We start from the raw sequence: 125,245 nt of genomic DNA, 5'->3' as shown, positions 1-125,245 counted from the left end.
CCCTCTCACCCTGGGGCCCATCACCCCATCCCATAACCCACCCCATCCCTCTCACCCTGGGGCCTGTCACCTCTGCCGCACAACCCACCCCCCATCTCTCTCACCCTGGGGCCTGTCACCCCTGCCCCACAACCCTCCACCCATCCCTCTCACCCTGGGGCCCGTCACCCCTGCCCTATGACCCCCACCCATCCCTCTCATCCTGGGGCCCGTCGCCCCTGCCCCATGACCCCCATGCATCCCTCTCACCCTGGGCCTGGTGCCTGAAGGAGTTCCTATGTGTGTCTCATCTGACAAATTTCTGGTGCTAGTGGAGCCCTTAGATTGCTTTGCTTGAGATGTGCCAATGGGCAGTTGAATGGGATTGTCTTACCAAGTTGCCCCATAAAAGAAGATTTTTCATCTTTACCTACTGCCTCACGGATCAAGAGTATTAATGTGGGTAAATGGTGAAAAGTGATTGTGATAATGGGCGCTTACTTGGCAGATCTCCTCCGTGAGTGTGTTCTGAGTCATATCTGCTGAGTTTGTCGACTCAGGCTATGTCGACACTAGAGAGTTTATAGCGGCACAGCTCTACCGATGCAGCTGCACCGCTGTAAGATCTCTCATGCAGCTGCTGTATCTCCCGTCAATATAATTAAACCACCCCCAACGAGAGGTGGTAGCTATGTTGGTGAGAGAAGCTCTCCTGCCGACACAGTGCTGTCACACTACCACTTCTGCCGGCATACCTTATGTTGCTCAGCTGTGTGTTTTTTTCACACCCCTGAGTGACATAAATTTTGCCAACATAAGTGGTAGTATAGACATGGCCAAATAAGATCTTGCTACTTCTTACTCCTGTTTTCCCTGTAGAGCCACTGCAGCTTGGAAAGAAGGAGCTGGATTCCATTCTGCCTCATGCACTGACCACTGCCTTGTTAACAAGTGTTAACTGCAGAACCTTTATTGTTGGGGATGCTTGAGCCAGGAAGAAAAACCCATTTTGACTTCTCATGAGTCTGGAAGGACAGCAGCTAGACAATCCATCTCTGTGCTTATAAATTTAATATAAGATTTGACCTAGAGTCACGGAGACACAATAAATTTGGAACAGTTTTATATCATTTTTTAGAATCACTTTTCAAAGCAGCGCTATCCTTTAATATTCTATGTAGTAGATCTTAATGTGTGTGTTACAACAAAGCTCAAAGTGATCTAACTGATGCAGCTGTTGTTTGCTTCAAGACTCAGATCTTCTTTTGTTATTTACTACATGAAGGATGTTACTCAAGTTTTCCTGCACAAAATTGGTTTTGGTAGTAGATACAATATATATAGTAGCAGGGCAAATAAGGCACAAAATATGAAAAGTTCCTCTAAGGCCTGGGCTCCTGGCTTCCTGCAGGGAGCCTGGCTGCTGCCTGGAGGCTCTCGGCTCCCTGTTCCCCAGCGATAGAAGGAGGGTAGTGTGGACATGAATCACCACAGTAATTACTGCCCTAACAAAGTACAAGTCAGGACTAAAGTGTCTTTGTCATGAATAATAATGCTTAGCACTGTACATATTCAATGCACTTAAACATTAAATAATTAATTCCCACAACACACGTGACATCCTTGCATGGATCACAGTATTGAAATTGTAGAATGACTTTGTCTAGCAGTTAGGCATTCCTACATCCTCTCCCTGGAAAATACTGTAAATCTTCAGTGTCTCTGTGTCTGCCACCTGTAGCAGTATGGGGGATTTCATTCTGATATTTCTGCAAGGAAAATATGGAAACAGTACTACCACCTTCCTTGTCTGTTTCTGTGCCAGTCTCAAGAATTCAAGTGGCTTCATTAGGTCCATTTTTGCCAAAGATTCTATTTTCTTCTCACCCCATATAATAAATGCTTGACACACAGGACTATTGTTAAGAGACTGGTATTTATTTTCTGGCATTAGCGTTAGTGTTACAAATGCTTATCACCCCTATTGCATGACAGAGGTCAGTATCCACTGATTCCTGTGGCAAATGTTACACTCATGCTTTTCCAGACAGAGTTCACAGTTTTATTCTCTGAAGAATCACAGTAAAAGGAGAAATGACAACACAAGAAGAATGCATGATAAGAACGCTCTTTCCTCCGCTATCTTGTGCTTTGTTGTGAGAGCTTCTCATCTGCATCATCCCAGAGGAGCAATAACTAGCTTCAGCCTTTCTTCCTGATAAGGGCAGATGGCATCTAGCACTGGTTACTCCTGGGGGTATTCTGCACCACTGCATGCGTGCAGAATTCATGTTCCCTGCAGATTTCTTTGCTTCCCCATAGAAAAATGATTTTCTGACGGGAAAGCAAAGGGAAGCAACAAAAGCGGTCACACGTCCCTCCCCAGCAGTGTGGGGGCATTGTTTCGGGTGCCCAGAACAACTGGCAGAGAGGTAAATCACTGCGGGGTGGAGGGGGCTAGAACGCATTGGCTGGTGGCTCCTACCCTGCGCCAGGCTCAGCTACTAGTCTCGGCTGGGCTGCTACGGGCGGGGGGGGGGGAGAATTTTGCAGTTTTAAAATATTGTGTGCAGAATTTTTAATTTTTTGGCACAGTATTCCCTCAGGAATAATCTCTTGTGAACAGAAAAAAAGGTGGTTCTTTGCTCCACTACACACTTTATTCAGTCATGCAATGCACAAAAGGAAACCACAACACCCCCCTCCCCAAAGAGAAGCAGGACCCAGCAGCTGCCCATGGGAGATGAACTGCAGCCCTCCCTCCCTCACCAAGCAGCACAAGGGGAGGATACCAGGCTGGGGCTCACAGCTCCCTGCCGGCCTTGGGGAGTTAGGGTGTGGGAGGAGGTTCCGACCTGGGGCAGGGGGCTGGGGTGCGGGTGGAGGTGCAGGGTCTGGGAGGGAGTTAGGGTTCGGGGTGCACGCTCTGGCTGGTTGGTGCTTACCTCAGGCAGCTCCCAGCTGGTGGCGCAGCGGGGCTAAGGCAGGCTTCCTGCCTGCTCTGACTCCGTGCGGCTCCTGGAAGTGGCCGGCATGTCCAGCTCCTAGGCGCAGGGCTGGCCAGGAGGCTCAGCATCTGCAGGCGCTACACCCACAGCTGTACCCATAGCAGCGCTGGGGGCGGGGGCAGCACACGGTGCTTCCCTGATTGCCCCTGCACCTAGAGGCTGGATGTGCCAGCTGCTTCCGGGAGCTGCGCGGAGCCAGGGCAGGTTGGGAGACTGCCTTAGCCCCGCCAACTGGACTTTTAACGGCCTGGTCAGCCTGGAGCCGCCAACGTCCCTTTTCGACCAGATGTTCTGGTCGAAAACCGGATGCCTGTCAGTCCTAAACTCCAGGGCCTGGCTCCCTGTGCCCAGGAATGGATGGATTCAGCTGTGGCCAGCAGAGTGGATAGCAGGCAGAAGGGCAGGAGCGCCCACATGGTGCCCGGGCATTTGCTGCCATGAACAGAGCAGTGATGACGCAGCTGACATTGTGGGTATGGCAGGCACTTTGGCAAATACCTGCCCTGGAGAGGTCACCTGAGGCTGTCCATGATGGAGATGGGAGATTTCACAGCCCTAAGCATTGTGAAATTAACCCGGAGGCACATTTCCCTCCTCCGGCATGTTCCCACCCACCGGCATGGCTGGGTAAGCCACTGCCTCAAGTGCCCACAGCCTCCTTCCCCAGAGGCAGCTAAGCCAGCCCGCACCTTTCCCCAGCCACCTAGGCCTTGCCTTTGGGGAGGAGGTAGAGGCAGTCCTGGGAGGGGGTTGAGGTTTAGTGGGTTAGAGCAGAGGAGGCTGGGAGCTAGGACTCCTGGGTTCTATCCCCAGCTCTAGGAGAAGAGTGGGATCAGGTGAATTAGAGCATGGAGGGCTGGGTTTCAGGACTCCTGGAGTCTCTTGCTACCAGTATTTCTTGTGCACAGAACAGAGGCTACCTCTTTGGCCCATCACATGTTTTATTCAGCCAATGCACAAAAGGAAACAGGTGTGGGGAGTCACCAGATGCTGGGCTCGATCCCAGCGCTGAGAGTGGGGTCTAGTGGTTAGAGTGGGAGGGCTGGGAGCCAGGACTTCTGGGTTCCATCACTGGCTCTGGGAGCGGAATGGGGTCTAGTAGTTAGAGTGGGGGCAGGGGCTGGGAGCTAGGATTCCTGACTTCTCTCCATGCAGGTGTGGCCAGAGTAGGGGGTCTAGGTTTGCAGCAGACACACACCTGGGATGGCCCCGGCGTTGCAGCCATCAGTGTCACAGTAGGCGATGTTCACCCACATGGTGATATTGTGTGGGAAGGTCTCTGTAAAGGGGCCGGCCTCATAGCTCTCGGGTGCCAGGCATGACATAGCCACATAGGAAAAGAAGTTTGCCCCTGTGGAAGGGAAATGGAGAATCACTTCTTAGCTCCCCAGTGCCCCCGCAGCTGCTCTATCCACCCCCTTTGTATCTACCTATCCAACCCCCATCTCATCGCATCTACCACCCCCCTGACAGAATCCTCTCTTCTATCCTATCCAGTCCCCCCATCCACCCACTGCAATTCCCCCAGCTCATCCCATCCCCCATCTATTACATTATCTTCCCAGACTGAGGAGACCCAGCTCCAAGAGGGGTGTGGGCTCTAGTGGTTAGATTGGGGAGAGGGCTGGGAGCCAGGATTCACAGGTTCTAGCCCTGGGTCCAGGAGGACAATTGCATCTACACTTAGTAGGAATCTTGTTTCACTCACCCAGGTTGAACCCTGCCACACCAATGAGGCAGGTCCCACGCAAGGGGGCCAGAGCTCAATTCCTCTTTGGACTTACACACCTCACATAGCAGAGCGCTTCCTGGAGGTTTGAAAAATCCCTTCTCAGTTCAAATCCCAGCTCCTGACCCCTCTGAGGCAGTGCCCATGGGATAAATACCACTAGGAACCAAGAGGAGGCACTCTGGTAGTTCTTGCCACCAACGCCACCTCACTGAACGTGTGGGCAGGTAGATATTGGAGAAATTCTATGTGCTTTTGTCCCAACTCTGCTAAGTTCCATTCAACTCAACGTATGGGGAAAGGCATCTTACTAACTGGTTATTTGTGTCTTCTTCAAAACTGTAGACAAGTCTGTTTGCTGCCTGAGTGTGTGTGGCTAGAGTGATTTTTAAGCTGCACAGCTGGCTATCCGGGGTATTAGTCGCATGTGCAAAGAAACACCACACATCTGTGTAGACAGAAAAAAAGAATTACACTGCTCTAAAGAGGGGTTTCTGCCTGGATTTGGGGTGACCGTATTGCCTCCCCCTGACTTGCTGTTCGAGGACTCTGCCTCTCAGAGTAACATTAGCTCAGCTACGATCAAGTTCCTAGACCACTTTTCATCCATGGTCATGTCAATTCTCTTCTTCAGAATTTGATTTATGATTGTTAACCCTTTTGATTGATGGCTGTACACCTCCAGCATGCATGCTATGATACCCGGGCTGGGTGAAGCAATCCCGTGATCGTTAACTCTTTTCTGTCCAGATTTTGGGAGAGTTTAAATTCAATACATGAACATAATTTTTTGAAAGAAAGAAAGAAAGAAAGAAAGAAAGAAAGAATAATTGGTCCACTTTGGGTTTTTTTAAGAGCTTTCATCTGGAAACATCACTTCAACCTTAGCACCAGGGAGAAATGGTTCAAGGGAGAACACTAGATTTGTTTGTGGGTAAACTGATGGCTCAAGGGAGTATACCAAAGTTGTTTTATTCAGGCTAGACAATAGGAACTGCTCATTCCTGACTATGGGCAGTGTTCCTTCCAGGGACCTCACAGTGCAATTAGGCAGCTTCAGTATTTTGGATACCAAAAAAGGATTTATTACTAGAACTGGTCTGATAACTACTGAGCTGGGTGTGTGCAGGCGTGGGTTCATTAACATCTGGAGCAGAGATCCCCCATCATGCAGTGCTTCCCTGCTTTCCTGGTCCCAGAGTTCAATGCAGTTCTTGCTTTGGAATCTCTGTTCTCCATTCTGTATGCTAATGGGGATGCCTTCCTGTCCCACCTTCAATGCAAATGAGGCTAGGGGAGTTTCCTTTATCCTGTCACCCTCATCCGGAGGGGTTTAGGTGTGTCTCCCACTACCTTTTCATTGCTTTCTGTAAGTCTTTCTTCTGTAACCCTTCTGCCCATCTGGTTGGCAGCAACAAGGGCTGGGTTCTGTATCTAGGGGTTCCGTTTCAATAACACAATGCAAAACCGGCTCGAGCCCCCACCCAGTGACCTGGGACAATTACATACCACCCCCCTGGGTACCTCTAAGAGGCAATACTTCCCCTCTCGCAAGCACGGAGTCTGAGTGTAGCAGAAAATGTTTAATAACATGAGGTAAACGACATCAGCATAAAATTGGAAAAACACCACAAACAGGATTCATAACACAAACCATGAGCAAAACCCACCCCAGCAAATTGGGCTGTGTCCTTTCCCTTTGGTTCTTGAATCCAGCAACCCAAAAATCACCCAGAGTCCCCAAAGTCCAACACCCCCAAAGACTATTGGGTCCAGCAACCACCCAAAGTCCCAAAAGTCCAACAACCCTCAAAGTCTCTGTCCCTGGTCAGTGCAGCCCCAGAGTAAAAGGGGGGGCACGCAGGGTGTTAAGGGGCACCTTACGTGATCCGAGGCTGGCCAGCCCTCTGTTTCTCCGTGGGGGTTCCGCCGCAGCCCTTACCACGAGCCAGTCCACTTTCCTGCCATCCCACGAACTGCTCCGCTCTACAAGCTGCTCCGCTCCGCTCCGCTCCGCTCACCGACCTGTGAGCCGTTCCAGCCGTCCCCACAAATAGCTCCGCTCGCCGTTCCTTGGGCCACTCCAACCGGCCCCGCAAGGCTCCACGCCGCTCACTGCTCCTCCAGTCGTCCCCACAAATTGCTCCGCCAGCTGCTGAGCAATATAGCTTCAGGCTCCCCCCCTAGTTAACACAGCACTCAGTGATCTCAGCTCTTAATAACGTCAGCTCTTTTGTGATTTCAGCTCTTAGCGATTTCAGCTCATAGTAGGGGAGCCCCAGTGCTGGTGCACCATTGGCCCAAAGTGAATTCAGCTCAGCAGCCTGTAACTAGACTCCTAAGGGAATCAAAGTTAGCTCTGACATTCAACAGTGGAGAGAGGAGGCAGTGCAATTGGTGTTTCAAACCCTCAGAGGTGGCCCATACCATCAGGTACAAATACCTGTCCCCATCCTTTCTCCATTCACTGGGAGTTGTAACCCATGCCCCTTGTCAAGCAAGTGCTACTTAGGTAATGGTGAAGGACTCACTCAGTCCTTCTGTCATACAACAGTTCCACTGGCCTTGATTCACAGAATCAGGGTAACAAAACTTTATTCTTCCTGCCCCAATAATAGAGAAACTGGGGATCCCACACCAGCCAAAGTAACCACTTTCAGTTGCTGTGTTTCATGCCAGGCGAGTGGGTGTGCCTATGCAAACAAGATCAGCCCCTGGAGTTCTTTTCCACACTCGCCATAATTCACCACCAGATGTCAGGGTAGAGCTCATCCTGACTCTGCTTACACTTCTGATCGGTTTTGGTTCAAGCAGAGGCTGGTGTGTGTGTGTGTCTGTCGTGAGTCAGACAGGCTGGATACTGCGCCCTGGTTCCCCAAGAACACAGAGCTGACAGGTAACATGGAGGAGGAACGAGGAGGAAGGACAGATGGACTCAGAGGATGACCCCATCACCCCAGCATGACCCACAGCCCACTGGATAGTGCCCTCGTGTGGGATGCGCAAGTCCCAGAGTCAAATCCCTGCTCTCCCTGAGTCAGCCGGGGGACGTGGCCCCGGGTTTTCCTCTTGCTGATTTTAGCCACAAATTCCATCCTGACTCAAGAATCTGTCATCAAAAGTGTCACATTCCCCGGGTGAATTCCCACCCCCTCCAGTGCCTGGTTCCCTGTGCATGGGGACGGACAGGACTCACCTGTGGCCAGGACAGCAGACAGCAGGCAGAGGGGCAGGGGCGCCCACATGGTGCCCAAGCGTTTGCTGCTGTGAACAGAGCAGCGATGAAGCAGCTGGCTGTGGGAATGGGAGGCTGATTGGCAAATACCTGCTCTAGAGAGGTCACCCAAGGCTGCTCCAGGATGCAGATGGGAGATTTCACAGCCCTGAGCATTGCAAAATCAACCCTGAGTCACATTTTTCCCCTGCAGCACATTCCCGCCCACCTGCACGGCTGGGTGAGCTGCGACCTCAGGTATCCACAGCCCTCCTCCCCCAGGGGAACTCAGCCAGCCCACACCTCTCCCCAGCCACCCGGGCCTTGCCTTCGGGGAGGAGATAGCAGTAGAGGCAGGCCTGGGAGGGGGTTGAGGTTTAGTGGGTTAGAGCAGAGGGAGGCTGGGTTTCAGGACTCCTGGGTTCTCTTCCTGCCAGTGGTGAACTTTGCTCCTAAAACAGCAAAGGGAACATTTTCTAATTCAGGGCTACGCATACTGCTTATGCAGCACACCCTGCCACTGCTAGCTTGTAGAGTAAGTACCAGATTCTAGATATAAACAGAGACCTTCCCAATGTTACATTGTGCTCAGACTATTAAGGTGGCTAGAATACTATTTTGGGGGGAGCAATTGGTATAATATTGTTAAACAGAGAATCTGAAGAATTGCAGTAAATAATACACCCCTCAAAATTCAAATGTGAAACCACTTCCAACACTAGATGGCCTCAGAGCATAGGCAGTGAGTTATATGGACCCGTGGTGCCGGTGCTCCACCAATATTCAGGAACATGGGCCCGATTCCACCAATGTTGGGCTTATATTTTCAGAGCCGTCCTGTCTATAGGACAGACTGGGGCAACTTCCCCGGGCTCCGCCCTTTGGGGGCCCCATGCTTTGGGGGGGCCCGCACTTCAGGAGGACACGGGGTCCAGGACGGACTGTGGGGTTAGCAGGGGGCCTGGCACCAGCAGCAGTGAGCGATCAGGCCCCAGCCCACCCCGCTCTGCCCCGCCCTGCCTCTTCCCACCCCTGATCCGCCCCCACCCCCACTCTGCCCCTTCCCCCAGCCCCTGCCCCCACCCCACCTCTTTCCAGATTTTGCCTCCTCCTCCGAGTGACGCTGGGAGCCAGTGGGGCGGGGCAGAGCAGAGCGGGGAGGGCTGGGGCCAGGGTGCTCGCTGCTGCTGGCGCCAGGCCCCCCGCTAACCTCCCCAGGCTGCCCTGGACCCTGCATCCCCCTGAAGCGTGGGGCCCCCCAAAGTGCAGGGCCCAAGGCGGTTGCCCCGGTCTGTCCTATGGACAGGATGGCTCTGCTTGGACCCATTCTGGGCACCACCAAAAATTATACAAACCTGGCGCCCATGTCTCACAGTATTAAATGAGGATCTAACAACCAGGGTGCAAAGGCATAAATGACTACTTCTTTTGTTGTTTTAAGAATGTAGTGTTTTAAGAATATTACATGAGTAACATGACAATATATTTAGCAACATTAAGTAAATTATACATAATTTAATTTAAGATCAAGTAGGAGAGAGAACAGGGAGTCAGAGTCAGAATTCCTAGGTTCTATTCTTGGCTCTGACATTGACTTGCTGTATGACTTTGGATAATAATTAGGGTTGTCAAGCAATTAAAAAAATTAATCACGATTAATCGTGTGATTAATCGCACTGTTAAACAATAATAGAATATCATTTATTTAAATATTTTTGGATGTTTTCTACATTTTCAAATATATTGATTTCAATTACAACACAGAATACGAAGTGTACAGTGCTCACTTTATATTTATTTTTATTACAAATATTTGCACTGTAAAAAACAAAAGAAATAGTATTTTTCAATTCACCTAATACAAGTACTGTAGTGCAATCTCTTTATCATGAAAGTTGAACTTACAAATGTAGAATCATGTACAAAAAATAACTGCATCCAAGAATAAAACAATGTCAAACTTTAGAGCCTACAAGTCCACTCAGTCTTATTTTTTGTTCAGCCAATCGCTCAGACAAACAAGTTTGTTTACATTTGCAGAAGATAATGCTGCCCACGTCTTGTTCAAAATGTCACCTGAAAGTGAGAACAGTTGTTCTCACAGCACTGTTGTAGCCAGCGTCACAAGATATTTACATGCCAGATGCGCTAAAGATTCATATGACCCTTCATGCTTCAACCACCATTCCAGAGGACATGCGTCCATGGTAATGACGGGTTCTGCTCGATAGCAATCCAAAGCAGTGCAGACCAACGCATCTTCATTTTCATCATCTGAGTCAGCTGCTACCAGCAGAAGGTTGATTTTCTTTTTTGGTGGTTCGGGTTCTGTAGTTTTCGCATCGGACTGTTGCTCTTTTAAGACTTCTGAAAGCATGCTCCATACCTCGTCCCTCTCAGATTTTGGAAGGCACTTCAGATTCTTAAACCTTGGGTCGAGTGCTGTAGCTATCTTCAGAAATCTCACAGTGGTACCTTCTTTGCGTTTTGTCAGATCTGCAGTGAAAGTGTTCTTAAAATGAACAACATGTGCTGAGTCATCATCCGAGACAGCTATAACATGAAATATATGGCAGAATGCAGGTAAAATAGAGTCGGAGACATACAGTTCTCCCCCAAGGAGTTTGGTCACAAATTTAATTAACGCATTATTTGTTTAACAAGCTTCATCAGCATGGAAGCATGTCTTTTGGAATGGTAGCCGAAGCATGAAGGGGCATACGAATGTTTAGCGTATCTGGCACATAAATACCTTGCAATGCCGGCTACAAAAGTGCCATGCTAATCCCTGTTCTCAGTTTCTGGTGACATTGTAAATAAGAAGTAGGCAGCATTATGTCCTGTAAATGTAAACAAACTTCTTTGTCTTAGCAATGCGCTGAATGAGAAGTAGGACTGAATGAACTTGTAGGCTGTAAAGTTTTGCATTGTTTTGTTTTTGAGTGCAGTTATGTAACAAAAAAAATCTACATTGTTAAGTTGCACTTTCACAATAAAGAGATTGCACTACAGTACTTGTATGAGGTGAATTTCTTATGTTTATCATTTTTACAGTGCAAATATTAGTAATCAAAAATAATAATATAAAGTGCGCAATGTACACTTTGTATTCTGTGTTGTATTTGAAATCAATATATTTGAAAATGTAGAAAAACATCCAAAAATATTTAATAAATTTCAATTGGTATTCTATCATTTAACAATGCGATTAAAACTGCAATTAATAGTCATTCATTTTTTTAATCGCGATTAATTTTTTTTAGTTAATCACGTGAATTAATTGTGATTAATCAACGGCCCTAATAATACTTATGCAGCCTAATGGGGGGTGTTGTGGCGCTTAATTTATATCTGCAAAATGCCTTTAGTTCTTGAGTACAAGGTGCTACAAAAGGGCACAGTGTGATTATTATTTACAGACAACAGGTTCCATAATGCATTTTTAAAGAAAGAACTATAAAAAAGGAAAGATAATGTACATTTAATCCTATAGGGATAAAATAAGGTCTGTAAATTGGGCTTCTCAAACTATGTGTCATTCAGGTGTTCTTTTGGCTGGCAACAATTTGTCACTTTGCCCGTTCTTCGGTAGAATGAGCAGAGCACTGACCACAGGTGGAGGGCTACATGTACATGATAGGCCACACCCACTCTTTTCTGTTCAGCAGGAGAACTTGAGGGCAGTGGAGGCACCTGAAGGGAAGAGCTGACTGCCTGCCTTTCTAGGGATTTATACCCAATGCTCATCACTGTGGTCTCTGAGCATGAATCTGATCCTTAACTAAAGGAGACACTGTCCGGCGAGAGTGAAGGAGCTGACCATGGTTGAGATGGATGTGGAGGCTGATGACTTAACATGAAAAATGTGGAAACAAGGAAGGAAAATAAGAAAGAAATATGGAGCCATGCAACTATACTCAAATACCATCAACATAGACTCTGCCTCTGATCAGTGAGAGGATGGTTAGACTGAATTCCAGTGTCAGATGATTTTCTATGTCACATCACTCTCAGCACTGAGAACTCTCTTGAGATATTCAACAGCAGGTTTACTGAGAAGTTGGGAGATACCAGTCTACGTGCCAGAGAATATAATAAAGCTACTGGAAGATGTTCTCTGCAAATCAGATCAACTAGCGAATGCAATTGCAGCAATGACGCAATGAGCCAAACTGTGTCCATAGTTTCATTCTGAGAACTCCAGTGCAGTAAAGAATGGCTGCAGTCCCAATTTGATCCAAATTGGAGCAGACAAATATACAAGTGCGAAACTCTGAGAGGAGAACAGATATTTTAGATGAGAGTAATCTAAGCATCTAAGTCACTAAGCACAATAGCTAGGGAGAATGAATAATAATCCAATTCAAACAGCCTGAATTCCCCCTCTGCCATTCAACTACAATTCTGAAGGTGGTGATAGTCTGTTTTTCAGTGTTTGATTGCAGGGATGTTTCAGGTAGTAATGTTGTGAGAACTATCAGCAGCGTCCGACAGGTAATCAGCATTTCAGTTGGATACTCATGGGCTTCCCATAGTTTCCAGTGTCAAGCAGGAACCTGATGGTATGTAGATAGTACTTCAAACAGTTCCAGTTGCTGAACTCTGTGCTCTCTCTATCTCTGACATCCAATTTATCCTCTTGCCTTCATGCCTTTGCTGGCTCTTAGCAGTTCCTTGCACCCTTGCCCTTAGCACAAACATTTTCTAAGATACATGATATAGGCCGCATACTATATCTTCCAGGACAGTTTACCTGCCCAACACCTCTGTGAGGTCATTGATACAGTCAACCCTCTATTCTGTAGGAAAGCTCACCTGGTATGGGGCTTCTGGGAAGTCACTGATACAGTCACCCTGTATCCTACAGGACAGTTTGCCTGGCTTGGTCCTTTGTGAGATCATTGTTATGATCATTCCTATGTCCTGCAGGATTTTTTCCCTGCCTGTAGAGCCTATGTGTGATAGTGTGACTCCAGTAACCCAATTGCTCTTCTGCTCTGGGAACACTGTGAGAGCACTGAGATGGTATTCCCTGTATCCTGTAGGACAGCTCCCTTATTACTCTTATTTGTAACACCTATAGCCTCAGTCAGGGATAAGATCCCCATTGTGCTGGGTGCTGTACAGACATGTCAAAAGAGAGGTTAACGACTGGGGCTGGCAGTCATATAAATCTGATTTTGTAATGAATTAAGTCAGCCTCCCTTTGAGGGCTCATTCACCTGGACATTGACTCTCTCTTTCATCCACCCTTCTGGTTTGATATAAAAGGGAATGGGGTCCCTGTAGAAGGGTGTAATGCACACCCTGGCTTGTTAGCCTTCTCTCCTGTTGCCTTTTATAAATACCTGGTCTGCAGTCTGCACCTCACTATAGAACTTGGGTTTCTAATTCTGTTCAGAGGTTCTGCCAATGGCCCGTATCTGACTCTCCCCTCTCAGAGAGGGAGACACTATGAGTTTGATTCTTCTCTCATTTACACTGGTATAAATCCACTAACCTCAGTAGAATTATTTATGATTTATATTGGTTTAAATGGGGTGAGATTCAGACCCTATGATCTCTGTGGTTTCTAGGCTTTTAACTCCCAAGAAGCAGGAATCCTTAAATGCAAGTGCCCAGTATAATATCAAGAATAAGTCTCTATCCACCTCTAGAGTCTCCTTTTTATTAAAAATATTGCTGTGGGTTGTGAAGAATCTCTGATCACAACAAGAAAGTTGGTAACGTTCAGGAACGTTCAACGCACATTCTGCTTTGGTTACCTGGACTAATCTAGGTTAAAAATGTCTACAAATGTGCACAGCCCATGTGTGGAGAGTTATAATTTAAAATGATGTTCTTGAATATTGTACAGTTAAATGGTTACCTACAAAACATACCAGGCAGGTATAGAAACCAGACCAGTAGCTGCTTGTGCAGAATGTTACTTAATTGGTGGTAAGAACATTGAATTTTTGTGAAGAGCTGTTTCACTGCTATGTCCTGCTTTGTCTCTTTTGATAGCTTTTTCCACTGGGTTTTCCAGATCTTCCTCTGGAATAACCTGTTTGGTTGTGTCTGAGGAAGGTGCATTGAGAGTTAGTCTTTCAGTTGCAGCAGTAGGATTTTCAGTCATTTCACATTTTACTTTATCAACCATATCTTGACAGGTGTTTTCTTCTGTACGAAATAAAATAAAACGACAGTGTGAAACTGTAACGTGTCTGCAGGCCCACATTAAACCTGCAAAGGGCCAATCAATTATTTCCTCAGCATTTCAGAGGAGCAGACCCACCAACCCCCATGCATTTTTTCTGCCCTAAGAACTAAAGTGCATTGTGGATGGATTGTAGATGCTGTCTCTGATTATTTTTCTACCAATATAACTGTATGAAGGCTCTTTCTGCATGAACCTATGGGACTTTAATTGTTATATTTACCTTGTCGGGCTGCAGATAAACCACATGACCCGCAGGGTAACTCTGTGTTTCTACCAAAGAAGCAGGAAAGAGGTAGTGTGGCCAATGGAGGATGCTGTGGCTGTGGGTATGGCCAATGATTCTATGGAGCATTCCATCATTTTACATTACTTCATCCTTCCTTTTTAACAAAGCTATTTGCTCAAACATGAAGGCCTCTAGAAATCATAACTGCCAACACGTACAAGAGACAAACATTATTAAGAATAAAGAACTTCAAATATTCAGACTACTGCACCTCCTTGTCCAGGCAGTGTGTGTTTATGTACATTCTCCTTCTTCTCTAGTGTGAAGAAGGAGCTTTCACTTGCAGAGTGGGGATTTTGTTTTGATTTATGTATTCTTGGTTCCTGGATCCATGCGTGCTGCATTGCTTCATCTGGAGTCATGCGGAGGGCAGGTTCCCACCTTAAAATATAAAAATGATAAATAATTATTGAACAGTGGGTTTTTTTATAATACTAAAAATGAAAAATACATTAAACTTAGGTTAGGCCAGAAAATACTTTTATTGTCTTCGGGAATATTGAGCCATGAAGACATTTTTCAAATTCACAAAAAGTAAAAAAGCCTGTTTGACTTTATCCATAATCCCATTTGCCAAAACCCTCTTTCTGCTTTCTGCAAATTTGCCCGAGTTACTGACCAAATTCTGTGCAGTATCAAACAGCCAAATTCTTACCACAGATCCTCACATGCAGATCACAATATTATCAGAGGGCTCATTCTGTATATGTGCCCAAGAGCCATAAAATCCTAAAATGACGTTAGCACCAAGAAAAGGTGTTAGAATTGAGCAACAGTTGCAATCCACTAGCAGATAGGTATTTCCTCAATTAGTTGTACCTCATACAAACTGTGTCAGCTTCCATTCTTCTGATTAGTCTAATGTCAAAACTGTCCATGGTGTTCATTAGAACTTCACAGAGCCATTGTAAGAAAGATACTGGGCCACTACACTGGAATATTAAAGTGATATTCCTCGTTAAGGGAAAGATTTTTCTTGTAACTAGATCACCGTTCAAAACAACATAACTGCAAGTTGAGATTTACAGAAGAGCAACCCTACAAACAGAGTAGTAAATCCTGAAGCTGTTTTTGAGGGTTTCTTCAGGAAAGTAATAATAACTGGTAACAAGGATCCTGCACAGAAAGTGCTGAACATGGTCCAAAATTCCAACCTGACCTAGTGCATAGATAACAGTAAAACAGGCAAGGGAGCTGATACTGCTGTCACTTACATGGGTGAAAATCAGGAGTAACTCCTCTGGAGCCAAGTTACATCAATGTAAGTGAGAGCAAAATCTGGTTCATTGTTTTCAAAATTCAATCCTTTGCTGGTTCAAGTTTTTTATTTTGGCTGGTGAATAAAACATTGTTAGTGTGATTATTAACATCCATCATTCTGGTAAATAGCAGGTGAGTATTTTGTGTGTAGGCTGGTAAATCTTCGTAACAGTTTTGCAGCAGGACACTACTAAATCCACCTTCCTAGCGTGTTTTGTTAGTCTCCACCACTTCTATTTTTCTAGGTAAAAGCTCCAGGAAGAAATCACAGCCAGTGTGGAACTGGACATCTAACACTATCTGTGATTTGGGGGGCGTGTCATAACCACACCACACACCAGCATGTCTGTGAGGTGCAATCCGGGGAAGTGCTCAGCACTCTGAACTCCCAAGAGTTTTGCTTCTTTCGGCTCAGTTTGATTCATAACAGGTCACCTTTACTTTGTGATAACAGGGACACACTGGCAACATGCTGGAAAGTCAAGTGCTGCACTTCATTTGCAAATGAACGTACAGGGTTGTTTTTTTTTTCAGAAAAAAGAACTGAAGATAGCCTTGATATTTGCTGGTACTTATTTATCATTTGCATGGCACCCACACTGTGCAAGACAATTACTGTCAGGCATGAAGAGAAGGTTTCTATCCTCAAAGGAGACTTTGTGGCACCTTAGAGACTAACAAATTTATTTGGGCATAAGCTTTTGTGGGCTAAAACCCGGTTTTAGCCCATGAAAGTTTATGCCCAAATAAATTTGTTAGTTGCTAAGGTGCCATAAGGACTCCTCGTTGTTTTTGCTGATACAGATTAACACGGCTACCACTCTGAAACCTGTCCTCAAAGGGTTTATGATCTAGATAACCTACTAAAGTTGTATCTTCCTTGAAGATTAACAGAAATTGTTGGCTATTTGCATTTACGAGCAATGAAAAACTTGCAGCTGATCAGTTAAGAGAGCAACCGAAGTCAATGACAAAACTCCTATTGACTTCAATAAGGTCAGGATTTCAACCCACAACTCCCTGGGAAATGTTTGGACCTTGACTTGCCCTCCAGGTTCCCCTCTAGTTCAATAACTGGCATGGAAAAAATGCTATTGAATAATTTTTGAAACCTTCCCATCTACAGTGGCCCAGAACAGTGTTTATTTTTTCATAAGTAGTAAATAGAAGTAGTAAAAAGAAAAAAAATACTCAAGGGGCAAAAGGCAAAGACTTGTCAGGGATTAAAAAATTGTTAGGTGGCAGGAACAAGAGTTATATTAAATGACTGATTTTCATAATAAAGAGAGGTTAATAGGTGGTTGCCTCAGGAGTGGGATACAGGCCAGGGTGATTTACTATTATTATTTAACATGTTTATTACAACAGTGCCTAAGGACCAACCAAGAATGGGACCCCATTGTGCTAAGCATACAGAATAGTAGATGGTCCCTGCCCCAGAGAGCTTACAATCTAAATAGAGAAGACAGACACGGGGTGTAGAGCTTTATAAACATTTACTAATTAATCCTTTCATCACCCCAATGAGTTAAGAAAGTCAGTATTATTATTTCCAATTTAAAGACAGGAAAACTAATGTGCAGAGAGATTTTGTGCCGGGGTCTACTTAAACTGTGGAGAAATCGCATGTTTTTTGCGGGTTGATCACAGCATAAGTAGCATTCACATAGTATATTTCATACCACCCTTACTTTTACATTGCTGCTAGTGGCAGTGCTGCCTTCAGAGCTGGGCATCTGGCTAGCAGCCGCCTCTTTCTGGCTTCCCAGCTCTGAAGGCAGTGCAGAAGTAAGGGTGGCAATATTGCGACCCCCCCTACAATAGACTTGCAATCCTTTTTTGGGTCGGGACCCCCAGTTTGAGAAACGCTGTGTACTTTTGTATACTCTTACCCTATAGTATAGTGTAAAGGTACACAAAAGACCAGATTTCATGGGGGAGACCAGATTTCTCAGTCCATGACAAGTTTTTATGGCTACGAATTTAGTAGACCTTTAGTTATGTGTCTTGCCCAACCTGCACTGTACTTCATACTAAATACAATAGAGTGTTTAAAAGAAAAAAGAACTTAGGAGTTTCTGACTCCTGGTTAGATCTGTCCCTAGGCATGTGTGTCCCTAGCCGCCACTCTGCAGTGTCCATGATAGGAATGGGTAGACTGCTAGAATAGCTGCATACCCCGCATATGGGGAGAAGAGATTGGCAAGTTTTCAACAGGACGGATTTATTATTCCCACATTCGTTAAAATTATTATTGCACCCCACCATATTTCTTTCCAGAGGGAGTGCTCTACTAGTGGAACTATACTTTGAGACACAGATAGCTAAGACTGAAAATGTTCAGGGAAGGGCCAGAAAGATCGTGAGAAGTAACAGAAGGACGTAGATATGAAAGAGTATAGAAGTGGAATGATTTTTGAAAATGCAAAAGCCAGAGGGGACTTGACTGTGGTATTGAGGCTTCGAAGCACAGAGTAATAACTGATCAGTTCCTCTTATAATATTAGAACAAGGAGTCACTCAGTGAAATGAATTGGTATGTACTCTGAATACAGTTAAAAGGAAGCACTTTTCACAACATGTACTCAGTCTGCACCATTCTCTACCACAGAAGTTCACAGAGTCAAAGACTGAAGTTGTTTAATGAAGTGGGTTTAATAAACTGGATAATAAATAAATGAGCAGTTATTTTTAATAAATAAATGAGCAGTTATTTACACTATGGAAATTGATTCTCATGCTCTGGGACAACAGCTGATTGCCAAAGGGATCAGAAAAGAATTTTCTTCCTCCCATACAGCCCCGTGCAATTGCCACAGTTCATTATGGGTGATTTTAACCTTCCTCTGCAACTTCAACTAGTGGCCATTGTTGCAGACAGGGTATTGGAATTGGTGGATCAATGCGTTATTCACTTGACAAATTCTATGTTGTTTATTTTGGGTGCCCAGAATTGTGTACCAAATTTTAATAAGGGGTCTGATTTACAGGAGCTGCTCAGAAACCAGAGCTTCCAGGAAGTTCCACTGATGTCCCAGGGAAGCTGTAAGTACTCTGCACATCTGAAAACCAAGCTACTTATTTAAATATGGATTTTGGTTCCTATCTTTGGGCACTCAAGTGTGAGAATTTTGGTCCATGCACTTATCACCAGGTGAGGCAGTATTCATCATTTTGTCTTGCACTGAATCAGGCTTCTCAAGAAGTACAGATCCGTGCATGTTCAGTTATAGGGATTCCTCTAATATCTTCATTTGGGATTCATATTTTTCCCCATTAAAGATCTCTGTTCTCCTTGCTACCAGTGCAGCTACTTTATGGCAAGCAATTCTGTGCCCATAATGATGTGCAGTGCTCACCCAAGACTTGTTCCTGCAAGGTGCTGAGTGCAGCCTGTGAGATGCAGAACACCATAAATTCCCACTGAAGCTAACATGTGTTTAAAGTACTTAGCACCTCATAGGTAGTGCTTAACACCTTGCAAAATCCGGACCTGACTCACTCCTCACAGCAAATCAGATTACCTCTGCAATGCTCCCAGGGTACGTTAGCATGAAGATAGAGAATCTTAAATTTGCTCCAAAAAAGAACAATTACTTTCCTAACAGTAACTGTGGTTCTTCAAGATGTTTTGTTCACATGGATTCCACTTTTGGTATGCATGCGTCCCACACATGCAAGATTGGAGTCATTTGGCCAGCAGTGTCTGCTGGGGGCATGCCTCCACCGTAGAAATCCTTGCACCCCTCCCCACCTGAGGACATAAAGGGCAGAGAGCAGGCCCTTAGTTCCTTTGCCAGTACAGAATTCCAGAGGAATAAGGACTCTGTAGTAGCAGGGATGGAGGGCAGGTTGTGGGATCCATGTGTACAAGGCACCTTGAGGAACCACAGTTACCATAAAGTAAATATCCTTTCTTTTTCGATTTTTGTCCACATAGATCCCAGTTTTGGTGTCTAACAAGTAATTGATTGTTTGCTCAGAGGTAGGTGCTAGAAGTCCTACTGGAACAAGGATTATAGGCCAGCCCTACCAAAGTGGAAATCCAAACTGGAAGCCTCTACTGAAAAATAGCGTCTTGTATAAATGTGGGCTGAGCTCCACGTAGCTGCCCTACACATTTTGGAAATAGGGACATTCCTCAAACAGGCAGCTGAGGCTGCCTGAGTTCTAGTGGAATGATCTCTAACATGGCTAGGAGGATCTACTCTGGTTAACTCATAATATAGCCTTATGCACTTGGAGACCCACATAGATAACCTTATCAGGATACTGCCTGACTCTTAAACCTATCAGCAAATGCCACTAACAGTCTAGAAGAGGAGTGGGCAAACTTTTTGGCCTGAGGGCCACATCTGGGTATGGAAATTGTATGGTGGGCCATGAATGCACACAAAATTGGGGTTTGGAGTGTGGGTGAGGGTGTGGGTGGGGGTGAGGGCTCCGGCTGGGGGTGTGGGTTCTGGGGTGGGGCCAGAAATGAGGAGTTCAGGGTGCAGGAGGGGGCTCCGGGCTCAGGCAGTGGTGCAGGTGGGGAGGTGAGGGCTCCGGCTGGGGATATGGGCTCTGGGGTGCAGGAGGTTGCAGAGCCTCCTGGCTGCCCCTACGCGTAGGAGCCAGAGGGGGGACGTGCCACTGCTTCCGGGAGCTGCATGGAGCAAGCCCCCGACCCCGCTCCCCGGCAGGAGCTCGAGGGCCAGATTAAAACGTCCGAAGAGCCGGATGCGGCCCCGGGCTGTAGTTTGCCCACCCCTCGTCTAGATGTATTCCTGAATGATTTTGTCCTGCTAAGTGTGACAAAGTCAGACCTGACAGTTCTGGAGGGTGGTTGAAGGCAGGTATATCAGTCTTGGAATGGTTAAAAAGCCCTTTTTGCATCAAACTGAAAGAGATTATCTTAGATTAATTATGGACACCTGAGTCTAATTAAAGGCAGCCTGTGGCCTTTAAAAACCTCTTCCAGTGAGCGACAAAAGGGAAGAAGGATGAGAGGCAAACTGCAGAAGGGCTGTGTGCAGTGAGGAAAAAAGGCTTTTCCTAGGTAAAGAGCTGCTTTTTCCTATAAGGGAAAATCTTGTGGTTATTTCTGGTTGGGGAGAGGGCCTTGGTTCCCAGCATAGGTGGGCCCACAGTGGTTTAGAGAGGGTGGCTGCTGATTGGTAGCCCAAATAAGAAGAGGCAGTACTCCACCTAGAGTTAGGAAATGTATTTTTTTTGTGTGTGTGTGTGTGGAAAGAAGCCCTCGGGGCAACCCTGTAAATATTGTAAATAAACCAACATGAAGTATTCAACCTCTAGAGTGGAACTGATTTACCCCAGGCCTCCTCAAAGTTAGAGGGAGAAACACTGAGCCCTGATGTGATGAAAGAGGTGCATTGTCACATAAGATAATGAGATAATGCTTGTAGTACATCAAGTGTTTGAAGTTTAGCTTCCCTTGGGGTTAAGTGAGACTTGGGAGGGAAAAAGACTGGCAGATGAATGAATTGGTTTGTATGGAACTCTGAAACAACTCTGGGCAGGAATTTGGGATGAGGCCTGAGAGTAACCCTGTCCTTATGAAACACGATATAAGGGATTCACCATGAGGGCCTGCATCTCCCCTACTGTTCAAGCTGAGGTAATGACTACTAAAAAGGCAGTCTTCATTGACAAGTGGTATAGGGAACAGGTTGCTAAGGTCTCAAAAAGGGGTCCTATTAACCCTGTTAATACTATACTGAGGTCCCAAGAGGGAGGAGGCTACTGAACTGTGAGGAAAACATGAGTTAGGCCCTTAAGGAATCTTGCCATTGCAGGGTGAGAAAAAAGTGTGGCCCTGGATAAGAGGATAATGTGCAGATTTTGCTGTTAGACAGACCCTTATGGAACTAAAAGAAAGTCCAGATGGTTCCAGGGTTAGTAAGTTGTCAAGGGTGTTGTCCAGGGAGACAGCTGGTGCTGAGGTGCCCAAATAGAAAATCTCTTTCAATTAGCTTGATAAGTTATTGTGCTTGAGGCTTTTCTGCTTTGGAGCAGAATGTTCTGAGCTTCTGTTGAACAGCGTCTTTTGGTGGACATCAACCAACCAGCATCCAGGCTGTCAGGTGTAATGACACTGGGTCCAGGGGTAGGATCTGAGCATTGCTCTGACAGAGCAGGTATTGTCAGCATTGTCAGACAGAGCAGGTAAGGTGACTGGGAGCTGCAATGAGATGTTCCCCAGATCAGAATACCAGAAGTGCCTGGCCCATGCTAGGGCTGTAATTATCGTCCATTCTGGATATTGCCTCACCTTCCTCAGGACCCTTGGGATCATGCAGATCAGCAGGTAGGCATACATCAGTCTCAGTGCCCAGGGAATAAGAAAGGCATCTGACAGGGGAGGGAGGAGGGATGAGCAGGAGATGAGTCTCTATTATGTCCCAGTGGAGAAGATGAAAAGGAATACACCTCCTTAAGTGAGGGGTGGATTCCCCACTTTTGGGTGTGTTAGGGTGCTCCTGCATCCTCTGTACATGGGTAGGGGAAGTAGATGGCACAGATGTATCAACAGCTGAATGCTGTACTGTGATCTGGGTGACCAAAGGACTAGTTAGCACTGCTGACGTTGTACAAGCCAACAAGAGGGATTCTGATACCTGGCCCACAGACAGGGCACTCAGTGCCAAATAGGCCATAGGAGCTAAAAGGGACAGGACCAAAAGGCTGAGTGCCAATGTGCTGGATACAGAGCTTGCCGAGGAGCCACTGACGGAGGAAGGATTTAGCCTGTACTGCAGGCACTCTTTTCATAGCTGGTACTAAGGTGGCAGAGATACCCGCTGTAGGCTGCTATTCTGCTGCAGAACTAGAGACAAGACTAATACATGTCGACTTGTGCCTCAGTTCTGAGGGTCCCAGAGAAGGAGAGTTATGCTCCTTCCTACCCCTTTGTGAAGAAGTCAGCATGTGGACTGAAGCTGACTCCTGAGGTCTCTTATTGGAGGTAGCCGTGTTAGTCTGTATCCACAAAAACAACAAGGAGACCGGTGGCACCTTAAAGACTAACAGATTTATTTGGGCACAAGCTTTCGTGGGTAAAAACCCACTCCTTCAGATGCAACCACTGAAGAAGTGGTTTTTACCCACAAAAGCTTATGCCCAAATAAATCTGTTAGTCTTTAAGGTGCCACCAGTCTCCTTGTTGTTTTTGAGGTCTCTTAGACATTTCTGCCCTGGAGCTTGAGATGAATCACAGTTCATTGGGGCACTAGCTGAGAGGGACTGAGCCTTAGTTACAACTTTCTCTGTATCTGACAAGGCTTTCATGGAGGCCTCCAGATGAAATAGCTTTAGGCATGCACAGTGCATCCCTAGACTTCTCAGTCCATTTGGAAAAAGAGCAGCAGGTGGAGCACTGGTCAAAGATATGCCTTTGCGTTTGCCTAACCAAAAAAGAAAAAAAAAAGAAAAAGCACTTAACGACCTCAGGAGGGGCATGTCTTAAACTCCAGGGATTTAGCTTCCACCATAACAGTGGAAGTTCTGGTAGTGGGGGGAGAGAAGCATAGACTCAGTCTCAGATCTTACTATCTATGAAAAATTTGTAAAAAGTTTCTTTAAAAGCCAAGGGGCAAAGTAAAAGTTAACTAACTACCTAACACTATGCTAACTAACCACTAACCAGAAGAGAGTCACAGAGAAGCCAGAGGACACTGCAGGGGTTCCAACTCACTCTCACTGATGGTAAGACGGAACTGAAGAATGGTTGGCTTGGGACTATTCCATCCTTTATGAGGTGGGAGAGGCACAAGGATTTCTAGTGTGCAGGCTTGTCCCCAACAGACACTGCTGGCCAAAAGAATCCAGTTTTGCAGACATAAAGCTCAAGCCCAACAAGAGTGGGATCTATGTGGACAAATAGTCAAAGAAGAACCAAGTCTTTTACATCATGGCACATTCTCTGCTGGCCCCTTCCAGGGCACACCATAGACGTGGTAATCCAGAACCACAAATCAATGCCCAAAGTCACTCCCATTGAAGTGAATGGAAAGACTCCCATTTGCTGCAATGGGACTTGGATTGTTATAATCATTGTTGAATACAGGACGGGCACATGCTTGGGGCGGCCCTTTTCAAGGGGCGGCACTCCGACCTTTTTTTTTTTTTTGCTTAGGGGCAAAAAACCCCGGCCCTGGTTGTATACAAAATTGAGTGTTGTTCTAGGGAGGTGTACAGTGTGATTCCACTCTGACACCACCCATGTTACTTGCATGAAACTTTACCTTAAATCAGATTGAGGTGGTTAATTACTGGGGCTTTTATAAGTGAAGAAGGATGCTTTTAGAGTTGTCACTGGATTCAGAAGCAGGAGATCTGGGTTTTATTTCTGGCTCTGCCACAGACTTCCTGTGTGACCTTGGGGAAATCACTTAAATCTCTGTGTCCATTTCCCCTTCTGTAAGCTGTGAATAATACTTTCTTGTTGTGAGACTAAAGTTTATTAATGTTTGTGAGGCACTCAAATGCTACAAGGATGGGCCTATAAAATAAACATTGGTGAAAAAACTGAGATACAAAAATCTTTAAAGCCCTAAGAGAAATAAAGCAGGGACTTAAAGTTAAACAAGTCTGCAGAAAATAAAGAAGTAAAAAGTAACTTACATTAGGCAGCCTCTCAGAAAATCCAGGAAAGCAGCATCATGGGTTTTTAATACCATACTTAGATCTTTGGAGTCTGGGTGTCTTTTTTTCCCCCTGCTGTTTGTTATAGTTCTAGGAAAACCTCTGGAATCTTTAAAAACAAAATATGCTTTTAAGTCATGTAAATATTTTGCACAGTAACAGTTTAGCCGTAGTCATGATGTTGCCCTTCAGTAGTGTGAACTTTATAGAGTCCTACAAGGAGATTTAAATCCATAAGGAAAATGACTTGTATTTACATAACAACTTTCATCCAAAAGGATCCCAAAATTCTTCACAAACTTACACCCAAGAAATACCTTTACCTACCACTGACCTGCATCTACTTCAGGGGAAACATGACAACTGTTTAACAACACAGAAATGCACTACACAGCTGCTTAGGATAGGAAGTGAAGAATGCCATGTCCCATTGAAGCTTGTTGAATCGTAGGTAGGTTGAACATAATTACCCAGTTGGTGTTTAGCTAGAACACAATGAGCACTACTCAGGACCAGGCCTGTGAGGTGGCACTGAGAATTCTCTCTTTTTCAGGTGCTTGGCTGGTTGGTTCTTGCTCATATGCTCAGGGTCTGAGCACAATAGGTCGGGATAGGAAAGAATTTTCTTGCAGGTCAGATTGGCAGGGACCTTGGAGGGTTTCTGCTTTCTCTGCAGCATGCAGGTACAGGTCACTTGCCAAGATTATCTCGGTATCTCCCTTAATAATTTCCTTCTCATTGCAGGGATCTTGGTCCCTCCTAGTCTCTGCCTGTGGCACATAAATCTATTCTCCTAAGGGCTGTAATTCTTTGGTCTCATTTTGGTTGTTTGGTTTAACGTGCAGGTGCTGGTGACCTGTGATACACAGGAGGCCATACTAGATGATCTGGTGGTCTCTTCTGGCCTTAAACTCTGACTCCTTATTTAGGGTAAAATCTTTATTGAAGTCAGTGGGAGAAAGGTGTGAATAAGAAGTCCTGAACAGGGTATTATGAGAGGAATGAAATGAGTTTTCCCATGTTACATCCATCCCACCAGTACATGGCTTCATAGGCACCGACTTCCCTGCTTTCCCCTGGGTGCTCGACCCTCCCTCCCCCCGCACCCAACCCCACACCCATTCCACCCCTTCCATGAGGCCCTGCCCTGCCCTGCCCCCATCTCAACCTTTCCCCAATCCCCACCCCAGTTCCGCCTCTTCCCTGCTTCCTCCCCTGAGTGTGCCACGTTCCCGTTCCTCCTCCCCCACCCACCTCCCGGAGCTTGTTGTTTTCTCATTGCTAAAACCATGAAAGGAGGCAACACCACTTAGTAAACAAATCTGTATTAAATGCACTTTACTAGAACTGATTATACTTTCATCCTGAAAAATATGCAGCGTAAACTGATAACACAGCGCAGCATTCAACTGAATTCAACATTCAACTGGTATAATTTCAGATCGCTCTGCTAGAGGGATTACTCACACAGCAGGGCAAGCCATGTATAGGCGCCGACTCAGTGGGTGCTCCAGGGCTGGAGGACCCACGGGGAAAAATTAGAGGGTGCTCTGCACCCACTGGCAGCCAAGCTCCCCTCACCCCCACCCCTCCCCTGAGCGCGCCGTGTCCCCACTCCTCTGCCTACCTCCCAGCGCTTCCCAGCCGCCCGCCAAACCGCTGTGGAAGTGATACAATAAAGAGAGACAATCACAGGTGCTTACCAAAGAATGTTCGTCTTCTTGATGCAGTCTGAATAAAATCAGCTGGCGGAAGACCCAATATCTTCAAGACAGAAAATTAATATGAGGAGTTATTCACTATTTCTTCAACATCTCTAGCAGCCTTGGCTAAAGATGGATGTGCTGTTCCTCCTCCTATTTACATGTGGCAATTTACAGTAAAATGTCTCAGAGGGGTAGCCATGTTAGTCTGTATCTACAAAAACAACGAGGAGTCCGATGGCACCTTAAAGACTAACAGATTTATTTGGGCATAAGCTTTTGTGGGTAAAAAACCCACTTCTTCAGATGCATGGAGTGAAATGTCTACAACTCTCTCTAACCCACCCTCATTTTTAATGTGCCTCTCACTGTAATACAGTATCTAAGGTCCATATACAGAACCAAGGGATCCATTATAATTGGTTGAAAATGGACTTCACACTCTCCATTTTAAGCTGTCTTCTCACAGGAGATAAATTTTGGTGGTTGTCATCTTCCATAAACAATGCTGCCAGGCTAGCTTGCTCTGTTATTAATGGAGGTCTTACTTAAACAGATTTGTTTTCACAGTTGGGCTCATTCTGATCTGACTAATAGCATCTACAACATCTACGGCCCTCTGTTGAGACAGCTCTTTCCCCAGCCCTGGAAGTTTCCCCCGGGGACTCTGAAGAACAGCACTCCTGTTGATCGACGTAGATGCTGTGGGTAGGGTGACCAGATGTCCTGATTTTATAGGGACAGTCCCGATTTTTGGGTCTTTTTTCTTATATAGGCTCCTATTACCCCCCCACCCCCGTCCCGATTTTTCACACTTGCTGTCTGGTCACCCTAGCTGTGGGAGACTGCAGAGAGGGACAGTACAGCAGCTTTGCACCTGCTAATTCAGGGCTTGCCCTGGGTTGGAGATCAGACAGGGAGCTAGCATAGGATGCTGAGCAGCAAAGTGATATGCTCTCATTAGTCAGACTTGCCTAGGAGACTGATTGCAACACATTGTACCTGACATAACTTTTGCATCGTTTTCACAGTTGGCCCCAGGTACATTACATGGCAGTGCAAACAAAAACAACAAATGTATTAGGAAAAGGAGAAAAATTAAAATATTGCTTTGCTTCCCCCTTAGACTCAAACATACTTCTTTGATCAGAACCGCTCCCTACAATTCTGATCAGATTACAATGTGCTCCCCATAAAGACAGAAACAGTGCAGTGACTGAACAAACCAACAATGTTCACCACAGGGAGCTGGTTTGCCACACAAAGAGGAGGCAGCAGCTTCACATTCTGCCTCTTCCTTCTCACTGGGCCCCCTGGCTTCCCTCTCACAGCCAGCCCAGCTTCAAAAAATATTTGAGTCTCTTCATGTGTCATTCTGTTGCTGGGAGTGCAGTTTAGCAAACTGCAGCTAACCTGTCATTCGAAAACTCATGTCAATGAACCCCTGTGGAAGGAACTGTTCAAACAATTCATCAAATTACAAAATGCTTTGTTTCCAAACATGCATGTAAGGGATGGAGAAACAGCACCTTGATGTCATGACTAAAAAAATCCCAGAAGCTACCTCCATGATGCAGGCAAGTTGCTCTACTTCATTCTCTCCGGGAAAAAGGGGATAGCCTGTGTAAAGTTCAGCCATGATGCATCCCAGGCTCCACATATCAATAGGAGTAGCATACGGGTGACCAAGAATCACTTCGGGGGAGCGATAAAATCGGCTCTGAACATACGTATACACTGCATTAGGAAAGAAAATCGGACACTAAGGAACGTAGTGTTGTCAGGGCAGCAATTCACATTAGAGAACTATAGACCTTAGAAAAGACAAATACCTATTATTTCCCTGATAAGCCAGAGAGGGATTGTTCCTTAGTACATGTTTCTAATACTTCATCCAGTTCCATTTTAAATTGCATGTGATAGGTCTTTCCCCACATCTTTTGGGAACTATTTCACAGAGCAATAGATCTTGCTCTTAGGAAATGTTTCCTGATTATTATTCAGCCAAATATCCTTAGTTCATTCCCTTACATGCAATTATACCCCTTGAACCAGCCCAAACAATTCTTCCCCCTCTATAGGCCCCAGTCCTGCAATGGGATTTTCCAGCACAAAGCACTCCACACCTTCAGAGACCTATCTGGCGAAATTCTGGCCTCACTGAAGTCAATGGCAAAACTCGCATTGATTTCAATAGGGTCGGAATTTCATCCAGTGTCTTAATTGGGACTCTACACGTGCAGGGACCTGGGCCAGCAGGTCACATTCCAGGATTGGGACCATAGTGAGTAAACTAACTCTTTTTAATTGGTATTCAGCCCAATCAAATATAATGATGGTACATTACCTCTGTCACTTTTCCCTCCTACATCAATTCCACTAGCCTGTTGGACCCTTTTATTTATTCGTTTGCTCTTTTAACTCCCTCCTGTTCAACAGCTTTCTGGGAGCAAGCTGCTCAGCAACACAAGCAGTATTCTCGGGGGCAGTTTCTCCAGCAGCGCATAGGAAGGGACGACACATGGCATGTTGCTTTGTATGCGTGGCCAATATCACACTGTTGGGGTTTTGTTGTTGTTCTGCCATATCATACTAAGAATGAATATCTAACTTTGTCTTCTACTACCTGCCCTTAGGTATCTTTCAGTTACTGCTTCCCAGGCATCTAAAAAAACCTCTTATTTAAGCTAACAGGAGATGAATCATGCTCCATATTTCTTCCACTGAATTTCTCTGTTTCAAATTATTCTTCTCCAGATACATTCCAGGGTGAATCTCTTATTATCTTGTACCCAAACATCGGAAAGCCTAAAATGATTAACCTCCCTTTCAAAAGCAGATTGTATAAATCTAATTGATTTAAACCCAACATAAGAACATAGAACATAAGAATGGCCCTACTGAGTCAGACCAAACGTCCATCTAGCCCAGTATCCTGTCTTCCGACAGTGGCCAGTGCCAGGTGCCCCAGAGAGAATGAACAGAACAGGTAATCATCAAGTGATCCATCCCCTGTCGCTCATTCCCAGCTTCTGGCAAACAGAGACTAGGGACACCATCCCTGCCCACCCTGGCTAATAGCCACTGATGGACCTATCCTCCATGAATTTATCTAATTATTTTTTGAATCCTGTTATGGTCTTGGCCTTCACAACATCCTCTGGCAAGGAGTTCCACAGGTTGACTGTGCGTTGTGTGAAATCTAGAGAAATTCCAAAATCTAGAGCAAGGTGCTTGGCTGAATTCGTATATATTGTCTGAGTGGAGAAACATGTTTAATGGGAGAAAGAGAAGAACATAGAACATGATTTGTTTTTTCCATGCTTAGTGAAAATGTTGTATAGATGTCTCCCATTTAACGAGTGCTACAGCCTTCCTCACATTTATTTCACTCTTGAATGACATGTTTATTCTTAGTGTTGTGAGTTCTTTGTCATCAATTCAACTATAAGACACATTTTATGTTTAATTTCTTGTTTTATTGGTTTTGTTTGGTTTATTCGCTGTACATTCTGTTTAAACCTTATCAAGAAAAAATATTTTAAAAATCTCTTCAAAATGGCTGTATAATCTCCAGTGCCCCGGGATGTTTTCATTCCACCGCAACTCAGGGAAAGGATACTTTTGGTTCAAAAATGCATGAATTGTAACTTAACTAACTAGTAAAAAAGGATCTCGGTCTGATCCTGTCAACCCCCACTGAAGAGAGTAAGTTTTATTGAAGTTAGTGGGGCTATTCACTTGGATCCATTTCAATTCCCTACACCTGCTAAGACCAATTTCTATATCATCATCATCATTAAAGGTGGTAGATCAGTCTCAGCAGTGTGGGGGAAAGTGCTGGTAGGTGACACAAGGAGAACCCCATTGGCTTACTAGTTCAATAGATGCAAATGATGGGCATGTGTCATTGTATTAGCTCAATGAAAAAATATTTTTTCCAGTTTTTAAAAATTAAGAAATCTAATTAAGAAAATTACATCAACTTGACTTTTCTGCAAACCTCTTTGGTGTTCATAGCAGCTTGATCCAAAGTCAATAACTTTAACTGAATTTTGACCTTTGTGGTATAGCAATATGTTCTCCTAAAGAGGAAAAATAAAAAGGGGGAAAGACAAGAACACCCCAGTAGGTTAGTGAACTCTTTGGTAAAAGTAATGTATAATATGATGAGGTTATGCTTAACTCTGTAATAGTTATATAAATCACTTTATCTTGCCTGTTCATACACTTTACTGATACTGGAGGGCAATCATGCCCAATTATTTGAAATAAAGCAAAACTCCAAATGAAAGTTATGAGAGAGACAGAATAAGAGGAGGAAATAGGGACCCCCTTGGGGCCAGGGCCCCTGTGCTTCTAGGGTCTGCAGCTCTGGGGCAACCCCACCATTTCAAGGCTTCCAGCTTCTCTGCCATGAAGCTGGGAGTCCCAAAGTCCCAGAAACCCCCTCTCTAACTGAGGCTTGACTCCTGGATCCACAACAGGAGCCTGGAAGCCCTGAGAACCCTGGCTCAAGCCAAGGCTCTCAGAGTTTTCAGGGTCCCTGCTGCAGAGCTGGGATCCTGGACCAGCCACCCTGAGTACAAACCTACCCAGACTCTGTGAGTATGTACTCGGCACTGCTACACTACTATTTTTAGCGAGCTGGCATGAGTATGTCTACTTGAACTGGGAATAACACCCCTTAGAGGAATCATAGGTTCTACCTATCACTGTTGAGTTTTAAAGATCCTTTCAGAAGTTCTCTATCCATGAAAGATCAGATGCACCTTACAAGAACTCTACAAAGTAGCTTATAATGAGATGACAGTACTCACAGGTTTCAAGTCACAGTGGATAATTTTTTCCCGGTAGAGCATTTGTAAACATCTCAGCACACACTGAGTGAATCGTCGAATCAAAGACAAACTAAAACCTTGGAACTTGTTCTTTTTGATCAGCTGATACAAATTTATTCTGTGGGATGAGAGACAGAGAGACCAGGGCACTTTGGGTTTATGGTGTGAATAGTTAAAGCACATTAGAAAGCCTCTTGTTTTTTTCCTATATGAGAGAAAGGAATCACCCAGACTAAAACAACATGTATGTTTTCCTTCTTAGGAATGTTATATTGCATTTAATCCTCCAGATCTAATGGATAAGTAATGTCAATGGGACACATTAATTTATTGAACCAGGTGTCACAAATCCATTGCTTTTCACCATGAAGAACAGCATTCTCATTGGGGGAATAAGAGATAGAAAGGTTTGGTCCAGTTCCCATTCTTTTTAATTGACCTTTGACTTGGCACCTTCCACAAATTCCTTTGTATCTCAGTGCCTGTGGTCAGACACTCAAGGGAAATCATCTTTGATAAAATACCTGTATAGATTCTATTGCTCTTATACGGTCCTCATCACTGTAGTATGAGCACCTTTCAATAGTGCATTAAGTGACATGACTAACTTCTGTCATGTGTGGTTTGATGGGAATGGGAAGGGCAAAAGAAGTAAACAAACATAAGACCGAAAAAGAGACTTCCCTTACTAGCTGTTTCCTTCAACCTTCCTCAGCAAGGCAAGGTCACCACCAGGCAATGCCATGACCAGAACGAAGGTGGGAAGTGCAATGGTACTGCTGCAGTAGGGCTGATAATAAGAATTAGGATGATGCTGTTCACTAGAGCACTGAAAAGCTCAGCAATGTCAATGTACATCGGGTCATGCGGGTAAACCTTTCTCCCATTTCACTTTGCACAGGTTTGTACTTGCGTGAGTTTCACTTTGAGTTATGGGTTCATAAAACTCAAAGCAGCCCTTACCTCAAAATGCCATGGTTTGCTTTTGGGACAAAACACCAAATTCTCCATTTCCTCCTGAAATCACAAATTGCTCCAGTGTTGCTGGAAGCTCAACTCAGGTTTACTCAAAACATTGCCCATGAACTTGGGCCAGCTTTCAGGTTTGCAATGAAATTTGTTTTACCTGGTTGCAGTTTTGCACTGTCTTCATTTCTAGATATCTACAATGATGGCCCCCATTATCATAGTATCTGAGCACCTCACAATCTCAAATTTATCCCCACAACACCACCAAGGGAAGTGCTATTATCTCCATTTTACAAATGGGAATTCAGGTACCGAGAGGCAAAGTGACTTGCCCAAGGTCATAGAGGAAATCTGTAGCAGAGCAGGAAATTGAACTCAGATGTCCTACGTCCCACTAGTGCACTAACCACTGGATTACCCCTCTTTTCTATAGAAGTGCCTTTCAGTGGAGGACCCCTAACTACTTTACCAATGATAAAGCAACACTCTTCTGAGGCAGGTAACCATGATTATAATTACTATTTCACAGTTTGGGAAACTGAGGCATAGGAGTAGGAGAAGGGCCTGGCAATGAACTAAAATGGCAACCTTGCTAGTAGGTGTCAAAGGTTTACCAACAGCATGTGAATTTTGTAGAACGTTGAGACACAATTTTCAGAATAACTGATAGATCTTGGGTTTAGATTCTTTCCTGTATGTCGGAGACACATTGATGTGGTGTGTGTGGAGGGGCTGTGTTGCCATTGGAATCCCAGAAATAATTCTGGCTGAGTTAGGCAGACTTCTTCTTAGGGGCTGTGGGCCACAGTAGTAGCTCCATCACTCTTGGAGACAGTGGAGCATGCTTCCTGCTATGCATCTGACCAGCTGTGCTGGGGACACTGCTATTGCCCTGCCCTCACCCAGCTTGCTTTCAGACAGCTGGGACCTATACAGGCACTAGCAGGGAGATGATGCTATGCTCCCCACTGGAATTCTGACCAGTTACTGAGCCTAGGTGCAAGACTGTGTATGTAGGGGGAAGAAATTTTCACCTCCCTCTCTTGTACGTCCACACAAGGCATGGGCAGAGTCTGGCCATTAGAAAACAAACTAGCTAGTACATGATGTTTTCATTCTGTAGGAAACAACATTCATCAATCAAGTTATTGTTTTACTAATAATTTAAATTACCATTGGACCGATAAGGCAAAAATATGCTTTTATGTTATGGACAGAGGTTCCAGGTCTCTTTTAAGGGGGGTGAACGTGCTGGATAGCCAGAAGCTGTTTTCCTCTCAGTTTCCCACAGTGACTTTCTGAGATCCCAGGCTTCTGCCTTTATTGGACCCAAGAGGCCTTTGATTACATCATGTTAATCAGCACACGTGTCAGAGTTCACATTGTCACATGTATCAGTATGAGCTGGATGTGACACTGAGTTTAGGTCAGAGTCAGGGATCAAATCTTCTAATAATTTGCTGGATCTTCAGGATGCTGAGCACACTAGAATGAATGGGAAGAAAAGCCTGCCACATCTATACACAATTGGGGGAGATATTTTTTTAGAAAGCAGAAAACAATTGCTTGAACTCCCATTTGACATTTGATTACAAGAAATGTGAAGAATAAAAATGTCCATGATTTCTCCAAACTTCCTCCTATAAAGTACATTCCCAAAACAATAACAATTGTTGTATTTTTAACTTCTGATGTACAATATCTTTAAAAACAGCTGAAATAATGGACTAATCATTTTAAAACACCCCTCACATTCCTGATATTGGTTATCATGTTTGTCAGACAATAGATGCAATTATAAAGGTCAAGTTCACTTGCTGGTTCCTGTATTTTTCTATCAACTCCACCTGGTTACTATTGAGGGAATCATCTGTTTTTTTCAGCTCAGTAGCCTGTGGGAGTCTGTCACGGCTTGTTTTCCTTTGCTAACAATTGCAACGCTGTGCACTATTTATATAACATTAGACTGAATATTAGGACAAACCTAAACTATAAGTTCTTTATCAGGAGTTTTCAAAGGGAACAAAAGAGGGCAGATCAGCATAACAAACTCTAAAGTTCACCAACCCCTACATTCACTTTTTATTTTTTTTCCATTTCATTCCATCAGCTAAAGAAATGTAACATGCACAGAACAAAAATTATGCACCAGATTATCCCTGGTTCTAATAAAGGTGCACATGGTGTGTGTGTATGTGTGTGGTGGGGGAACTCTAATAAGGAGCCTTTTCCAATCTACCCGTGAGCACCAAGATCTAAGGTCAATCCCAAGCTCTGTGCTGAGAGATTGCTTCTTCTTTGCACCACTCAGGGATACAAATTGCCCCCCAAAAGGCTGAGGGGCCTCAGCACATCTTATTGGATGGTGCATCAGGTATGCTCCCTCTATGCTTTGGGGAGCTAGGGGAAGGATTGTGCCTCTTGGGACAAGGAAGTATCCCTCTCAGGGCTGTTGCTAAATACCACAATCTGGCCCTATTAGTAAACAGATCAGCTGTGTCCTTTCTACATTCTCAGGCCATTTTTCTCTACTTTGTTCCCCATCCTTTTTCGAGGGCTCTTGATATTGGGCAGGGAGGGGAAACGATGTGCAAATTAACACAGATGTCTGTAAACTAAACACTACATGGTGTGAACCAGAAAAAACCCAACCGACCAACTCAAAAATGGGGTTGCCAATTTTGGTTGGATGTATTCTTGGAGATTTCATCACATGACAATCTTTAATTAAAGATTAATTTTTAATTCCTGCAGACTCCAGGACAATCCTGGAGGGTTGGCAACCCTACTCAAAAACACTAAAAAGAAAGAAAATAACAGACAAGTTATTTTCATAACATGTATGGGTCTGCGATCCTATATAATTTGGCCATGATATAGGTAGAAGAATATATGCCTTACCCTAGCAGTTCAAAAGAAATGCAGAAGTGATTGCGAAAGTAAAAGCATTCCTTCATATGGACAACATTGTGAGTACTGTCTTTGTCCTTCTTCCGAAGAGCATCGAGAATCTTCACTTCTACCAAAGCCTGATTGTGAAATCTACATGCATAGGACAAAGTCACATGATATGACGAGGACCTGATTAATTTAATCTAATTGTAAATGGATTACTACAACCAACATGATCTTGCTACAGATACAAAACAAATGGCTCTCATTAAAGAATCCGTAGTGACCGGTAATTACCACACAGTGGAATCTGAGCTACAAGAGTTATTTCCTAGTCTAAGTAGAGAGAAACACCGTGTGGTAATTATTGGCAAATGCTGACTTCATAATGCTAACCACTATCTATTCTGGTTATTTTGAACCTGGCTGGCAAAATAATTGAATGAAAAAATGTTTCAAACAATACGTGTTTGAGCATCTAGGGTTTAATCCTGGCCCCAGTGAAGTCAATGGGCGTCTTTCTATTTACTTCAACAGAGCCAAGATTTCACCCCAAGAGTAGCAAGGTCTTCAGTTTTCTACAGTATCTGTACAAGAGGCTCACTGAAGCAAGAAGAAAGCATGCAATGAAAGGGCCTAATTAATCTCCTGCTTAAGATAATAGCACAACTCCCATTGACTCCAATGCTGCTGGATCAGGCCCAAAGAAATTTAGTAGTAAAATTTCTCTGGGCCTGATCTGACAGCACTGCTTAGTAGAACAAGCATGGCCATTAGTAAGAGGGGAAGAAAAATTGTAGGACTATACTGTAAAATTTCCAATGCCAGAGCCAGCTATTGGTCCTCCTAATCCTGTATGCCGTCTCCAGCAATAGGTCATTGCTGGATGCTTCATAGGACGGTGATGTCCCCCACCCTATTTTCTAACTATGCAACATTATATCATGTTGGAAGAGGGGGGAATTTCTCAGCCTCTGAAGATGCTCTGCTTTGCCCTCATATAGGCATGGATATTCCCTGTACATTTTATACATTTCTGTATCAACAGCTAAACCCTTTAAAATCACGCTATACTGTTTGCCTGGATGATTTCCTGTGGCTCTTATTTCACCAAACTGACTCTATGCTGGGAAAATAAAGTGCTCCCTTTTTGTCAGTTTTAAACTTGCTACCTTTTGATTGTGCTCTCTTGTTCTTATGCTACGAGGAGGAATGAATAAAAGCACCATCCTGGTTTTCTGCATATCATTCAGAAGAGGAGAGGGATAGCTCAATGGTTTGAGCATTGGCCTGCTAAACCCAGGGTTGTGAGTTCAATCCTTGAGGGGGCCACTTAGGGATCTGGGGCAAAAACAGTACTTGATCCTGTTAGTGAAGGCAGGGGGCTAGACTCAATGACCTTTCAAGGTCCCTTCCAGTTCTAGGAGATAGGATATTCCTTTTATTAAATTTTCCTTCTCTTCTTCTTCTTCTTTTTCTTCTCCTTTCCAAAGTAAATAGTCCTAAAATTTTTAATCTCTTTTACAAATAACCCTGCCATTCCTATGCTTTTTACCATCTTTTTTTCACTTCTGGATTTTCCAGAGTAAAAGGGTTAATCTACACTACAAAGGCTTTGCCAATATAGCTATACCAGTATAGCTATCCTGGCAGAGCCCCCAAGTGGAACTCAGTTTATACCGGCAAAAGGAGTTCTTTTGTTGGTATAGTTAAACCTCCTACCCAGACGACACAAACTACACTGGCCAAAGGACTCTTTAGCTGGTAGAGCTAAATCTACATTGGGGCGGGGGAGGGTTTGCCAGCATTGCTAAGTCGGTCAGGGATGTGTTTCTTTAACACCGCTGACTGACATAGCTATGCCGACAAAACTTTGTAGTGTAATCCTGGTTTAAGGGTTTGTGTACCGGCGGAGAGGGGGGGAGGAAGCCTAGAATAGTTAGTGGGGAACAGCTATCCTGCACTAGTTCCTTGTGTGGACACTCTTATTCCACACTAAAAGTGCCTATGTGTGGTTTAGGTTAATCTACTTCGAAGTAGATTAAGATAAACTGCAAAAAGGCATTCTTAGTGCAGAATAAGAATGTCCACATGGGGAGGTGGTGCGGAATAGCTATTGTGCTTTAAATTCACAACCTAACCCTTTCACACTAACTTCCCCATGTAAACAAGCCCTAAGCATTAGATAACTCTATAACAAAGCTATTTGGGAGCCCAATATTGGAATAAAATGCAGTTTTGCAAGTCAGGATAGAAGTGAATTGGCAGAGTTATGAAGTGGGGGGAATATAACTGGAATTGTGGGGGATGCAGTCGGTCAGAAATGAGGTGCATTGGCCGAGCTACATGCAGGGAGCTTGCACCACTCCTGCCCACATCATGCCTGACTCTGCCAAGACATAGCATCCTTCCAATTTTATTGCCAACAAACACATGCACAATTTTTAAAAGTATTTATAAAAATGGAATAAGCAAGCATCCTTTTTCTTATAGCATATACAGATCATTACTTGTAAATTATCCCTAATAAAGCAGGGGATGATTATTCTCATGAATAGAAAAGTAACAGCCTATCAAACACTTCTTTAACCTCTTGAAGTCGTGCCATGCTGTACCTTTTCTTGTTCCTTATTATTTTCACTGCCACTAGTTCATTGGTTTTATGATCCAAACATTTTGCTACTTGTCCAAACGACCCTTTCCCAATGACCTCTAGCACTTCGTAGCGGTATGCGATATGGTCATGTAGGACCTGCAGTAGACAAGGAAACAAAATGCAAGGTTCTGATGCCGGCACAAATTCAAGATTCATATTCTAGAGTGGTGTTTATGTCTGTGAATTCACTGCTCATGAAAGGTGCTGGACTGGCAAAACGTGAAGTCTTATGCCCACAGGACAAGTTGAGACAGGCCACAGAAGTGCACTAGCAGAAGTGGCACAAGCCCTCAACTAATGCACCTTGTGTCAAGGGAAAGTGGGTCTCCATTCAGAGCTTCTCTTTTGAGATTCAAACAGGTTGTCAATAGTGATGGGTTTGCAATGTGGACATTTAACTGCTAGCAAGTCATCTTAGACCTTCATTTATCTCATATAGATCAGCTAGCAGTGGACAAATAGTCACTGCAAATATTGTTGCCCAGAATACCAGTACCATGATTTTCCTTCTTACCTTTATGTAAGTGCCATGTTCGTCATCATAACAATTATTATTCTGTGTTTCAGGTAACCCTTCAATCTTTTTAGCTTCCAGCCCAAGAAACCACAGCTCTGCATAGTTGAGAATTTCTTCTTGCTCATAAACTGTTAACTGGTTTCTAAAATATTTCAAGGCTTCTAAATTGAAAAAAAAAATCAACAGTGAAAATGTGGAATACATTGATCACGCAATTCAATTGTGATTCTTACAGTAAAAGTTTTCTTTAATGTAAAGTGATTAATTGTTATTTTTATTCTTCCCGATCAACTGTGTTCTTTTCTTGACTCTGCCTTGCTGTGTGACCCTTTGCAAATCATTGATTCTCTTAGAACCAGACTTCTAAAGACATTTAGGTGCCTGGTAGAATTGTCAAAAGAAACTACGTGCCTAACTCCCATTGATCTCAATGGGAGTTAGGAGCCTAGATGCTTTTGAAAATCCCAGTAGGTGCTTATCTGATTCTTTAGGCACCTAAATATCTCCTTTAAAAATTGGGCCCTTAATGCCTTGGTTTGCCTACCTGTATAATGCCTTTATGTACTTCCCATGAGTGAGGTTCAGCTAAGTAAAGTTTGCAAAGTATTTGTTGCTCCTTGGAAATATGATGTTAAGTGCAAACTGCTAGATGTATTAATTAGAAAGAAGTTGTGCATGAGCTGAGGAAAGAAGTCAGCTCTATCCTCTGTATTTCTAAGCAAATTTCTTGATTACGCACTAGAGCCCCCATTCTCATGTCACATTGTGAGGTCACTGACGACATTTGCAGCTGGAGGATTAGTCTGCCTGGCCTGGCGCATGATGAGGCAGTGTGCTCCACAGAAGGGCTCTATGGATTTAGCCCAGGTGCTCTGGGAAGTATCTGGGAGACCTGCTAATGCTTCTTCTTGGGTGGCCAAGGGAGGAAGAGAGCCGCAGCTGCCACTGCTGCCTGATCTTCCTCTTTGGCCTTAACTACTTAATCTGCACCCACAGTTAAGTAGGTAGAAGTTTGGTTAGTGTGATTGGTTCCCATTTTTGAACTGTGGGTACATTCAGTGTCTGGAATGCACCTGTGGGTGGAAAATGTGGCTAGCCAATGTGTGTCCACAGAGTGGCTGGTCTTTGGAAGTTTGTCTTCATTTGCACACTGCTTATTTTATCTGTCGGGCTTTGATTTTTTGGTTTTAACTCATAAATATCAGTAAAACACCCCCAATACAAATAAGTAAATAAATAATATCATGTAATATAAATGAAATTGATGCTTATCCAATAAACCCTGGAAAAACACCAGAAATGGTTACTTGTATCTAAGGGCTTGTCTATACAGAGCAGTAATGTGGACTACGGGGGTGTGATTTTTGAAGTGCACAAATGTGTTGAGCACTAATTAGTCGGTGTAGATCCTGCTGGTACACACTAAAGGTTCCCTAGGGCACTTTAACGAAGTACCGTTAGAAACAGTGCTCTGTTAAAGTGCATTAGGGAGCATTACAAAGATATTACTTATTGCAGTATATACTACTGTAATGAGTAATGTAAATAATATACATTACTCATTACAGTATATACAAAAAGAAAGTCCCAAAAGCCATCTACATAAAACTCAAAAATTGGTAACAATAACTCCCTTCTCCCAAACAAAATGAATAAAACCCTGAAAACCAGAAGCCCAGTGATCTGTTATGTTATAAAGAAGGTACTGTAATGCTGCTTTGTGTTATGCTTGAGCTTCTTTATTAAGGGTGGAAATTTCAAATCCACTCAGCACTGGCCTAACTCTACTCCCATGGAGATCAATGGTGTAACTTACACTGACTTCAGAGTGAGCAGAGCTAGGCCAAAGCTGAGCATTTTTGAAGATCCCAGCCTGAATTTCTAAAAAAAGCATCTTTCAGAGTTGTCCCTAGGCATATTTACAATAGCACATTGATTAAAGTCAGATGCTTTCACCTCCTAAAAATAGCTAAATGCATAGTCAAACAGTCTTCCATCCCTCAGGCAAAGGCCTCAGAAAACAAATGGATTTAGTCCTTATAATGGTTAAACCTAGCATCAGTCCTCTAGTGCTAGAGAGGATCTCTGTTGAACTGTCAAACCAATGAGCTGTTTTAGCTGTCTTAATTTTGCCTGCATCTTGGTCTGAAGCCAGCTTTATTCGTTTAAGTAAAATTCTCAGCAATTGAAGAGCCTGGAATTGCTCCTGTCACCAGAGTGTCACGCTGTGTCCTTGTGTCAAGTCAATTTTTTAAAAAAAGTTTACTTCAGCAAGTCCAAACTTAGGGAAAGCAGAAGGTTAAAGACTATAGCTTACCTACCCATTGCATTCAAAATCCCTGGTACAAGTGCCTTTGAATAAAAGGGAATACGGGTTGATATTTTTCTATTGATAACTGCACATGGAATTTTACTGTAAGGAGGGTGAGATTCTCCTTGAAAGAACAGGGCAATTTCAGTTCCAATGTCTTGTTTGTTTATGTTGTGCCATATATGACAGGCTTCCTGAACCTGAGGAAATCAGACGGTCAGAGCTGAGATCTGCCATTCTGATCAGAAGGGAGAATTTACTGTTAGTCATCATATACTGGACAGTCGTTGCTTATGACTATCTGTTTGTATACTTTAATGGATCCATCACCAGGCTATAATTATTGTCTAGTAGTATCTAGGCACTGTTTATATAACAGAGGTTCAGCAGTGAGTTCAATTCAACGTGGAGATGTATTTGCTCTACCGTGCCCTTATTTTTATTTAGTCACTGATGATTGATTTCCAGAAGAATATTGTCCTTCTGCTACTCCCTTGTTAGGGGAAATATTTTTGTAAAGAGCTGAAACTAGCAGCTACAGCCAAGTGAATTCTTTTTTTTTGGGTGGGGGTAAATCGTTTATTTGCCAAAACATGTATTTGTCACTCAAATGGAATTATTCACAGATTGGGGTAGAAGTCAGCGAATAATTTTAGCCAGATAAAAAATGTAAAAATATGTTTTTTGAAAAAGTTGAAACTGTTTGTTTTGACATTTTCAAAATGAAACATTTTGACTTTTAATTTCAAAGTGACATTTCACTTAGAAATCTGTTAAAAATAATCGTAAAGGGTAACAAATACCTGAAAAAATTATGAGACCATGGGCACATACTCAGGGAGGCTAGACCGTCCTGCAGCTCATACTGCCAATTCTATTTTTAGTGTGCTGGGTCAATGAGAGCAGTGCAAGTAAGTATGTCTTCTAAAGGTGGGAATCACATCCCCAGCTCCAAGTGTAGAGAGACCCTTAGTGACTTGCCTTCACACAACAAGGTCACACATCCTGGACAAGCCCTTGTCATGGTTTCTTTGCAGGGACTGGACTAGATGACGGCTTGAGGTCCCTTCCAGTCCTATGATTCTATGATTGATTCTATGATCCTCTTGTCACTTACATATTTGCGCTAGTCTATTTGTTCCACATTTTGTTTAATATCAACAGTTAAATTATATTTAAAACTCCTCTAATGCATCCCTTCCTCCATCCCCTCCCCAAGAAAGGCATTTCAGTGAACTCTAACAGCAATTCACCTTCTTAGTGAGTGCTGTTTGTTACATCATTCTCTCTAGCATGCATTGTTTCTGCTCATATTGTACCTGTAGCTGTCAGAGGCAACTTGAGACTGGTATTGGTTCCTTCTATTTCCGGCCTATTGGGCTGGACTCTGGTAGCACCTTCAGGCAGGTTTTCTGCAAGGTTAAATCGGGAAAAATGTGGCTGGCCTCGAGATCTGTTTTCCTGCCAAACAACAAAGATTTTCATTTTGCTTTCTTGTATTTTCACTCGTTTTCAGCTCATCCCTATCATTACAGAAAAACTGCTACCTGTAGCCCACTCAGAAGTAAGATCTGGAGGCTTTGGACTTTATTAGGGATTTTAAAGTTTAAAGTCAACCTGTGGAACTCTTTGCCAGAGAATGTTGTGAAGGCCAAGACTATAACAGGTTTCAAAAGAGAGCTAAATACATTCATGGAGGTTAGGTCCACCAATGGCTATTAGCCAGGACAGGCAGGGATGGTGTCCCTAACCTCTGTTTGCCAGAAGCTGGGAATGGGCGACAGGGCATGGATCACTTGATGACTTCCTGTTCTGTTCATTCCCTCTGAGGCACCTGGCATTGGCCACTGTCGGAAGACAGGATACTGGGTAAGATGGACCTTTGGTTTGACCCAGTATGGCCGTTCTTATATTCTAAAGTTAATTTAGGGCTGAAAAAAGGCCTGGAAGCCTTAGAGACTATAGTCGTCCATTTATCCACAGAACAGGTACAGCATGGGCAACAACAGTGGAAACTTCCCTTACAATGTGCCTTCATTCTGACTTGGAGAGAGACACCTTTAAGGGAAAAGGGGGAATTCAGTTTCCATGTCTATTCAATACTTGGGGCTCAATTATCAGCTAGTGTGAACTGTCATAGCTCCATTGACTTCAATTAAGCTATGACAATTTACACAAGTTGAGGATCTGGCCCTGGTCTTTCTGCTGAGGAGGTTGACAAGATGATCTAAGAGATGTTTTCCGTTTCTGACTTCTGTGATTCCAGGAGTCAAAGTGTGCCTCTTTACTTCTAAGCTTGAGCAAACGGGTTTAGAAAAAAACAAAACAAAAGAACGCTGGCTCGAACCTCCATCCTAACAGGGGCCCTGATTTACCAAAGCATTTAAACACGATTTGTATATTGGAAGTTTTACACTCCTGTGGAATTTCGAAGCCTTGCTTTAGGAAGGAGTCTGGCCTCTACATATCTTCTTATAACAATGGCTTTTAAGTGTTTTCTTAAAACACAAAACAATCTCCCCAAACCCTTAGATTAGTAAATTAACCTGTTCACAGAAGATGCTAGGAAAGAGACTGGAAATTCTTAGAGTTGAAACTTAAGAACTGACTGCAATGGACTTGAGCACGTGTCTGTGCGGGAATGTTTGGCTGCATCAGGCCACAAAATTTAACATTTTTGACAGTTCGAATCATTTCAGGGAAGCAGCCTCTCTACCCCATTCTGTATGCTGTTGTGAGCCCTAGAGCTCCACTCAACCCTTACGCAAACATTTCTAAACAGGTTATACAACCCATGGCAGGGTTTCAGTAAACCTCTACCTAACAAGCTGCTGTTTATAAAGCTTGCATTCTCCAGGCATTCCATGGCATCTCAGGCAAAATGCATTCTGGGGTAATTCTGATCCAGAAACATAGGCGCCAACTTCCTCTCTACCCGGGGGGTGCTCGACCCCCTCCTCCGCCCCAGGTCCTGCCCCCACTCTACACCTTCCCCCAACTCCCCACCCCCATCCCACCTCTTCCTATCCTCACTCCGCACCTGGTCTCACCCCCACTCCACCCCTTCCCCCAAAACCACCCCTCACCCCGCCTCTTCCCGCCCCTGCCCTGCCTCTTTCCCACTTCTTTCCGCCCATTCCCCTGAGCATGCCCCGTCCCCGCTCCTCCCCTTCCCTTCCAGCGCCTCCTGCACACCGCAGAACAGCTGGGAGGGAGGGGGAGAAGTTGATAATTGGGGCTGCTGGCAGCGGGAAGGAGCTGGGGGGGAGGGGAGGAGCTTGCTGCCGGTGGTGCTAAGCACCCACTAATTTTTTTCTGTACATAGGTGCTGACTGCCTGGGTGCTCCTATGTCCAGAAATACTTCTAGCCCATAAGATCTGAAGATAGATCAGAACAGGGCCCAGTAGAACCTGCCAAATCTGCTGAGACTCCACCCATAGATTTGTTACAGTAACATCGAAGATAGAAAGGAAAAAGGATCAACATGGTAGAGATAAAGAATGTGAGTCACCTCTTTAGATCAGAGATCTGATTTATTGAAGAAAAAAAGACAGGAATTTAGAGAGCAGGGATCAGAGAAGGACAGAGCAGTTGGGAAGAATGAGGAAGAGAAGGAACTGGTTGGATTTTTAAATGCCAACACTGAAGATGACTTCAAAAGGTTGAAGTAACTTTGGATAATCATCAAAACTTATGGGGATATCCCAAATTAGCTGCCACACCTTTTAGGTATTCACCCATCACTAATTCTTTTTTTTTTTTTAAACTGAAGCTGTGCTAGTGAAAATAGAAACTGAAAAAAAAATCTTCAGTAAATTATATCTATCTACACATATACAAACATCCAGATAGGTCACTAATCAGATTTGCTAAAATTCCACGAGCTCCATTAGAAACAAATTGGTTAACATGAAACAAAAGTGTCTAACAATCAGATAGACAAGGTGAGTGAGATAATATCTTCAGGGCCTGAAAAAGAGCTCTGTGTGGCTCAAAAGCTGGTCTCTCTCTCTCTCTCTCTCTCTCTCCAACAGAAATTGGTCAAATAAAAGATATTGCCTCCCCCACCTTGTCTCTCTAATATCCTGGGACAGACATGGCTACAACTACACTCCATATAAAAATGTCCTTTAATTCACCTGAAGCAATAGGTGCACATTCTGCAGGTTCTTTGCTATGTGAGGAAGGCTGCTGTCTTGTGGATGAGGTCTGGCGGCATTTACAATGAAATTGTGCTTCGTTTGGCCTTCCAGATGAGGGAGTGAACTAACACTGCTATTGAATTTCTGAAGTCAAATAAATAAAAATTACATGGCAAGCTGGTAAAGATTTTTTTAACAAAACAGCTTAGTTTGAAGGAGTGACCTCTATAACTTTTCTATGCTTTTAAAATTGATTTGCCAAAAATGTATAAAAAATGTACATGAACACAATTATTAATAGATGAACAGATACATTAAAACAGCAGCACTAGTTTCCACTATAAATTCACGGCATGAGTTTCCTTAGAACTACCTAATTTTAGTTTCTCGTAACTTTTTTTTAAATTTCACCTTCTGAGTTGAAATTTTGCAATACATTTTTCAGCCGAAATGTTATATTTTTTTCTGGAAAATGTGAGCAAAATTCAGTCAGCAATTTCTGAGTTAAGTGTAGAAAAAAAATCCTGGCTCTAACCACCAGACTATAGAGTCATTTTCATGCTTCTGCTCGCTCTCGCTCTCCATCCTTCCTTCCTCCTGCCCGCTCCCCCAATGACATCAGAATGGCTCTGTAGCCTGGTGGTTAGAGCACTCATCTGGGAGGCGGGAGGATCCAATCTCCCCACTCTAATGACTCTCTCATTATTTATCCAGAGTGCAATACCTTCAAAAGGAGAGACTGAGGGAGCCCCACATCCAACTATCCCAGTGACTAGAGCATTCACCTAAGATGTGGCAGATTCCTGTTCAGATCCCTTCTCCTCCTCCAAGTGGAGGGGGAACTTGAACCTGGGTCTTCCACATCCCAGGTGAGTACCTAAATCACTGGGCTAAAAGCTATGAGGGAGGTTGAGATCCCTCCTCCCCAGTTTTGTGTGAACTCACCTGAGGGGCCCGATCCAGTAGGCAGTCTCTGAGAATGCCTACAGGATTGGACCCCATACGTGACTTAAGCAGCCAAATGCCTATCTTCCCCTGCTTTGTGAACTCTGACGTTTAGGCGGGGGATAGGTGTCTTAAAACCTAGAAAGAGGCAACAGTGCAAATGCCCATAGGCCAAAATATAGGCACCGAGTGAGTTTAGGTGCCTACAGGGTTCCATGAGAGTTGTGTATCGCACTGGGACTTAGGTGCCTAAAAAGGGACTTAGGTGCCTAACGCCTTTTGTGTGTCCAGGTCTAGGTCCTTTTGTTATTTGCAAAACACTGCTGCATCACAAGTGCTTTAAACTCAGTTATTGATGTGTGTGGTAATAACTTTTGTGACTGGTGGGAGCTACCATATTTGGTAACCTTCCTCTTGTAGACAGATTTGAGTGCAAAAATAGGTTCCGATCCTGAAAGAGATTGCCTGTGTGCTATCATTAGCAGGATCAGGACCATGGATTATGTGTTGAAAGTTTTATACTCCCGTAGAATGTCAAAGCTCTGAAGAAGGAGAGAGTCTGGTTCCTATGGCGCTTATAATGACAAGGGGTTTTTCCTGTATTTTCTTAAAAAACCCAAACCAAGCTCCTGAGATGAATAAGTTGTTCCTTTCACAGGAAATACAATGGAAGGGACTGGAAATTCTTAGAGTTGAAACTCATAGAGTTTCCCATGAGAACATACGGCGCGGGGGGAGGATGTTTGTCCCCCAGTGTGAAGCAGACATAGTTCAAAATACTACTGAATGACTAGTGGAACCACAGACTGCTCACAGGTGCTAGACACAAAATTCCACAGCTGCAGAGTGAGGGAAGGTGAGGAAGAAAAGGACTATTTGTCTCGCCCCCCATTGTGGGAAACCATCTACTTAGGTTTATTATATGTGAGGTGCTCTCCTGGAAAACAAGCAGCAGGACATTCTTTAACATTGATGGAAGATTCACGTACCTGACGGAAGACTTTGCTAGATCCCAGATGATTGCTCTCTTGAGCCGTCAGTTGAGACTGAGAAAATGAATCTACTTGGGAAGACTGAAAAAGATGGTTTGACATTTTGTTCAATAAAGTGATTCTGAAAGGTTACATTACAATGTTTTTAGTGTCATCAGCACTATTAGCACTAAATTGCTTACAATAATTTAATCTATGGTAAAAATGTAATGACGACATGTACTGCTCCATTTATTCAGACGTATAAAACACCATCCATTAGTCATTCAGAAAATAGCACAGCTATTTAGATTACCAGTCACTGCATTTTGAAAAAAACAGCCTGCAAGGTGCTAAGCAGCTAATCGTTTTTCATATTCCGATGGGACTTTTAGCTGTATCAAAATAACATTACATACTTTTGTTGTAAACATCTGTTTAACAACAGATTTAAAAGTGTAGGTCACGAGGCCAGATTCTGGTCTCAGTTACACTGATGTAAAGCAGGAGTCATTCTTTTGACATCAGTGGAGTTTCTGGTGTAAATGAGACAAGATTCTAGCCCGTCACCTCCCTGTGGCGGAATGCCTTCCAGCACTGGAAATGCAGCGACAACATGCCTGTTACTGGATTCAGCTGTGGGGTGCAACTTATTTCTCCTTGAGTGGTTGATATATGGGGGAGGGGCAGCCAAATAATTGTTCTTATACCATCTCCTTTTGTCTGCTCTCGCTTTAAAACTTTCTCCTTCCTTTCACTTCACCATATTTAATGGCAAGGTGATCCTATTTGATGGAAGTGGAACAGGGGGTCTAAATATATGTTAATAGGCTGAACCTCCAATAACCACTTGTGCTCAGCTGCACAAAGGCACTTTCTTAATGCACTATTTTTCATTTGTCTGACCAACAAATGGGTACAATCTTCCCTAATGCTCTACACTAAATACTCGGAGAGCTGCAAACCAGGTGAAATTCAGCAAAAAGCCCAAGTAAATGGCCTTTGTGTGATGGAGCGACATAGGGCCGGGGAGGAATGGAATTCACTCAACAATCCAGATGGGCTGGAATAGGGACTGGGATCCATGCAGCCCTCGCCCCGCCCCCCAACAAAGGATTTTTTTCCCCACTGGATTTGCAAAATAGCAGACTTATCAGCCTTATAACCCTGTTGTTGCACCGGCTCACTCTTCTTGCTGGGATCAGAGTCTAGTTTTCCCACATGATCACACAACACAGCTGCTCACCCAGCAGGAGACGAGCACAAGTCTTCTGCCGCAGGAGGCTTTCCAGAGCTTCTATGTTACTGCGTGAACTTCTCCCATAAAAAAACAATGTTACAACATGGAGAGAATGGCCACGTATCCTACAGCAACTGTGGTTCTTCAAAACGTTGTAGTCAATGTGGATCCGACTGTAGGGTGCAGGTGTGCCTTGTGTGTGAGATTGGATTCTTTTGAATAGCAGTGTCTGTCGGGGCTATACATGCACCATGTGCCTCCGTGTGCTCCCATACGAGGGCATAAAGGGTGGGTCAGCCATGACCCTCTCTCATTTCTTTCACAATTCAAAGCTCATGTTGTTGCAGACGTTGAAGAGCAGGGATGGAGAGCAGGTAGTGGGGTCCACACAGAGTACAACATCTCAAAGAAGCACAGTTACTGTAGCGGATGTAACCATTCTTTCTTCTTCCACACTGTGACTAGTAAGCAATATCCCCTCTGCAAGCTGGGAATGAGGACTGCCAGCTGTGTTAGTCAAATAATGATTGAAGTATTGCTCACTGGAATTTGGCATCAGGCCCAGCCGCCATATCAAGGGCATAATGCTTGACAAAAGTCAATGGATTGCTTTATTTTGCTGCTTTATGGATTTCAGATCTTCGACTCCAGGATGAAGACAGTGGTCAACAACTACTGTTCTCTGGCACAGTGGAATGCTCTAGAATAAGACTAAAGCTCATCTGTGCAGGAGACAGAACTTTCTCCAGGGTCAGTCCAATGAATTCCCCCAGGAACTAAGAACCATCACAAACCTCACCACCCTCTGCTCCAAGTACAAGGTGCATTTCTTTGATCTTGCCCTTTTCTAACATAAATACAGAGCAATATATATATTAAAACAAAACAAAAACCTTACCAAAACAAGAAATGCCACTGCACACACTTCTCTCCCTGAGGAGCGGATAAGAGAATGAACATCACATGGGATTAACTTGCCATATAAATAATGAAGTGAAAGGAGGGAGTGCTATATCGATATAAATTTCAAAGGCCTAAAAAGTTAAAGGCATTTATAAACACTTTCACTATCTACAATGAAACAGTGATAGATAGGGGATTCAGGGCTAATATTAAATAGAGACCTTGGTTTTACCCGGTTATTTAGCAAACACCTAAAAGCATCTATTTATATTGAAAATTTATTGATTAAATACACCCACAGAAACCCACAGGAAATTAAAACAACCATTTATACTGACACTGTGATTGAGTGATTATGCAAAACAAACTTCAGATTTTATTAAAGTCTCTTTCCTTTTGGAGTTAAAGTATCAGAGTCTCTTAGTTTAAGAACAACTTTTCATTGATGAAAAGGAAACGGTTAATTTTATTCTTAGTCCTGATGTGCAGGGCATTCACAGACACAAGGTAAGGAAAGACAGGAGAGAAAAGATGGGTGAAACATGGCTTTTGTTGATATTTTTGGAACACGGGACTGCTAGTTAGTTACAAGTGGATGCTTTGGCTGGAAAGTCTACCAAGACACTTGCTGCTTGAACCTTGATTAGTTACAATCTGGTGAGGGCCATCATCTGGTTGGATCCTTTCTCTTTAGACAAGGCAGGTTTGGATGAGTGCAGTATATTTGACTTCAGGATTCAAAAATTCAAGAGAGCGAGACAGGATAGGAGGAAAGAAACGGAAGGCAGAAAGTTATACAACAAGGGAAGGGATTACTATACAGGATCTTATGTGCTTTTGCCGTGCTGGCAATTAGATATCCTCACTGCTGGGCTGAGGACTGGATGTCATGATAGTGGGATAACTTCCAGGACTCACAAGTGAAAACAAAGTTCCTTAAACAAGAGCAAGCCCAGCCAACCTTCCTCTCAGGAAGAAAGTTCTTTAGATATGTCAAGATGAGTTGAGTTACCAACTGCTGGTAAGTCAGGAGATGAGCTGGGGGAAGATGATTCTTTTTTTCAGTCTCTTTTTAAGGACCCCAAAAAGGAGTAAAAGTAGGGCAGATTTTGTCCTCATTGTTTTGTCCACCAATTAAATCTGTTTCCGTAAGGCCAAAGTTGACATGGTAAACAGAAAAAATTTACCTAAGTATGATCTCAACACGGTCCTTGACTTATATTAGTAGCACATTGTTTGGACTAATACAATTTCTTGGTCTGGTTTTCTTGCACATTCGTCATTGTAAACAGCTTGACCTATTTTTCACATTTATTGTAACATTTTATGAACTTCTACATACTTTTTATAGTTGAGCTTAGAGTAACTTAGTAGGTTCAATAATCACAACAGGAGTATCTGAGTGCCTTCTCATAGTGCACAAGGAGTCCCAGTCTGGAGAACAGTTAGAAGATATAGTGCAGGACCTTTGTGGTCTCCTCTGGGATTTGCCCCTGATCAGCCAACCATCCAGGCATAAGTAGATGTGAATTCCCTTTCTCCTTAAGTGTGCTTCCACCACTGCCAGGCATTTTACAAATACGCTTGCCAGGGGGAGTCCAAAAGGCAGGCTCCTGGGTTAGTAATCGTTGGGCCCCCCTGTGAATCTTAGAATCTTCCTGTGGGTTATTTGGAAGTACACATCCTGCAAGTTCAGAGCCATGAACCAGTCCTGAGCTTGAAGAGATGGAATGATGGAGGCAAGTGTTACCATCCTGAACCTGAGATGATGTATGGATCTGATGAATCTTCTTAGGTCTAGGATAGGATGAAGACCCTCTTTCATCTTCAAAATCAGAAAATACAGGGAGTAGAAACCTTTTCCCCCTGAATTGTGGTGGCACCTCCTCTATGGCTCCCCAGTGAGGTGACTTCTGCTTGTAACAGGCTCTTGTGAGCAGGGCTTTGGAGCAGAGCCCGGAGCTGGAGCGCGGAGCAGTGGAGCTGCAGGTTTTTGCCTGGAGCTGGAGCGGAGCTGAAGCACAGCTCCAAAGCCCTGCTTGTGAGAAGGGTCCCTGAAGGGTGGTAGGTAAACAGTAGGGTTAAAGAGTGGAACTGAATGAGATAGCCATGGGTGATGATCTCCAACACGCATCCGTCCAATGCTGGAATGGGGTAAGGCCGCTTTCAAAGGTGGTGCTTTCTGGCCTGGATTTGATGTGGCTCCCAAGAGTCCTGTCAAATTTGTTGCTGTGCCACAGAAGTAGGATGCATCACTGAGGAGAAAGAAGCCTGGAGACTCCTCTTGTACATCATCTTCTTGGCATGATACTCAGGTTACATGGAGTGATAACATGGCACCTGTTATCGTGACTGGGTTGAGGACAGCATGGCTTGAGATATAGGGCTGGTGTGTAAATCCCCAAGGAGTGCAATGTGACCTTTCAGTCTTTTAGAGAGTGCTATCAGCTCACTTGCTAAATAATTCACTGCCCTCAGAGGGCAGGTCCTTGATCATTACATGTACCTCCCTAGGGATGCCTGATGATTGGAGCCAGGATACTCAATGTGTAGTCACTGCCATGCCATAGATCTGGCCTCAGTGTTGGAGGTGCCCATTGCCACCTGTGTAGCCATCTTGGCCTCCAACTGGCCTTCCTTGATTGTTCTCCTGAGTCCTCCCGCCCCCTTTGTCATATGGGAATTTCCAGAGAAAGGGCATCACTCTATACCAGGTTTAAAAGTTCCATTTGTCCAGGAAGGCTGGGCAATTTGCCACAGTGAGTTGTAATGAGACAGAGGAGTAAGATTTTCTCCCTAGTAGGTTGACCCTTTTTGTGTCCTTCTCCTTAGGGGTACTCTTGTTTGATTTAGATTTCTCCTGTATCACTGAAATGACTAAAGAGCCTATGTTGTGGTGGGCATAGAAGTACTTTAACCCAGACTGAGGGACCTGGTACTGCTCTCTACCCATTCTGCACTTGATGTTATCATGGCCAGCATCTGTCACAGGCCCTTAGCTGGGTCAAACAGCACCTCATGTATAGGGAGGGTGATTCTGATTGGACCAAGAGTTGTCAGGATGTCAAACAACCTATGAGATTTCTCTGATATGACCCATGTCTCTAGTTCCAAAGTCTCAGCAATTCTCTTAAACAGCTCTTGGAATGCTTCAAAATAACCTCATGCTGATATCAGTGCTGAGTACACCGCCTCATTGGGCAACAAAGATGACAGGCCTTTGCTGGTGAAACATTTTTTATTTCAGAAAGAGGAGAAAGCTACTAGGGGAGAGGCTGGTCTAGATTTGATTTTGATGAATAGGGAGAAACTGGTTGAGAATCTGAAAGTGGAAGGCAGCTTGGGCGCAAGTGATCATGAAATGGTAGATTCATGATTCTAAGGAATGGTAGGAGGGAGAACAGCAAAATAAAGACAATGGATTTCAAGAAGGCAGACTTTAGAAAACTCAGGGAGTTGGTAGGTATGATTCCATGGGAAACAAGTCTAAGGGGAAAAACAATTGAAGACAGTTGGCAGTTTTTCAAAGGGACATTATTAAGAGCACAAGAGCAAACTATCCCACTGGGTAGGAAAGATAGGAAGTATGGCAAGAGACCACCCTGGCTTAACCAGGAGATCTTCAATGATCTAAAAATGCAAAAAGAGTCCTACGAAAACTGGAAATTAGGTCAAATTACAAAGGATGAATATAAACAAATAACACAAATATATAGGAACAAAATTAGAAAGGCCAAGGCACAAAACAAGATCAAACTAGCTAGAGACATAAAGGGGAACAAGAAAACATTCTACAAATACATTAGAAGCAAGAGGAAGACAAAGGACAGGATAGGCCCATTACTCAATGAGAGGAGGTGGAATAATAACAGAAAATGTGGAAATGGCAGAGGTGCTTAATGACTTCTTTGTTTCGGTTTTCACCAAGAAGGTTGATGGTGATTGGACGTCTAACATAGTGAATGACAGTGAAAATGAGGTAGGATCAGAGGCTAAAATAGGGAAAAAACAAGTTAAAAATTACTTAGACAGGGTCCAGTTCTGTTTAATATCTTCATCAATGATTTAGATAATGATATAGAGCGTAGACTTATAAAGTTTGCAGACGATACCAAGCTGGGAGGGGTTACAAGTGCTTTGGAGGATAGGATTAAAATTCAAAATGATCTGGACAAACTGGAGAAGTGGTCTGAAGTAAATAGGATGAAATTCAATAAGGACAAATGCAAAGTACTCCATTTAGGAAGGAACAATCAGTTACACACATACAAAATGGGAAATGACTTCCTAGGAAGGAGTACTGTGGAAAGGAATCTGGGGGTCGTAGTGGACCATAAGCTGACCATGACCGTGCGTCAATAGGGTAACACTGTTGCAAAAAAATCAAACATCATTCTGGGATGTATTAGCAGGACTGTTGTAAGTAAGACACGAGAAGTAATTCTTCTGCTCTACTCCACTCTGATTAGGCCTCAACTGGAGTATTGTGTCCAGTTCTGGGCGTCACATTTCAGGAAAGATGTAGACAAATTGGAGAAAGTCCAGAGAAGAGCAACAAAAATGATTAAAGGTCTAGAAAACATGACCTATGAGGGAAGATTGAAAAAAATTGGGTTTGTTTAGTCTGGAGACGAGAAGACTGAGAGGGCACATGAAAACAGTTTTCAAGTACTGTGACAAAGTTCCTCCTTTATCTTGGTGGGTCCTGCGCTTATTGACGGATTTTCTTGACTCAGAGATTCACCATGTGGGTTAGGGAACAGCCCAGAGACCTTCCCCTCTGGAAGAACCCACAGTCCAGGTCAATTGGGAGGTTTGGAGGGAACCCGGGCCCGCCCTCTACTCCGGGTTCCAGCCCAGGGCCCTGTGGACTGCAGCTGTCTATAGTGCCTCCTGTAACAGCTGCATAACAGCTACAACTCCCTGGGCTACTTCCCCATGGCCTCCTCCAAACACCTTCCTTATTCTCACCACAGGATCTTCCTCCTGGTGTCTGATAACGCTTGTGCTCCTTGGTCCTCCAGCAGCACACCCTCTCACTCTCAGCTCCTTGCGCCTCTTGCTCCCAGCTCCTCACACTCACACCACAAACTGAAGTGAGCTCCTTTTAAAACCCAGGTGCCCTGATTAGCCTGCCTTAATTGATTCTAGCAGCTTCTTCTTAATTGGCTCCAGGTGTCCTAATTAGCCAGCCTGCCTTAACTGGTTCTAGCAGGTTCCTGATTACTCTAGTGCAGCCCCTTCTCTGGTCACTCAGGAAACAGAAAACTACTCATCCAGTGACCAGTATATTTGCCCTCTACCAGACTCCTGTACCCCACTGGTCTGGGTCTGTCACAGTACATAAAAGGTTGTTACAAGGAGAAGGGAGAAAAATTGTTGTTCTTAACCTCTGGGGATAGGACAAGAAGCAAGTGGGTTTAAACTGCAGCAAGGGAGGTTTAGGTTGGACATTAGGAAAAACTTCCTAACTGTCAGAGTGGTTAAGCACTGGAATAAATTGCCTAGGGAGGTTGTGGAATCTCCATCATTGGAGATTTTTAAGAGCAGGTTAGACAAACACCTATCAGAGATGGTCAGATAATACTTAGTACTGCCATGAGTGCAGGGGACTGGACGTGATGACCTCTTGAGGTTCGTTCCAGTTCTATGATTCTATGACATTGTTGTTATTCTGCCTCCAGGTCTAGCTCTTCCTGCTAGTCTGGCATAGGCAGTCTGGTCAGAGAAGCTGGTGGGGAGAGTAATCTCCTCCTCTTCCTTGAATCCACTATCAAATGGCTCCTAGAGGCCTGTGAGGGTAGACCCCAGTAAACCCAACAGGGCCGCAATGGCCTGCCATTGAGGTATGGCTGGCCTGTTTGATATTGGCTAATCCAGTGCCATTCCTGTCACACAAGCAGCTGAGCCCTATAAAGAAAGCAGACAGCCCTTTCAGTGATGTCCACCACAGATCTCAGAGGAGAATGTTCTCTGCTCAAAAGTGGCGAGAATGTACGTTGCAGGGATGGAGAAGAAGAATAGACCTCCTCAATGGGCAGTGCCAAGGGACTGGTACCAGGGCTTGCACCGTGTTTCAGAATAAATAGCGGACCTGGTTTTTCCCCGCAGCTTATTTTCAGCAGTAAGCATTGATAGGAATACGTTGAGGCATGCAGCACATGAACGTCCCTGAGAAACACACAAAAGAATCCAATCTGAAGAACATGATGGGCACAAGCACCCTACAGTGGGATATAGACTGACACATAGTCAAAGAGGAATCATTTATTTTCAATTTCGCATACTCCTGACAAAGTGAAAAAATTAAACATTTATTAACTCATCAAAGTTCTTGGGATAACCCAAAGCATTTGTTGGTAGAAAAAGGTCATATTTATAGAAACCATCTTAACTACCGTACTTTGTGACCTATTAGTCAATCCATGAGTTTACTGTAAAAGCAAGATTTTAAAGAAAAAGTCAAAATAGGAAAGAGAACCAGAGATACAGCAGAACCTCACACATCAACACTTCTCTAATCTTCAAGCTATTCAAGCTGCACAAAAATGGCATTCTTCCTAGTTTTTAGTGAAGATTTAATAGCAGGGTGTGTAGTGAAGTCTCATATCACTGAATCTTCTTTGGTTTTACAAATACACTGTGATACATTTACTAACACATTATGAAGTATTCTCATACTTAATTAAATCAAAACAAGAACTATCAAAAATAAATGAACAAGCAATTCGACTGGAAGAGCCAGAATTTGAATTTGGAGTTAATGAAAGTAAGATAGTGAGTGCAACAGCAATTGACTAAGTGCTGGCACATGCACTTTAAAGCCAACATGCAGCAACCGCTATTATACATAGAATCATAGAAATGTAGGGCTGGAATGGACCTTGAGAAGTCATCAAGTCCAGCCTCCTGCGCTGCGGCAGGACCAGGTAAACCCAGAGCAACTCTGACAGGTATTTGTCCAACCTGTTCTTAGAACCTTCCAATGACGGGGATTCTACAACCTCCTTTGGAAGCCCTATTCCAAAGCGTAACCACCCTTATAGTTAGAAAACTTTTCCTAATATCTAACAGAAATTTCCCTTGCTGCAGATTAAGCCCATTACTTCTTGTCCTACCTTCAGTGGACATGGAGAACAATTGATCTCTGTCCTCTTTGAAACAGCCCTTAACATATCTGAATGCTGTTATCAGGTCCCCGCCTCAGTCATCTTTTCTCAAAACTAAACATGCCAAATTTTTTCAATCTTTCCTCATAGGTCAGGATTTTGAAGCTTTTATCATTTTTGTTGCTCTCCTCTGGACTCTCTCCAGTTTGTCCACATCTTTCCTAAAGTGTGGCACCCAGAACTGGACACCACTGGAGCTGAGGCCTCACCGATGCCAAGCAGAGCTGGACAATTAACTCCCTCCCATGACTTACATGTGACACTCACCCCAGAATGACATGAGCCTTTTTCACAACTGCATTACACTGTTGACTCATATTCAATGTGTGATCCATTATAACCCCGAAATCCTGTTCACCAAGACTACCATCTAGCTAGCTATTGCCCATTTTTTAGTTGTGCATTTGATTTTTCCTTCCTACGTGCAGTACTTTTCACTTGTCTTTATTGAATGTCACCATGTTGAATTCAGACCAATTCTCCAATTTGTCACGGTTGTTTGAATTCTAATCCTGTCCTTCAAAGAGGTTGCAACCCCTCCCAACTTGGTTTCATCTGCAAATTTTATAAGCACAGTCTCCACTCCATTATCCAAGTCATTAACGGAAATATTAAATATTCCCAGACCCAGGACTGATCCCCGCAGAACCCCATTAAATATGCCCTCCCAGCTTGATAGCAAACCATTGATAACAACTCTTTTAGTATGGTCTTTCAACCAGTTGTGCACTCACCTTATAATAATTTTATCTAGACAGCATTTCCCTAGTGTGCTTATGACAATGTCATGTGCGACTGTGTCAAAAACCCTACTAAAATCAAGATATACCATGTCTACTGCTTCCCCCCCATCTACTAGGCCAGTAACTCTGTTAAAGAAGGAAATTAGGTTGGTTTGGGGTGATTTGTTTTTGACAAATCTATGCTGGCTATTCCTTATAACCATTATCCACTAGGTGCTTACAAATTGATTGTTTAATAATTTGTTTCAGTATCTTTTCAGGTATCCAAGTTAGGTACACTCGTCTATAAATTCCCCGGGTCTTCTTTATTCCCCTTTTTTAAAGATAGATACTGTGTTTGCCTTTCTCCAGTCCTCTGGGACACACATGTCCTCCAGGAGTTCTCAAAGATAATTGCTAACGGTTCCAAGACCACAACAGGTAATTCGTTAAGTACCCTGGGATGAATTTCCTCAGACTCTGCTGACTTCAATGCTTCTAACTTATCTAAATATTCTTTAACCTGTTCTTTCACTATTTTGCCTTGCGTTCCTTCCCCCTTGTATATAATATTAATCATGTTTAGTATCTAGTTACCTTTAACCTTTTTAGTGAAGATTGAAGTAAAATAGGCATTTAACACCTCAGCCTTCCAGATGTTATCAAGTTCTTAGCTCTACTCAACAGTTCTTAGCTTCCATTACTCCCGTTCCTACTCCCTTGGCTTCACTTCAGTACTACTCTGCTATTTTAGTACTAAGCCACAATACAGCTCTGTTATTGAACTTCAGTCCCAACCCATACCCCTCCTGCTATTCCAACCCTTTCAAATCAAATCTTATTGATTTTCATCTAGCCACATTCAGTTACCTAAAGAAGGTCATGGTGCTGTCCACCATCTGATACATAATCTGCAATAACACAGAGACTCCTGTACTGGGTACTCGCTACTTTGATAAAAAATTAACAGCAATTGCAACATAATTGTACATAGTCTAAAAGACAGGCTTATTCTCATTAGCTCATATAATTTAGTACTGTTTTAAGCAGAATAATGAAATTTCTGCAAGCGCAATAATTAAAATGCAAGTCAATTCTAGTACAAAAAACCCTGAACATACTAGAATTATACAGCTCATATAAAATATACAGCTGCATCAAATACAGAATCCATTTTCTCCTTTTTTAAATGGGGGTTTTATCCACTAAGGCCTCTATCAAAGCCAAATGAAGACTGTAAGAATACACAGAGACAACACAATACAGAAAATATCAAATCCAGCAATGCATTTAAAAGTAGTAACAAATGCACTACCACTCATTCACTCAAAATGCAGCAGGAATACAAAAATTTCTCCCACCTTGTCAGTTATTTGTGGCAGCAAAACTGTTAGAGCTGCTAACTGCCTGACAGGTGTTCATTCCATTTCAAAAGGGATTTGAGAAATTCAGGGCATGTAAAGATCAGTTTCATCTACATACCACACCTGATCTGAAACATGGATAAGCCTTCTGCTTGGCTTCAGATTTAAATCTTCTTTCTAAAATGTGCCAACAGTGACTATTAGCTGCTGCAGAATTCTTTCAGGGACCACCTATTCCATTTCTCCACCTCCCACTAGACCAAACATAATTCTCCATATTTATCATGGCAAGGAAACAGTAACAGGAAAGGCAAATAGAACAAAATTAACTGATATATTTGCTGTCCAACTTTGTTCTTCACTGAATAATCATCTAGAGCCTGTGACACTGAAAAAGGGTTGTATCTGAGTCATTTATTTGTAAAATTTTCAGTCACAGAGAGCTTGTTAAACAGTCAGTGTAATTTCTTCACCAAGACTGCCTGCCTGGATGATGATTGTCAATTAGTACATTCAGAATGGTCTTTCCAATTCGGCATTGTACTTTGTTTACCGAGGACCAAATTGTGGCATTTAGTTAGTGATCCAAGTTGGGAATGGTGCAGCCTGCTTCTTCCAGTGCAAGATGGGAAGAGGATAGACCATGGTCCCATCTCCTGTCTGCCCCCTTGGGGTGACATGAACCCTTGTGGGTTCACTGAGGGAGGAGTTTCTGCCAGGGCCGACGAGGGGGGGGGGAAGCCAGTACAAATTACTGGGGCCCGGCGATCCGGAAGGGGACCCGGGGCCTGGTTTCCCCAGATGTTTAATCGGTCTGCCCTTGCCGGGGGGCCCCAAAATTTTTTTTCACCGGGGCCCGAACCTGCTCTCGGTGGCCCTGGTTTCTGCACTGCCCCCAGAGAAGAGGTTGTAATTGTGAGTGTCTCTTGTATGCACTGTGAAATGGGGAAGGATCCTTGTACACTCCCCCTCCCCCAACACTCCCAAGTAATGGGCTTTTCCAGTATGACTCTGATTCTGTAAACAAAATAGAATGAACTGGCTCTTGCTTAGAAATCAATGAATAAATCAACTGTACATAAAACCCAATCTCTCATTCGCAGTGAGTACAGTTAACAATTCCTGCCCTACACACACCACCGTTTCAACTGTTTAGCTAACGGGGACCCATCTCTACTAACACCAATTGAGAATTTTCAAAATACTAAACTCCAGCTTTTTGCGTCTAATAATCGATTGCAAAACTATACGCTGCATATGTGAGATCATATACTATCTTCAGTTGTTTGAAAACTCACCCCTTCTTTCTCTGCACCCTATTTTGACTCTTGTCAAATTTAGGGCCCAATCCAATTCTCATTGACTTCTATGGGAGTTACATCTGTCCCTGGGGTTGTGTTCTCTTTGTGTTCTTCTTTCTGTAAAGTGCTGTGCATATTTATAGTGCTATATAATAAAAATAATGAATAATAATACTCCTTTTCCATGTCCAGGTTGTTGACATTGTCCCCTGGGCACCTGGATTCCTGGGAGCTGCAGAGGCACCTTACAGAACTAAAAGGCCAAGAATGATTAAAGAAGAACAGCACTTCTTGTATCAAAAGTAGCCATCCTTCCTTTACTCCTTAGCAAATAATGATGCCGTTTTTTAAGAATGCACAAATTACACCTCAGCCCATTACTCTTTATTTAGAGGACATAACACATAGCATCAGCCCTAAAGATCACAGGAACAGTCAGATATCACCTGTAATATTATTAGAGGTTGGTCTTTCAAACTTAAAATACGCAGTCATCCACAACAGCTACTCTCCTGACCAGCTATCATCTTTACCAATCCACCCCGAATTATTTTCTGACAACACAGTCAAAGAACAAGCACATGTCTTTCCATATTCTCAGAGGTCTAAGCAATTCCCATGGCTGGTACTATCCCTGATGTTCACTGTTGTATACACAGCTCCATCAGGTGCCCCCTGGGAACAACGCTCTCACACTGAGCTATAGGCATACATCTCTTCTCTTTCCTTCCACCTCACCTGCCAACAAAATCCGCACTGATATAAAATCCTCATGCAAAGGGGACACATCTCCCTAATTTACGCTCCAATTAGAACATGTGCTGTCATTATAGTAATCCAATTTCTACACCAGTGAGAATACACAGAGACTCCAAATAGCAGGCTTCAAAGAAAATGGTAAAAAGATACAACAGGTGGGTCTAACTTAAAACCTGCACACATAAATGTGTGCACACAAACAAGCATGCTTATGTGTACATTAACACATTGAGTATTTAGACTCCAAATCTCATCTCTCCCTGGTGTATCAAGGATTTATATGAGTAACTTCCATTAAGGCTACTCAGTAAAGAAATTAGCTAGTAATAAACAAATTCAGCATTTATTTTAATAGTGAAAAATACAGTTCTGATACTGTCTGGTACCTGTGCAGTGCCCCTCCTGATGTGAAATAGGTTGTGAGCCTCAGAGAAAAAGGTCTGCATACATGTAATGTATTTTTAACACTGGGGTAAGTACTGTTTATCCCTCTCACAGCTGTTATCTGCTAGAACATTTTTTTATAAGCCACCATTCTGTTTGTGACCTACGGTACCAGGCACATCAGGCAGGGCAAGTGATCAAAAAATATCACATGTTGATTTCCTCCCAGTTTGTTTGGAGCACATTAGTTAGTTTCATTAGAATGATTTATAATCCATATCTACAGGTCTCCTCAGCATCAAAAGCCTTACCTTCCCCTCCCAAATTTTGACCCTTAACATGTCCATACTTTGACAGAACTCTCAAGGGGCTGTTTAGGAAGAAGTGAACAATAAAGGATCTGGAGATACCTTTCAACTGTGTCTCATTATAAGGGATGTCTCCTGTGGTATTATCTTGATTTACCACATACACCCTCCTGTTTTTCACATTTTATTATTTTACATTATTCTTGACAGAACACACGATTTTCTTATGTATATGTGGTATTTCTCCAGTGGACAAAGTCATTCGCTAGATAGGTTCTTCAATCAAACTTGAAAAGACACAAGTGACCAAATGTACAGCAGATTTTTTGACCACCAAATGGGCCATGTCAAGGCTTCTCTTCCCTTCCTCAGTTGCAAATGTCATGACACTTACTATGAAGAGCTATACTTAGAAGATAGCAGGTGACAGGCACCTGCTCAAAATAAAACTGATTCTCACACAAGCTTCATTAAAGTAAAAAGTAGTGTCCAGAAAGAGCAAACTATAAACTACCAACAGATTTTTAAATAAATGTTTTACTGATACTTCGATGAGATTCATCAGTGCAGTATCGGAGCACCTATCCTCGTGTAGTGTTATTATTCCCCATTTACTAATGAGGAAACCGAGGCACAGAGAAGTTATATCTCTTGCCCAGATCACACAAGGAGTCTGTGAAATAACAAAAATAGAGCCATGTTTCCTGACTCCTTGAACTGTGCCTTAACCACAAGTTCATCCTTCATCCCCTGAAATTGTCCTCAAAAGATACCTGTCAGAAACAGGACAATAGTAAGAAAACAACATTACTGATGCAATGACAGTAACAGTACAGAACAAAAGTGGAACGTGTAAGAAAGTGCCATTTGCCATCAGAGAAATGCTACGTACAGGTACAAATAATTGCCTGTCCTCCAAGTGGACCAGGTCAGCCTTCTATTAGATGTTTGCAGTGTTGCTGTAGCTGAATTGGTCTCAGGATATTAGAGTGACATAGTGGGTGATTTAATATCTTTTATTGGACCAACTTCTGTTGGTGAAAGAGACAAACTTTCGAGCTAGAATTACATAGATAGATAGATTAGATTAGATTATTACAAACTAACCAACAGTGTAGCATTACTTTTCAAAACCAGAAGCTATAGCAGTCCTGCCTAACAGTGCATCTGTAGAGGCACGTCTCTATTCATTCGCATTTAGTAGAAGTGTTTGTGAAGGACCAAATGGAAACAATGAAAATCTTGTCTTGTGAAGTACTTTCCCTCTCAACCCAGCGGATTCATACGCTCCTTATAGAGTATATTTATGACCTTCCTTCAAGCGCAGAACACATGTAAAAACCTAACCTATGGCAGTAACACATTTAGTGTGGGCCTTACATCTGATATTTCTTTGGACAAACTTTCAGACACTTGGAAATCTTATGTTTTATTCAGATCTAATTTATTATCCCTTCTTATATCCAAATGGTGAAGACATCTATCAGCCTCATTGGAGGTAAAGGGTTGTCAGGAAGGACAAGCTCTTGATTCTAATGGAATTCAGTGGGGTATGTGTGAACAAAAGATGATACCGAAGATAGGACAGCATTGTGCTTACTGAAAAGTAAAACAGGGGGCTTGTAAGCAAGGGCTGTTAGTTCATAGAATCACAGAATATTAGGGTTGGAAGAGACCTCCGGAGGTCATCTAGTCCAGGGGTCTCCAACACGCAGCCCGCGGGGTTATTTTCTGCGGCCCGCGAGCTCCTCGCGGCCCCCCCGCCCTCTCCCAGTGTTTACCTAGAGCGACTCCGGCCCAACGCGCACTGGGGGAAGGGCAGGCTCCTTGCCTGCCTGCCCTGCCCCTGCGCCGCTCTGGGAAGCGGCCGGAATGTGGGAAAGGGGGGGCACAGGGGTCTGTGTGTTGCTCTTGCTTCAAGCAGTGCCCCCAGCAGCTCCCATTGGCCGCGGTTCCCCATTTCCCGGCCAATGGGAGCTGCTGGGGGTGGTGCCTGAAGCAACAGCAACACACAGACCCCTGTGCCCCTCCTCCCCCAGGTTCTGGCCGCTTCCCGGAGTGGCACGGGGGCAGGGCAGGGGAGGGCAGGCAGGCAGGGAGCCTGCCCTGCCCCTGGTGCGCGCCAGGCCAGAGCCCGCCCCCCGAATCCATCCTGCAGCCGAACCCCCTGCCCTGAGCCCCCTGCAGCACCCCTCCTGCACCCCGACCCCCTGCCGTACCCTGCACCCCAACCCCTGCCGTACCCGCACCCCAGCCCCCTCCGTACCTGCAGCCCCCCACCACACCCCACACCCCTCCTGCACCCCCAGGGGTGGGGATTTCAGGGAAGGGGTTGGAATGGGGGTAGGGAAGGGGTGGGAAAAGGCAGGGCAGGGGCGGGGCCTCATGGAAGGGGTGGAGTGGGGGCGAGGCCAAGGGTGGCGGGGAGGAGGTGTCAGTAATGCAGCCCTCGGGCCAACGTACTAGTCCTCATGTGGCCCTTGTGGTCATTTGAGTTTGAGACCCCGATCTAGTCTAATCCCCTGCTCAAAGCAGGACCAACACCCACTAAATCATCCCAGCCAGGGCTTTGTCAAGCCAGGCCTTAAAAACCTCTAAGGATAGAGATTCCACCACCTCCCTAGGTAACCCATTCCAGCACTTTACCACCCTCCTAGTGAAATAGTGTTTCCTAATATCCAACCTAGACCTCCCGCACTGCAACTTGAGACCATTGCTCCTTGTTCTGTCATCTGCCACCACTGAGAACAGCCTAGGTCCATCCTGTTTGGAATCCCCCCTTCAGGTAGTTGAAGGCTGCTCTCAAATCCCCGCCTCACTCTTCTCTTCTTCAGACTAAATAACCCCAGTTCCCTCAGCCTCTCCTCGTAAGTCATGTGCCCCAGCCCCCTATCATTTTCATTGCCCTCCACTGGACTCTCTCCAATTTGTCCACATCCCTTCTGTAGTGGGGTGACCAAAACTGGACACCATATTCCAGGTGTGGCCTCACCAGTGCCAAATAGAGAGGAATAATCACTTCCCTCGATCTGCTGGCGATGCTCCTACTAATACAGCCCAATATGCCATTGGCCTTCTTGGCAACAAGGGCACACTGCTGACTCATATCCAGCTTCTTGTCCACTGTAATGCCCAGGTCCTTTTCTGCAGAACTGTTGCTTAGCCAGTCGGTCTCCAGCCTGTAGCAGTGCATGGGATTCTTCCTTCCTAAGTGCAAGACTCTGCACTTGTTCTTGTTGAACCTCATCATATTTCTTTTACCCCAATCCTCCAATTTGTCTAGGTCACTCTGGACCCTATCCCTACCCTCCAGCATATCTACCTCTCCCCTCAGCTTAGTGTCATCTGCGAACTTGCTGAGGGTGCAATTAATCCCATCATCCAGATCATTAATAAAGATGTTGAACAAAACCGGCCCCAGGACCAACCCCAGGGCACTCTGCTTGATACCGGCTGCCAACTAGATATCGAGCTGTTGATCATTACCCGTTGAGCCCGACAATCTAGCCAGCTTTCTATCCACCTTGTAGTCCATTCATCCAATCCATACTTCTTTAACTTGCTGGCAAGTATACTGTGGGAGATCGTATCAAAAGCTTTGCTAAAGTCAAGATATATCACGTCCACCGCTTTCCCCATATCCACAGAGCCAGTTATCTCATCATAGAAGGCAATCAGGTTGGTCAGGCATGACTTGCCCTTGGTGAAGCCATGTTGACTGTTCCTGATCACCTTCCTCTTCTCCAAGTGCTTCAAAATGGATTCCTTGAGGATCTGCTCCATGATTTTGCCAGGGACTGAAGTGAGGCTGACCGGTCTGTAGTTCCCTGGGTTCTCTTTCTTCCCTTTTTTAAAGATGGGCACTATATTTGCTCATAGTTCAGAAACCCAGAGAGTAGAGACAATTACTACCAAAAAAAGTGATCTATAGGTTAAAAATACAAACAGGACTTCCATCTTAGACTCAAAGGGAAGATTGTACAGAGCCTGGAATAGGAAATTCAGCCTCCAGGTAGGGACCACCTAGAGGTAATGTAAGTTTTTATGTCACTCATTTTGTGTCCTTCTCTGAAATTTTGAGCCCAGTCGATCATGGTCCTGCCCCTTGCGCAGTCATTAACTCCAGTGCAGAGTGGATATGAAATGCTTCCATTCTGATTTGAAAGCATTTTACACCCACTTTGCATTTCTTTTGCAGTGTGTAAATGACTGCATGAGGTGCTGAGCAGCAATGAATCAGGCCCACCGGCACTAACTGGACCACAGCAAGCTGAGAGATGGACATGATCACTGCTGTATTGTAATGCTGCCACTGCCATTATACTCAGACCACAGTGTGAAGCAGAGAAGGTTAAAAACAACAGTCCCCATAGAGTTTCATGAGCCTAGCTGCTAGAGAACACAGGCAATGCTTTTAAAACTACTGCTGTCCTATTAGCTGTAATAGAATATGTGAACAAGAATGTTAAATCCACTTCTTAGCCAGTGTAAAAATATAAATAAACTGGTAATTTAGGGCTTTTGAAGGGGAGCCATGAATTCTAAGATTTACCTCAACAAAAACAAAAAACAAAATCCAAAACAAACCTCTGTCAACAAATCCCAGCTACTTTGAAAAAGAACTGCCAGCCACTAGATTTCGGAATACTTGCCCAGCTATGTTCTAGGGTGCCTGCAGATGGGTGAGATATGACAAAATAAAAGCAAAGTTTGTAAAACTTAAACTATTTGCCAACGATCCGTTCCTATAGAACTTACTCACAATGCCTGCTACTACTAGAAGTCACTTCTACTCCTACTGAATAACAGTAATAAATTAATAATATTTATCAATTCAAGAACATTTTTCATCTGTCGAGCCTGAAGAACTTTATTAAGGCAGATAAGTATCATTATTCCCATTTTACATATGAAGAAACTGAGACACAGAAAGGCCACAATTTTCAAAAGCTTGGGTACATACCTCTAACCATCTGAGTGCCCAGCAAGGAGCTCGAATGGGAGCTGGCAATTAGTGGATTTTCCAAACTGAAATATGGAGAGAAGGCTTTGGATTCTTTGACCATGGGATGGTGTTCCAAGAAGGAGGACTGCTAAGCAGAGATGGGCTTCACCTAACGAAGAGAGGGAAGAGCATCTTCGCAAGCAGGCTGGCTAACCTAGTGAGGAGGGCTTTAAACTAGGTTCACCAGGGGAAGGAGACCAAAGCCCTGAGGTAAGTGGGGAAATGGGAAACTGGGAGGAAGCACGAGCAGGAGAGCGCAAGAGGGGAGGACTCCTGTCTCATTCTGAGAAAGCGGGACAATCAGCGAGTTATCTTAAGTGCCTATACACAAATGCAAGAAGCCTGGGAAACAAGCAGGGAAGACAGGCAGGGCAGAAAAGGTGGGGGAGTTGCATTGTATATAAGAGAGCAGTATGACTGCTCAGAGCTCCGGTATGAAACTGCAGAAAAACCTGAGAGTCTCTGGATTAAGTTTAGAAGTGTGAGCAACAAGGGTGATGTTGTGGTGGGAATCTGCTATAGACCACCAGACCAGGGGGATGAGGTGGATGAGTCTTTCTTCCGGTAACTAACAGAAGTTACTAGATCGCAGGCCCTGATTCTCATGGGAGACTTTAATCACCCTGATATCTGCTGGGAGAGCAATACAGCAGTGCACAGACAATCTAGGAAGTTTCTGGAAAATGTAGGGGACAATTTCTCGGTGCAAGTGCTGGAGGAACCAACTAGGAGCAGAGCTCTTCTTGACCTGCTGCTCACAAACAGGGAAGAATTAGTAGGGGAAGCAAAAGTGGATGGGAACCTGGGAGGCAGTGACCATGAGATGGTCAAGTTCAGGATCCCGACACAAGGAAGAAAGAGAGCAGCAGAATATGGACCCTGGATTTCAGAAAAGCAGACTTTGACTCCCTCAGGGAACTGATGGGCAGGATTCCCTGGGAGAATAACATGATGGGCAAAGGAGTCCAGGAGAGCTGGTTGTATTTTAAAGAATCCTTATTGAGGTTGCAGGAACAAACCATACCAATGTGTAGAAATAATAGTAAATATGGCAGGCGACCAGCTTGGCTTAACAGTGAAATCCTTGCTGATCTTAAACACAAAAAAGAAGCTTACAAGAAGTGGAAGATTGGACAAATGACCAGGGAGGAGTATAAAAATATTGCTCGGGCATGCAGGAGTGAAATCAGGAAGACCAAATCACACTTGGAGTTGCAGCTAGCAAGAGATGTTAAGAGTAACAAGAAGGGTTTCTTCAGATATGTTAGCAACAAGAAGAAAGTCAAGGAAAGTGTGGGCCCCTTACTGAATGAGGGAGGCAACCTAGTGACAGAGGATGTGGAAAAAGCTAATGTACTCAATGCTTTTTTTGCCTCTGTCTTCACGAACAAGGTCAGCTCCCAGACGGCTGCACTGGGCAGCACAGCAGGGGGAGGAGGTGACCAGCCCTCTGTAGAGAAAGAAGTGGTTCGGGACTATTTAAAAAAGCTGGATGAGCACAAATCCATGGGGCCAGATGCGCTGCATCCGAGAGTGCTAAAGGAGTTGGCAGATGTGATTGCAGAGCCATTGGCCATTATCTTTGAAAACTCATGGTGATCGGGGGAGGTGCCGGATGACTGGAAAAAGGCTAAAGTAGTGCCCATCTTTAAAAAAGGGAAGAAGGAGGATTCGGGGAACTACAGGCCAGTCAGCCTCACCTCAGTACCTGGAAAAATCATGGAGCAGGTCCTCAAGGAATCAATTCTGAAGCACTTAGAGGAGAGGAAAGTGATCAGGAACAGTCAGCATGGATTCACCAAGGGCAAGTCATGCCTGACTAACCTAATTGCCTTCTATGATGAGATAACTGGCTCTGTGGATGAGGGGAAAGCAGTGGATGTGTTATTCCTTGACTTTAGCAAAGCTTTTGATACAGTCTCCCACAGTATTCTTGCCAGCAAGTTAAAGACGTATGGGCTGGATGAATGTACTATAAAGTGGATAGAAAGCAGGCTAGATCGTTGGGCTCAAGAGGTAGTGATCAATGGCTCCATGTCTAGTTGGCAGCCGGTATCAAGCGGAGTGCCCCAAGGGTCGGTCCTAGGGCCGGTTTTGTTCAATATCTTCATTAATGATCTGGAGGATGGCTTGGACTGCACTCTCAGCAAGTTTGCAGATGACACTAAACTGGGAGGAGTGGTAGATACGCTGGAGGGTAGGGATAGGATACAGAGGGACCTAGACAAATTAGAGGACTGGGCCAAAAGAAACCTGATGAGGTTCAACAAGGGCAAGTGCAGAGTTCTGCACTTAGGACAGAAGAATCCTATGCACTGCTACAGACTAGGGACCGAATGGCTAGGCAGCAGTGCTGCAGAAAAGGACCTAGGGGTTACAGTGGACGAGAAGCTGGATATGAGTCGACAGTGTGCCCTTGTTGCCAAGAAGGCTAACGGCATTTTGGGCTATATAAGTAGGGGCATTACCAGCAGATCGAGGGACGTGATCATTCCCCTCTATTCAACATTGGTGAGGCCTCATCTGGAGTACTGTGTCCAGTTTTGGGCCCCACACTACAAGAAGGATGTGGAAAAATTGGAAAGAGTCCAGCAGAGGGCACCAAAAATGATTAGGGGGCTGGAGCACATGACTTATGAGGAGAGGCTGAAGGAACCGGGATTGTTTAGTCTGCAGAAGAGAAGAATGAGGGGGGATTTGATAGCTGCTTTCAACTACCTGAAAGGGGGTTCCAAAGAGGATGGATTTAGACTGTTCTCAGTGGTACCAGATGACAGAACAAGGAGTAATGGTCTCAAGTTGCAGTGGGGGAGGTTTAGGTTGGATATTAGGAAAAACTTTTTCACTAGGAGGATGGTGAAGCACTGGAATGGGTTACCTAGGGAGGTGGTGAAATCTCCTTCCTTAGAGGTTTTTAAGGTCAGGCTTGACAAAGCCCTGGCTAGGATGATTTAGTTGGGAATTGGTCCTGCTTTGAGCAGGGGGTTGGACTAGATGACCTCCTGAGGTCCCTTCCAACCCTGATATTCTATGATTCTATGATTCTATGACCATTCCAGTATTTTTGAGAGTCCAGCAGCTTGATCATTCCAAGAAGACAGGATGGGTGAAGGGCCTGGTCTGGAGAAACAGTGCACAAACAGCATTCTCAAAAGCATCAAGGTTTTCTCAAGAACTGTTCCAGGCCCTCGAAGATTAATAGTTCCTGAGGCAGGAGTGTGCCAGGAGGCACAAGTTAAAGAAATGTCCAGTGAGAGACAGGCGGTGGAAAGGGTACTATCCTAGGATTGGGGGGTGTTGGTTTGAGTAGAATGGAGAGTAGGGGCTGCAGTGCAGCATTTGACTATTCTGTGGAGATGTGGGAATGCAGGGAAAAGAGACAGCAGGCAAAAGAGGCCAAAAGGAAAAGGCACCCTTCATCCTCCTAACAAGGTCTACGAGCCTTAAAAGAACTTCCTTACCCTCACTGAGGCACAAGGTCATACAGAGGCACAGTTACCCTTGAAGCCAAATATCACCTTTGTAACGAGTTGAAGGGGGAGCTAGACAGGCCGACCCAGCGAAGCCAAATCCTCTCTGTCCCAGTCAGGTTCGCCATTGTATTCACCATCTTTCCACCGTATCCTTACATAGGGCCATCACAGACTCTGCCAACCTCAGCCAGTCAGCTGCTTCTGTATACCTAGATGACTTCCTAAAATGCTCTGATGTGCAGAGTTAATGACAACAGCCCTGACTGACCATTGAGTTACTTCAGTGTAGGTACACACTGGCATAAAACTTGAGCTAGGCACTGGTGAATGAGGCCCCACATTAGTTTCCTTCTAGACAGCCAGAAAGTCAATACAACTATAACAAGTTATATTTAAAAGTTAAACACTTAAGATATCATTTTTAAAGGCAGAACATTTGATTTCAGACTGCTTTGACACATTGGGATTTCTATAGCTCCCCTTTCCTTCTCCCTCCAATAAAATATTAGATAATGCTGTCAAAACATATTTTCTTAGTCACAAAGTCCTTGTGAAAGCCACAAGAACAATTTGAAATCATCTTGCAGGACCCTGGACAGTTTGGGAACCTGAAAAATCAATAATTTACCTACAACTTAAGCAGAACCCCTTTGTAATAATCTTTATTTAAAGATGTAAACCTTGCCTAGTGTAAATACTTTTCTTAAATATTTGCCTCTTCTCAATTTCCCCTCTCCTCAAACTATATGAAATATGTGTAACGATTAACCCAGTAAAAAAGACATACAGAACTGACTGTACACAGTACAAATGATGAAACTGTCTTCTTCCTCTCTTCTGTCATTTATTCTCTATTCCATACAATAGCTATATCAAAACATAATGCAAACACGTGTATTGTAGAATAAAAGCTAAACAAATGCAACTGCTGTTACCTTAGGCTGGATTCTTCTGTTTCTTCTCATTTGTAAACAACACTCATTGAAGAAGCTGAGATCACAACAGTTTTTGCCACTCCCTTCTCCCCCCATACTGGCAATTCTCCATGTTTTAAACCTGTCTCCCTGACATTTTTCACTTTTCACTTTTAAATCCCATACCATCGTTTGCCTAATCCAAATCTGTCAAGCAGGCCCATCTCTACAAATAATAATTTGACCACTTTTACAGCAGAGTTCCTTGGTATCAATTATATATTCCTTTACTACAGTTCCTCAGCAGTGCCATGAACCAAATATCCAACACAACTGTGAACATTAGCATATTTGCTGAGGTGCTAGGAAGTCTTTGAGGATTTAGTGCCAGCACAACATGTTCATCAATTAGGCTCAGCATGATTGCAAAACTGTCCCTTGAGATGCAAGGTGTATCATTTTCTTTCCATTTTTTTTTAAAGAAGCATCCTTAGCTTTGGCTCTACTGCTGTAAACAAAAACTCCTTGATTCATAGTTTCAAATAATGTATCACCCCCCTCCAGCATCCCATCTATCAATGAAAATTGAACTGACTGCTTTTCAGTAGTCCCGCTTCTGCTTATGGTTTAATCTTCCACCAGCCTTGACAGCCTTTTAAGCTTTCCATTAGCAAAACAAATGCTTGCAGAAAGCGAGCAGCTTAGGTTTGGAATACTAAGGAAACAGACTTCAGTGATCTTTTATTCAGTACTTATAGCAAATCTCTGTGATCTATTTTTATATTCTCAGCAGGATCCAGAAGGGAATAACTATCAGTCTCAGTTCATCTTGTCTCTGTATTTTCCTTCTGAAGTTGATAATAGCAAATGTTATAAGGCGACGATGCATGGACAAGGTCTTTTACAAAAACAAAAAAAGGGTAACAGCAACACAAATAATGTGACTCTGAGCTCATTTCTAGGTTAGATTAAAAACAAAATATCCAAGTCACATTGACAGTCTTTGTGAAATGTTGAAATTGGAGTTGTCAAAATATTCCAGTCAAAACTTTATTTTTTTCAACAAAAAATGGCCTTTTGTCAAAAATGAAAATTTTCATAGAATATTTTTTTCAAAATGTTCTGATCTTTTGATGAAAAAATGAAACCCCCAAAACAAGAAAATTGTTTGTTTGGTTTTCCCCCTTGTCTTTCTCCTTCTTCCTTCCCCCTTTTGCAATGGAAAAAAATCAAAAAGGGAAGGGAAAAAAGAAAAATGGTGAGAATAGGGAGAGAAAGGAGGGAAAATCCAAAATCTGAAAACCAAAAAATTACTATTTACTATTATAAAAAGTTGAAGTATTCCAAGAAAATGATTTTTTTCAACATTTTTTCCATAAAACAAATTTAGAATTTTTTGACAGGTGGAATCTCAAACCATGCAAAACATTTTAGCGGATTAGAAATCTAGTTACTTTACATTACTGAAAAGTTACCAATGAAAAATAATAAATGCAATGACGTAAGCTACAAGGTCCAAAATAAAGGCTAGATTCCACCTATCAATGCACATGTTGCTCCAGTTGAAGTCCGTGGATGCTCTGTGCCCCCAAAAGTAGTATTTGGGGTTTAGAAGAGGTCAGGAAAACAGCTGGGAAAAAATGAATGATCCAAAAAGATATAACGTCTGTCCCAATAAGGATCTAAGTATTTCATTGTAAAGACACAATTGAAATAAGTATTTGAGTTGATGGGCAGTTTGATAGAATTTTTGCTTTTGAGATTGTCTCAAGCTTGAGACAGCCTTGAGTTTGAGAACATTTTGAGCCTGTACCTGACCCAGAAAATTTTGAGACAGCCAGGAGGCCTCAGTTAAGGAAAGCTGTTGTCTAGGAGGTCTGAGCTAATGACATCTGTGTCCAAGAGGCAATAATCCAGAAGCCTTCAGATGAAAGAAACTAAGACTTCCAAAAGCAGAGCAGAAGACCACAAAGTTTCTTTTTGCCTATTTATCATCAGAACGTGAGAGGGGAAGCTGCTCTGTCTCTGCCAGGATGAGCTGTGATATGATCCTCTCACACAAGGCAGTGATGAACATAACTGACTGGCTATCTGTTTAAAGTCTTCTTTAGCCAACTCCAGATAGAACCATGAGGATTCACCTGAATTGAGTACAGTAAAGAAAAACCTCTGGGATGTGCACATAGTTGTGGTAAGAATGTTGGCAGGACAATAGACTCACTAAAGTGGAATTCTATCACTGTCTTGGAGAAGAATCTTGGATGACTGTGTAACACCAAATTTAGTATAAGGTGGATCAATCAATAGGGCTTAGAGCAAACTGACTCTATGCAGGCCCTCTCAGAGCTCCAGAGAGGCCCAGGCCACTTCCAGCTTTTGAGGCTCCTAGCCATAATAAAAATAACAAATGATGACACATGGTCTAATCTTGTGCCATCAGAACCAATATATTTTTATTAATATATAAGAACATTTTAAAATCTTTAATATGACAATATCTATATCAGTTAACAAAAAAATGATGTCTTTTACCAAATCACATCTCTTATTTGCTTAAATTTGCAGCTCTAAGCTGAGAGGGTGTGTCACATTTTGGTCCAATACGAATGTGCATAAAAATAAATTGCGAAACTTATCAAATGCCAAAAAATTAACAAGTGTCTAAATTTGAGACTCCCTTTGAGCTTGAGGCCCAGGCCAAATGGCCCTCCTGGCCGCCCCTCTGATTGGCCCTGACACTATGAACTTAATTCACTAACACCAGGAGATTAACCTTCCACGAAAGAAACTCACACCTACTACCGGTAGGTGGTTCAAAAGGAGCTTTTGACAGTCTGGGTAGGTTCACATTAATTTTCCATGACACAAAACATTTCTTAGTGGGATGTTTCAAAAGTGTCAAGTTCTTTATGAATCTGACAACAAGATGCTGCTGAAACTCTGGTGTACCTTTGACTACCTCATGATAGGTTGTAACATCTGTCAGATGAACCCAGATGGAATTAATCTATAGTTTCAGACTAATGATGAAAGTAGTTAAATAGATTTTGTGTGTGTGGGGGGGGGGGGGAGAGTAAGTCAAAGAGTCCATATGGACTTGTTTGTACCATACCAGAAACTCTATCATGTGACAATGACCTAACATCATATATTGCTGTAACTGAAATAATTCCCAATAGGAAAATAATGGGAGCTGCTGGGTGCTGAGCACTTCTGAAAATCCTACCACTTCATTGCCTAAATGGGAACTGACATGTTTTGAAAATCTAACTCAGTGTGACTTGCCCATGGTCACACAGCAAATTAGAGCCAGAGTTGGGGAAAGAATCCAGAGCTCCTGACTCCCATTCAACTCCATCCCTAAGGCCAGTGTTTTCCAAACTTTTGAAAGCTGAGCCACCCCTTCAGGAAATTGAAATCCTTGTCCCTGGCAACCGTAACTTGTGTTGTTAAATTCCTGCCCATCTTAATGTATACAGCTTCTGTGCCCCCTTGCTAGTCCTTCACCCCCCCACCCCCTGCACTTTGAGGAACACTGCCCTAGACAATCCTCTTCTGAGAAATTTTTCAAGAGATATTATCTCTTATACAGTAGTATCTAATATTCATAGTGTTGGTCTTGCAGATCATTTACTATAGCATTTCATGTCATTAGAGTTCTCCGAATACACTCTTCTCGATAGAGCCGCGTTCATTTGCTTTTCTCCTCAACGTAAGTCGGTTCATTCCACCATTAAAGATATGGCTAATAAAATGAAACTGAAGGTTTATTAACAATGTGTGTAATGCTTGAAGCACACTTTGGTAACCCAATGGTTTATATCTAAATATCCTTATTGTTTCATGTATAAATAATTCTAAAATATTCCTGCAAAGAGCAGCATAAAGTGTTAGGGCAAAATTCTCCTCATAGCCCCACATAGATCTTTGCTAATATTCTATCCTCGCTACCTGCTGGAATTCCCAGAGGGTGAAATTGTGGTGCTGAGAGCTACCCTGCAACTATGAAGAGAGAATTTTCCCACTAGATATAGATGGAAAAGGGTTGTACTAATCAAGCTAGGAATCACTCCCTTGGGGTCATATCTAATATTAGTATATATATGTAAAAACACATAATTCTAGAAATCTATCAAGTCATTTCTCTAATTACAACTGCTACGGTTATCACCATAAAAAAGCTCGTATATAGAGTTAGGTGTATTTACTATAGTGTAATTACAAATTAAATGTAATGTACACATTTGGGCAAACAGCTCAAAAGATGAGTAGACTTTGATCTGAGGGATACCAAGACCATCTTCCCATTTTCCAGTGACGGTGTCACTAGACAAAGATATCCACTGCTGAAGCGCAGACAGACCCATTGTCAACAGGTGGGTGCCGAAGGTGATTTCCTTTGGTTACTTCCCTTAATATATGATGGTGGTTCTGCCCATCTGTTCTTTTGTTCTGAAAGCAGAGTCACCTCCAAAGTCTCATAAATTACAAAGAAGATGGTGCTAATAGATCCAGCCATACTTTGAATGGGCTACAGATCATATATGTTGTGTTGTTGCAGTGTTTCGTGTTACATGTTAAGCATTGACTGTATAATGCTGCACTGGCCCCAAGGAGATAGTCTATGTGTAGCTTCAATGATTCATTCTGTGTCTCCTCTGAACCAGGGTTTGAATGCTACAGTTTGCAAAGAGTAAACCTTACATTGGTTGCTTCTGTCTCAGAGAAGCCAGTATAAATTAAAGCTCTTGACAAATTTCTTGTTCCATTTTATGACCACCATGAGTTAGAGACATTCCTCTTAGCACAGCTGGCTGCATCAGCTGGAGTGACTGATATTACTGTTATTTTTATTAATTATTTATATTAAAGTACAACTGAGATCAGGGCTTCATAGTGCTAGATGCTTTCATATAGACAGTGAGACAGTATCTACCCTCAAGAGTTTACAATCTAAATAGACAAAATAGGAAGAAAAGAAGCAATACTGAGACCCAGTAACACCATCTTTTAAGTACTGAGGAGGATTTGGTACCAAGATAACTAGTCTGGAGATACAGCCAGGGAAACACTGAACAACTAAAGGGTTAACTGGCAGGAGTCTAAACTCAAGTGAATTGTTCAGAGGAGTACTCTAATCCTGATAATCCTCTAATCCAGGGGTCACAAACATGTGGCCCGCAGAGTTATTTGCTGTGGCCCACTAAATTCCCCTCACCTGCCGCGCCCCTCTCCGCCCCCAGCGTGCCATGTCCCCGCTCCTCTGCCTACCTCCAGGCACGTCCCGCCACCAAACAGCTTAGCGCTTTCCAGGAGGGAGGGGGGAGGAGCGGGGAGCCACGTGGTCAGGGGAGGAGGTGGAGAAGAGGCAGGGCAGGGGCGGCGATTTGGGGAAGGGGTTGGAATAGGGACAGGGAGGGGGCGGAGTTGGGGTTGGGACTTTGGAGAAGGGGTTGGAATGGGGGTGGGAAGAGGCGGGGCAGGGGCCGGGCCTCATGGAAGGGGTGGAGTGGGGGCGGGGCCAGGGGCAGCAGGGGTAGGGGGTGTCAGTGATGCGGCCCTCGGGCCAATGTACTAGTCCTCATGTGGCCCTCATGGTCATTTGAGTTTGAGATCCTTGCTCTAATCCTTAGGTCAGCATCTACCTAATGTCAGCTGGAAGAGTGCCTACAAGGCATCTTTCACACTACTTTGTTCCTTCAAATTCCTACAGTTCAATAGTTCAGGAAATCTATGCCGCTTGTCACTCTGTAACCAAATGTTGGTAGGACAAACCATGCCCCGGTAGGGCTGAGAAACTGTGGCTCTACTGCGGATTCCAGGAACTCTAAGGGACTGCTTTCAAACTAGAGTAACTATCTTACGCCCAGCCAGAATATCGGAAGTTTTAAAGGGGTGCTGTCAATTTAAATTTTATATACTTTAAACAAACATATTTCTATTATTATATTATCACCTTAGTTTATTAAAAATGAAATACTTTTAAAATTCAATTTATATATCACTGTTTATTCTCTGTTTCTTTTTGCATTTGCCCCAAGGTGGAAAACAAAAAGAAATTAAGTCAGTGTCATATTTGTTTCTGGTCAGTTTCACTTGCACATTCTTAAGGTTCAGTCCAAAACCCACTGAAATCAATGGAAGAACTCCCACTGACGTCAATAGATTTGGATCAGGCCCTCAGTGCTGCAATGTTTGGGTTTCAAATACTGCAGAGGAGAGCTTATTTGTTTAAAATACAAGTTTTCATCTGATTAAAAAATGACATAAATTTTCTATTGGTCTTCGGTTTTATAAAAAAAATTGTGTTTAGACAATTTAAAATTTGGGACAAATTTCAGCTGATTATGTCCTTTTAAGCTACATATAATCTCAGAGAACCAGATTCTGCTCTAAATCGCACGTGTGTAAATCCACAATAACTTCACTAAAGCCAAACAAGTTGCTCTGGATTTAAACCAATGTAACTGAGAGTAGAATTGACCCACTGATTTCCCATTTTCTCTAACCTTCTCAAGTAGGTACTTCTGATTTGTCTGCAGCAAGATTCCTTTTTTGATTTTGTATATCGGGTAATTGTCTTCATTGACATAAGACTTTATCTGATTCTGTCTTTGGACTGCAGGTGTCTGGTCTAGTAGAGACTGTAATGAGAACAGATCACACTATTTTGTATCTGTATCTCTATGCATATATTTCAAAGTTATTAAATGAACAAAAACGTGTTGTTTTACTTTTGAGGGAATGTGCTTCTTCTGTATGGATAAGCAACAAAAGTTGCTCTTATGGCTAGTCGTGTATCCAGTGAATTATTATGTATAGCTGTTATCATTTCATTGCTTACCAAGGATACTTGAATACAGTCTGTCTCACTTGATGGGTTTTGATCTGTTTTTCCTTTGCATACTGAATGACACACATCTCCCCTAGGAGTCCTTCCTGTTGGATGGAATATCAATACAGAGGGCAATAAATTCATTAGAACAATGTGAAATAATAGTGCACTCAAGTTACATAGGGAATTATATCAAACTCATTTCTCTGGTAGGTGGGTAGCTATATGTACTCATGTCTAAAAGGAGTAACCAGGGGATTTTATTACTATATAACTGTTCTTCCTCACCCCGTTCTCTGACTACTGTCTGCTAGTCCCTCTTGTCAAGTCATGTCTCAAATGAGGTTGTAAGTGCTTCAGGGCAGAGACTGCATCTTTTTATTTATACTGTAAAACACCTAGCACCCTTTTGGGTGATGCAAAAACAATTAATAAAATAATTATAATTAACAAAGTAATAGTGGTAGGGTTTGTGAAAATACACGGTGGAATAAGGCATGCACACACAAGTAATGCAGATACATTCAGTGTATTATGGCCTATATTGCATTTGATTTGCTGTCCAAATTTCTTGAGTTTTTATTTAATTTCACTTATTATGATTGATTGGAGTTATTATGTATTATCTGAATTACAGTGGCACTTGTGCTAGGTGCTATAATTACATTAAGCAAATACAAAAATCCCTGCCCCAGAAAATTTACAATCTCACATACAAATGCAAGAATGAGGCAAACAGAAGGGTGGGATAGGGGAGGACGATGAGGTAATAATGAAACAATTAAGTTTTTCACAGTAAGAAGCAATCACATCTTACCACATGCATAGCCATGGTTGATTGGTAGGGTTTTGTAGCAAGAAGCATTTTGAGAAAGTTACTGAATGAAGATCAGATTTAACAATAGGGATGACATTTTCAAAATAGTCCAGCTAAGCTCCAAACGTAAAGCTTGAGAAAGGTAGATCACTAAGCACCAATTCATAGTGAACAACAGGAAACTGCAAAGTGCACATGCAAAAACCTGAAAATGTTAATCCTTCATATCCTATTAAAACTCCAGAACTGGAGGAAATCAAGTTTCAACCAACAAAACAAATCAGGGATTGCATTTCTTGGCAATTGTATCATGGCTGGCATGGCCATATGAGGTGCAAGATATGTGGCAAATGTAGTTTAAATTAATGGACAGATACAATAGTCAGATTTGAATATGCAGTTGGACTGTCTAATGATTATTAGGAAATAGAATGTATATATAAAGAAAAATAAAGACAACTATACCCATATGTTTTTTGTTTATATCTAAAACTAAGTTCAATGGGGGAAGTAACATGCTTATATAATGCAAGTTCGATATAAACAAATGTAGAGCAACACAGAGAGGCCCAAGAGGACTTAGCAATTATGGATTCATTCAGTAATTTAAACAGCTAAGGAAAGGGGTGGAGGAAACAAAGGAAAAATAATTTGGGATATTTTCACCTATATTTAGTTTTTTTAAATATTCCCTATAATGCATTAAAAATTATTTTAAAAGCACTGGCTGATTCCGGATCCAGCTTTTCCGTGACTTTTGAATCTAGCACTTTCAGCTTCAGCTTCATCCAAAGTCTCTGTATCTAATACTTCCGATCTTGGGCTGAAGCCACTGTCAGCTCCAAGCTAAATGACAATGAATAACAATAGAGAGACAAGATGGGTGAGGTGATATATTTTATTGGACCAACTTCTGTTGGTGAGAGAGACAAGCTTTCGAGCCACTCAGAGCTCTTCTTCCTGTCTGGGAAAGACACTCAGGGCTTGCCTACACTTAAAACCCTACAGTGGCACAGCTGCACCACTGTAGTGCTTCAGTGTAGACACTACCTACGCTGAGGGGTGGGGGTTTTCTCCTGTCAGCGTAGGTAATCCACCTCCCGAAGAGGTGGTAGCTTGGTCGACAGAAGAAGTGTTCCATCAACCTAGTGCTGTCTACATGGGGATTTTGTTTGACTTAAGTAAGTATTCCACTCTGGAGTGTGGATTTTTTACACCCCTGACTGACATAGTTAAACCAACCTAATTTCCTAGTGTAAACCAGGCTGAGAATGTCAGAGCTAAATACACAGTGGAACAGATTGTTTAGCATAAATAGTTAACACATGTTCTAAGGGATCATTCAAGGTGAAGTGGCCTGTTCACACCTCTACAATCATAGGACAAAAAAAAAGGCAGGGGGAGTTAGGGAGTAGCTCTGTTTAGCTCGAAAAGTTCTCTTTCACCAATAGAATTTAATCCAGTAATAGATATTACCTTACCCATCTTGTTGCTCTAATATTCTGGAACCAACACAGCTATAACACCACTGCAAACAATGAATAGCAGTGATCCTTAATAATGCTATGTTCTGTGCCCATTCAAGATCACTGCATTTCCTCATGGGCCACTCCCTTTAAAGGAATATTGCTTAGTTAAGAGACAACATAATTAAAAACTAAACAGAAAGCTTCAACTGTGTCAAAAGTACCAGAATAAATATTCTGGGTCATAAAATTACTATATGCACTTTGGGCCTTTTCTTTATTGTGGATCTTTTCCACGGGTGGATGGATGTGTACTCTAACTATTATACTGCCTTCTCTTGTTCAAGGAGTAGGTTAGTGTGGACTGGGGTAGGGTGACTGTCACTGCCTCTTGGGGTGATCTCTTGAGGAGCCTCAGCTTCTCCTGACTGACCATCCTTAGTTTGCTCTCAGTCAGGTCAGTTCCTGGACCCTCACCTTCAATTAAGCCTGTCAGTCCTTCACTTTTTGGGCTTGCGGTCTCTTTCAGTCTCCTGACTGTTTTCTTTGAGGTAGCCACCTTGCTGTCCCAGGCCCTTCTGACTCCCTTTCCGTCTCTGTACTCTTGCCTTTATCACCTCTATCCATGCTTGGCAGCTCTACCTACATGGGGGTGTGATCAAGCTGCTTGCTTGTAAACAGGTCAGACTCTCCTCCCCCCTCTATGTTCAATATGGGGTTTGTAGACCTAATTACAGTGACATTCCAGTAAATGCCCATCAAGGTTTCTTATTTTGACCATGCAAAGAAAAAAAATCACAAAAATGAGCCACGCAATGGAAATGTATGATGGAGGTTAGGCTGCACCCACAGATGTGAAAATAAAAAAGTAATTTGACTTCTCCATCATTCCTTTTTTTCCTGCCTCAGAAATCATCAAGTGACAGTATGGTGACATAGTCAAATACTTTGGCTTGGTTTTAAAGAGCTGGATAATTTTGTTTACCAAATTTTGTGGCAATACAAGCTAAAAGTTAAGCAAAGGGAAGCTCCCACACTTCCAGGACTGCACAGTTTGCCAAGCGTGTCATGGGGGGAATTGGTCACTTTCCTTGGAAGTGTAATTTATTAACCACTGCCGAGGGTAGAAAGCAGAGCAGATGGATTAGTAATCTGATATGGCAAATTCTATGTTCCTAACTCTTCTGTGTCTAGAAGAACATGTTTACAGCAAAGTACACTTTTCCACAGAGAGTTATATTCCCCAGTCACTATGAAACTGCTTACCTTGAGAGGAAAACTTAAGAAAGCAAGGGATAGAATTTTCTCAGTAACTGGTTCACTATGGAACTCACTTGCAGAGATCAGAAATACCACAAATCTCACCATTTGCAGAACAAAGCATAAAACATGTTTTACCAACTAAAGAAGAAGATTCACTAGGCTGCCTCAGGGAAAGAAAGAAGTAAATGACTGCATGTGGGCCTTCGTATTGTGGTGATAATTTTTATTAGATTCTCCCACACTATGGTGAGGAGACCTACTGATTAGGTTTTTTTTCCTTAAAATTAAAAATATATTGAGGCATTTGAAATGGGACAAAAGTAGAACTTCACACAAAATGGACTTTGCAAAGAAATATAAAATAAAAAAAGATTAATTTTTGTTCCTATAAGCCTTGACAGATATGAATTGAGAGAAAAACTCAATGATAGAAGCAAGAGAACAGACAATTAATCCTGACTGTCTTTTCTCCCCCTCCCACCACCCACACAAAAGAGGATGAAGAGCCATGTGGAAACTCTTGGTAAATTGACAGTGGCTCAAAATTGACAAGGAAGGCTACAGCAAACTGCATTAATGGAGACATAAACCTGAAGGACAGCACATTCAGCACAGCAATCAGTCACTTGTAAGTAGGACATTGTATTGTTTTTAAACTTACATTTTATTTTTGTTATTGACAAAGCATGTGAAGAGCTAAGCTACAGAACAGGTAGCAGAAGTAAAAGTTTCTAATCCCATTTACACTGAGCAGATCATTTACATTGGTAGGGAAGTGTGTTTTAGTCCTGATTGGAAAGAACCACTTATAAGGATGAGAGGATACATCAGTCTCCATAGCTTCATTTCTTATGCTCACTTCTGAGATTGCCACCGGTCAGGCCAGCTGTCCTACAGGAACTGAACTGAGACCAGTAATTCATGTCACACATTCATTGGCCACAAAACAGCCATCAGTAGGAAACAACTTTGAGTTATTACAAATCTGGGGCAATTTTAAACCAGTTACCTACAACTAAGAGGATCCATATCTGATTACCACTTCCTTAAGGCATGCAGTTCCATTACATCCGCTTTGAGTGAGCCCTTTTCTGTAGCTTTATGAGGTACAAACACATTCTCTTAAAAATGGCACTATATCTTTTCCTTCAGCTTTTTGGTATGGAAAATATCAAGAATAGTGGGTCTATCTATTGTATTTATATTTCCTAATAGAAGCTCTAGAGTAGACCAGTGGTCCCCAAATGTTTTACGTCATGCCCTCCCGACTCCTAATATAATCTGCCCGTGCCCCCGTGGTTGGGAGCCAGGGGTCGGGAGCCAGGGCCAGAAGCGGGGCTGTGGTTCGGGCCAAAGCTGAGGCCGCAGATGCAGCTGGGGCCGTGGCTGGAGCAGAAGTGGGGCCGGGAGATGGACCACGGTTGGGAGCCGAGGCCTGGGCCAGGAGCGGGGCCAGGCTGCGACTGGGAGCCAGGGGCCGTGCCTGGGGACAGGAGCCAGGGGCCGAGGCCAGAACCAGGAGCGGAGCCATAGTCAGGGCTGAGGGCCGCAGCTGGGGGTGGAGCCAGAGTGGAGCTGGGGGCAGAGCGGGGCTGGGTGGTGCTCCCTCCCTGCCCCCTATGGGGGCTGGTCTGGGCCCTGCCACACCCCACCCCAAATGTTCTTCCCTGCCCCTTTAGGGGTCACACCCACAGTTTGGGGACCACTGAGCTAAACTAACGGTGTAGAATAGGTTTTAGAGAATACAGTTCCCATCTTAATGCATGAAATACATAAGACTTTCAAGGTTGTTACAAGGCAAAGGCTATTATCCAAAAAAGGCCATTTTAACCACCATTAATTTAGCCATTTTCCAAAGTAATACAACTTAGAATACAATTTACAGAAATTCTGAAAGGCTCCCATTCATGCAGATTTTGATCTGCAATGCCTTTGCCTCAAATGACAGTGTCAAATTGTCAAGATGGCAGCTTCCTAATTTTTTTTTTTGTAAATATATTTAAGACATTTGTAGTTTGTTTTTTAATCATTTAGGAGCCTAAATCCCATTTTCAAAAGTGACATAAGCACATAGACCCAAAACCTTGAAGATATTTAGGCTCCTAATTTCCACTGATTTCAGTGGAAGTTAGGAATCTAAATACCTTTGAGGATCTGGGCCTTAGAGCCAAATTTTAAAGTTATTTCAGTATCTAGGTGCCTAATGGGATTTTCAAATGTGCCTTGATTCCCAAAATGGGAGTTAGGTACCTGGACACATTTGAAAATTCCTCTAGGGGCCTTTCTGCAACTTTAGGCACCCAAATACCTTTTAAAATCTGGTCTTTAGGAGCTTAAATCTCACTGAAAGTCAATGGGTCTTAGGGTATGTGCTGCTGTAGCACCATAGTTTAGACCAGGGGTAGGCAACCTATGGCATGTGTGCCGAAGGCGGCAGACAAGCTGATTTTCAGTGGCACTCACACTGCCCGGGTCCTGGCCAGCGGTCCGGGGGGCTCTGCATTTTAATTTTAATTTTAAATGAAGCTTCTTAAACATTTTTAAAACCTTATTTACTTTACATACAACAATAGTTTAGTTATATATTATAGACTTATTGAAAGAGACCTTCTAAAAACATTAAACTGTATTACTGGCATGCGAAACCTTAAATTAGAGTGAATAAATGAAGACTCGGCACACCACTTCTGAAAGGTTGCTGATCCCTGGTTTAGACACTTCCTACAGCGATGGAAGGGGTTTTCCCATCAATGTGACTAATCCATCTCTCCGAGATGCAGTAGCTAGGTCAATGGAAGAATTCTTCCATTGGCCTAGGTGCATCTACAATGAGAGTTAGGTTGACCTAACTACCACACTAAGGGTGCAAAATTTATCACAGCCCTGAGCAAGATAGCTAAGTCAATCTAATTTTTAAGCACAGACCAGGCCTTAGATGATAGTCTGTGTTGCAAGTGCTGTTATTGAACTGAGTACTCAAATGTGACTTGAATGAATATATATCAGGCACAAAATCCATTAAGAGGCAACATCTCAGTGGGAGCAAAGCACTTAAGCACCTGCTTAACTTTAAGCATGTGATTAATCCCAACAGTACTACTCATGCTTAAAGTTATGCAAGTGTTTGTTTGCTGTGCTAAATTAAGGCATTAGTGCAGTCTCAGTTTACAGTATGTTGCATATGCACATGTAAATTTCATTGACTAATGATAACTAATAAAAAATATTAAATAAATTAACTTTGCTTTTGAGGAGGAAGGGTCTAAGACCATCTTGAATTAGCACAAGAAAAAGTTTTGCTTTATCAAATCTATATCTCAGCATCTCCGGAGAGTTTATATCAGCATGGAAAGGTGTTAGGCACTTGATTGAAACCAGTGGGACTTCTCACATTAAGGCAAGCAGGATTTGGCCAAGAGGGAGCTAAATAAGTAGAGCCCTGCAAATCTGTGGATATCCACTTTATATCCTCAGATATCCACGGACCATGTTTGCAGATCACGTATCAGATGCAGATACAAATTTTATGTCCACACAGCGCTCTGTAAATAAGTGTTTGAGAGAGAGAAAGAAAGAGAGGAAGAAAGAAAGAAAGAACGAACTAATGTTTTTTAATCAATAGTTTGATGCTGCAAAGCCTCACTCATGTAAGTAATTTATATTAATTTAAATAAAAGATTACATATGTAAATTTTGCTTCATTTAGCTCCAAATGAAAAATCTCTCCCCTTGTGGGGAGGGAGGTTTGTGTTAGAAGTTATGCTCTAGTGTTGCTATTTCTACAGAAATAGATCTTTTATAAATGGGTTTTTTTATGACTTGAGGGAAATATAGTAATAAGACTCTCTCATGTATTTTTATAAGCAATTTTAGTGAGGATACTTTCTCATTTAAATATCAGGAAAGATGGTTATAATTTCATTGCTTACCATATGCACAGGAATTAATCTGACCCAAGTTGATACTGGTTTTTTCACAGTCTTGTTTCATATTGTGAACAACAGCACTTGCTTCCTTTTCCTGCATGAAGGGATGCCACGAGTGAGATAAATTCAGTGACAGTGCACAAGGTAATAATGTTGTTAGAACAACAAGAAATAATACTACATTTAAGCTGTAGGAAATCTGATCAGAAATTATCTTCTGGCAGAGGGAAGTGCATAGACAAAATCAGAAATGTACACAGAAGTCATTCAAAGGTATGCCAGGTATGTCGGCTTACTGATGATATAGGTCTGAATTTGGGTACCAGGCACACCTCTCACTGCCACCCAGTGGTTTAACGGATGGGAGGCTTGACTGGATCTGCGAGGTGCAGACAGGTTTAGAATGAAAGAAGGAGTGTACACAAGGATAGGTCCCTCGTTCCCTGGTGTTCCGCAGCCCACTGGCCGGCCAGGGAAGTGTGACCCATTGGCTTTGCCTTTCCACAATCGTTAATTTAAACCCAGGGTTTCTTGAGCACCTGCCATTACCTTAATGACACTCTCTCCAACTAATCCAGGAGTGGCATTGAAGAGCTCTGCAGGGAGATGACTTTCAAACCTCTTTGGCTGGAAGGATGGGTCAAAAATAAAAAAATTACAAAGGAGAAATGTGAGTAGGCCTCAGAGGAGACACACACACACACTTTCCTCAAAATACACTCATTTCAGTAGAGCATATGGGCCTAATTCTTATCTCACACCAGTGTATATCATACCTTCAGTGAAGTTAATGGAGTTAGTAGTTAGTGCAAAACAGAGAATGGAGTGGGAGAGCCTGGGCTTCCCTTATCACCCCCCTTATCACAGAAGGGGCATAAACCTCCTGTTCCACCCCTCCCCTCAGGACTGAGGAGAGGATGGAGAGGTTGAGAGCCCCAGGATGAGGGCGAGTCACCCTCATGGGTCTGGAGGTGGGTTTGAAGTGGGTGTCAAATTGCAGGTTGCAGAAAGAGTCTCTATTATGCTTTATTATCATAACTATTATTTAACAGTTATGGTAGTGCCTAAAAGGTCTCAACCAGCTAGGTGCTGTACAAACATGTGGTCAATTTCAGTTCCTGCCCCAAAAAGCTTACAGTCTAAAAGACAAGACGTACCAGGTGGACAAACAAGCAGGTTAGGGCAAAAGAAAAGAAGTAACAAATATAACAGGATGTGCAGAATTCTTATCCAAGAATTTTGTGTCTTCTTTACTACTTAATTTTTATTACTTTTAAACTGTAGTTGCCTTTGGCTCAATCATTTTTGAAATTTGTCTGTAACATCCAAAAACTGAGCCTTATGTACCCAGTGTTAACTGTATATTGAAATATTGTTGAATCTTTTATAATTGTAGGTAGAGGAAAGTAAATACAGGCTTTTCTCCCCAGTGTGGCTGTGAAATCCAGCTTGTGCTAGCCAAGTTAATTTTGCCAGTTCTAACTCACATATTTACCTGGAAATGGTAATCTCAAAATACAGCACACTATATAACGGGCACAGTTCTAGCCTTTACACTCTGTGTGCCATGTTCAGTACCTTCCGTACAGGCTAATGCTGGCTGTATAATCAGCAAGCCCCATTCCAGCATTAATAGCTATGCAGGTAGCCAGAGTGCACATCTTATTTCCAGCATCCTCTTCTGTTCTGTTGGACCAATGAATCCTCCTGCTAGCCATGGGTACGAATGATTGATCAGACATTTGGACCAAGGCCAATACCGGGACCCTGACGGCAACTGCAGTGACAAGCCACAATCAGTTTCACTGTGTATGTACAAGCAGAATTTGGACAAACTGATGAAAGTGAAAATCATAAACACCAACAGTGACAAAAGACAACCAAGTCACCTGAAGATTGGTACCATAGAGTCCACTGGGAACTCAGAGACCAACAGTATGTTATTATGGGGGAAAAGGTGACTACCAGTAAGAGCAGACGTTCCCTGATCACTCAAGAAAGTTCAAAGAAGAGTAAGAAAGCTATGCAATCTGCTCCATTAAATTCAACATAGTTTCAGTGGCCTAGAGACCAGCAGAACTAATAGTGTCTTGAAGCTGTCAGATGCAATTGGAATCGATTGTTAACACAGATAAGATTTCATTTGGAATGTCAGCGCTCTCTAGTGTTCCACTCTCACCTCTGCAAATCTTTCATCCACTCACTCTCCCCAGTTTCATCACCACATTACCATTTTCCCGAGTTTGCCCAAGGAAATTCATCAAACCCTTCCACTGAGCCTTAGGCAAAATACATTACAGTAATAATCAATAGCAGTAAAATATGCACCATAGCATGGCTAACACCTATCACAGTAGGTTAAAAATGTGTAAGTGACCATGTAGATTGACAACTCTAATTTATTTTCAGAGCTATTTTTTTTCTATGTCTCACTAGGCTAGGAAATCAGTTCCAAAAGGAAAAAGAAGACTATTTGCCAGTGGGGGCGTTAAAAATAGCTTACTTTAATATTAATTATCACTTTTTGTTTTCACAAGGAAAGAAAACAAATAGCATCTTTTAGAGAGATGGTGGATGTTCCCCCCAAGGCTCCTTTGACAATGAAACTCAAGTTGACCTTGGGCATGTCGCTTTGCTTTTTTGTGCCTCAATTTCCCATCTGTAAAATGGGGCTAATAGCACTTCCCTCCCTCACAGGGAAGTTGTGAGAATAAATACATTAAAGATTGTGAGGTACTCAGATACTATGGTGATGGGGACCATATAAGTACCATAGAGAGAAGATGGGGAGAGGGAGCTGGGGACCACTTTTAAATTTTCACTGTAAAGTTTTGTTCACAGCATATTTACACTGACATGTAGCATGGGAGGATGGCTGGGATATGCTGTAAGCATGGTGAGAGAGCAAGAAAACATGTGAGCTCTGCCACGCATACATGATTTATGAAAAACACTGCACTGTATCAAAATAAAGGAGTCATATAGAGAATCTCATTGCCACCAGCACAAGACAATGCGCTGACGGATCCTGATCATGGAAATGGAAGCTGGAAAAGTGGGCTTTGGAATAGAGGTTATAGAGTTGATACATGCAGCGTACTGCTGATAAACACAAGGCTCCACAGTTTCAGATAAGGACTGGTCAAAAAAGGCTGCAGTACTTGAAGCACAGGAAGACAAGCAAGCAGTGAATTACTAAGTAAAGAGCAGAATGAAACTAAATGCACTGCTTGAAATGATTAGTGACTAATACACCCCAAAGGAAAACATATATGTAATAACTACAAAACCTGTTAATAGCACATTCCTTCTTTTATTCAAATGTTGGCAGCAGGGCCGGCTCCAGGCACCAGCGCAGCAAGTTGGTGCTTGGGGCGGCCCATGGAAGGGGGCGGCACGTCCGGGTCTTCGGTGGCAATTCGGGGGCAGGTCCCTCAGACGGCATGGAAGAGCAGCCGCCGAAGTGCCGCCGATTGCGGGGTTTTTTTTTTTTTCCCTCTTCGCCGCTTGGGGCGGCAAAAAAGCTGGAGACGGCCATGGTTGGCAGTTTACTATAGATCCACAATCACTAGTCAATGCAACCACAGAATTTCTAGGTCTAGGTTTTCTGTATTACGAAGCTAAGAAAAATGTCACAAGACAAGTGAGTGCTACACAGATGCCCTGCTTCTGCTCTAATTGACACCAATGGCAAAACTGGGTTCAGTGGGAACAGGAATAGGCCTCAACTGCTTTTGCATTACTATTAATCCCCAAATCCCCCTTTTTGTTTGATTATTGACTGGCCTGCTAACCCTAATTCAAAGTATAACCATTGTCCTGCATTGTAGACATATCAATGTGCACCGTGTGATCTTCAACACAGTGAGTCAGATATCGCCATGTGACCCTGCCCCTTTGTGCTGCACTGTCAGCAGATTATGGTTGTACAGCTGCTGTATCCGGTTCTGCGGAGGTGGGATCCTCCAGTGGCATAGAGCCAGGAGAGAAGCACTGAGGCCTGAATGCACAAAAGGAGTTAGGCATGGTGATGCGCCGCATAACAACACCTAACTTCACAAATCCTGAGTTAGGCACCTAAGCTCCTATACAATGAACAGGAGAGGTAGGCGCCTTAGAATGCAATTAACAAAAGCCAGCAGGATAGGTAGGGAAATGCCTACAATAGGGGTACATGCTAAACCTTGCCCCTATCTCAGAGATGAGTTCCTACCGCTGGGTGGCAGGGTGGTGCCTATCTCAGCTGCAAACCCTCTCCTGTATTAGGCACCTAGACTGCTGAAGAGTCGGTTGGGGGGGAGGAGGGGGAGAGAGAAAGAGAGAGAGAGAGAGAGCGCACCTGCGTATGTGCATGAGAATGACTCTTTAGCCCAGTGGTTAGAGCACTTGCCCAGGAAGTGGAACACCCAGGATCCAGTCCAATGACTCTCTCATTATTTATCCAGAGTGCAGTAGTTTCAACAGGAGAGACTGAGCCAGCCCCACATTGGACTATCCCATAGCTCAGTAATTAGAGCGCTCATCAAAGGGTATGTCTACACTGCAATTGAAAACCTGCGGCTGGCCTGTGCCAAATGACTCAGGCTTGCAGGGATCAGGCTGTGGGGCTGTTTAATTGCAGTACAGATGTCTGGGCTTGTGCTGGAGCCTGGGCTCTAGGGCCCTGCGAGATTTGGGTGGGAAGTTTCCCAAAGCGCAGGCTGCAACCCATGCCAGAACAGCTTCACTGTAGTTAAACAGCCCCACAGCCCGAGCCCCGCAAGCCTGAGTCAGCTGGTGTGGGCCAGCCACAGGTGTTTAATTGCAGTATAGACAGACCCTAAGAGGCAGAAGAACCCTGTTCAAATCCCTTCTCCCTCTCAAGCAGAGGTGGAACTTGAACAAGAGTCTCCCACCTCCCAGGTGAGTTCCCTAACCACTAGGCTAAAAGTTTTGAGGGAAGTCCTCCTTTCCCTCCCCTCCCCCAGCTGTTATTGTGTGAATTCACCAGGGGGAGGGAGGGCAATCTGGTAGGCGCCTTCTGAGCATGCTTACAGACTGGGACCTGCACAGGACATCACATGACTTGGTCAGCTAAACACTTATCTTCGCCTGGTTTGTGAATCACTGTTGGAGGCAGAGCTAGGCATGTGGATGCATAGAGGGAGGCAGCAGTGCACATGTGCAGAGGCAGTAACATTGGCACCTAGGCAGGGGTCAAGGGAACAGGGGGGGTCAAGTCGCCATGGCCCTCCTACTTTTGAGCTCCGGCTTCTGGCCTGACCTGGGGGCAGGGCCCATAGGCACCAACTTTCCCCGGCGCCGAAGGAGGCTCGCGCCCCCCCCGGCCCCGCCCCGGCCCCGACTCCACCCTTTCCCCGCACCTGCCCCGCCCCCATCCCAACCCCTTCCCCAAAGTCCCCGCCCCAACTCCGCCCCCTCCCTGCCCCTACTGAACCCCTTCCCCAAATCCCCGCCCCGGCCCCGCCTCTTCCCCGAGCGCACCGCGTTCTCCCTCCTCCTCCCTCCCTCCCAGCCGCACGAAACAGCTGTTTCGCAGCGCAAGCACTGGGAGCTAGGGGGAAAATGCAGGCATGTGGCGCGCTCAGGGGAGGAGGCGGAGGCGGAGGTGAGCTGGGCGGGGGGGCAGGGAGCTGCCGGTGGGTGCTGAGCACCCACCAATTTTTCCCCGTGGGTGCTCCAGCCCCGGAGCACCCACGCAGTTGGCACCTATGGCGGGGCCTTGGGGGCCGGAAGCTGGAGCCGGGCCCGGGTAAGAGTGGCCTGGGGAGCCTGGGCAGCTGTGGGGAGCCTCCACCTGCCTGCGGTGAGAGGGTCCGAGAACAGACCCTGGCCTCTGTCTAACCCCCTACCCAGATGGAGGGTCTGTGGCTCCCCACAGTTGCCTGGGTGGCTCTTACCATGGCCTGCCTGCGGCCCTGCCCCCATAGGCCCTGCATAGCTATTAATGCTGGCATGGGGCTTGCTGATTATACAGCCAGCATTAGCCTGTACGGAAGGTACTGAAGCCAGAGCTGGGTCAGGGTAAGAGATGCTGGGAGGGTGGGGGTAGGGACACAGGCTGGGGGCTGCTCTCGCCCCCTCCCCCCCGCTCCCCAGCAGGTGTAGGGGCCCAGGCTCCCCGGCCCAGCCTCATAGGGAAGAGGAGGGACAGGTATGGGGCCACGGAGAGAGTGGTGCCTAATTTCCTCCCTCCCCCCCTTTTAGGAAGACTCCGTCACCCTTGCACGTAGGCAACTTTTATTCTGCAAAATTTAGGTGATGAGTGAGCTTAGGCACCTACAGGGTTCAGCTGGATTTTTGAGCATTGCAGCAGTCCAAAAATTGGGACTTAGGTGCCTAAAATGAGACTTAGGCACCTAACTCCTTTTGTGCATTCAGGTCTGAGTGGCCAACACAGAGGGGGACTAAGCAGGCTAAGATAGTACCGCCTGCTCCACTGATGCACATGGCCTGTTCTGTGGATTGGAATGGGAGGGACCATGGCCCCTCCTGTCTCTGTTTAGGGGAATGTGTACCCCAGGACATGTGGACTGAGAAATCCCTGAATTCCATCAAGCGCAGGGTCTGTGATTATGACTGGCCCTTGTGTGGGAGGTGCACAGAAGACTAACAAAGCTGCTTGTGTCCTCCAACTCTGCATTCAGTCTGGCCCTTGGTTTTAGCTGCCAATTGATTCCTACTTCTGGCACAGGAAAGAACCATCATATTCTGATTTAACAGGAAGTTACACCTACCTCTCTGAGATCTGCAAAGGACTGAAAATCAAGTGCTCTTACCTTTGCCTGTGTTAATTGTTGTTTTTTCCCTGATTTAATGATGACAGGGAGGACGCTAGATCTGCCTATTCTTAGTTTTTCAGGCTTGGAAGCAATTTTCTTCCTATCAAGTGATGACAAAGAAAATTAATCAGTGGGACCACACAACTAAACACATTTTATATTATGCCTGTGCTTATGGGAAAACTATTCTGACCATCCTGAAAAAAATGTTCTGTAATGAAGCTACTCAATTCACTGAAATATTGCAAGCAGTATCTATTCACATAACAGTTCACTGGAATATAATATAAGAGTATAATTTTGATGAAATATAAGATGTATAATTTTGATGAAAAATAAGATGACTAGTGTGCTGGCTAGTAAGTATCCACTCTTGGAATGATTAGAAAGAATTTTTCCTTTAAGGAACAAAATTGCATTAAAGAAAATTGAGTGAAGATGCATGGGCTGGAGATTTTTAGTAATATGTTGCTATCAATGCTCTTCAGCAATTTATTTGTAAGGAGGAAGTCAGGGAAACCCTCCTTTGCCACGGACCAGATTCTGATACCCTTACTTATGTTGAATACCATCTGACTCCATGAATAGCGCCAACAAAGTCAATGAAATTATTTATGGAGCAAAGTGCTATTAAGGATGAGTTAGGATATCAGACTTTGCTCCTAAACCTCTATTTTTGGATCTAAATGTTCTAACAAACCATCCATCCAGGCTGATGTTTTCTATTTCCTTTCAATATGTTTCTACATCTTGCACTATCTTTTTGCTATATATATCATACCCATCCTATTGACGGCCTCCACAACATTCCAAGACCTTTGGTGGCTGTCCCACAACTTCTAAAAGATTCGCAAAGAAATAACTGATACATATAGATATTTACTCTTTCTTAAAATGAGGCTTTTTGCTATTGTTTTATCTTATTTGATAATAAAAGTTCTCAGGAAAAGAGAAAGACTTGACAAATAAAATTAATAATAATAATAATAATAATAAAAATAATTTGGGACCTAATAACAATTAGAATGTTTCCCAGATTATACTAACCATGAGCCTGATTTTGATTATAGACCATCAAGCAGAATTGAGGAACTACGTTTTGAAACTGGTAGAAATTTCGGAGTCTTGTTTACAAGATATAAAAAACAGTTAGGACAGAATCCTGCAGCCATTATTCACTTCAGTAGTCCTATGACAGTATGGACTTGCAGGAGTGGGTCCTTGTTCTGTATGAATTGTTGGCGACTTGTTCTTCCATGCTAAGGGACTTTTAAGACTCAGAAAACTAAAGCTGAAAAAAGAGAGGCCTGGAATAGCTGCTGCTTTTTCTGACCAGCTAAGTTTCTTCAGCGATCCCATCCAAAGCATCAGGGTATGCATTTTCCTCAAATATATGAATACCTTGGCTAAGTCAAGTGCATTAAGTGTATAGTGACTGAGAAATGAACAACCTGCAGTATTCTGCTATACTTGTAAAATGGTGATTTTAAAATGAAAGATTAAGAACTTGTTTGCTTTTTAGGAAGTAATATTTGTGGTGGTTGTTGTTGTTCAAAGAATCATAAAAATTCAAGATAGAAAAGGCCTGTAAGATCATTCTGTCCATCATCCTAGAACTAGTGTATGTTTGTTTCCTACAGGAAATTATCTAGAGCTTTGGCTAATCTATGTGCCAAAAAATGGAGCTTCCAACACTTCCTTTGGAAAACTATTCCACAGCCTAAATTTTTTCCTCTGGAGATCACAGTGTTGGGGGGGGGGGGGGGGGGGGGGGGCGTGCTCTTCAAAATGGCATCTCTTGTCCAATACCAGACAAAATAACATCCAGTTTTGTCTCAGTACCAGTCAGGGAACAAACTTTAGAAAAGGAGGACAAATAGCTTGCCTAGTGTTAGAACATATTTTTGAAAGAAATGTCTGATTGCTACCCTCCACTGTCGTTCAATTCAGTTAGTGCTGTAACATGACCAGAATGAACAGATTTTCCAGATTTAAGATAGATAGCAAAACTGAAAAAGCAAGAGATACCCTTGTAAATTACCTCATTTGTTCAAGAAGGAAAACATAAAACTGTCCAACCTCCGATTTTTTGGAGCTTTCTCGGGCTTTCTCTTCTGAGGAGTTTTGGTAGCACTGTAAATGTGGATTCCTGGGCCACAAGCACAAAAACTGTGAAAGTGAAATTGGATATGTAACCCCCTGCTTGCTCGGAGTGGCGCGCCCCTCTGGTAGAGGGTGCCTACAGATAAAATAGAGGAGCTTGGATATCAGAGGGATGGGCATGTCACACATAAAGTAGACACACAGAGATAAAAATAGATGGGAGTAATAGACCAGGGGAGGGAGTCTTGTAAAAAAAAAAAAGAGAGAGAGAAAGAGAGACTACTATTGATTTTTGATCCTCCTTATCCAAATTCACTTAAAGTTGGGGATTTGTATCTTTTTCCTGATTGGAACAATATTAAGATTATTTTATGTCTTTTTGCTTTGTAGTGGCAGTGGAAAAAAACAGGTGGTGGACAAGGGAGGAAGCTGCAGAAAGCAAAACCTCACATTTTTAAGTGTGCCACTGTCCACAGGTATGGAAGCAAATCATCACCATCCTGACAAATCTCAAAGATGACAGTCAGCTGATCTACAGGTGACATCTCGGGTGTTGAGTCGACGGACACTGAAAAATATCCCACATCTTTGATCTCATCTACAATGGCTGATAGTGTCTTCTTTGCCAGCAGTGGAATGAATTAATCACAAATAATCTTTGATAGATATGATGTATGGCCTTTTCCATGATTTGCGTGTTCATTGATGTGCTGAACTAAGAAAGGGTTGAACTTAGCGATTAGCTCTAAAACGCCAAGGTAATTGACAATGTGTTTCGATCCAACAGTCTCATCTGAGCCACGGAATGGCAGACCATGCTCAGCAAGAAAAACTATGGTTTCAGCTATGTGTTTGAGAACGTTCTTCCAATAAGCACAAGCTTCCAAAAACTGGTTTTCCATTTGGGTATCAATTCTGCCACTAACTTTCTTTCGAGCATGGTACCTGCTAACTGACAATGCATGCTGTTTACTCATTGCATGATTGGTAACGTATGCAATATTCTTCCAATTATTGAAGCCTTCGCAGAACATTCCCCACTTTTTGGTATCAGAAAACAGGTGGCAATAAAAACAGTACACTTTCTTCTTAGAAGGCTAATAGATGAGCCATTCTCGCTTGCCAATCTGTTTGTTAGGCTTCACATATTCAAACATTGATTTGGTCAGATAACGATTCTGATTGGTGTACTCTCGCTTTGTCAATGAAAAGTCAGTATCTAGATTCGGGCATTTCTGTGGGCCCTTCTCAGTCCAATATGCAATGAGATCTTGAGATGTGATGTCCCACTTGCCTGGATGGTTGGAGAAGGATATTTTTGTATTACTATCACTGGGAACGTCTTCAGAGGAGTGGGATGAGACTGCAGCTAGAGAAGTCACAGGAGGCTGCTCGTTTTCATCAGGTGCAGGAGCAGCAGGTTTACTTGGGCTGGTATTTGCCTGGACTTCCTCACCACCAGACTTAGTAGGAGGAAAAAACGTTAGGATGAAAGGAGTACCTTTCAGCACTACATCTTGTCTTTGCCGCCTTTCTTTGACCTCCTTCAATTTCTGCCATCCTCCTATCTTCAACATGGTTTCTATAGTCCAGTGTAGGCCTTCTGTGTACAAAGTTCAATATTGCTTGGGCCCACAAACACTTACTTAGCCCACAAAGACAAAATCACAACCACCATAAATTGAATTCACAATCTTGATTGATTTGTACAAAGCAATATCTAATGAGACAAAAAAATTCTGCTGGCCCCGCTACCGTCGCTCAGCTGTTACTTCAATATGGAATGGAGGGCCTACAGTAGGGCCTAAAAATAGGAGGGCCTAAGGCTATAGCCTTATTAGTCTATGCATTAGTCTGGCCCTGAAAACACCCGATACACAATTGTATTTTAATACAATGTACCTTACTGGTATTAACTGCTAATTCAATAAGTTTCGGGGGAGAGGGGCTTAGTTGGAGCGAACATGAAACAGGAGTTAGACTATGATATTGCAACTCATTATGTCAGTGTAGAGCGGATGTCCAGTACAGGTACTCTGTAGGGAAGGGACACAGTGATCAGATAAAATGGATTGGTAAAAGATTTAAAGGAGGTATTCTTTAAAGGAGAGGAAACAGGAGAGGCTCAGGGCTTTTATGACTGGTACATCTGGGAGCCAATCCCCTCTCCTTCATAGTCCCTCCCACCCAGCAGGTTGGGTGGGGACCAGGATGGGTAAGGGGGAGGTGTAGTGGGGCAGCTGCCCCACTCCTGGGTAAACAGGGCTGTGGCTGGGTGAGCCAACCAGCTAGGCTGATTGCACTAGCAGCCACAGCTGTGGCTAGGTCAATTAGGGCCCAGCTGGCCCTTATAAGAGGGTTGTGGCCAAGCGCTAGAGACAGAGTCTCCCTCTAGCTGAGGAGGGAGATGGACCTAGCTGCCTGATTGCTAAAGGGTACTGGAGTGAAGCAGGGCTGGGGAAAGGCCAGAGGACCTGGGGAGCTCTGGGCCAGCAACTCCCCAGGCTGCAGGGCCTTGTACAAGGCCCCTGGAGGTACTGGGTTGCAGGGAAATGCAGTAGGTCAAAACCTCCCTTGCCTATGATGACTGGCTTATACAGCCTGCAGTTGGCCCCAGTGAAAGGGGGCTAGATGGTGACTGGCAGTAGCCCATAGGCTGAGGCAAGGTGGGGATAGAGGGTGGGGATTCCCCAGGGAGGGGAGACCCAGATCTGTGGGGTATTGCCTGGAGGGGCAGCATCTCAGGTAAAAGGCCACTGGGTTCCAGGAGGGACATGGGGGCCAGCGGCGGCGAGACACCAGCAAAGGGCGCTCCGGAGCTGGTAAAAAGAGCTAATTCCTGGACGACCATCAGGAGAAGCTGCAGGGTGAGGCGTCGCCCCGCTACAGGAGGGCTGACAGAAGCCTCCTGGGTATATATTGAAATGGTTATGGAATTACCTGCACTGTACACTCCCAGACAGTTAAGAATAAAGTTGCAGCCTAATTAAACCACATCCAGTGTCTCCTGTCCTTCTTCCAACATAGCTGGATAATGAGGTTATTAGAAACTCATAGAAACTTGCTTAATATTGTGTGTGAGGAAGGCAAAGATGTAGCACATCAGAGGTGGACTTGATTCAAATAGGATTTTATTTTTCATTGCATTGATTTATGACACAATGCTGCCACACACCAGCTGCAGCCCACCAAAGCTACTTTGGAATTTCTGGACAGATTGTGGTCAAATGCAATCAACAATTTGCTGTAGGGTGACCAGATGTCTCGATTTTTATAGAGACAGTCCCGATATTTGGGGCATTGTTATATATAGGCTACTATTACCCTTCACCCCCTGTTCTGATTTTTCACACTTGCTGTCTGGTCACCCTACTTTGCTGCATAGAGAATCACAGAATTAAGTGGCACGCCATTCTAGTTTCTGTACGTCTGGGGTCTATAGTGACAAGGTTGTTAGTATGCTGGGCCAAAGTCCACAAAGACAAGAGAATTAATCAAACATGTAAGCCACATAAATACTGATGCGCTAGGAGATACAGGTCTCATTAAGGGATATCCTATAAAGCATGGCCTGATACCTACTGCAAAGCCCAGGGGAGATTATCTGTTTCACTGGCACCAAAAGTGCAAGTGGAGTTTGAATGAGGGAAAGTACTCGAATTATTGTGCAGATTCATGAAGCAATTGAGTGACATGAGCTTATTATTCCTGTTTTTGAAAACAAATGAAACGATAAGGATTTGTGTTGACCTTATTAAATTCAGCAACACTGAAATAAAAGTAAATTATGCCTTCACTACTTACCTCACCAATGCAAAGAGAGAGCTTGTAACAATAACGCAGTATCTTAAAGAGGGTGGCCAAACATACTACTGATGAGGGCTGAAGCTCAGACCTTTTTGCTTTACTTAATGAATTGAGTGTCACTGCACTGACAAACCAAGAGCCTCTGAACCGAGAATAAATTCACAGTCTTCCCAGAAATACTGAAAGGTGAGGGAGTGATCCAGATATTTGAAGCTCACATGGGATTAAGCATATGCTGAGAACAAGCACATAAGCCATCTGGTACCTAGAAATGAGTATAGCCATTAAAAATAAAGTAATATCTTGCAACGGCAGTGACAACAGGCTCCCAGCACAAAGAACATTTAAACCCCTCTGCCTGATGGATCATGGCAGCTACAGCTATACCTGACTACAATGGCCAATCATATTTAGTGGTCATTAACTATTTTTCATGTTTCATAGAGATATTACTCATGTGAACTACATTTGGCAAGATAGTTATAAATGAAAGTGTTTGTTTGGTCTCTATGTAATGTATAATCAGTTAATTTCCAATCATTTTTCACCTGCAAAATTCAAGACATTCACCTCTAGTCCATATTACCCTCAAGGGAATGGCAACACAGAGAGAGAAGTCCAGACTGTCAAAAGTATCCTGAAGCAGAATGAGCCATTCCAGCCTTCCTGAGCTAACTGTTTAAACAGTGATAAATAGTCCACCAGTTGTTATTAGAAAATCAAATTCACATATATATACCATCATTTCCCCGAAACTAGAGCCTTATTGGCCAAATTCTGAAAAGGATAAGGTGTTATATGAAACAGAAAGATTTGTGTAAAATGTTTCATGGCAAAAGAAATTCTACTAGGCCCTTACCAGACTTAAACTCTGGAGCTAAAACAGTTGGTTAGAAATAGTGGATACATGAAACAGGATAATTGAAATACTCCAAGATCCTATCTCATCAAAGCTGAGGAAAAAAATGTTACAAATTATTTCTGTCTGCTCAGGATTCCTGGATAGATTTTGCTGACATTTCACAAACAAACAAAAGTACAAACAAACAAGACAATTTACCCAGGGCTGAGGTCATGCATAAAAAATTTAAGCTAAATGGATCATTTTTCATAAAGTTATGAGCAAGTGGAAACAAAGTTTTATAATGTAAATCCCAATGTCGTATTAAACAATGGCTTTTACTACTATGTAATTATATATATATATAGCTTATTTTAATTGCTTATAATGCATCTATCACTGCAGAGGTTTATATGATCACTCAGCTTTATCTGTAATAATATAATTGTGTATACACAAAATTATGTATTGGTTTATTTGTATTTATTTATTATTTATTTTATTGTGTTACCTATTGTTTATTTATGCTAATAACGTATTCAGCTCTGAAGAAAACTAGAAAATAGGATGAGTACAAAAATCATAGCAGTGCTCATACAATATTGATAAATCTTAATTCTCACTTCATTTTAAGGAAACCCCAATTGTTATTGTAAGTCATAATTGCTTTAACTATCTGTCTAGGTTCTTCTACCACACCCATCGCTGTAGTATTTCAGCACCTTAGAAACAATAAACTTGCAACAGTGTTTTCTCTCTTGAATGAACCCTAAGCATTTGAATACAAAACACACTTTTCACATATTGAGGAAATAGAATTTAGCACATATTCGTGTTCTCAGATGCTCACCGCAGATCTCTTTTGCATATTTTGCATCTGATCAGTGAGCAAAACCCCCACTAAAGTCAATGGGAGTTATCTATGGGGTATGAACGCAGACTATGCAACCAAGTTCTGCAGCATAATCAAGAGTTAAGGAATGTGGATAAGAGTTAGATCCAATGGGACGGTCTTAACTCTAGTGTCAAAGATAGTTTCCAGAAGTATTTGGATGCTACCAGCCTCTCCCATGCCTCCTGATACTTTCTGCACGTTCTATGAAGACCCAACACTGCTAGATAATACTTAGTCTTGCCATGAGTGCAGGGGATTGACTGGGTCCCTTCTCGAGGTCCCTTCCAGTCCTATGATTCTACTGCCCTCCAATCTATCAATTTTTTAAAATAACATATTTTCTTTAATTAATACACTGCTCACATTATTAAGTCTTTCAACCTCCATTTTCAAATGTCATAGACCTTGCTATATAATTATGTCATTATTAATAAACAATTAGTAAGTGTCTGCAAAGTTTCCCACCATGATTCAATAGAAGTTTCAGTTTTTAACAACTGTGGAGCCAAGGCATCAATCTTAATCTCCAACCTTTCCTCCACGGATCTTAATGCAGAAAGAAACGTCTTCCATGAGATCCCCAGAGAATCACCATTTTCAAAAATGGGGTCCCTGGGACTTGCCTGCCGTGAAGGAGAATAGGGAGTTGCACTGGGTGTACCCGAACATGCAGCTCCATCCCACCAATCACCAGTACTTAACCTCAAATTGTGTTCAGTAGGCCTCTGCCGATTGTTCTCATCTGGCGATTTTCTCTTTTTCTGTGGCATTATCACTACACTCAAAGAGAGTTTGAAGTGAGAAATGCACAAGCCGATGACACAGAAGAATGCCTGCAGGTAAGGAAACCTGCTGCATGCACATTCACAGCACCACCGTCCTGCACTGTCCCCAAGATTTTGCCATTTTGAATCTAGTTTTTATAAGCATGCCTGGGATCAAGGCTAGTGTTAGGGCCAGAGCAGATGCATGGTGTTTGTGGCAGTGGAATTCTGCAGATTGTATCTATGATGTATTAATATTCTATATGACAAACTGGCATTCTTGTGGTCATAGTGACCAAACTACCCTCAAAAGTCATGCAAATAGTTTGTAAATTTGCATGTGAGCTTGCAATTATATTGTTTTTGATTTCATCTGTAGGAGATGGTAGCCAGATATAGCTCTGAATAAAATTCCTTGTTACTCTGGAGTGACAATCATCCTTTTGCTTCAGCCAGGGTGAGTGTTACCAAGCTCAATCAGTTTTTTAGAGGAGTTGGAAGCAAGGTAGTGGACCAGGAGCTACAGCCAGAGACCTTGTCTGCCATAACCCTTTTCTTAAACTCTCTCACTGTTGCCTTATCACCAGTGCAGTTCCACCAATGGTAGCAAAGGGGAGAGCACTAGTGTAGATAAGGCACTGGCCTCGTTTACTACTATGTTGTCTAATGCTGCTCCACCTTCTATTCACAAAGCACCTTTCCTTCTGAAGGATCTCAAGGTACCTTACAAACTAAAAGCAAAATGTATACAAAGACCACTTAATGTCTCACTTAATGAACAGTCAGCCAGTGGAGTGAAACACAGAAAAAGTTTAACAGTGCACAGCAACACTACAAAAGAATTTAGAGCAGAAAGGGAAGAAGAATATTATATATAAATGAAATTGAAGGTGGAATTTACATAGAGTGATTTCCTGAGATGGAAAATGGCCAGGATAATAGAATCAGCCTATGCTTGACAAAAGACTATGGGATTTCAAATGGTCAGGGTCTCCATTTTATGCATTATCCAGTCTTTTTTGGCTACTTCTGTGTCCCTTTATAAGTTGGGGCACAAAGGAAGCAAAACCCTTCATAGCAATGACCCTACCTACCAGACATACCAGCAAGACTTCTGTCTTCTTCAGGTGAAGTGTGAGGCAGCCCTGACACATCCAGCCAGAAATGTTGTCTATACACCTCTTAAGAATAGAGACTAAGGCTATGTGTAGGCTACAGAATTAAATCGACACAAGTTACGCTGCCGATCATAAACCGCTATAATCCCATTGCTTGTGCATGTTCACACAACACTCCTTGTGTTGTTGGAGCATGTCCACAGTTGGTGTTCTAGTATCGAGAGAGAACAGTGCACTGTGGGTAGCTATCCCTGTGTAGAAGCTGCTAGGAGTTGTGGGAATGGATTGCAGTGCATCATGGGTACAGGCTCACCATCCCATGATGCAGTTTTTTGTTCCATCATTCTGACTACATTCCGACTACATTTCGTGCATTTTTCAACAGCCCCTGTAAACTGTGTGCCTGCCATCTCTGCCTGAAAGCATGGTTCCTGCACTGCTCTCTAGTCTTGTGATAAGTGTTATGAACACAACACGACTGATCATGCAGTATTTCATGACCTGCAAATCTGAACAGGAATTCGTGGTGCCGACCCTGCTGTGTGCCATGGAAAGAAACAAATCCAGATTACTTTTGGCATTCAGGGAGCAGCTAAACACGGTGGACCATCACTATTGGGCTCAGGAAACAAGCACCGAGTGGTGGCAGCAGAACTTTTGGATGCACAAAGCCACCTTCATGGAACTGTGTGCGGAGCTCCCCCCTGCCCTGCAGCACGAGTACACCAAAATGAGAGATGCCCTCTTGGGGGAGAAATGCATGGGGATCGCTGTGTGGAAGCTGGCAACTCCAGACTGCTCCTGGTCAGTCATGAATCAGTTTGGAGTTGGGAAGTCCACTGTGGGGGTTGTATTCACGCAAGTGTGCATGGCAATTAATCACATCCTGCCAAGAAGGACTGTGACTCTGGGAAATGTGCGTGAAATAGTGAATGGGTTTGCGGCAATGGAATTCTCTAACTGTGGCAGGGTGACAGATGACACGCATATCCCAATTCTGGCCCCGGACCATCTTATGACAGATTACATCAATAAAAAGGGCTACTTCTCTATGGTACTGCAGGCACTGGTGGATCACCGGGGTCGTTTCACTGCTATCAATGCAGGGTGGTCAGGGATGGTATATGACGCACGCATCTTCAGGAACACTGGCACGTATAGCAAGCTACAAGCAGGGACTTTCCAGACCAGAAGATTCAGATGGGGGTGGTGAAATGCCTATAGTGAGCCTGGGAGATCCAACCTACCTCTTGCTCCTGTGGCTCAAGAAGCCATACACCAGAAACCTTGATAGCAGCAAGGAGCTCTTCAACAAAAGGCTCAGCAGGTGCAGAATGACCATTGAATGTGCCTTTGGCAGATTAAAGGCTCATTGGCGCTGCCTTTTTAGCAGGTTAGACCTCAAGGAGGAAAATATTCCCATGGTTATAGCAGCCTGCTGTGCTCGGCATAACATTTGTGAAGCTAAGGGGGAAAAGTTCCCCCAGGGGTGGAGCGTTGAGGCAGCTTGCCTGGTGGCTGACCTTGAGTAGCCAGATACTAGGATATTAGAGGGACTCAACGGGGGGCTATTTGAATAAGAGAGGCTTTGAAGTAGCATTTTGACAATGAGCCCCAGTAATGTGTCTTTCTATAATGCATTCAGCAAGGCTTTGTTTACTTGCTGCCTGGAATGACCCTTGTAATGACTGCTTCTTGAGCGTGATTAGTAGTCTGCAAATACACCAGTTGCCTCTGTGTCTGAATTCCAGCACCAACCACTGTGTGTAGGAGAAAAAGATTCATTTTCTATGAGTACATTTTTATTAAACAGCAATAACCAATACACAGAATTTGATGTCTTTCAAGGGAAATGACGCTGAGGAGCACTCTCTTAATGGAGGCTCTCATAGCTATGTGTAGGTCCAGCTGTCATTAGGCAACCTGTTTGAAGGGGTGGAGTGAAAGGGGTACTGCGATGGGCTGGGAACATGTAAGGAATGTGTGTGGGGAGTTTGGGAAGGGGAGGGCATGGCATGCAGTTCTGTATAGTCTCTCTAATCTCTTGGAGCATTTCACAATCACCATCATCATCCTGCTCAGGTGGCTGGTAGTATATTCCTACTGATATATTCTTATTATTCAAGGATGGAATTTCTATCCCTAGAGATTCTATTATACAGTTTGATTCATTTAAGACTTTTACTATATATTTCATATACAGAGACACTCCCCCCCCCGAGCACGACTTACTCTGTCATTCTTATATATTTTGAACCCTAGTATTACCATGTACCATTGATTATCATCATTCCACCAGGTTTCTATGACGTCTCTTCTATCAATATCCTCATTTAATACCAGGCACTCAAGTTCACCCATCTTATTATTTAGAATTCTAGCATTTGTATACAAGTACTTATAAAATTAATCACTTTTAAGCTGTCTGCCATTGTGATGTAATTGAATGGGATTCTTTTTCATTTGACTGTTTCTCTTCAGTTCCCACGTGTATTTGATCAACTTCTATTCTCTCATTTTTACTAGGATAGAGAATCCTCGTTAATATATCCTCCCATAAGGAATATCTCTGTCTGAACCATATGCTCCTCCGCATCTGTTGGCTTTCTCCCAGCCCTTAGTTTAAAAATTCCTCTACAAACTTTTTAATTTTATCTGCCAGCAATCTGGTTTAGGTGGAGCCCATCCTTCCTGTATAGGCTCCTCCTTTCCCAAAAGGTTCCTCAGCTCCTAATAACCCAAAGCCCTCCTTCCTATACCATTGTCTCATTTATGCACTGAGACCCTGCAGCTCTGCCTGTCTAAATGGCCTTATGCATGGAACTGGAAGCATTTCAGAGAATGTTATCATGGAGGTCATGGACTTCAATCTTCAAGCTGTGTCAGTCCCAGGACATTGGAGAGACAAAGTGAGTGAGGTAATATCTTTTATTGGACCAACTTCTCTTCGTGAGAGAGACAAGCTTTCGAGCTTATACAGAGCTCTTCTTTGGGTGTGTGTAAGCTTGAAAGATTGTCACTCTGACCAAAAGAAGTTGGGCCAATAAAAGAGATTACCTCATCTTGTCTCTCTGCTAGGATTAGGGTCAGTGATCAGAGGTTCTTTTGTTCTGTTTTAAATATTTTTGATAGGGTTGTCAAACTATAGCAAACTGAGCTAAATACTGTGTTCTTTCTTCATTTATACCCTCACCCCCTTTGCGCTTTTTATTAACAAAAAAAGTATTGGTATTAATGCTAGAAACCAAACTATACAATTATTTATGACAGAACTATACAAATATTTATGACAGAAACCAAATCATGGCATGTAGTGAACTGTTGTGAATGCATTTAGAGCTCAAATAAATTGCATAACTACTGAAAGGAATTATGTGTCTTTCACTGATGTTCCAGCTTTTACCTAACATTGCCAGTGGGACGATTGAGGCACCCAGAGGTCAGGTGACTTGCCTAAAAATTTGAATCCATTACTTAGAACCAAGAATTCCTCTTGGTTATTCCCAGGAAACCATTAACCTCCTCAGTTTCTTAAATCCACAATAAATCTTTTAGTAGCTTGTTTTATTTTTATAATCACATTTGTACTGCAAAAGTATAATTATATAAAGGATTAATTACAGTTAAGTTATATTTTACTTCAAACAGCATCATACTTCACAAAATTATATTCAAATATTATTCTGAACAATTGGGCTATTTATCCCTTTAATGCCTTTGCCCCATATCCCATACTGAAGGGAATTAAGAAGTTAAAAACTATCATCTATTTGCAAATGATTCACTGATTCATTACCCAATCCTTTGAATTGTTATGAGGTCAAATTCATCCCTTGTGTAAGTTGGCACAACTGACTTTTGTGGGAATGCACCTGCTTAGACAAGAACTGCTTTTGGTCCATGGACTCACCATTTCTAAATTAAGGTCAGGTCCTGGTGTTTCAGTAACCACCATTCCAAAACTATATGAAAATCTATTTATTGTGCAATAAATAATCATAAACCCCTTGATTCTGCAAAAATTTAAGCATGTGCTTAACTTCAATGGGTTTTGGATTTGTCTCATAACTAGTTCCACTGACTTTAAGGGACTAATCACATGCATAAGGTAATGCTTACATATTTGCAGGACTAGGGCCAAAGTTTGTAAGAAATTTTCAAAATGCATAAAGGCAGCTACTATTACAAACTAGCTGTTTATAAAATATATTTTATTTTACTTTTTTTAAAAATACAGTTTTCTAAGCAGCACATTATACATTCTTAGCAATAAAATCCACACAAATACAACTATCAGTAAGTTTTAACAAAGATTTGAGAATTAACTTTTCTGGACTGAGAGGAACAATGATTTCACTTTATTAAAGGGATGCTTTAATTGGACTATGAACAGAATGAATATTAAACATTTGGAATTCAAAACTGTAACTTTAAGGTTACATTAAGAATCCAGTCTATATATTTAGATCCATAATTGATACACTGCTTTTTAGATTCTGTTTTTATGCAATTTAAAAATGTAATGCCTATTTTTTTTTTCCAAAAGAGGATAGACATCAGAAGGGTACAATCTCAAATACACAATCCCTCTCTTTGGGTCCGATCCATCAAGGTGCTGAGCAACCTGAGGTCTAGTTGATTAAGTATTATTCAGCAGCTGAAGCTGCTCAGCACTTCACTGGTGATACACTGCACCTTGAAGGATGAAGGCCCTTTATTAGTATCAGACAAGCAACATCGACAGCATTTCCTCCCTCTGAATGAACAGTTTTCTGCTCATTTGTTTAAAAACAACAGAACACTACCACACACCCAATTCTTTCCAAACAGTAGTCCTTCAAGTGAGAGACACTTTCATAGACCATTCAACTGCTGGCAGTAGTTGGGTGCAGCGGTTTCACTCGTGCTAACCTGGACAGGCCAAGTCTGAGACCTTGAGTAGGTGATTTAACTGAAATTCCTCCCAGTGGGTTACTACTGCATCCTGAGGCAGCTGAAAGCATTTTAAAACAAAACAAATGTCACAAATTAACAGAAAAATTATTGTCACTAACTTACAAAGAAGATATTACAGAAGAGCTAATTAGGTATCCTCTTATGGAAACTGCAGAAAGGCCTGAACAATATTGCAGGAAAGCACATAAAAATCAGGTACGCTGCTAGTGGGAACATACTTGATAGTTACAGCAGAAGGATACAAAATCTGCAGGAGACACTTTTAAGGCTCCCCCTACACGTAACCTCAGAGTGACACCAACACATTTCACTCTGCTACCATAATACAGCATTTCTCAAAATATGGTCTGCTGTACACTTGCTGGTGCTCTGCAGAGCATTAACAGGTCTCATGGTACTATATTCCTTCACCCTTTTAATCAACTGCTTTTATAGATATCCTGTCTTTATTGCCATGAAGAAGCAGGGTATATGTAAAAACAACAGAGAACAAAGAGCCCATAGCCTAGCAGTTTACACTAGAGGCTGCTGCTACATAGAAGGAGAGAAACTATGAGTCTCTCCCCACAGGGTCTGCTCTGCCTGAAACTGTGAGTTACCACTCAGAGCCACCAGCAGGGGCAGGACGCATAACTGGAGGATGAATATCCAGGGGAGCATGGAACTAGGCATTTAGCAGCATGTCTAGTAGAAAAGGAGGACCTGAGAGTATGTAGTCACGTGCAAGGAAAGAGGACCAAGCATAAAGGATCCACATGTAGAAGAATAAAACTGATGGGAAAGGTGAAAAAACAAGAGGCAGCAGCAGTGTGATCTAAGTTTTCCAAAAAAGACCAAACACTTCTCATACTAAAGGCAGTTACAAATACACCAATACTTGCCCACTATTATTTTTGTAAGGAAGCAAATAGTGCAATGCAACAGGGATGCTGGACAACTCTTAAAAGAGGAAATGTCTACAAGACAATCTCTATATTGAGATTTGGGCCACGCTATTGGGAAAAGCTTTAGCACCCTTGTCCTTTCAAGAGAAAAGTTATTGAGGCAGCTGGGAAGTGGGCAAGTTAATTTTGAGTGGGAAAAGTGACTCTAGGACACAGAGGTGAGTGGAGTAGCTCATGTTTTGATGAGGAGGTACTCATTCAGAAATACAAATACTTTAGAGAACACCTTTTTAAACACATGTAAATAGGTATATTTGTCTGCAGCTACCATATTGCATATACCTGGTGGTATCCATTTGGGCTTCTTCTTGTCTGTTGAGGGACTTGATGCGTATAAAGGTTCTCCAATAGGTTCTGGAGAACTTGATGTCTCCTTCAATGTTGACTGAGATTTTGCTTGGATTACCCGTGGAGAAGAAACTACTGGAGTCACTTTGGCTGGAAAACAAAAAAAGCTTTAGAAAAATTGCTCTTTATTAAAGAAATCACACTGCACAAAATTACTGTACAAGTGAGGATCATTCAATTCAAAGAAATACAGGTGGATATGTCTTGAGAATCATGCCTTCCAATCAATGCAGGTTCATTTATTTGAACAGGTTATAGCCTCATATTTATTTCCTGGTTTGGAAGTAGGCACTTATCTCGTTACTGGCATGGGATGTATTGTAGAACTGCATGAAGGGACAAGCTAGCACAAATCTGCCATAAACTCTACAAGAAAAAAACATTTCCACACCACAACTAAACTGGTTCTGTAATATATGATTTAGCTTAAACATTGTTTGAAACTAAATCACAATAGCAGATCTGATGCATAGTTATTTAACACATATGTAAGAAATAGTTTTTTAAAAGGTTGTTGTGCTGATACAAATTGTCTTAAAGAGACATAGTGACCCCGTAATTCAAGTGTGGTAAATAAATATCTTTAACTATGCTATTAATGACACTGAAGGTCATTAAGGCCTTGATTTCCTGTAAGCAATCCATGTGGGTGCAGGGATCCACCCAGCTAGATGTGATCATACGATAAGGACCTAAAAGTAAAATAATGTATAAAACCTAAATGAATCATGGTTATGTTTGTTTGGTGATTTTTTTTTTTGTTTTTTTTTAAAGGGACACAGTCAATTGAAAAAAAAATAAATCATGCCTGTCTGTTCATTTTTATTTTACTCTTTTTACACCTAAAACTGATAATTACTCTAACTTAAAGATTAAATAATTATTTCTAGGGCTGTCGATTAATCACGGTTAACTCAAGTGATTAACTCAAAAAAATCACGATTAATCGCAGTTTTAATCGCACTGTTAAACAACAAAATACCAACTGAAATGTATTAAATATTTTGGATGTTTTTCTACATTTTCAAATATGTTGATTTCAATTACAACACAGAATACAAAGTATACAGTGCTCACTTTATATTATTTTTATTACAAATATTTACATGGTAAAAATGATAAACAAAAGAAATAGTATTTTTCAGTTCACCTCATACAAGTACTGTAGTGCAATCTCTTTATTGTGAAAGTGAAACTTTACAAATGTAGATTTATTTTTACATAACTGCACTCAAAAACAAACCAATGTCAAACTTTAGAGCCTACAAGTCCACTCAGTCCTACTCCTTGTTCAGCCAATTGCTAAGATGAACAAGTTTCTTTACATTTATGGGAGATAATACTGCCTGCTTCTTATTTACAATGTCACCTGGAAGTGAGAACAGGCGTTCGCATGGCACTTTTATAGGCGGCATTGCAAGCTATTTACATGCCACATATGCTAAACATTTGTATGCCCCTTCATGCTGTGGCCACCACTCCGGAGGACATGCTTCCATGCTGATGATGCTCGTTAAAATAATGTGTTAATTAAATTTGTGATTGAACTCCTTGGGGGAGAATTGTATGTCTCCTGCTCTGTGTTTTACCCGCATACTGCCATATATTTCATGTTATGGCAGTCTTAGATGATGACCCAGCTCATGCTGTTCATTTTAAGAACACTTTCACTGCCAATTTGACAAAATGCAAAGAAGGTACTAAGGTGAGATTTCTAAAGATAGCTACAGCACTCGACCCAAGGTTTAAGAATCTGAAGTACCTTCCAAAATCTGAGAGGGACGAGGTGTGGAGCATGCTTTCAGAAGTCTTAAAAGAGCAACACTCCAATGCAGAAACTACAGAACCCAAATCACCAAAAAGGAAAATCAACCTTCTGCTGATGGCATCTGACTCAGATGATGAAAATGAATATGCATCGGTCTCCACTGCTTTAGATCGTTACTGAGCTGGACCCATTATCAGCATGGACACAAGTTCTCGGGAATGGTGGTTGAGGCATGAAGGGACATATGAATCTTTAGCACATCTGGCATGTAAATATCTTGTGATGCCAACTACAATAGTGCCATGCGAACATCTGTTCTCACTTTCAGGTAACACTGTAAACAAGCGGGCAGCATTGTCTCCTGCACATGTAAACACACTTGTTTGTCTGAGCGATTGGTTGAATAAGAAGTAGGACTGAGTGGACTTGTAGGCTCTAAAGTTTGATATTGTTTTGTTTTTGAGTGCAGTTTTTTTGTGTGCATAATTCTACATTTGTAAGTTCAACTTTCTTGAGAAAGAGATTGCACTATAGTACTTGTATTAAGTGAATTGAAAAATACTATTTCTTTCATTTTTACAGTGCAAATATTTATAATAAAAATAAATATAAAGTGAGCACTGTACACTTTGTATTCTATGTTGCAACTGAAATCAATATATTTGAAAATGTGGAAAACATCCAAAAATTATTAACAGCGTGATTAATAGTGATTTTTTTTAATTGCTTGACAGCCCTAATTATTTCTCATTTTTATGTTGTCCATTTGACAGCAGTTTGTGTACTGTTTCATTATTACCCCAGATAGTCAGTTTGTCAGTCAATTTCCCCTATTTCTGCAAGTATTTCTTACAATAGAAGACAGATTTTCTTTTTTTTTTAAAATAGGAAAAAATGATTGTAAAACCACAAAATTCAGCAGGTTGATTCAAGGACAGGGAGAGTACCTGAAACTTCTTTTCACTCACTTTTTGAAAATGACTCTGCTTTGAAATGCGAATAGGTCAGTGTGCACTAGGGAACTTTTAGTACATGGTAGCAGGGTTCAGAGGGACAGTTAGCATGCGGCACAACTGAATGTTGTAGATTCACACCCCAGCTGCATATTCACTAACTGTTTGTCTAGACAAGCTCTGTATTTTTTGCTGATTATATCAAGCTTACCTGTAGCATTAATTCTGGATTTGGGGGGTTTCTTTTCTTTTTCTGTTTGGACCTTTAACTTAATTTCTTTCCTTTTATTTTCTTTAGTTTTCTTCCTTTTTGCAGCAAAGTCTTCATCATCTTCCTCACTGAAATCTGAACCACCCTCTGATTCCTCATCTAAAACAGAAGAAAAAAATATATGAGGTTTAACATCTCTTTTCTAGGAGTGCAATTTATCATTGCCACCTGGTTTTCTAAGCATATTCTGAACAAAAGGAAACCATGTTTGGAGTCCTAGGCTAAAACACATTGAAGGTCGAATACGGATGAATAAGCTCAACTGACCATGTCAAAAACCTAGCCTTTAGCTTCGGTCTCTTGAAATGCAATCAGGAAACATAACTGAAATACAATGATTTGTTATTAAAGAGGAACAAAGGTATTGTATATAAGGCTGAAAACAGTACACATTTCACTGAAAATATTCTTCTCTCAGAATAATTAGACATATTCAAAACATATCCAATAGGAAAAATTTAATAGTAGAAAACTTACCAGACACAAACTCTGACTCATAGTTATCAGCATGGTCTCCCTCATCACTGTTATCTGTCAGTAACTTCTGCTGTGACACAGCTTTAGACGCTGCTCTTCTTTGCCTATGACCATCTGTGGGGATGTCATTGTCATCTGGGACCTGATTGGGGCCTGCAGGATAAACATTGGTCTTATTAACACAAGTTAAAAAAAGGACTGGTTGCATGCTTAATAGTAAGTAAGTACTAAGTGTTTTGCTGGACTGGAGCCTTAGTTTCCTGTACTGATTCTGAGTATTTTTGGAGATCATCATCCAAGTACACAGTATCTGAGCTTCTTCCAATGTCTGTAATTCTCATTTTATCTTTTTAAAAACTACTCTGATAAGTCCTTTTTGCAGGTAAAAGTTGCCAATGCTATTCTGGGAATCAAGGTGTTAAGAGTGAAAAGTCAAGGAGTTGAGAGTACTTAGATCTTCCAAGGAGATAAGCAGTACCTTAAAATATTTGTGTGTGCACATGCATAAATGTGGTTTGTTCAGTTTTCACTTCTTGATGATAAATTGATGGTTTAAAAAGATTATTAAATCTGGAAATCTGAACTCAATTCCTACCGATTTTAAGACAGGAGCCAAATTCAGATCTAAGCAGATTGAATATATCTTTCAGACCAAAGCGTATCTACACAACTTAAAATAAAAATCATTTTTATTCTTTTTTCTCCAATAGATTTTGCCTTCACTTTCCTGAAAAGAAATGTTTCAGAAACACTGCTTACACATAATACATATGTTTACATATAAAGACAGACACAAAAATAACTTACCTAAGAGACCACTATCTGCACTGCAGTTGGAGAGGAGGGAACTGCTGTCTACATTTTCTAATTCAATAGCTGTAAATTTTTTAATGCCTATATTTAAAAAACACATAAAATATGTTGGAAAATTAGCACTATAAAGAGTCAGGATATCAAGAAATGAAACTAATTTAGCAAAAACAAGTTAAACTAGCAGATTCCAAATAAAACTCTTTTTAGTAGATAATTATGACATTATTTTTCATCACAGAAAAGCTGCAATGTAAGATATTAACTTTGACCAGAATTACAGTTGCCACAATGTGATGGGCTGAAATAATTTTTGATTTTCTTTCTTCTTTATAATAAATTGAATTGCATTATATCCATGTTCACTATAAGGAAACAATGTGTAGACAGTACAGTACAGTGTTAAGAGGAAGATGTTAATATGGAGCATAAATGCAATTAAAACATTTTCTCACATTTCCCCCCCCCCCATTTTAACTACGTTTTTCTCCCTCCACATATTTTGGAAGCAGAGAAAATGCATTTAATGTTTATTAATACTTCTCTGTAATTACAGATCTACATTCCACTAAAAGCTGAGACAAAAAGAAGCCATTATTGTGGAAAATCCACAAATTTATTGTAAAATTAAGTCTCTAATACATCTGCTTGCAAAGATTATCATATTTTGTTATGCATGGACAGTGTACTCAGTAGCGTACATGCACCATTAAAACAGCTTCTGCCTCACATTCTTCCAAAGTCTAAATCTGTAGATTTTGAGGACTTTGAGACTGAAACGGTTGAAGTCATCTGCATGGGCTCAGTTCAACTCTCATTGAAGTTAATGGAAATTTTTCCACTGACATCAATGGTGAGTTGCATCAGATCCTATGAGAGAAAGTTAATATTGTTCTTGGAAAGTTTAATCAACCCAAGAGCTTTATATTTAGGATAGTCAAGACTGAAACTTAATCTATATTATAAACAAGTGATTATAGTAGGTTTTTTCAGAATTGCACAGCACTACTTAGCACTAGCACAATTTTGTATGATAAACCTCATCCCATCAACAAATAAAAAGAAATGTTCAAGTCTTCTCAATTAATCTATTAAAAGAAAGGATACAATACCAGCACAGTTATAAAGCAACTACAAAGGATGCCGAATACAATCAAGGAATAGGTTAAAATGGGAAAAATTAACTGTAAAGATAACCTTGTTCTTCTGAATCTTGCACTTCAAGGATATCTGCAGATGGTTCTTTCACTGACAAGGATAACGCAACTTCTAAATCTCTCTGGTAAAGTTTGTCATCTAAGGCTATCCTGAAACAAGTAAAAAATGTTACAGGACATTTTTTTCCAGTAAATCTGGTGGATATTATTTTAGTGAACCGAAGCAATGCAAAGCTACTTCTGAGCAGCTACTCATTAATGTAATTATAAATCAGCACTTATGCAGGAAATAATAAAAAATGTTACAATACATAATCTGTAATTTACTGTATAACAAATGAGCAGTGGTTTGTGAAATTCAGATGATATAACAGAAGTTCTTTGCACTTACCAATATAGAATGCTTTATGTCTTCAAAGTGTTATACATACATTAATTAATTATCAGTAACAGACTGGAAAAATATATTTCATTTGTAGAAAATATCCTACTGGCATGGAATTCCACATAAAATATTTTAAACAACGTTTTGGTAGAAAATAAGTATAAATCAGTTTTATTTTACTTTTATTAAGATCTACTTCTGAATTTCTGTCAAATACGAGCTGAACTTTTGTTGAAGCCCAAAGTTTGTTTGTTTGAACCTTTCACTGCACCGCACCTTTAAGCGGGGGGAGGAGCTTGCCATGGAGAGGGAATAGCACTGGGGGGTGGAGTGGGGCGAGACTCAGAAGCTGCTGCAAAAGGGGGAGTGATCCAGCATAGCCATGCTGATTCATCCCCAGGGACCGGAAGGGCTGGGGAATTCAAAAGGGGCAAGCCCGGCGAAGAAAGCCCCTTTTCCCTGGACCAGGTGGAGCACCACCTGCCCTCCCCCTCCCTTGAGGTGGCAAAATACCAGGTTTGGTCAGAACCTGCTGTGGGCATCAGCTAGCCGCTCCTTTCTAGGATGGCTAGGAAGGAATTTTTCCCTCACCACCCAATTGTCTTATGTGGAGTGGGGATTTTGTTTTGCCTTCCCTTCACGACCAGATTGGCCTAGGTGGAGTGGGTTTTTTTTCCACCTTCCCCCATAGCAGGGTCAGGGAGGGTTTTGTTATGGTGAGTAGGGAAAGGTGTTAGACTATTATGTCGCAACTCATTATGTAAATGTAGGGCGGATGTCAAGTGCAGGTACTCCATAGGGAAGGGATACAGTGACAGACAAATGGCTTGGTAAAGGACTTAAAAAGGAGCTGTTGATTAAAGGAGCAGAATGGGTGATGAGGGGTGTTTGGGGCTCCTATGACTGGTATGGCAGGGAGCAAACCCCCTTTTCTTACAGCCCACCTTAACCCTCGTTCGGAGTGGGTGGGAAGGGAGGATGGTAAAGTCCCAACAATGAGTTGTCTAGGGGACCTGGATGGAAAAAGTCGGGGGCTGGCAGAAGCCCCCCCGGTAGATATTGAATGAACATGGAGCTACCTGCACTGTACACTTTTAGCTGCCAGGTAGGCCCAGGCATCTAATAATGAAGTTGTGGCCTGATTAAAACCATGTCAAGTGTCTCCTGTTCACTTTTGTATACTAAGCCTATGGACCATACAGTGTTTTCATGTACTATACTGATGGGTTCCCTAGAACTACCTAGATTAGATTAGCCACAAATTTACCTAATTTAGGCCACAAACCTGCATTGGATTTATGTGGGCAGATCTCTGCACCAGTGTAGTGCCCTGTTGAAATCCACAGTGCTTCATGTCGGCAAAAGGGTCCACCTAGTCAGATATGATTGAAGGACTGAGGTGCAGGCACTCTTGTCATTAGACATTATTAGATTATCCTTCACTCATTAGTGAGCAAAATAATTTGATAATAAATCTCAGACTAATACATTAGACCTTTATTTGTAGTTATTTAAACTATACTCTAGGAAAATGTAAAACATGAGGAAAATTAAGAAATTGAAGTGTTGTTGAGATGAAGCTTTTCTATTGCACACACAACTAATTACACTTCATTACCTCTCACCTTTTACTGGGTGTTTTCTTCGGCACTGTAGTCACCTCTTTGTGTGGCCTTTTCTGCTTCTCCTTTTTCTCTCTATTTGTCTCTGTAGGTACTACTCTAGATTTTTTGTTTAAAGGTGCAGGTACACGGGCAAAGTCTTCATCTGTTTATGAAAACATGTGCAAATTAGAAATAGTTTAGCCCATACAGTGCAAGTTTCTCCAACCACCACGAAAAAAAGTCTCTCGTCAGAAAACTTATTTAATCACAAATATAAAATATTCTAAAACATTTATATCCTTATGGCCCTCATCTGAAACTATTAAACCAATTTTCAGTCTCATAATCGGATGACAAAGAGATGTAGCTGTAATGAGCTCCGGGATACTCTTGAACAAAAGGTACTAGCTAAATGTAGATCATAGTGAGATCTGATCATACTATTTCTAACAATTTTCAAGATGTAAATATTCAAGTTAATTAATTATTATCAATATGGGGATAGAGTTTCAATCTCAAATGTGTTCTCAGAGTTCTCATTCACTTGAGATTCAAGTTCTTCTGGTAAGTGAATACCATTCAATATACATCATTCTTACAGTCCTTGGTCTTTTGGAACCTGTTCCTTTTAATGATTCCCATTCTTAAAAGAGATCTCCTCTCCCCTTTCATTACACTGCCTCTTTACAAAGTATACTTCTTTAGTCCTCCAAGGCCCAAACTGGGAACAAAGACTGAAAATCAGGGATATCAGACTAAAAGCAGTCCAAGAATTTTAAAATTCTGTCTTTAGCACAAATTTTTTTGAATAACTACGATGCAAAAAAATTGCAATAAAAATAAGTGATAATATCAAGTTTGAATGGGATGGAGGTGAGAGAGGCATGAGACCTCTGCACAGATGGTCCTAGATTCCTGCAGATCACTGTGATTTACAGAAAACTCTGTAGTCTGTTCCATGGAAGGACATGGAATAGGCCACCATCCCTCTGGAAAAATGTCAGAGAAATCTCTGCAAGAAGAACCTAGCAGAGCTCTCCTGCCCCAAGGCTCCTCCTATAACTTTTTTCACCTGTAGGAAGGGTTGAACTAACCCAATATTATGAACAAGACAGCAGTGTAAATATCACTTCTATTGTGTAATATCCTTATAACATGGATTGTACTCTAACAGGGCCTGAATTTGATTCCACTGAAGCCAATAAAAGTTTTTTCACTGAATTCAATAGAAGGATAGGGCCCATATTCTACCAACATTTTATATTAAGCTATTGCAGAACTTAACTCTTTTTGGTGTGGATAATAGTAGACCACTTACCATCATTTTCAAAATCCCCAAACTGTGAATAATCAACAATTTTCTTATTCCTGTGACAAAACACCACACATTATTAGTCATTCAACACAAGAATCATTGTTTGTTAACTTTAGTTTCTCAGCATTGCACTAATTCCCCTTTTCAAAGCAGTCAACACATACAGCAGATAGCAAAACAAGAGCATGGAGGGAAAACTCAGGCTGGACAGCCTGGAAAGGAGACAGGGGCAGGAGCAGATGATAGATGGACATGAGCAGATGATAAAGATACTGGAGAGTAAGAGAGAGATGCCCAAGTCCCTCATAGTGCTGCAGTCTGAGCACATCCATGTATGACTCCCCCTACAGCAAATACAGAATGCTGTTCCATGCCCTCCCCCAAACTCCCCCAACACATTCCTCAGATGTTCCCATTCCGTAGCAGTACCCCTTGCACTCAACCCCTAGAGACTAGTTTCATGATGAAAACTGGAGTTACACACAGCCCTGAGAGCCTTAATGGAGAGACTGTTCCTCATTGTCATGTCCCCTGTGTGCAAAAAAATGTTTTATCCTTTAATTAAAGCAGGGGTAGGCAACCTATGGCACGCGTGCCAAAGGCAGCATGCGAGCTGATTTTCAGTGGCACTCACACTGCCCGGGTCCTGGCCACCGGTCCGGGGGGCTCTGCATTTTAATTTAATTTTAAATTAAGCTTCTTAAACATTTTAAAAAGCTTATTTACTTTACATATAACAATAGTTTATTTATATATTATAGACTTATAGAAAGAGACCTTCTAAAAACATTAAAATGTATTACTGGCACGCAAAAATTAAATCAGAGTTAATAAATGAAGACTTGGCACACCACTTCTGAAAGGTTGCCGACCCCTGAATTAAAGTATAGTCTTTGAAACAAAATGAGTCTTTGTGTCATGCACACAGTTTCTGTGAAAATTCAAATACAGTGGCTATAAGCAGAGGAACATTTGCTCACTACAATTTAAAGCTCAGGAAGCAAGCATTACAGGAGTCATTCAAGGAAGCAAGTAAACACTGCCTGGCCGAATGCATCACATAAAGACACATTACTGGGGCTCATTGTCAAAATGCTCCTTCAAAGCCTCCCTGATTCGAATAGCCCCCTGCTGAGCCCCTCTAATTGACCTGGTATCTGGCTAATCAAAATCAGCTGATCTTAGCGCTCCATCCCTGGAGAAACATCTTCCCTTTGCTTTACAAATGTTATGCAGAACACAGCAGGCGACTATGACCATCGGAATATTGTCCTCATTGAGGTCTACCGTGCCAAAGGCATATTCAATGGTCATTCGGCCCCTGCTGAGCCTGTTATTGAAAAGTTCCTTGCTGCTGTCTAAGTTCACAGTGTAAGATTTAATGAGCCACGGGGGCAAGAGGTAGGTGGGGTCTCCCAGGATCACTATGGGCATTTGCACATCCTCCATTGGAATCTTCTGGTTGGGAAAGAAATTCCCAGCGTGCAGCTTTCTATACAGTCCAGTGATCCTAAAGATGTGTGCATCATGAACTTTCCCTGACCAACCCACATTAATGTCAGTGAAACGGCCCTGGTGTTCCACCAGTACCTACAAGACCATGAAGTAGTATGCAAGACCCTGGAGAAGTAGCCCTTTCAGTTGATATACTCTGTTGCAAGATGGTCTGGGGCCAAACTTGGGATATGCGTGCCATCTATCATCCCATTGCTGCAAAACCATCAAGTATTTCCTGCACATTACCCAGAGTCACAGTCCTTCATCGCATGAGGCGGTTGATGGCCCTGCACACTTACATCACCACAACCCTCAGGATGGACTTTGCAACTCTAAACTGATTCGCAACTGACTGGTAGCAGTCTGGAGTTGCCTGCTTCCACACAGCAATCTCCACTCACTTTTCCACTATGAATGCAGCTCTCATTCCGGTGTCCTTGCACTACAGGGCAGGGGCAAGCTCTGCACACAGTTCCAAGACGGTGGCTTTGCACATCCAAAAGTTCTGCAGCCACTGCTTGTCATCCCAGACATGCATCACGATGCAATCTCATGACTCAGTGCTTGTTACCCGAGGCCAGTACCAACAGTCAATAGTGTGCAGCTACTCCATAACTGCCAGCAACAATCTTGAATTGTTTCTTTCCACTGCACACAGCAGGGCAGGCAACACATCTTCTGTTTCCCAGCTCATTAAATACTGCAGGACCAGCTGCTTTGGGCTTATAATGCTCATCACCAGACTGATCAGCAGTTCAGAATGGTTTCAGGCAGAGATGGCAAGTGTAGTTTACAGGGGCTATTAAAAAATGATGTGAAATGAAGTTGGAAGCCCATAGAATGATTGGAAGGAAAGAACTACATCATGGGATGATGAGCACAACCCCATAATTAATGCTAAAATTTTGTCACAGATATTTTTGGTAAAAGTCAGGGATAGGTCACGGGCAATAAACAAAAATTCACAGAAGCCTGTGACCTGTCCCTGACTTTTACTAAAAATATCCCTGAACAAATGGGGAGGGAGAGGATGGTCCAACACCCACAGCTGCTGGGATCTGGGGTCCCCCCACCGCTGGGGGTGGCTGGGCAGCTGCAGGGGGTGTCTGTCCCCCGCCACCTAGGGCAGCTGGGAGCTTCGGGGGAGAGGGGTCAGGGACGGGGACTGACAGCTCCAGCTCCAGCCCCGCTGCCCTGGGGCTGAAGTGGAAAATGTCACGGAAGTCTCTGGAAGTTTCGGATTCCGTGACCTCTGTCACCTAATCATAACCTTGCCCATGATGCACTGTGATCCATTCCCAGACCTGCCAGGGGCAGAAAATGGCGAATTACACAGTGAGATAGCTACCAACAATGCAACACTCTCTGTCCATGCAAAAGATCCGACTGTGAACGTGCTCTGCCGACACAAAGAGCGTTGTACAGATGTGCACAACTGATGTAATTAAAGCGGCTTATGATCATCAACATAACTTAAGTCAACTTAACTCTGTAGTGTAAACATGGCCTTAGTAACACCATTTCCCGAAGTGGCGCAGTCGCAGTCGACGTAACGTCAGCGAAGACACTGCGGTGCTTATATCAACTGTTACTAGCTTTCAGGAGCCATCCCACAATGCCCCAGGCAGACAGTACAATCCACCCAATCGCTCCTGGTGAGGACCCGCACCACCTAGGCAATGTGCGCACACACACACAGACACACAAGTGATGTGATAACAGTGACAGGTGCTTGCTGACATCAGTGACATGGCGTCAGACTATCAACCCCCCCAGCGGTGCCAGTGGTGCCCCCTTGGCGCTGACAGTGACCACGCCGCCAAGAGAGGGGCAAGGGCTACGCTACAGAGGGGGGCCAGAGGACCGTTACCCCGTCCACGGCGCTGGATTGCCCCGGGAGACCGAGCCACCCGCTAACGGGGTGAGTGAGAATCAGACAGCGCATGTTGCGCCCTGGCTCGGACTGGCCTGACCGCAGCCCGCCGGCTCCGCACGGCCCGCCAGGCCGGGGCGCTGCAGGGGGCGGGGGCTTGTCACAAGCGCCCCCCCCCAGCAGCTGGAGGCCGCAGGGCTGCTCCCGCGCTGCCCCGCCCCCTCCCAGCCGTGTAACGGTCCGCGCCGGGACAGCGCCCTGGCCCGTGTGCGCTCGGAGGAAGGGGGGGGCACCCACCTCCTGACCGGCCTCTCCATCGCGGCGGGGCGGCGCTGGCTCCCCAGCCGCCGAGCGGGCTGCTCCTCTCCCCGCGCGCGCTCGCGTCGGCCCGACACATTCGTCACCGGCACAAAAAAGGAGGCGGGGCCCGAGCGGGGAGGAGAAGGCGAATCTGCGGCGCCGGATCCGAAGGAACCGCTGGGAGCAGCATCGCCGCCCCACTGGCCAATAGCCCGGACCAGCTGCTCCCCCCGCCCGCTGGGGCTCAGGTGAGGGCGGGGCTGCCCCGCCCGTGGGGAACAGTCCCCTCCTCCCGTCACTAGGGCCAGGGCAGGGAGCCCAGCCCAGGCCTGGCTCGCGGTGCGGGGCCAGGCTCGCGACCCCCGCGCTCAGACTCCCCCGCCCCCAGCTAGCGGTGACTGGCGGGACCGGCTTATGCCGCGGGCGGGGTAAGGAGGCGGGACCGTTGGGTGTTTCTGCGCCTGAGCGCGCGGCCAGGGCTGGGCGCTGCGGGCGGATGTTCTGTCCGGAGCCGGGGCTGCGTCATCCCCGAACGAACCCCGGTGCCTCGAGCCGCGCGAGCCGCTCCCGAGCGCGGGCAGCTCGGGGCTCTAACGCGTGTGTTGTGCTGGCCCGTGTGGACAGAAACCCTGGCTCTCATTCAAACTTCCTAGCGCTGCAGGTCGGGAAAGGATCATTTAGTCTGATCGCCAATTTAACCTAGGCCACAGGGGACAGTGTGTCAGAGGAGGGTAAAATCTCAGACATCATTAACTCCTTCCTTCATTTGTGCAGTGGTGCAATAGAGAGCTTTTCTCCACCCCTTCTTTCTCCCACCCTAAAAAATCCCAGGGTGCAGCTTCCCACTGATAGTAGGATGGTGTCCTGCAGGTGACAAACCTCTTTTAATGCAGCCAGAGAAGTTCTATCTGCATCAGGCCCCCTCTGCTCACATAAGCACAGGGGACATGGTCCCTCCTCCCCTCCATTCTTGTTTCATTAATATATGTGGTTATAAAAAGTGAAAGAATTATTGTTTACTTTTTGCACTTCACCAAGTTTGGATATGACAATAAACTAGCCAGTTTCACTTTCTGTTCTCTTGGACCAGTACAATGCTGTAAGGTTTGAGTTGCAAACCTTGCAAGGGACTGTTTAAATACAAACAAACTGTTCTAATTTGTCAAGTATCAGAGAGGTAGCCATGGTAGTCTGGATCTGTAAAAAGCGACAAAGAGTCCTGTGGCACCTTATAGACTAACAGATGTATTGGAGCATAAGCTTGCATGGGTGAATACCCACTTTGTATTCTAATTTGTGGTGTTTTTAAATTCATGAAAACATATTCATTTTAGGTTTTGTAACTTAGGTCTTGTTAAAATTGTTCTATTACGTTTGTATAAACTCCTCAAAACAATTTTTATTCTAAAATGTACACTTAACCCAAAATATTCCCTCCCTGTTTTAATATATCTGCATTAAGAGGAAGTGAAATCCTAATTAACATGTATGGTCTCTTTGGGTCTGAACATACAAAAATGCATACTATTGGACGCAGTGTTTGACTTCAGCAAGGCTACTTATGGTAATTTGCACTACCCCAATAGCATGTTTGAGTTTGGGGGCCTAAGCCACGTTTTTCAGAAATGGGTGCTAAATCCATATTTAGTCACTAAAATCAGTGGAAGCTTCCAGGTGCTCAGCACTTTTGAAAATCAAGCAACTTATTTAAGTACCTAAATGTGATTTTTAGCAGTCTTAGGGCAAGTCTACACTATGGTACTACATCGGCTGTAGAGCATCTGGTGAAGATACACTATACAGATGGGCGAGCACTCTCCAGTTGGCATAATTACTCCACCTTGGCGAGAAGCAGAAGCTGCGTTGCTCACCGGGAGACTTTTTCACACTCCTGAGCAATGTAAGTTATATCAGCTTAAGCTATAGTGTAGACCTGCCCTAAATATAGGCACCCATTTTTTGTAAAATGTTGGCTATTATGTCCCCTTCCCTGAATATTTTAATTATTGCCAAATCATGTTTTGTGTTTCTCTTTGTTAACAGTTGAAATATGTAAATATATAAAAGATACAACATGCTGTTTTGCTTATTATGCAGAAAATCAACCAGAGAAGATGAAGGCCAATAAAGGAAAAACCTGCACTAGAGAGAGAGAGTTTTTATATAAATTCAATGCTGGAAATCAGCGCTTAGTGCTTACAGTGCCTCTCAAATTTCCTGTGCAAGAGAATGCCAGTCACTTGCATGGACGTCTAATGCTCCTGCACAATTTACCGTGCTTCATAGAAAATGGTGAGAATTGGGTTTGTAAATGATCAGTATTATATGTATTAATGTCCTGTGACAGACTAAGCAAAATGATACTATTTCTAAAATGTTTTTAAAGGAATTTTTAATAATATTTAGCTGTTTTTATGGTTTGACTGCATATTAATATATGAGGAGGGAGTGTGGTCAAGTAAACTTAGCAGTTTTAAGTACGTGTTCATGCAGTTGTTAGAAATTTCCTTTTATTTTAACTATTCAAAGTAAACTCTGGTTGATGACACATTCTTTTCTTATTACAATAGACTTAAAGCAATCTCTTAGTCAATTCATAGAAGGAGAATCCATAAAAGATTATGATAAAGAAGCAGAGGCGGCCCTGGAAGCTGTGAAATCAGGAGAAGTGGACATGCACCAGCTGGCAAATGCTTGGGCTAAAGCTTATACAGAGGTGAGACAAAGTCTGAAATATGAATTTCCAGAGGTTTGCTACATGTGTAGTCTTTCGAAATGTATGTAGGCAGCATTAGAAATTACACTGAAATTCAGTTTTACTGATCACCCCACGTGGTGATAATTTGGCTATTCAGATAAAATCTGAGGGCTCATTCTGCAAGTTCTTAATCATGTCTGTGGAACTATCCATGAAAGGACTACTTCAGTAAGAGTTTGCAGAAATGAGCCCTCAGGGTTCAACTCCCATTGAAGTCTATGGGGTTGAACAAATGTAAATGGGGGCAGAGTTTATCCTTATACTTTGCCTAAGACTTTTCCTATTGATACTGATGTGTTGGCCCCTTTTTTACACAGATCAATAGGAATTTTTGTTGGAGAGATCCAATTGGAAATGATTTAACTGATTTTTTTTAAAAAAAGTATTCTCACAGGTAGATGATAAATCATTTTTATTCAAACTCAGTTTCAGGTAGAGAATCTTGTGTAGGGTTATCAGCTCATCCACATTTGGCGGTTGAGCAGCCCCTGTTCTATTATTTCCACCCTAATGTGCTGGGGGAGAGAATGGTTGTGATAGAAATTAAGGGAAAACAGAAGATGGAATAGGGAAATGGAGGAGAGAGAGAATTTCAAAGATAAAAGTAGATGGGGGAGAGAAGCCAAACTAGAAAAGGAAAATTTTAAATTTTGAACAGTGTACATTGGCACAAAAATTAACTCTGTCATTTTAAGTGACTTTGGTTCTGTGTGCTTGTTTAAAAATGTCCATAGCATTCTTTAAAATATTTGACTTTATTACTTTCTAGACAACATTAGAACATGCAAGACCTGAAGAACCCAGCTGGGATGAAGATTTTGCAGATGTGTACCATGATCTGATACACTCTCCAGCTTCTGAAACTCTGTTAAACCTGGAACACAATTATTTTGTTAGTATCTCAGAATTAATAAGTGAAAGAGACGTGGAACTGAAAAAATTACGAGAAAGGTATTTTTAAAATGTCTCATTAAACCTGATGTTTTCTATATGACTCTGTTACAAGCTCTGTAAATGAACAGTATAAGGCTTATTTTAGCTTTTTCCTTCTTTAAAAAGAGTACAGGTCAGTTAAAATACAAAAATGTAACTCCATGTAATAATTGTTTCAAATTTGAGTCTAATCAAAAGCTAGAAAATGTAAAAGCTGAGATAATCTGAATCACATTAATATGTTCAAGTTCCACATACATTGTGGAATATATATATATATATTTTTAAGTACATCAGAATTAGGAAGCCTGCCAAACAATCAGTGGGGCCACCGGATGCTAAAGGATCACTCAAGGAAGACAAGGCTATTGCAGAAAAGCTAAATGAATTCTTTGCATTGGTCTTCACTGCAGAGGATGTGAGGGAGATTCCCACACCTGAGCCATTCTTTTTAGGTGACAAATCTGAGGAACTGTCCAAGATTGAGGTGTCACTAGCAGAGGTTTTGGAACAAATTGATAAATTAAACAGTAGTCAGTCACCGGGACCAGATGGTATTCATCCAAGTGATCTGAAGGAACTCAAATATGAAATTGCAGAACTACTAACTGGTATGTAACCTATTGTCAAATCAGCTTCTATACCAAATGACTGGAGGATAGCTGATGTGACACCAATTTTTTAAAAAGTCTACAGTACCAGGGAAATTAGTTGAAAGTAAAATATAGTAAAGAACAGAATTATCAGACACAGAGATGAACGTGATATGTTGGGGAAGAGTCAGCATGGCTTTTGTAAAGGGTAATCTTGCCTCACCAATGTATTGGAATTCTTTGAGGGTCTCAGCAAAAGGTGGGCAAGGGTGATCCAGTGGATATAGTATATTTGGACTTTCAGAAAGCCTTTGACAAGGTCCCTCACCCTCTTAAGCAAAGTAAGCAGTCATGGGATAAGAGGGAAGGTCCTCTCATGGATCAGTAACTGGTTAAAAGACGGGAAAGAAAGGGTAGGAACAAATGGTCAGTTTTCACAGTGGAGACAGGTAAATAGTAGTGGTGTCCCCCAGGGATCTGTATTGAGACCAGTGCTGTTCAACATATTTATAAATGAACTGGAAAAAGGGATAAACAGGGAGGTGGCAAAGTTTGCAGACAATACAAAATTACTCAGGATAGTTAAGTCCAAAGCAGACTGAGAAGAGTTCTCTGTTCTGTTCATTCCCTCTGAAGTATCTGGCACTGAGTACTGTCAGAAGATGGGATACTGGGCTAGGTGAACCGTTGGTCTGATCCAATATGGCCATCATTATGTTCTTGTTGTATTTTTAAAAGGAATGTAGTATATAGACAATGCAACATTTATTTATTTAGAGTCTAGAAAACACAAAAAGGCCCCTATACAAAAGGTCCAGTACCTTTTAACATGCCTTAAGTAATGCAAACCAACAACTTCCTCACATCAAAAGAGGGAGAAAGGACCTCCACTCCAGCCAATGATTATAGTTTATAATACATATTATTGGAACATTGGATTCTAGATAACTGATAGACTGTTGAAAAGCTGCAAAAAACCTCTTTATCCACTAGGGAAAGCATATGCAATGCTTTCCTCTTTAGAGCAGAAATAAAAGCTTAAGCTGAAACATTAATACACAGAAAAATATATAACAATATAAAATATTAGTTAAAAAGGGACAGTTGTCAAGCGTCATTGTATTAACACCAAAGTGTCCCAATTACATAGTTTGTTGAGTAGCAAGTGAAGGTAAATGTCTCAAAACCTCAACCTTCTGATATTATGTCCACATTATACAGTGCATGCATACCTATTTAGTTTTTTCTCCCAGTATGAAGTTACTTTATTCATGACCGTTATGGGGACATTAAATTGCTACAATATGGGTATAGTATGAGGTTCTGACTACTAGTGAATTATTTTCTCAGTGGATCACATGTATGTATAAGCAGAAACAGAGCACATGGAACTAACTCCACATTCTATCTTGCAGAGCTTTGCTATGGCATAACTGTGTATTGACTTCAGTGGAATTTATTTTCATGTACTTTGCATGACCATGAATCTTCATATGTAAGAGACTATTGAAGTTACACCAATTGAATGTAGGCATTATATATTCTATTTACACATGACCTGATTCGAAAACCCTGTCCCTAGGTTTTAAATAGCTGTTTTGTGCAAGGTATTGCTGCCAGTTCTGTGCTATGTTGAGCTGATCTTTCCTTGGAGAAAAGTGTGCCTGCAAAAGAAACTATGAGGCAAGTGACAAAAGAGGATTAAGGAAAGGAAAGGAGAGTTTAGCTGAGCTGGCTTAGATGATTGGTGTTTATGTGATACTGAATCTTTCTTACTTTGAACGTAGCTCACACTGGAAGTTAGTTCAATATAAAATGATTTGGTAGTCTCAGTCCAGTTTCTGGTGGTTAGGTATCCACATCACAGAAACA

General features: G+C 42.8%; 3 protein-coding genes across 9 annotated transcripts in view; 1 reads left to right on the top strand and 2 right to left on the bottom strand.

The window, feature by feature from the left end:
• Nucleotides 1-13,856: 13,856 nt before the first annotated feature.
• Nucleotides 13,857-85,839, bottom strand: DYRK4 (dual specificity tyrosine phosphorylation regulated kinase 4). Its single transcript, XM_029911668.1, has 13 exons — nt 85,700-85,839; nt 46,291-46,414; nt 41,533-41,674; nt 37,900-38,063; nt 37,345-37,481; nt 34,739-34,879; nt 30,848-30,986; nt 30,031-30,112; nt 27,592-27,764; nt 26,028-26,088; nt 24,304-24,433; nt 14,630-14,799; nt 13,857-14,092 (listed from the first exon to the last, which is right to left on the bottom strand). Exons 1-13 carry the CDS (start codon nt 85,837-85,839, stop codon nt 13,857-13,859), a joined length of 1,839 nt encoding a protein of 612 aa, XP_029767528.1.
• Nucleotides 85,840-104,625: 18,786 nt separating this feature from the next.
• RAD51AP1 (RAD51 associated protein 1) lies at nt 104,626-119,203 on the bottom strand. Its single transcript, XM_024208197.2, has 9 exons — nt 119,087-119,203; nt 115,423-115,472; nt 114,126-114,267; nt 112,156-112,265; nt 110,956-111,042; nt 110,149-110,301; nt 109,612-109,770; nt 106,614-106,769; nt 104,626-105,424 (listed from the first exon to the last, which is right to left on the bottom strand). The coding sequence occupies exons 1-9, from the start codon at nt 119,104-119,106 to the stop codon at nt 105,297-105,299; spliced, it is 1,005 nt and encodes a 334-aa protein (XP_024063965.2). The 5' UTR covers nt 119,107-119,203; the 3' UTR covers nt 104,626-105,296.
• Nucleotides 118,701-125,245, top strand: part of CUNH12orf4 (chromosome unknown C12orf4 homolog) — a 28,514-nt gene continuing 21,969 nt past the window's right edge. For 3 of the 7 annotated variants that reach the window (XM_024208195.3, XM_024208189.3, XM_024208196.3), the window contains exons 1-4: nt 119,354-119,517; nt 121,187-121,381; nt 121,660-121,805; nt 122,617-122,798. In XM_024208195.3, coding sequence (XP_024063963.2) covers nt 121,204-121,381; nt 121,660-121,805; nt 122,617-122,798 — 506 coding nt within the window. In that variant the 5' untranslated portion in view covers nt 119,354-119,517; nt 121,187-121,203. The other 4 variants (XM_024208190.2, XM_024208194.3, XM_024208192.2 and 1 more) reach the window with 4 other exon arrangements.

This window comes from Terrapene carolina, unplaced genomic scaffold (assembly GCF_002925995.2).
Source record: "Terrapene carolina triunguis isolate 2854851 unplaced genomic scaffold, T_m_triunguis-2.0 Scaffold112, whole genome shotgun sequence".
Lineage (NCBI taxonomy): Eukaryota > Metazoa > Chordata > Testudines > Emydidae > Terrapene > Terrapene triunguis.
Note: the sequence above shows the minus strand (reverse complement) of the source record. Positions and strands in the feature narration are given on the sequence as shown.

Coding starts and splice junctions, on each gene's coding strand:
- DYRK4 (XM_029911668.1), bottom strand. CDS start 85,839: ATGGCTAGCAGGAGGATTCATTGGTCCAACAGAACAGAAGAGGATGCT. Junction 41,675..46,290: donor CTAGCAAAGTCTTCCGTCAG/GTACGTGAATCT, acceptor GTTGTTTGGCAG/GAAAACAGATCTCGAGGCCA. Junction 14,093..14,629: donor CACACTGCCTGGACAAGGAG/GTGCAGTAGTCT, acceptor TATTTCGTACAG/AAGAAAACACCTGTCAAGAT.
- RAD51AP1 (XM_024208197.2), bottom strand. CDS start 119,106: ATGGAGAGGCCGGTCAGGAG. Junction 114,268..115,422: donor TGGGGATTTTGAAAATGATG/GTAAGTGGTCTA, acceptor TTTCATAAACAG/ATGAAGACTTTGCCCGTGTA. Junction 111,043..112,155: donor GCAAGATTCAGAAGAACAAG/GTTATCTTTACA, acceptor TTTTAAATATAG/GCATTAAAAAATTTACAGCT.